Source organism: Rhododendron vialii, chromosome 1a, assembly GCF_030253575.1.
Source record: "Rhododendron vialii isolate Sample 1 chromosome 1a, ASM3025357v1".
In the NCBI taxonomy this organism is placed as follows: Eukaryota; Viridiplantae; Streptophyta; class Magnoliopsida; order Ericales; family Ericaceae; genus Rhododendron; species Rhododendron vialii.
In genome coordinates this window covers 11,538,480-11,667,303 of record NC_080557.1, presented here as the reverse complement: position 1 = coordinate 11,667,303, position 128,824 = coordinate 11,538,480, and the positions used below count along the sequence as shown (strand labels likewise).

General features: G+C 37.6%; 9 protein-coding genes, 1 long non-coding RNA gene and 2 other non-coding genes across 27 annotated transcripts in view; 7 read left to right on the top strand and 5 right to left on the bottom strand.

Annotated features, from left to right (window-relative positions):
- Positions 1-9,272: 9,272 nt before the first annotated feature.
- On the top strand, positions 9,273-14,064 carry LOC131301725 (uncharacterized). The gene is made up of 2 exons (XR_009191412.1): positions 9,273-9,870; positions 13,713-14,064. It is a non-coding gene; the product is annotated as an uncharacterized LOC131301725 (long non-coding RNA).
- Positions 14,065-18,598: 4,534 nt separating this feature from the next.
- LOC131301707 (long-chain-alcohol oxidase FAO1-like) lies at positions 18,599-24,391 on the top strand. Its single transcript, XM_058328098.1, has 3 exons — positions 18,599-19,712; positions 19,802-20,074; positions 22,213-24,391. Exons 1-3 carry the CDS (start codon positions 19,488-19,490, stop codon positions 23,959-23,961), a joined length of 2,247 nt encoding a protein of 748 aa, XP_058184081.1. The 5' UTR covers positions 18,599-19,487; the 3' UTR covers positions 23,962-24,391.
- A 3,447-nt stretch (positions 24,392-27,838) lies between these two features.
- Positions 27,839-34,340, top strand: LOC131301716 (long-chain-alcohol oxidase FAO1-like). Its single transcript, XM_058328108.1, has 3 exons — positions 27,839-28,470; positions 29,773-30,048; positions 32,355-34,340. The coding sequence occupies exons 1-3, from the start codon at positions 28,246-28,248 to the stop codon at positions 34,092-34,094; spliced, it is 2,241 nt and encodes a 746-aa protein (XP_058184091.1). The 5' UTR covers positions 27,839-28,245; the 3' UTR covers positions 34,095-34,340.
- A 17,881-nt stretch (positions 34,341-52,221) lies between these two features.
- Positions 52,222-61,178, top strand: LOC131301689 (palmitoyl-acyl carrier protein thioesterase, chloroplastic-like). 3 transcript variants are annotated; one of them, XM_058328080.1, is made up of 8 exons: positions 52,222-52,496; positions 52,602-52,696; positions 54,512-55,080; positions 56,312-56,445; positions 57,521-57,634; positions 58,812-58,983; positions 59,088-59,156; positions 60,515-61,178. In XM_058328080.1, the coding sequence occupies exons 3-8, from the start codon at positions 54,586-54,588 to the stop codon at positions 60,782-60,784; spliced, it is 1,254 nt and encodes a 417-aa protein (XP_058184063.1). In that variant the 5' UTR covers positions 52,222-52,496; positions 52,602-52,696; positions 54,512-54,585; the 3' UTR covers positions 60,785-61,178. The 3 variants fall into 3 exon arrangements, with proteins under 3 accessions (XP_058184063.1, XP_058184056.1, XP_058184069.1); XM_058328073.1 differs by lacking the exon at positions 52,602-52,696; XM_058328086.1 differs by lacking the exons at positions 52,222-52,496; positions 52,602-52,696 and adding an exon at positions 53,894-53,963.
- Positions 61,179-66,549: 5,371 nt separating this feature from the next.
- LOC131301669 (serine/threonine protein phosphatase 2A 57 kDa regulatory subunit B' kappa isoform-like) lies at positions 66,550-72,749 on the top strand. 2 transcript variants are annotated; one of them, XM_058328050.1, is made up of 3 exons: positions 66,550-67,027; positions 68,541-69,705; positions 72,114-72,749. In XM_058328050.1, exons 1-3 carry the CDS (start codon positions 67,008-67,010, stop codon positions 72,435-72,437), a joined length of 1,509 nt encoding a protein of 502 aa, XP_058184033.1. In that variant the 5' UTR covers positions 66,550-67,007; the 3' UTR covers positions 72,438-72,749. The 2 variants fall into 2 exon arrangements, with proteins under 2 accessions (XP_058184033.1, XP_058184039.1); XM_058328056.1 differs by having other exon boundaries at positions 66,892-66,920.
- Positions 72,750-73,530: 781 nt separating this feature from the next.
- Positions 73,531-73,640, bottom strand: LOC131308633 (small nucleolar RNA snoR100). The gene has a single exon (XR_009194516.1). It is a non-coding gene; the product is annotated as a small nucleolar RNA snoR100 (small nucleolar RNA).
- A 71-nt stretch (positions 73,641-73,711) lies between these two features.
- Positions 73,712-78,079, bottom strand: LOC131301681 (protein PGR). The gene is made up of 5 exons (XM_058328064.1): positions 77,754-78,079; positions 77,535-77,648; positions 75,629-75,851; positions 74,464-74,712; positions 73,712-74,120 (listed from the first exon to the last, which is right to left on the bottom strand). Exons 1-5 carry the CDS (start codon positions 77,897-77,899, stop codon positions 73,989-73,991), a joined length of 864 nt encoding a protein of 287 aa, XP_058184047.1. The 5' UTR covers positions 77,900-78,079; the 3' UTR covers positions 73,712-73,988.
- A 7,614-nt stretch (positions 78,080-85,693) lies between these two features.
- Positions 85,694-85,801, top strand: LOC131308749 (small nucleolar RNA snoR100). Its single transcript, XR_009194560.1, has one exon. It is a non-coding gene; the product is annotated as a small nucleolar RNA snoR100 (small nucleolar RNA).
- A 1,073-nt stretch (positions 85,802-86,874) lies between these two features.
- LOC131301634 (uncharacterized) lies at positions 86,875-96,282 on the bottom strand. 12 transcript variants are annotated; one of them, XR_009191365.1, is made up of 8 exons: positions 95,913-96,282; positions 92,758-92,925; positions 90,937-91,180; positions 90,060-90,254; positions 89,258-89,544; positions 87,766-87,978; positions 87,559-87,642; positions 86,875-87,354 (listed from the first exon to the last, which is right to left on the bottom strand). XR_009191365.1 is itself a non-coding variant. In XM_058328020.1 (7 exons), the coding sequence occupies exons 1-6, from the start codon at positions 96,183-96,185 to the stop codon at positions 87,811-87,813; spliced, it is 1,335 nt and encodes a 444-aa protein (XP_058184003.1). In that variant the 5' UTR covers positions 96,186-96,282; the 3' UTR covers positions 87,465-87,639; positions 87,766-87,810. The 12 variants fall into 12 exon arrangements, 1 of the variants encoding a protein (XP_058184003.1); XR_009191368.1 differs by having other exon boundaries at positions 86,875-87,131; XR_009191366.1 differs by having other exon boundaries at positions 86,875-87,128.
- Positions 96,283-105,685: 9,403 nt separating this feature from the next.
- LOC131301624 (uncharacterized) lies at positions 105,686-110,856 on the bottom strand. Of its 2 annotated transcripts, XR_009191361.1 has the most exons (9): positions 110,589-110,856; positions 109,623-109,836; positions 109,416-109,515; positions 109,293-109,347; positions 108,716-109,188; positions 108,518-108,624; positions 106,363-106,477; positions 106,120-106,271; positions 105,686-106,034 (listed from the first exon to the last, which is right to left on the bottom strand). XR_009191361.1 is itself a non-coding variant. In XM_058328001.1 (3 exons), exons 1-3 carry the CDS (start codon positions 110,685-110,687, stop codon positions 109,478-109,480), a joined length of 351 nt encoding a protein of 116 aa, XP_058183984.1. In that variant the 5' UTR covers positions 110,688-110,856; the 3' UTR covers positions 109,376-109,477. The 2 variants fall into 2 exon arrangements, 1 of the variants encoding a protein (XP_058183984.1); XM_058328001.1 differs by lacking the exons at positions 105,686-106,034; positions 106,120-106,271; positions 106,363-106,477; ... (1 more) ...; positions 108,716-109,188; positions 109,293-109,347 and having other exon boundaries at positions 109,376-109,515.
- A 4,076-nt stretch (positions 110,857-114,932) lies between these two features.
- On the top strand, positions 114,933-117,623 carry LOC131301616 (uncharacterized). Its single transcript, XM_058327989.1, has 2 exons — positions 114,933-115,257; positions 117,037-117,623. Exons 1-2 carry the CDS (start codon positions 115,105-115,107, stop codon positions 117,286-117,288), a joined length of 405 nt encoding a protein of 134 aa, XP_058183972.1. The 5' UTR covers positions 114,933-115,104; the 3' UTR covers positions 117,289-117,623.
- A 10,632-nt stretch (positions 117,624-128,255) lies between these two features.
- The window catches only part of LOC131328162 (aldehyde oxidase GLOX-like), a 1,677-nt gene continuing 1,108 nt past the window's right edge, over positions 128,256-128,824 (bottom strand). The window contains exon 1 of the mRNA XM_058361210.1: positions 128,256-128,824. This exon is cut by the window's right edge and continues 1,108 nt beyond it. Coding sequence (XP_058217193.1) covers positions 128,256-128,824 — 569 coding nt within the window.

Here is a 128,824-nt window from a genome sequence, read left to right as displayed (position 1 = left end):
TCTCAGATTAATAAGTCGTTAATTTTCACCGAAAATCACATAACATTTTTTCGAACTTTTCATATTTGGTTCTAGGGATCTCTTGGGAGTTCGTTGAAAACCTTAAAGCTAAAAATTCATTATGAGTACTATTTAAGATAAAAGGATCAGAAAAATAAAATCTTTGCACCTAGTCAAATAGATTAAAAATTGGAGGATTTAATTTTTTTAATATATAAAGTGTTGACACACAAATTAACATTTTTGTTCCATTCTGTCTGGTCTTTTTTTTTTTTAAACTAATAATAGGCCACATTTATTAATTGGCACATAGATCAATATTTTTGTCTTTTCAAATTCGGTGATTAAATAGACTGATCTTTGTAGTACTATAATTGTCCCGAGCACATTTTAGACTGCCCAAAATTATCAACGTTATCCAATCAAGTCTCGAGATATGTCAATTTTCTCATATTGGCGCGCACATTACAATAGTGAGGTTGAAGAGAAAAAAATAAATAGATAGAAAGAGATAAATAGATAGAAATAAATAAGAAATGAAATTGCATGAACAATATTAAATACATAAGAAAAAAGAATTAAGAAATTAAATAAAACAAGAATTTAGTTAAAAGGGAGGAGTATTTCGGATAAATAAAAGAGAAAAAATATTCAATAAATAAAAGAGGAAAAAGATAAAAAGAAAAAGAGAAAAATAAATAATTAAATAAATAAGAACGTGATTTTAAGGGTGCCCGCGAGAAATTGGCAAAAAAAAAATCGGGAAGGGCTTGATTTGAGCAATTTTTTATTGAACCGTTAAATAAAGTTCAATAAAAAATTATTCGGATGAAACCCTTTCCGGTCATTTTTTTTTGTTGATTTCTCGCGGGTACCCTTAAAATCCCGTTCTAATTACATTAAGCGGCTCGGATAATCAAAATTCGATCTGAAACTTTGGAAGGGTTTTTTAGGGGTCTCCGGAACTGCTCGTTTTTATATATATAAACTTTATAAAAAAAAATAAGTATTCCAATTTTCAATTCGTTTGAACTAGTGCGAAAATCTTATTTTTCTTATCATTTCATCCTAAATGATCGTAATGAATTTTTGGCTTTAAGGCCTTTTAATTAGCACCCTAAGAGAGACCTGAAACTAAATAAGAAGCCTTAGGGTACTCGTTGAAAGACCTTAAAGCCAAAAATTCATTATGACCATTGAAGATAAAATGATAAAAAAAAACAAGATATTTGATATATAAACTATCTAAATAAATTGCCTAAAGAGGTTGAAAAATTAAGTGTTTCAAATTTCAATCTGCTTGAACCGTGGAAAGATTTTAGTTTTCTGATCATTTTTGTCCTAAATAGTCATAATTAAATTTGACTTGTTGATTAGCCCTAAGAGATATTTGATTCTACGACTTTTTTAGGGCTAATCAACGAGAGCCCTAAAGTCAAAATTTAATTATGATTATTTAGGATAAAATGATCAAAAATCAAAAATCTTTCTACCGGTTCAAACAGATTGAAATTTGGAACACTTAATTTTTTAATCATCTTTTTAAATATATAAACTGTTTAAAGAGGTTTGAAAAATTAAGTGTTTCAAATTTCAATCCGTTTGAACCGGTAAAAAAATTTTAGTTTTCTGATCATTTTATCCTAAATTGTCATAATTAAATTTTGACTCTATGGCTCTCGTTGATTAACCTTAAGAGATATTTGATTCTACGACTTTTTAGGACTAATCTACGGGAACCTTAAAATCAAAATTTAATTATGACTATTTAAGATAAAATGATCAAAAATTTAAAATCTTTTCACCAATTTAAACTGATTGAAATTTGAAATACTTAATTTTTTTTTTTTAAAACTGAATTTTATAATTCAATAAATAAAGAAAGAAAGAAAATAAATAAAATAAATACAATTAAATAAACAAAGGAATTGCAGGGTTGGAAGGGGGATAATTCGGGAAAAGGCGGTGGGGTCCCGGGGGGTGTGTGGTGTCAAGGGAGGGGAACATCAAGTTTCATCGATCATTGTCGTCTTCGGGAATTGAGCGCGGAGGAGACTCGGAGAGATGTGATGTAATAAAAGAGGTTCACCTTTTACAGAGCCCCTGCAACTGTAAACAGAGTTTTTATGGAGAAGGACGACCTCATCCGTCGGTTTTGAAAATTAATGGTCCTGATTTCGTGAAAAATCAGTCAAATTTTATTAAAATTCGAACCGTCCAAAATATTTTGAGTTGTGCTATATGTACCGACCATGGGGGAGAGAAAATGTACCGACGGCCACCGGACGGCCGATCCGAGCCGTCCAAAAATTTTAAAAAATAAAACCGAGTGGGCCCCACGCGAGAATCAATGGCATCCGAGGTGTATAGGGTACTTGATCCGAGCACCCCTTTTTCGTGTATCGGATCAAGTACCCTACACACCTCGGATGCCATTGATTCTCGCGTGGGGCCCACTCGGTTTTATTTTTTAAAATTTTTGGACGGCTCGGATCGGCCGTCCGGTGGCCGTCGGTACATTTTCCCTATGGTACCCGTCGGTATCAATAGGATTTCTGAAATATTTTGGACGCGCGAGATTCACCTCCGTGAACAATAATTCACGGATAGTTCCGTGAAAAAGATATCTCTATTATAAAACAGAAGGGTGCTGGGACAAATTATTGCAACGGTTCAGATTTGTTTGATCCAAAGGTTGATGTGTGCTCTCCAACTCTCTTAAGAAAGTGCTCACAATCTTTCATATATTTTACAAAAATGTCGGCTTTGTTTGGTTGAAAGTTTAGTTTAATTTAATTTTGGTAGTGGGTGGAGAGAAAAATAGGGTAATCATTGAAGAGAAAGATAATGATTGAAAAGAGATAGAGAAAGATGATAAAGTAATAATTGAAAAAATATGATAATAATTTTAAAAAAAAGTAAAATAATGATTGAAAAACTAAATTAAAATTAAACTAAAATAAATTCCTCACACCGGTGATAAACTCCCCATTTTCCTCCAAACCAATAGAAACCGTCACGTCAGCACACAAGGTACGGAAGTGGACAAAGTCTTGCCTTTTCTTCTCCTCTGTTTACTTGAAAGGGTTAACTTCACTTTTAGGAGCAAAGTTTGGACAATTAAAAAAAAAAAATCATTGCATAAAGGCCCCTCCTTCCCATTATCAACAATTCTACTCGTGTGGACACCGAATCGTCAAATTTTTTATTTTTTATATTATTTCTCGCGAGTATTTTTAAAATTACGTTCTGAACATATTGAGTGGCTCGGATCATCAAAATTCGATCAAAAAATGGGAGATCCGCATTTTATTAAAATGAGGTGGTCCTTAAGGGAGACGGGCTGATATATATATGTAGGAAATCTCAAGAGAGGGATCCCTCATTTTGTTAAAATGAGGAACTTTTATTTTTCGATCAAAATTTGAAAATCCGAACCGTTCAATATGTGCAGAATGTGTTTTAAGTGTCCCCGTGTGAAATCAACAAAAAAAATGACCGGAAAGGGCTCCATCCGAGCAGTTTTTTTTGAACCATTCAATGAAAACTGCTTGGATGAAGCCCTTTTCGGTCATTTTTTTCGCTGATTTTTTAAGGAAACCCTTAAAATCACGTTCTGATCACTTTGAGCGGCTCGGATTATTAAAATTCAATCGGGAAGGGGAGTCCTGCAGGATCCCTCACACAAAACCTGACTGTATATATATTGAACGGCAAAATTTTTTTTTATTAATTTTTAAAATGAATACAAAGACTAAAATGAGCAAAGAGAAAGAAAATAAGTGTAATACGAGACGAGTAGCAATATATAGTTAAAAATATTTTGAAAGATGATATACACACTCCCTTTTCCATATTGACACTCATTTTTTTATCTTTTAGCAACAAAAAAAAAATATAGAGCAACCTTTGGTGAGGAGATCTCTACGGTGAAAAGTGCTCGTCAGACACGAAGTGGGTACAAACACAAAGTAGGTTAGGATCGAATAGAGAACATAAGACACAGGATGTATTATGAAACACTGACTTGATTAATTTACAACGGGGAGAGTCCCCCTTTCATAGGCATAAAAGGGTCCTCTGCTTACATCATAGAGTCCTCCGCTTACATCATAGAACAGTGGGTAAGTACAACATTATTACAAGTTACTATTACTAGTCCATCTACGTAGGACTTTTTCTACCTATTATCTGCAACACTTAATACTCCTGACTACTTTTACATTTATGGACAATTCAACAGTATACACAAATTATTGTGTTCACACTTATTTTACATTCATGAACACTGTGTTCACTCAATGGATTGACACCTGCAGACGTTCCCTCATCTCTCCTCCATTATGAATCTGCAAACTGAAAAATTCAATGATACTTATCTGGAAGAATGACGCCAAAATATTCGCTATCTTTTGACCCAGTATCACTTGACTGACAAAGATGAAGAAAGTAGTTCAAATAATCCAGAGTGACAATCACGTGCTCATACCAGCTGTCTCTTTTGTGTGGTGTAAAATAAAGTATAGTAGTGTTGTCCTTGTTGTCCTCTTTTTCAGAGAGGGTGAAATTATTAGTGTTTACTATTAAGTACTGTTTGTATTATTAGTGACTACTGTTGATGTAGTACTATTGATGTAATAATTTGGTTGTTAGTACGATTAGGTGTCTAAAGTTGTAATAGTAGTCTGTAAAGTTGTCTGTAAAGTTATGTCATGCATGACGAATTTGGCTGTCTCCTTACGCTTATAAAAGGAGAGCATCCTCTCTGTAAATAACCAAGTAAGAAAGTCAGTTGAAGTTAGAAAGCCAGTCAGTGTTTGCAATAATATTCCAGTCTCTCTTGTGTTCTTATAATTCCTTCTTGTGTGTTCTCTCTACGATCCTAACTTACTTCGTGTTTGTACTCACTTCGTGTCTGTAAATTAAACCCACATGAAGCAATTTGCTTGAGGGTTCATAAATAATCTCCAACCTTACCCAGCAAAAAGAGCTAGCCTCATTGCCTTGTTCTTTTCTCTTCTCAAAAAGAATTTTTCAAAAAATTCCCCCTAAATTCCTTCTAGATTCTTCCTACTTTTACTATTTCCCTCTATCTCTCTCCACTCATTACTCCTACTATTTTTTCAAAACACAATTCAAACACAGCAAAGTCTCTGAATTGCGGAAACTCAGACCCCTTTTTGAGTTTGACAGAGCTAAGTTGTCCCCGTTGTTCCAATCCTTGTAACATCGATACACGCAACAAGACAACAACACTCCAATAGTTAAATTAATGGTAGTTTAAGATTTCGTATGTATTATTAGTTGGTTTATGCTACTCCCTTCGTCTCATAAAATTTGACATTTTTAGAAATACGTGCTATTTTTAAACGGGGCGGTTCCGAGAACACTTAAAAAAATCCTTAAAAAAACACTCCCAAGTTTTCGATCGAATTTTGATGATCCGAGCCGCTCAATATAATCAGAACGTGATTTTAAGGGTGCCCGCGAGAAATTAGCAAAAAAAATGACCGAAAATGGCTTCATCCGAACAGTTTTTTATTGAACTTTATTGAACGGTTCAATAAAAAACTGCTTAAATCAAGCCCTTCCCGGTTAGTTTTTTTGCTAGTTTCTCGCGAGCACCCTTAAAATCACATTCTGAACACATTGAGCGGCTCGGATCATCAAAATTTGATCGGGAACTATGAGATTAAGATTTGGAGTGTTTTTTTAAGGGTCCCCAGAACCGCCCCGATTTTTAAATTCCATATATCTTTCAATTCATAATGTTTTAGGTGATTTTTTAAACTTTTTTTAATAGAACAAATTAAAATTTATCAAACAAGATTCATATTGCTTATAAAAAACATTACGGATTAAAAGATAAAGTTTATTTTTTTATAGGACTGGAATAATAAAAGTGTCAAACTTTATGGGACGGAGGGAATACGATTTAAGGATGGTTAAGTTGAATCATGATTTGCAATTTTGCATCCAAGTTTACAATGTTTTGTTTTTTGATGAGTTAACGTAAAAGATGTTGCAAAAAAAGAAGAAGAGAGAGTTCACCACAAAGGCTCAAATAGTTGAGTTTCTAAAAAAAAAAAAAAACAGAGTTTCTAGAATAGGATTCGTTTGTGCATCTCAGTTGTACCCCTATTCAAAAAAGACTCGGGATCGTCAAGTCACGAAAACCTAATGGAATTTTAATTTGAAGAAATATATTAAAATGCAAGAGGATGAAATGGCGGAAAGGATCCATGCGCTTAATGATTTGGACAAAGATGTGGACGTGGAAGTTGATGATAACTTCAAGGATGGTGCCTCTCTCTCTTTGGAATTTAAATTCCAAGGTTTTTGCGGTTTTTTGGTTTCATTGTTTTGGTTTGATGTGGTTTCTCTTTGTTTGCCTCTGGGTTTCGGGTTTGCTCTTTTGGTTTTTAGATGCTTTGGCTCTAGGTTGTTTGGATTGTTTTAGCGGGTGAGCATATGTGTTTTTGTTTTTGCTGTGGTGTTTTGTTGGCATCTTGCCTTCTCTTGGGCGTGGTTCTCAAGTTGCATTTTTGCCGGTGTGCCCGCGATCCATTTCATCTTTGTATTCATTTCAAAAGTTAATAAAAAAAAAATTTTGCCGATCAAAAATATTGGAAAAAAATTCAACTTCGAGAGGCTCAAAGAAGGGATTATAGATAAAATCATACGACTCAGACTTGAAAGAATGCAACCAATTAATAGAATATAGACAATAGAGAGAAATGAGAAAATTGTCAACAACTCTTATCTATTTGGTGGGCATGTTATCCTTGTGATAATAATGCAAACATGGACATGATGGGTCGTCCAATGGACTATCATTTGCTTGCTTGCTTTAACACGATGGGTCGTCCAATTAACATGGACAGATACACATTTTGTGACTTTAAGGCCAGGTCTTCATTCATGCACTGAATACCCCCACTAACTTGGATAGTGATTGAGATACGTCAATCCGTCTATCTTTTGCATTGGAAGATAAGCCAAGGTATGAGTAAAAATAATGTAAAGAACCATTTATAATATCAACAAGTGTCATTCAAGATGAGTAGCAATATATACTTCCTCCGTCCGAATTTAATTGTCTCTAATTTTATTCTAATGGCTAAAAAACGGGTTATATCTTGGAATCCGTAATGAATTTCATATAGAATATGAATCTTGTTTGATAGATCTGGATTAATTCTATAATACAATGTTTTCGAAATCACGTAAAACATTATAAATTGGAAGATATAATCGATTGAAAAATGATACGAAAGCCAAAAAAAAACTATTAAATCTGGACGGAAAGAGCAGTTAACGGAGAGAGCAGTTAAACATATTTTGAGAAAAGGCCGAAGTTGACACTTCGGTGTAGAGATGAGTAGAATTGTTGATAATGGGAAGGAGGGCCTTTATGCAATGATGAGTTTTTTTTTTTGTAATTGTTCAAACTTTGTCCCCAAAAGTAAAGTTAACCCTTTCAAGTTAACCCTCGTAAACAGAGGAGAGGAAAAGGCCAGACTTTGTCCACTTTCGTATCTTTTTTGTTGACGTGTTGCATTTGTATTGGTTTGGAGGAAAACGAGAGTTTACACCGCCGGTATAAAGAATTTATTCTCAACTAAGAACCGAACAAAGTAGTCATCTCTTCTTTTTACTCAGCTCCTATCGTTGACATAATAAAAAAATATTTTTTTCAGCTCCTGACGTTTGGGTCCCCCGCCTCTCTCTCTCTCTCTCTCTCTCTCTCTCTCTCTCTCTCTCTCTCTCTCTCTCTCTCTCTCTCCTGTGTCATCTTTCGAATTCTCACCGATGTCTATAAATCCCATCTAAAGCTGAGCCAAAAACATTTCTTTCGATTATCAAAAAAAAAATTTCCTTTGTAATTTTTGATTTATTCCGTCGAAGCTGGTTGAAGAAAGATGAGCCAAGAAAGCTCTGTGAAAACAAAGGTAATGGGTTTAACAAAGAAATCATTTTTTGAAAGCCGTGTGAAACATTCTTTTGGGATTTTTTTTTGGAGTTTTTGGTGTCTGTTTCTTTCCAGGGTACATGTAGTATTTAAATTTCAATCTCACTACTGTTCCAGGTGAAATTTGTGTCTGTTTCGAGTGTTCAAGAAATTTGGGTGATTTTTTTGGTGTGGGTGGATGGGTGTGTTGTTAAATGTTACACATAATCGAGTTTTGTTATTTTGACTCATCTTGACGTTCTGTTTCAAATGATAGTTTAGTAGTGTAGTCCGTGCTCAGGTCCATGTGTTTTAAAACCTTTTTTTTTCTTTTTCTCCCTTCATTTTTCTGTTATCATCGGGTTGCTTGTGCTTACATGGGTAGAAATTGATGTAAGTCTTGGCAGAAATTGAATTTTAGAACAGTAACTCTATGGATACATAATTTTTAGCAAATTGAGCCAATTCCAATCGGGGTATATAGTGCTGTAGGTACAGGCAAGTACTAAGCCTCCGGTGATCGCTTACACTGAGGTTTTTCAACCAAAACTTGAGTTCTCTGTAGCTTTTTTTCAGAGTCTATTTTTTTCTCGCGGTCCGAACTAATTTTTTTTTACTCTTTATATGGTTAGTTTTGGCATTTGATAACTATTAGTATTGAAGTTACATTGAGGTTTTTGATTTATGGGTTCTAATATGTTCTTTCATTTCTGCAAATGGGTTTAATATATGTGGTGGGAAATCTATAGTAGTGTTATTTTAACTTTTTTTTATTTGGTATTTACTGAAATTTCATAAGCAAATTGATAATTCTTTGTAACTAGCTTAAAAGCTTAGTTGGGAGAGTGCCGTAAGCACGGATAATTTTACTAAGAAGAAGATCACATAATACATACTAACTAATGAATTGATTTAGTATTTGAGCCACTAGCTAGCAAGTATCATAGACACAGACAATTTCAACCGAGGTGCGCAGTGCCGTGGACACAGGTAAACACTAGTTCTTGTAATAAAAAAGGACACAGGACCGGACGTGTGCGATGGGGTGCACGGCAATATCCTAGCTGTCCATCTCAGTAATAAGTTAGTATAGATTTTAAAGAAAAATTCCCGAGATGAGTGGTTTCTTTCAAGGAGCAGTTTTTTTTTTTTTTTTTTAACAAATCTAGTCATTGAAATTCCATTGAGGTTTTGAAACAACTGTAACACCCCGACTTTTGAAAATGATAAAATATATATATTCAATGCTAATAATAAACAGTGTAACATTTAGTGGTCGTTTGCCATTAGGATTTAGAAAGTATACTAGTTGTGACGTCACATCTACAAAAAAAATTATTAGAGTCTTTTTCTGCTTATATGTCAATTTTTATTACGCTCTGCCAATATCGCCCCACCATGTTAAGATCATTGCGGCACGAGAATAAGGCATGAATTTCTGCGAGGTGGAGAACCGTGGGTTTTAAATAGAATAATCTGAAAAAGAGTCGGCGTCTTATTATAGGACAAATCTGATAGAAACCCCTAAAGAATATTTTAGATTTTTGAGGATACACCTAGATTCTATTAATTATGGTTAGATTTTATTAGATTATTTTAAATTTGGATAAGATATGATAAGATTATATTTGGATGTTATTAGATTTTGTATAGATTACTCTAGATTTGGATAAGATATGATAAGATTACTCTAGATTTGGATAAGATATAGTTGGATATGGTAGAATATTCTAGAGTTTGTGATCCAACACTATAAATAGCCCTCCCATCTACTCACAAGCACACACCACACTCACGGACTCAACTAGAAAAGAAAAGAGAGAGAGGGAGAGAGAAAAGAGGAGGAAAGAAGAGGAAAAGAAATAGGTACGAGTCATTTGAAGTAGTTGATCATAAGTCAAGTTGGGGCGGAACGAAAGGTGAGTTATGAATTATCCCTGTTACATGAATTTTCGTAAAGTTTATGTTTTTAGCTTACTAAATTACGATTATTTAACAATAAAGTTTTTTTGTAGCAACATACCATGGAATTATGACATTTTGAACAGTATATGAAAAAGTATTACCGATACATCCGAATGATGTACTTGAATCTAGGGGACGTTAAAGATACTAGTGGGAACGGTGTAATAAGGGCGGAATGGAAAAGGCACAGCCGGGTGTCCATCTGAATTGATCAATTTAATGTATGCGCATTGGGGGTCGCTCCCTCAGTACTGGCGGTAATCGTTGAATGGTATCACATTATTATGTTATGTATGTTATGGTATACACAAAATTGTTTTGGTTACAGCTCAAGCCATAAAAAGCTGAAGTTATGGTATTAGTTACAGTTCAAGCCATGAAAAACTAAAATTATGATTCATGTTTTTCTCTGGTAAAAAGGATTTTAAAAATTCCATGGTAGGTCATGTAACTCCGATAATTCATAATCTCACACAAGCAGTTGCTTATGTTTGTTGAAATCTTTCCTTTTCAGGTAATCCAGAATAATAGAAGGTCGGACCGGATATATAAACCCTTAAGCTTATGTCACGGTTTTGTAGTGGAAGGGAAAAGGAAAAATGTAGCGCTCAAGTTTCCGTTATTAAAAAAAAAATCTAGTAACTTTTATTTTTATAAATCGCTTTCGCAAATGTTAAGTCTATTTCTATTTGTAAAAAAAAAAGGGTGAAATAAAGAGAGCAATAGAGGCCTTTGGTGAGATGAACTCACTGGCCGGTCATGATATTCAAATCCACTGGATTTTGGTCGTGACAACAACATACTGAGTAAATGTGTTTATAAATCCCCCCATAATTTTTCTCTTCTCTCCCTCTCTAATCCTAAAGAAGCCGTCGCCCCCCATCTCCTTCCTTCCTCTCCTCCCAGGGTTTTTAGGCCCCAATGGATGACGAGAGGGGAGGAATTTCTCCCATCGTGGGATTTTTTCATTTCCTGATCTTAGATCTCGAAGGTTTTCTTTCATTCTCTCTTCACCCCCATCCTTCTCCTCCCCAAACCACCATCCGCCGCCCCTCCTCCCCTTCTTCCGTTGTATAGTCCAACAATTTTTGGAGGCAATGCCTTGCAGATTGTGGTAGCCAGAGGCGTCCTCCCACTGTCGCAATGGGAGATCTAGGTGGGTGAATGAAGTCTGCTCCAATTTCATTACCAAGTTTTCTCTTCTTTTTTCTGGTTCTTTTCTTTTGTGTCTCCTATGTGAGATTTCTCCCCATTTGTGGAGCTTCTATCACCCATGTGTGGGTGTTTTTTGTAGTTTTCTGCAGTGCTCCGTCTATTTGGAGCGGTGGGTTTGGAGTTGGGTGTAGTCTTTGGACTGAGTCCCCTCCTATTTAGTTTTTTGATCCCTTGTTTAGGGCTGGAGTTTCCTTTTGATGTACTGGTTCTTGAATCTATAATACTCCCACTACTACAATAAACCATAAAGATCACAGCAATTGGCCGTGATTGTAAGTTTTCCATCATACTCTTGCTACCATGATAGATCTAAGTGTGATTGTAAGTCACTCTTTTTTATCACGGTTATAAACCGTGATTGAAAGAGAGAAACAATCACAGCCAAAAGACTTGATCGTTTCTCTTTTATCACGGTTATAAACCGTGGTTGTTTCTCTTGGACGTGATCATTTCTCTTTTCTGGGTGTGATTGTATGTCACTTTAGATCACGATTTATAACCGCGATTGAAAGTTCAAAATAATCACACCACCATAAACTGAGATGAAAAACTATTGCGCGTGATCTTTTCTTTGTATCTACTAAACCATCTTTTCTTGTTATTGCCAAGTTTCGAACCCACGCACCCTTAGTTGATTTCTCAAGCTCTTACCACTAAGCTAGCCAATAACTTGTGTTACATTAGGAAAACAAAAATATTTATACTTACTTCCTAAAGTGTGAAAACTTTTTTTTTCCCCTTAAAATTTGCTGAATTTTTTGAAATGCAATTAACATGATATTAAAATATATAAAAATACATATATAAACATTGTTTAAAAAATTTTAAAAATACGACAACAGATCTTTTGCCGATCAAAATTAGTTGGTAACCAAAAAAATTTCTTGGGGCAAATTTTTTTTTTTTTACCTAATGTGTCAAACGTATACTTGGAAGACATCCAAAATAACTAAATTTCACTACTACAATAAACCAAAAAGATTACGGCTCGCCCAAGTGAAAATCAGGCACTAGTGGAATAGTTTGCCATCGTCGAAGAAACAACTAGGCACTGGTGGAACCTAGTTGTGGGATTTGTCTTCTCTCTCACTCTCTCTCTATCTCTCTTTGGGCGTGAAGATGGATGAAACGTAAAGATTTTTTGAGATGAGTGTAATTAGGGCTTATTTTCTTTTCTTTTGTATAAAAAAAAAACTTTTCGAAGTTCTCAAACAACATCGTTTTCTTACATAACTTTTCAAAGTCTGCCTAAATGAGTACTAGCCCGCCCACGTGAAAATTCAGACTGCGCGCTTAAAGAGGTAGGCTTTTTATCTCACTGCAAGAGTGAGATTATTTATCTCACTTTTTTTCGCGCTAAAGTTTTTCATCACGCTACAAGGATGAGGTCATTTCTCTTTTATCTCGCCACAAGAGCGAGATCTTTTATCTTATTCTTTTCCGCCCTAAAATCTTTTATCTCGCCACAAGGGTGAGATCTTTTCTCTTTTTTATCACGCCACAAGGGTGGGGTCTTTTCTCTTTTATCTCGCCATAAGAGCGAGATCTTTTATCTCATTTTTTTTCCGCCCTAAAATCTTTTATCACGCTGCAAGGGTGATGTTTTTCTTTTATCTCACCGCAAGAGCGAGGTCTTTTATTTCGTGCTAAAACTCACTTTTTATCTCAGCTTTGGACTTAAACTGAGATAAAAAAATTTAAGCACCACTTTTTATTACACTTTCACTGAAAACCGTGATCTTTGTGAATTTACTTAGCGTGACGCATATCTAATATTGTAGTAGTGTCCGTATCACCTGTTATCATTTTTGCAAAAAAAAAAGCAACATAAACGTGTTATAATAAGGTGGACAATTGCAGGCATCAACAGGATCAGCCCTTTGATATGTACGCACGAAAAATCTATGAGTACCGACCATTGGGGGAGAGAAAACGTACCGACGGCCGCCGGCGGGCCGTCTCCGGCCACCGGACGGCCGATCCGAGCCGTTCAAAAATTCTAAAAAATAAAACCGAGGGGGTTAGCGCGGGAATCAAGGGCATCCGAGGTGTTTAGGGTGCTTGATCAAAGCACCCTTTTTTCGTGTATATTTGTACACACACATATATACACGAAAAAATGGTGCTTTGATCAAGCACCCTAAACACCTCGGATGCCCTTGATTCCCGCGTTGACCCCCTCGGTTTTATTTTTTAGAATTTTTGAACGGCTCGGATCGGCCGTCCGGTGGCCGGAGACGGCCCGCCGGCGGCCGTCGGTACGTTTTCCCTCCCCGTGGTCGGTACATATAGCAATACATATAGCAACACTATGTACGCACCACATTTTACTTGTCCTTTGGTACGTATGCACCTTTGCTTTTCGAAGGATGCTACTTTTCAGACATCCATATATGCTTAGAATTAATTTTTAGTGACACAAATGACACGGTGGAACGATTTTTAAAAGTATTCATGGATGACCTTTTTATATTTGGCAATTCATTTTATGATTTTTTTAATCACATTTACGGAAAAGTCTGTTGGAAAGAAAAAAAGCTTGTGTTAAATTGGGAGAAGTGTCAATTTATGGTTATTTCAGGAATCGTAATTGGCCACATGGTCTCAAGGCAGGGAATAGAAGTGGACAAGGCACAAGCCGCTCTTGTCGGGGATATATAGCTCGGAGAGACGTAGAACACAAACGCGTTCATTTGCAGCATATACCTTCGCCCCGTCTGTGCTAGTGCCACTGGGCATGCAGTGGTTGTGCTGGAGCATGCGGGGATTCACACAAAAAGTTCAGAAATTAATGCATTGTTTGGATTTAAACTTGAAAAAAAAAAATTCTGAAGCTGTCCATTTGCACTCTACTGTTTGATGGAATTATTCACAGGGATGTTTGGTTGATTAATTGTGTTAGAAAAAGTGAATTGTCAAGAATCTTGTTTTCATTGTGTTAAAACATAGTCCTAACATGCCTTTATATGGGTTAATTTACAAGATTAGCTTGAAGACTAAGAAACCTAAACAACTTAGGAAAATAGGCATAACGAGAAAACATAAATAGATGCCTAGTCTGAACATGAAACACAATAATAAACCTAGAAAACATGATAACATGATATTTACTAATATTATTCCAACAATGCAAATTGTGGGGATTTTAAGGCAAAAAATTGTAGTATGATTTCGTTTAGGATTTGATTTTGGATTTTGGGTAATGAGTGGAGAGAGATAGAGAAAGAAATGAGAGTAATAATTAAAAAAAATTATTGGAGACCGCGCGCAGAGAGAAAAGTCCAAAACCAAAATCCTCAACCGAAGAAGCTTACTTTTGGGTGAAATAGTACATCACAAATCAGGGCGGAAGTGATCTTCTTGGATACTATATATTGTTGATTGCTACTGTCATATTGGAAAATGCTAACTAAGGACGGAAGATCATATGTAAAAGGTAAATCGATATTCGAGAAAAGTGTATTGATGATATCCATGAGAGTATATTAATATATGTAAAATATGTACTAAAATCCAAACTTATTTCGCATTATTTGCATACTAAGGTCCTACATTCTTTAGTCCTACATTTTTTGGCATTATTTGCATACTAAATTCCCACATTTTTTAGTCCTACATTATTCGGCATTATTTGCATACTAAAATCCGAAATTATTTGACATTATTAGGCTCCGTTCCAGAACACTTTTTTAAAAAATAAGTACTTATTTTACATTTTCAAACTAAAAAATAATGTAAATGAAAAATAATTTTTTAATTTTTTTTGCATCGTATTAAAGATCTCAATGAGATCTATCAAACAAGATACATATTGATAGGAAAATAATTTGCGTAAGCATATAATTTTTGAGTTTGAAATTACCTTCTTAAAAAATAAGTATTTATTTTCCTTTCCGGAACGGAGCCTTTAGTATCGGCAAGATATCTACTAAAGTCTTACATTTTTTTAAATAAGTCTACAGTTCCCGACCTGGTTCCCAATGCTGACGTGGCGGGCCCCACGTCAGCAACAGCAAAATTAAAAAAAAAAATCAAAGGGGATTTCTGGACCTCTGGTGTTTAACGAATAAAGAGAGAGAGAGAGGAGGAGGAGGAGGAGGACGAAGACCACCGCTACCACCGGCATCGACTCAACCTTCACCTCCGGCGACCACTGACGCCTCCCTTCCCGAGAATAGCCTCCCCAGACGCACCCCTTAGCGGCCACCGACGCCAAACCACCCCCAAGATCTCTCTCTCTCTCTGGTAGGTAGGATTTCAGTTTCCCCACAAGAAATTCATACTAAAACTTGTTCAAACCACAAAATACCACGTTGATGTATAATTGGGGATTTGGGTGTACATCTCAAAGTTGTCAATACCGTACCGGCCAGCGTACCGTTTTCACTACTGGAATGGTACGTACCGGTACCGGGCTGTATCCCGGTACCGTTCCGGATTTACCGCAATTAATATTTTATATATATATTTAATATATATCTACCATATTTTAAGTATAAACATAAATAAAATGTTAAAAAAAAAAAAAAAAAAGAGAGAGAGGGTAATTTTGTACCGGCCGGAACACCGGAATATGTCCGGAACAGGCCGGTATTGTCCGGTACACCCGGTATTGGCCGGAACAGGCCGGTATTTCAACCGGAACGGAACATGACTTTTTGCGTTCCGTTTACGCACCGGTACGGTACGTACCGGCCGGTACGGAACGGATTTGACAACTTTGGTACATCTTAATGCATGACATATGGACTTGTTTTCTGTCAATTGAAGTAAATGGGTAATTCAAAACTGAGGACCTCAGCCTATCTGAAATACCCATCTGGTTTTGTGCGGCTAAATCGTTGAACCCGGTTAAAACCCCACCTCCTCCCCTGTTCAGTTTGGAATCAAGAAACCCATATCGAAACTGTTGACTAATGGGTTACTGAGAAGTAAAGGAATGCAGGGTTTTCGGCTTCTGTGGTGAAATTTGATTGGAAATTGATTTTGTTGTTGTTGTTGGCTAAATCCTTGTTCTTCTTCGTCTTGGACTCAGGTGGTGGTGGTCTTCGTCCCTCCTGGCCTCCAAGGGGCAGCAGCGTGCTGATGTCTCGGGTTTTTGGGCCCACTCCGGTCTCGCTCTGATGATCGGAAACGTTCACTTTGTAGAGCTCGTCGAGTAGAAAAACTGTACAAAAAATCAGCTTTATTGGATATCATTAAGTACCTGATCGAAACCTTTTTATCTTAAAAAAGAATGGATCCGAAACACTGGATCAAAATCCACTGTAATCCATGGACCGAGAGTTATATGGGCTCCGATCATGCACTTAATGATGTCCAATCAAGCTAATTTTTTACTTAGTTGTTCTACTCGACGAGCTCTACAAAGTGAACGTTTTCGATTATTGGAACGAGATCGGAGTGGGCCCGAAAACTCGAGACAGCAGCACGCTGTCCCCTTGGGGCAGCAGCCCCCGCCTCCGACCTCCTCCCCCTCCCCCCCTCTCTCTCTCTCTCCGTTAAACACAGCAGTCCCATTTGAATTTTTATTTTTTTTAATTTTGTTGTTGCTGACGTGGGGCCTACCATCACGTCAGCATCGGGAACCAGGTCGGGGCACCAAGATCGGGAACCGTAGACTTAGGTGGTGTTCCATTTTTACAAAAAATTACTTTTTTTTAAACGGAGATAATTTCAAACTCAAATATAATGCAAATGAAAATTATTTTTTTAATTATTTTTTGCACCGTTTAAAAGATCTTGATGAAATTTATTAAATAAGATCTATATTGGTAGAAAAATTATTTGCATAAATATATGATTTTTAAGTTTGAAATTACCTTCTTTTTTAAAAAGAGTTTTTTCCACGAATGTGGGACACCCCCTTATTGCATTTTTTTGCTTTATATAAACAGTATGAGAGAGAGAGGGGGGAAGAGATGAGAGAGAAACAAGGAGGGACCACGCCACAGGATCGAGTACTACTATTTGCACCGACGGTTTTCGTAGGGAAATCGTACCGACGGCCACGCGCGGCCGTCTCCGGCCACCGAACGGCCGATCCGAGTCGTCCAAAAATTTTAAAAAAAAAACCGAGAGGGCCCTCGCGGGAATAAATGGCATTCGATGTGTGTAGGGTGCTTGATCTGAACACTCTTTTTTTCCTACGAAAACCGTCGGTGCAAATAGCTTTTTCGCCACAGGATCGTGTGGACTTGGCATTGGGTGTCCGGACAAAGGGGAGTGTCCCGCTAGTCCGGATAATCGAAAAGTTAGGTGGTCCTATGTACTACCTAGTAGGCCCTATGACCACGATACTTACTAGAGCAATATTTGGCAGGTTCTTAGAGCATCTTCAATTCAATACTCTATTTGAGAGTATCAAAATACTTTATGTTATTCATAAAGTGATTTTAGAGGAAATCATTATTTCCATTTATTCCAATCACAAATTCTCTATTTTTCCCTCTAAAATAATTTTACGAAAAAAAAATCTTTTTTTTATACTTTCATAAGGATATGGTTGGTATAAAAATTTAGTAAGAAAAGCTTACAAGAACAAAAATGTCTTTTAAAAAGGTGAATAGTGTTATGAAGATGATCCTTTATATTTTCTCTTACCCTCTAAATATAGAGGATCAAAATTCAATACTCTCAAATGGAGGAGGGTAGAGAGGATAGGTTGGAATGCTTTGATACTCTCAAATAGAGATATAGAGTATGGGTAGGAGATGCGCTTAAGTGTTAGGCCATGTTTGTAAGAGCATCTCCAACCCATACTCCATTTCTTCATTTTGGAGGAAAACCATTCTCCAACACATCCTTTAAAACTCTCCTCCATTTGGGAGGATGAACTTTTGATCCTCTAAATATAGAGGATGAAGAAAAAAATAGAGGATCTCCTCCAAATATGTGTTGGAGTTGAGAAATAGAGTGTTGGGTTGGAGTTGAGATAAATAGTACAATCTTCTAAATCTACTTTTCAAATAAAATAGATTAATTTGATCCTCTCAAATAGAGATTTGGTGGGTGTTGGATTGGAGATGCCCTAAGTGTTTTGGAGTGTAGGATAGGATTAGCAAAGTTGTGGGACCACTAATCCCTTGTTTGGTTTGATTGAGCAAAGGGGGGGGGCCTACCATCTAGGAATCACTAGGGATTGGCTATGCTTTTGTTTCAACGGATTAGGATTAGCAAAGTTGTGGGACCACTAATCCCTTGTTTGGTTTGATTGAACGGGGGGTGTGGGGGCTAGGAATCACTAGGGATTGGCTATGCTCTTGTTTCAACGGATTAGGATAAGCAAAGTTGTGGGACTACTGATCAATTATTTGGTTTGATTGAAGGGGGGTGGGGAATCAATTATTTGGTTTGATTGGAGGGGGGGTGGGGGGTGGGGGCTACCACCTAGGAATCACTAGGGATTGGCTATGCTCTTGTTTCAACGGATTAATAACACCACCTAGGAATCACTAGGGATTGGTATGCTCTTGTTTCAACGGATTAATAACACCACCTAGTACCAGGAATTGGTAACCCCGTCCGAAGGGGTGTAAATCATGAGAAAATCTTGTTTACAGAGTAGATGTAAACAAATGTTTACGGAGCTTAATTTCGGTCTTTCAAAAATATTTTGGACGGTTCGAATTTTTTAAAAACTATGTGCATTCTTTTTACCGAGAATTCGAAAATGGCTTGGTTTTTTCCTAGTTTGGCTTAATAATCCTTGTGAATTATTTTTTTTTGTCTTTATTCGAAAAAAATTTGGTTTGTCAGCTTTGCATCAAATTTTTTATTTTTATTTTGTAGATTATTGGTTTGTCTCGATGGAAAGAATCTAAAATTTAAAAAACACGTTTAAAAAAAAAATTGCCCAAAGATAAAAATACTTCAAAAAGTGTCTATTTTGGATTACTTTTGTCTTTATTCAAAAAAAAATTGAATAGGGAAGACCACTTCTCGGCTAAATGTTGAACTTATCGCCGATCACGTTTTGGCCTGCGACTTGGTTTCAACGGTGGCCAGAGGAGAAGTCAATCTAGGAGATTTCTTGTTAGAGGGTGTAAAAGGAAATTATGGTGTAATCTAATCCCATCCAGACCTAAACAAACATAGTATTAATAATTCTATCATCCAATTCCATGCAACAAACATGAGAGGATAATTTAACAACATCACTATTAATCCTATCTCATCACGAATTTCACCCAATCCAGTTATCAAACGGGACCTTAGTTTAAAACCTAACAAGCTATTCAAAAAAAAAAAAAAAAGGATTCAACTTTATAAATAGTCTACTTGTGATAGATCATCGCAGAACTAGTAACAAGATATTAAAAAAAAAAACACAGAGAGAGAGAGAGAGAGAGAGAGAATGGAGAGAGAATGCCATCCATTATTGAGGGGAGGAAGGAGGGAACGTAAGTACGGCCATGAGTTCTCTGCTGCTCAAATGGATTCATTGACTAGTGTCTGTGAGGCTATACTACCACCCCTGCCGTTGAATTCTCTAGAAGTCCCTGGAAAGGATGGCCGAACCAACAAGGCAATTCAATTGCTCCACACAGCTTCTGGTTCTCAAAATTCAGTTCCTGAAGAGGTAACAACTCTCTAGATCTCTTATTCTGAGTTCTCAATAAACTTAAATTTGTTATATATGCATATGTGTGTGTTTTGGTATGGGAACAGGTTGCTGAACATATAGCGAAGAGGACACCCTTTGGAGCTGTGATCTTGGTAAAAGTGGTCTTGACCATCATATCTACCAGGCTGGGGACACTTCTGCTCTGTGGCTCTCTCTGTTTTGGTGGTAGATGGCCATTCATTAACAAATTCTCACAAATCTCCCTGGAGAAGAGAGAGAGGGTTATCCAGAGATGGTTCAGGCGTTGGCTTTTCACACCCATCCGACTTGTATTTGTACTTATCAAAATGTTATGTCTCTATGTCTTCTTCTCCCAGGTAAAAAATTCTTCCTTTTTTTTTTGTTTTTTTTTTTTTGCAGATTTTCTTTTCTCCCGTTTCCGCGTTAATATGAAAAGGGTCGCTTAAATATTAGTTCTCAGACCTTCCCTTTAGTTTAGGATATGTTATCGTCCCGGTCACTTTTGGAGTATGTTTTTATCCCAACATTTGAATAAAATCAAGTTGTTCCTTTCCCTCTCTTAATCTCCCTAGCTAATCTTTCTCCATCATAATCTTTTCTCTCCAATCTCCTCTTTTTTTTAAAAAAATTTTCTCTCTTAATCTCCCTAATCTTTCTCCATTATAGTCTTCTCTCTCCAATCTCCTCTTTTTTAAAATTTCTCTCACTTAATCTCCCTAATCTTTCTCCATCATAATCTTCTCTCTCCAATCTCCTCTTTTACTATTTCACCATTTCAATCTTCTCTTTCCTAAAAACTCAAATTAAGTTTCGAAACAAATACAAAAACTGTAAATTTTATTTTTTTAATTTTATTTATGATAAATCTGATTATTAATCCATATGACATATTGATCACAAATATCATAAATTTATCGTAATTGGACATATGTACGTGTGATATGTTTATGTTACGTGGCCCCAAGTTCAAGTATCTACTACTAGTGCATTTCCTAGCGTCGCATCTCCCTAACTTAATATATATATATATACACAAACACATACATACATACAATCCACTTCTAATAAGGGCGCCTTTACCGTATTACGGTAAGGGCTTCCCCTTTTCTCCCCTCCCCTTTTCCGACTAAATTTCGATGATCCGAGCCGCTCAATGTGTTGAGAACATGATTTTAAGAGTACTCATGAGAAATCAGCAAAAAAAATTACCAGAAATAGCTTGATTTGAGCAGTTTTTATTTAAACCGTTAGATAAAATACAAACAAAAACTGCTCGGATCAAGCCCTTTTCGGTTTTTTTTTTTTTTCTGATTTCTCGCGGATACCCTTAAAATCATGTTCTGAATATATTGAGCGGCTCGGATCATTGCAAATTGGTCGGAAAAGGGAAGCTCTTACCGTAATACGGTAAGGGCGCCCTTATTAGAAGTTTGGCACACATATATATATATATATATATATACATACATACATACATACATACATACAGGCGGTTCTGGAAACACTTAAAAAATTTTTTAAAAAAACACTTCAAATCTTAATTTCATAATTCCCGATCAAATTTTGATGATTCAAGCAGCTCAATGTGTTCAGAACGTGATTTTAAGGGTGCCCGCGCGAAATTGGCAAAAAAACTAACCGGGAAGGGCTTAATTTGAGCAGTTTTTTATTGGACCGTTCAATAAAGTTCAATAAGAAACTGTTCGGATGAAACCCTTCCCAATCTTTTTTTTTTTGCTGATTTCTCACGGGCACCCTTAAAATCACGTTCTGATCACATTGAGCGGCTCGGATTATCAAAATTCAATTGCAAACTATGAAGTGTTTTTTTAAAGGTTTTTTTAAGTGTTCCCGAAACCGCCCCGATATATATATATATATATATATACACACACACAGTCACCTAAAGAATAGATATGGATACGAAGACATGTCAACCTATGTACGTTATTTGTGTGGTAGATCTACCCAACACTATGCTCACATAATAGTATCTTTTAAACCATGAAAAAATGTACTTACACAGGATGATATAACAGAGTGTACAAACTTTTCATTTCTTTTCCATATCATAGCAATGTGAGCTTCTTTTCCTTCAAACATCACAATCAGAATTTACCAAGGTTTCTTGACTAATTTGGAAAACGAATTTTGTTCTTTCAAAAGACATCCAAAATTTCTCTTTGGTTTTTCCCTCTCCTAGGCACAAGGAGAAATTTTTTGGTACCGGGTGGGTACCACGTGGCTATGTCCACGTGGTGCTTGAGTAGTTCATCCGGGCCGTCCAAAAGTATATTGGATGGTCTAGAATGAAACCCTCTCTCTCCTCTCAACCCACCACTATCTCTTCTTTTTTTCTTTTCAAATTCGAGCCGTCCAAAACCGAAATGGACGGCCCGAATGTGCCGAGCGGACACTATATGGTATCCACTGGGCACTGAAAATTTTCTCAGGCACAAGACTTTGGGTTTCAATCATTACAGTTCCGCTGTAGGTTAATGAAAATGCCGAGAATCCCACATGGGAAGCCTTGGGGTACCAAGCTGGAGGCACTCGCGAAAGCCTGTCCCAATCAGACCAAAAGAAGAGTCGACCACTTCAAAACGGAGTAGTCGAAACCTCACACGAGAACGAGACAACCCTCCTCCAGACCCTCAAACAGAAGGGCCTCAAGGTGACTGCCCACCCTGAACAGAACACGTACAAGATCGAATGCGATGTCGTGATAGTGGGCTCCGGTTGCGGAGGAGGCGTCGCGGCCGGCGTCCTCGCCAGTTCGGGGCTTAAGGTGGTCGTCGTTGAGAAAGGCAACTATTTTCACGGCACGGATTATTCCCAGCTGGAAGGGCCGTCCTTGAGCGAGCTGTTCGATCAACGCGGGCCGTTCCCGACCCTCAATGGGGAAATGATGCTCATGGCAGGATCGTCGGTGGGTGGCGGCACGGCGGTGAACTGGTCGGCGTGCCTCAAGCCCCCAAAGCCCGTGCTCCAGGAATGGGCAGAGGAGGAAAAAATCCCGCTCTTCTCAACCCCTCGGTATCTCTCCGCCATGGAAGCGGTGTGGGAAAGAATTGGTGTCACGGAGGGATGCGAACGCGAGAGCTTTCAGAATCAAATCCTCCGCAAAGGGTGCGAAAAACTCGGCCTGGATGTCGAGGCTGTGGCACGGAATGCGACGAAGAGCCATTACTGCGGCTACTGCTGTTACGGATGCAGAGCAGGAAACAAAAAGGGCACCCATTTGACTTGGCTGGCGGATGCTGTAGATCATGGTGCGGTGATCATAACAGGATGCAAAGCCGAGAGACTCGTACTGGAAGGGAACAAGCACAGTGGAGGTAGAAGAAAGAAATGCTTGGGAGTGATAGTGAAGAGTCTGAATAAGATCATCACAAAGAGGCTGCGTATCGAGGCTAAAGTAACAATCTCGGCATGCGGTGCGTTATTGACACCTCCCCTATTGATTTCAAGCGGGTTGAGAAACAAGCACATCGGCCGGAACCTTCACCTCCAACCTCTTCTATTGGTATGGGGATACTTCCCCGAGTCGAATCCAGAGCTCGAAGGGAAATCCTACGAGGGCGGGATAATCACCTCGGTGCTTCATGTGCAGCCCGAGGGATTCAATGGAAGAAGAGGGATCATCCAACCTCCTGCACTGGGGCCTGGACTATTTGCTGCATTGTCTCCTTGGGAGTCTGGACTAGACATAAAGAACAGGATGCTTAAGTATGATAGAACTGCTCATTTATTTTGTTTGATCAGGGACCAAGGCTCTGGAGAGATAAAGCATGAAGGAAGGATAAGCTATAAGTTTGGTAGATTGGACAGAGACACTATGAAAACTACATTGCGGCAGGCGTTGAGGATTTTGGTGGCGGCAGGAGCCGTTGAGGTGGGAACGCAACAGAGCGATGGACAGAGAATCAAATGCAAAGGGATCACCGAAGGCGAAATGGAAGAGTTTCTGGACAAAGTTTATGCAGCTGAGGGACCCAAGTCGATGGTGGAGAATTGGAACATGTACATCTCCGTGCATCAAATGGGGAGTTGCCGGATGGGGGTCAGCGAAAAGGAAGGCGCGGTTGATGAGAACGGGGAGAGTTGGGAGGCAGAAGGCCTGTTCGTTTGCGATGCCAGTGTGCTACCCAACGCCATCGGTGTCAATCCCATGATCACCATCCAGTCGACTGCTTATTGCATTTCGAAGAAGATAGCTGAATCTTGGGCAAAAAGAGTATAAGTTGGACGCAACCGCAGTGCTCTACTTTTGTATGCAAATGCACTCACCATGGGGGTTGGATTAGACTGAGTGAAGTGGAAGAATAAAGAATAAGTTGTAAGAAATTGATTTTCTCGTTTCACTACGCAGGCGCTTCACTTTTTAGTAAAACGCTTGCGTATAGTGTCCTAAGTTGTACCAGTTGTTTGTAATGTAGTAATAATGTAATGGTGTGATGTGCAAGTAGTACAGTAATAATGTAGTGAAACTTTCCCAGAGTACGTGCTTGTATTTGTCCAGGATGTAATAATGTCACACGAGTAATAGTTTGCAATAGTGACTTTCCTGGAATCTTCTTAGATTCCAGGCAAAGGCGTCGTCCTTCCCTATAAAAGGAGTAGGCTACTGGTAATGTACGACTTGAGCAATAATATCTCCCAATGTTTGTTTATCTCCGTCAAATTTACTCATTTGTTTGTTTTCCAGTTAATGAAAGCCGGATTGCGAATCTCTTCAATGTATATGCTTTGGCCACCTTCAAACGTTTCAGTTCTACCTTTCAGAGCGCTTAGAGGAGTTTCCGTATCTGACACTTGCATCACTTTTTTTAAAGGACATTTACCTGCAGACATTAAAATTATATCGAGAACTCGATTATTGCGTAAGCACATAAACACCCCCTCAACCATCATTTTTTCTTATGAAGACCCTCTCATATTTAAAATCGCTCATACAAACTCCCTCACCTAATCTCTGTTACCCAAGTGACACCCATCCGTAGCAAAACCGTTTGTAATGAACCCCCTCATCCATAAATCGAACAAAAATACTATTGTTGCATTACATACATACACCTCCTCTAACCCTTCTCTTTCTCCCCTCTTCAAACAGCCTCCAATCAAAACCTAATACCAGCACAGGTAATCTCTCCCTCTCCATCTAAGTTATTCTCTCTCTATACCCTCACCGACTAACCACAGCTAGTTTTGCTCCACTCCGGCGACCTTCTTTTCTCTCTCCTCCAATACACACTCTCCCCCACACCAGTATTCTCCTCCACTTCTTTTCTCCCACACCTTTCTCCTTTCCCTCCTCTTATTCCCTTCTCATTTCTTCTCAGCAAAAGAACCATTGTAGCACTTGTTGCTGTCACACCACGGTTTTCGCGCTATTGTTAGTGGAATCTGATCTTTTATGGATGAAATAAGTGAAGATGCAATTTTAGGGTTATGTACAAAAGATTCTCTTTAAAATGATTAAGGTAAGAAAAAAAGAAATTGTTTGTAGTCTTTTATCTATGCATGGGATAATCCTTGTTATATATAAAGAGAGCAGAAAACACTTCCAATTGGCAAAAGTTTTGTTCTTCAGTCAACATGTATCACAAACAGGGTACGAGACTCTTAGATCATTAAAAATTTGACGTAATCATTAAAAATTTGACATTCACAAGAAGGGATTTGGCATTATCATTTACATAAAATATACCTAATTATATATTACTACAATTGTAAAGGGACCCTTCTAATGTGAACGTCAATTTTGAAGCTAACTCATTTTTTTGGCTTTTTTCCAAACTATCCATTTTAACTACCTAAAGAAACTATAAAGAAGGGGAAAAAAATAAACCGTCCAAATTTTCTCTCCTTTTTCTACTTAAAATGACGGCCAATAACGTATTTGATAATTAATACCCGCCAAGAATATTTTTAACATTAACAAATGTTCTTAATTTGTCCTTAGCGGATATTAATACCCATATGGGTTTGTGCGGCTAAATCGTTGAACGAGTTAAAACCCCACCTCCTCCCCTGTTCACTCTGGAATCAAGAAACCCATATCGAAACTGTTAACTAATGGGTTACTGAGAAGTGAAGGAATGGAGGGTTTTCGGCTTCTGTGGTGAAATTTGATAGGAAATTGATTTTGTTGGCTAAATCCGTGTTCTTCTTCGTCTTGGACTCAGGTGGTGGTGGTCTTCGTCCCTCTTGGCCTCCTCCTCCTCTCTCTCTCTCCTCCTAAACTCTCTCTCTCCCTCTCTCCCTCCCTCCCCTTCCCCTTAAACACAGAAGTCCCATTTGAATTTTTTTTTTAATTTTGCTGTTGCCGACGTGGGGCCGACCGCCACATGAAAAACAAGGTCGGTGCACTAAGATAGGGGGACCACGCTACAGGAACGTGTGGACTTGGGCATTGGGTGTCCGGACCCCGGTCCCCGGTCCCGCATCCCTGCAGTCATTTTTGCTCACCGCAAACCGCAGCTCCCCAAAACGACGTCATTTTGGGGTATTTTGGATTCCTCATGTATTGTAGTCACGTGACCCCGTCTGATGACTCTGACTAATCTCTCTCTCTCTATTCCTCTCTAGTGCTAAAATTTTCTTCTCCAACTCCAAGTGCTAAAGTACGGTGAAGGACTGTCCCATACTGAAAATTTATTCCCCTAATCCCCCATCTCTTATGATCATCAAGCAAAACTTCATTTTTAGATTAGATCAAACACGGGAAAATAGTTCCTACCAACAAATTTCATTTGATACGGAAACAATTAGTAATCAAGTAGTATTTCTTAAAGAAGAGAGAGAATCAACCATGTGCACATGGAGATTTGAATTAATTTTGGGTTCACTAGAATAGAAACCTGAGTAGAAAACAGGTCCTTTTTTGCTTAATCGAATCCAGAAAATCAATACTTGACCAATCAATTAGTAAATTAGACCGAATCACAAGAACCCATATAAATTCAATCAAATTTCAAGTTCAACACAAGAAGAGAGAAACAAGTCTTTAATCAAATTCGTATCTTAGTTTTTTTTTTTTTTACCGTAATTATCTTCTTATGATACTTTATCAAAGGTTTACTAATTGCTTGATCCCTCTTTGATTATTGCAGTGGAGGAAGAAACTTGAAGAAGAAAAGTAGAAAACGTATTTAAGAAGAAGACAGAGGAGAGAGAGAGAGAGAGAGAGAGAGTTTTAGTTTTGGTCTGTGGGGATTCAAGAGGGAGAGATAGAGAGTGTTTTGGCCTGTGGGGTATTCACGTGCTGTGCTAGAAGAGCAATCCAAAATGCCTCCAAAATGACCTCGTTTTGGAGGCTGCAATTTGCAGTGAGTAAAAGTCACTGCAGGGATGCGGGATCCGTCCCGCTAGTCCGGATAATCGAAAAAAGTTTGGTTGTCCTATATACCTAGTAGGCCCTATCACCACTAGAGCAATATTTGGCAGGTTGCGGATAAAAAATAAAATATTTTGCAGGTTCTTAAGTGTTAGGCCCTGTTTGGTAGTAAGTGTTTTGGAGCGTAGGATAGGATTAGCAAAACTGTGGGACCACTAATCCCTTGTTTTGTTTGATTGAATTTTGGGTGGGACTACGAATCACTAGGGATTGGCTATGCTCTTGTTTCACCGGAGAAACACCACTATGTTCTTGTTTTACCGGATTAATAACACCACCCAGGACCAGAGGTATTGGTAACCCTGTCCGAAGGGGTGTGAGTCAGGAGAAAATCTTGTTTACAGAACAGATGTAAATAAATGTCTGCGGAGCTCAATCTCGGTCATTCAAAAGTATTTTGGACGGTCTGAATTTTTCAAAAACTATGTGCATTTTTTTTCCCGGGAATTTGAAAATGGCTTGATTTTTTCCTAGTTCGGCTTAATAATCCTTGTGAATTAATTTTTTGTCTTTATTTGAAAAAATTATGGTTTGTTAGCTTTGCGCCAATCTTTTTATTTTTTATTTGTAAATCATTGGTGTGTCTCAATGGAAAGAATCTAAAATTTAAAAAACACGTTCAAAACAAAAAAAAAATTTGCCCAAAGATAAAAATACTCCAAAAAGTGTCTATTTTGAATTACTTTTGTCTTTATTCAAAAAAATTGAATACAAAAGACCAATTCTCGGCTAAATGTTGAACTTATCGCCGATCACGTTTTGGCCGGCGAATTGGTTTCAACGGTGGCCGGAGGAGAAGTCAATCTAGGAGATTTCTTGTTAGAGAGTATAAAAGGAAATTATGGTGTAATCTAATCCCATCCAATCCCGTGCAAAACAAACATGAGAGGGTAATTTAACAATCTCACTATTAATCCTATCTCATTATGAATCTCATCCAATCTATCACAATTATCAAACGAGACTTTAATTTAAAGCCTAACAAGATATTCAAAAAAAGAAGATTCAACCCTATAAATAGTCTACTTGTGATAGATCATCGCAGAACTAGTAACAAGATATTCAAACAAAACAGAGAGAGAGAGAGAGAGAGAGAGAGAGAGAGAGAGAGAGAGAGAGAGAGAGAGAATGGAGAGAGAATGTCATCCATTATTGAGGGGAGGAAGGAGAGAACATAAGTACGGCCATGAGTTCTCTGCTGCTGAAATGGAGTCATTGACTAGTGTCTGTGAGGCTATACTACCACCCCTGCCATTGAATTCTCTAGAAGTCACTGGAAAGGATGGCCAAACCAACAAGGCAATTCAATTGTTCCACATAGCTTCTGGTTCTCAAAATTCAGTTCCTGAAGAGGTAACAGCTCTCTAGATCTCTTATTCTGAGTTCTCAATCAATCAATTGTGATCGACCACATGAGTCACTTTTTGCCCTTCCATATAGTTGGTTGATCATATCGTTTTGTTAACTTTAACCGGTAAACATATCTAAACCATGATTGCCAAGATGAAATGTCCGGAACTGACCTTATTTTTTTCTCTTTCTTTTCGAACCAAGCAATGGAAGTTTTTTTTTAAATTTTATAATTTACCTTTCTTTTATTTTCTTTTCCATAAGTTCCATGCGAACGTACAAACCCATATCATTTTCCCTAAGTTCCAAACAAACTCTTATTATTTTCTCTATTTTTGTATCTACTGTTACCAGATCATCAGTTAGGGGCTGTTTGATAAAACTGAAACTAAAAGCTGAAAAATTAAGTACTAAAAATTGAATGCTGAAATTTTTAAGCTAAAAAGCTGTTTGATAAATATATTAAATAATGAATTAAAAAAATAATGAATTAATGTTGTTCCAATTCTCTTTTAATTTACTAACAGTCATAATATACTTATGGTAATGATGGAGGAGTGGTGGTGGTGATGGTGGTGGAGGTGGTGGAGTGGTGGTGGTGGTGGTGGTGGAGCGATGGTAGTGGTGGTGGAGTGGCGGAGGTGGTGGCAGGAGCGGTGGTGGTGGTAGAGTGGTGGTGGTGGTGGTGGAGTGGTAAAGCTGGTGGTGGTGATGTGGTGGTGGTGGTGGTGTAGTTTTAGTAGTGGTGGCGGTGGCGGTGGTGGAATGGTGGAGCTGGTGGTGGTGGTGGAGTGGTGGTGGTGGTGGAAGTGGTGTAGTGGTGGTGGTGGTAGGAGCGGTGGTGGTGGTGTAGTGATGGTAGTGGTGGTGGTGGTGATAGTGGTGGAAGTGGTGGTAGTGGTATAATGGTTGAATATAAGTACACAAAAATTCAGCCACAATTAAGTAGCTTTTTGAGCTACTTAATTTTTTTCAACTTTTTAACCAATATTTTAAGTGGTACTTAATTTGTTAAGTAATGTAAAATGTAGTTATCAAACCTACTAAATCACTTATTACTTAATTGATTCAGTTTTAAGTGCTGAATTTAAGTTATCAAACAAGCCCTAATATATATATATATATATATATATATATATATATATATATATATATATATATATATATATAGAGAGAGAGAGAGAGAGAGAGAGAGAGAGAGAGAGCTGTCTTCTGTCTCCAAAAATAGAGACGTATAAACATATATACGTCATACATGTATAAGTCTCCTTATATACGCATGTGTGTGCTTTGGGATGGGAACAGGTTGCTGAACATATAGCTAAGAGGACATCCTTTGAAGCTGTGATCTTGGTTAGAATGGTCATGACCATCATATCAACCAGGCCGGGGACACTTCTGCTCTGTGGCTCTCTCTGTTTTGGTGATAGATGGCCATTCATTAACAAATTCTCACAAATCTCCCTGGAGAAGAGAGAGAGGGTTATCCAGAGATGGTTCAGGCATTATTGGCTTTTCACACTCATCAGACTTGTATTTGTACTTATCAAAATCTTATGTCTCTATGTCTTCTTCTCCCAGGTAAAAAATTCTTCCATTTTTTTTTTTTTTTTTTCAGATTCTCTTTTCTCCCATTTCCGCATTAATATAAAAAGGGTCGCTTAAATATTAGTCCTCGGTAGTTATATATGTTTTTATCCCATCATTTGAATAAAATCAAGTTGTTCCTTTCTCTCTTTTAATCTCCCTAGCTAATATTTCTCCATCATAATCTTCTCTCTCCAATCTCCTCTTTTCTTTTTTTAAATTTTTCTCTCTTACTATTTCAGTCTTCTCTCTTTCCTAAAAACTCAAATTAAGATTCGAAACAAATGCAAAAACTGTAAATTTTATTTTTTAAAATTTTATTTATGATAAATCTGATTATTAATCGTAAGGAAATTGGCTTGATACCTTAGAACATCCACAGTAAAATAATTAAATGTGAAAAAATAAAATATGTCACATCAGATTTTGATTATCCATTTAGAGGTTGCTAAAGTTAGCAATGTCAAATCCCACATTGGTTTTTTTTTTCCCATAATCAAACCAATGGGCCCTCCAAACTTTTTCTCTTTCATTTCATGCATATTTTTTGAAAAAAATTATTCATCAAACAGTTTTTGAAGAAAAACAAAACAGTTGTTTAAGAAAAAGTTTTCAAAAAAAAAAATTGTGTAGAAAAAACAATTTTTCAAAACAAAAAATAGTTTTTCAAAAAACGCACTTTGTTCACTTAAAAACCATAAATGCAGTTTTGAGAAATTTTGAAAGAACTGTATTTACACAAACAGTTTTGAAAATTTAAAAACTATAAATACAGTTTTTTAAAAACAGATTTTGTGTAAAAAACAGTTTTGAAATCTCAAAATCCGTTTACCAAAAAATAGTATTTTAAAAGTTTTGTGTAAAAGAGTTTTGAAATTTTAAAAACACACTTTATTTACTTACGCCTTTTTAAAATTTTGAAAAAACAGTTTTTTGTAAAAAAAAAGTTTCTGAAAAAAGCAGAAAAAAAAATCTGAAAAAACAGTTTTTTAAAATTAGTTTTTGAAAACATAGTTGAGAGAGAGGAAAAAAAAAAGGAAGAGAGAGAAGGTTTTTGTGTAATAATGGTGTACTTGATTGAGAGAGGAAAAATTTTGTTATTAGCAAAATGTTGCTAGTTTTAATTATTTAAAGGCTAAAATTTGATGAGTTGCTAGTTTTAGTTATTCCAATGTGAGCATTTTTTTAAGCAAACATTGCTATCCTTAACAATATTTTGGTTTTGATTATTCCACTGTGGATGCTCTTAGGCTCTCCACATGACATATTGATCACAAATATCATAAATTTATCATAATTGGACATATGTATGTGTGATATGTTTATGTTACGTGGCCTCAAGTTCAAGTATCTACTACTGGTGCATTTCCTAGCGTTGCATCTCCCTAACTTAAATTCTACGATATATATTTATATATATACAGTAATTTTCAGGTCCATTTGTCCGGATTTTCTTATGGTCCGGATTTTCCCTTTCCTAATTGATTTGCGATGATCCGAACCGCTCAATGTGTTCGGAACCCGCGAGCAATCAGCAAAAAAAATGATCGGGAATGGCTTGATCTGAACAGTTTTTTACTAAACCGTTCAATAAAAAACTGTTCAGATCAAGTCCTCCCCGATAATTTTTTTTGTTGATTTCTCGCGTGTACCCTTAAAATCACGTTCTGATAACTTTGAGTGGCTCGGATCATCAAAATTTGATCGGAAAATGCGAGCTAGGTCCGGACGGTCCGAACCGTAAAGCGTCTGGACCTGAAAAGAACTATATATATATATATATATTGTCACCTAAAGGATAGATATGGATACGAAGACACGTCTTATCTACGTTATTTGTATGGTAGATCGTACCCCAACGCCAAGCTCACATAATAGTATCTTTTAAACCATGAAAAAATGTACTTACACAGGATGATACAACAGAGTGTACAAACTTTTCATTTCATTTCCATATCATAGCAATGTGAGCTTCTTTTCCTTCAAACAGCACACAATCAGAATTAACTAAGGTTTCTTGACTAATTTGGAAAACGAATCATGTTCTTTCAAAAGACATCAATTTTTTTCCCCAAAATTTCTCTTTGGTTTTTCCCTCTACTAGGCACAAGGAGAAAGTTTTAAGTACTGGATGGGTACCACGTGTGCCCACGTGGTGTCTGAGCAACTCATCCGAATCGTTTAAAACCGAAATAAATAACTCAAATGTACCGAGAAGACACCATGTGATATCCACCTCGCACTGAAAAATTTCTCAAGGCACAAGACTTTGGGTTTCAATCAGTACAGTTCTGCTGTAGGTTAATGGAAATGCCGAGAATCCCACGTGGGAAGCCTTGGGGTACCAAGCTGCAGGCACTGGCGAAAGCCTGCCCCAATCAGACCAAAAGAAGAGTCGACCACTTCAAAACGGAGTAGTCGAAACCACACACGAGACAACCCTCCTCCAGAACCTCAAACAGAAAGGCCTCAAGGTGACTGCCCACCCTGAACAGAACACGTACAAGATCGAATGCGATGTCGTGATAGTGGGCTCCGGTTGCGGCGGAGGCGTCGCAGCCGGCGTCCTCGCCAGTTCGGGGCATAAGGTGGTCGTCGTTGAGAAAGGCAACTATTTTCACGGCACGGATTATTCCCTGCTGGAAGGGCCGTCCTTGAGCGAGCTGTATGAACAAGGCGGGCCGTTCCCAACCCTCAACGGGGAAATGATGCTCATGGCAGGATCGACGGTGGGTGGCGGCTCGGCGGTGAACTGGTCGGCGTGCATCAAGCCCCCAAAGTCCGTGCTCCGGGAATGGGCAGAGGAGAAAAAAATCCTGCTCTTCTCAACCCCTCGGTATCTCTCTGCCATGGAAGCGGTGTGCGAAAGAATTGGTGTCACGGAGAGATGCGAACGCGAGGGGTTTCAGAATCAAATCCTCCGCAAAGGGTGCGAAAAACTCGGCCTGGATGTCGAGGCTGTGGCACGGAATGCGACGGAGAGCCATTACTGCGGCTCCTGCGGTTACGGATGCAGAACAGGAAACAAAAAGGGCACCGATTCGACTTGGCTGGTGGATGCTGTAGAACATGGTGCGGTGATCATAACAGGATGCAAAGCCGAGAGACTCGTACTGGAAGGGAACAAGCACGGTGGAGGTAGAAGAAAGACATGCTTGGCAGTGATAGCGAAGAGTCTGAATAAGAGCATCACAAAGACGCTGCGTATCGAGGCTAAAGTAACAGTCTCGGCATGCGGTTCGTTATTGACACCTCCCCTATTGATTTCAAGCGGGTTGAGAAACAAGCACATCGGCCGGAACCTTCACCTCCACCCTGTTCTAATGGCATGGGGATACTTCCCCGAGTCGAATCCAGAGCTCGAAGGGAAACCCTACGAGGGCGGGATAATCACCTCGGTGCATTCTGTGCGGTCCGAGGGATTCAATGGAAGAGCGATCATCGAATCTCCTGCATTGGGGCCTGGACTATTTGCTGCATTGTGTCCTTGGGAGTCTGGACTAGACATAAAGAACAGGATGCTTAAGTATGATAGAACTGCTCATTTATTTTCTTTGATCAGGGACCAAGGCTCTGGAGAGATAAAGCATGAAGGAAGGATAAGCTATAAGTTTGATAGATTGGACAGAGAGACTATGAAAGCTGGGTTGCGGCAGGCGTTGAGGATTTTGGTGGCGGCAGGAGCCGTTGAGGTGGGAACGCAACAGAGCGATGGACAGAGAATCAAATGCGAAGGGATCACCGAAGGCGAAATGGAAGAGTTTCTGGACAAAGTTTATGCAGCTGAGGGACCCAAGTCGATGGTGGAGAATTGGAACACGTACATCTCCGCGCATCAAATGGGGAGTTGCCGGATGGGGGTCAGCGAAAAGGAAGGCGCGGTTGATGAGAACGGGGAGAGTTGGGAAGCGGAAGGCCTGTTCGTTTGCGATGCCAGTGTGCTACCCAGCGCGGTCGGCGTCAATCCCATGATCACCATCCAATCGACTGCTTATTGCATTTCGAAGAAGATAGCTGAATCTTTGGCAAAAGGAGTGTAAGCTGGACACAACCGCATTGCTCTACTCTTATATGCAAATGCACTCACCATTGGGGTTGTATTTTAGAATAAATAAATTTGTATTGTCTTGAATAATGTATAAATAACTAAGGGGCATGGCTCCCATGTATGGCTTTTATTATTATTATGCGATGTGTAAGCCTTGTATAAGGCACACTTGCACGTCTGTTATGTTATGAATCAGATCATAAGAAAACAAACCAGAGGAAAAAGTCTTTCCCCTCCCCCTCTCTCTCTCTCTAACAATTACCTAGCTTGTCTTCCTTTAGCCTCATACACCTGTCGGTTTATCACCAAAAATTCACCTTGTCATACACCAAAAATCCATCTAAATATTTTGCACCCAACAGGTTGAATTAGACTGAGTGAAGGGGAAGAACGGGAAAATAACGGCCCAGGACATATTTTAATAATTAATACCTGCCAAGAGGAAGAACGGAAAAATGACGGCCCAGGACATATTTTAATAATTAATACACACAAAGAATAAACTAATACTAACATTTGTTAATGCTGAAAATGTCTTTAACGGGTATTAATTATCAAAACATGTCATTGATTGTAATTTTTTCCCATAAAGAAGCTGTTGTGTGAATAAGCTATTTTTCAGCAGGCATTGTATTCAACGACTTGCTCTTGCCAAAAAATCTAGCGTCTGGTTACTATTGAAAAATGATTGAAAAGTGGGTCTCACATTTTGTTAATTATAGTCTTTTGAGCGGTACTAATGGTACAACAAAATGCTGTACAGCAGCGTGTACAGATCGGTTTTGCGTTCGTCTCGGGTCCTGCAAAGATTATCGGAGCCGCTCATTTTGTTCAAAACATATTGTTTATGATCCATATTATTTACAGTCCCTGTAAAAAATCATTTCAATCTGATATCGGTAAAGTTGGATGATTCGTAAAAACATCTTTTGAAGCAAAGTTAGATGATTCGTAAACGCCTTAACCGATATCGGATTGAAATGATTTTTTACAGGGACCATAAATAATATGTTTTGAACAACCTGAGTGGCTCCGATTATCTTTGAGAGACCCGAGACAGACGCAAAACCCATCTGTACAACCTGCTGTACAGCATTTTGCTGTACTGCAATCTTTACTTTAGTCTTTTATCTATGGGAATCCTTTTTATACCATATAATAATAAAGAGAGCAGAAAACACAATGAATTGGAAAAAGTTTTGTCCTTCAGTCAACATGTATCACGTACAGGGTACGGGAGTCCTAGATCATTAAAAATTTGACACTCACAAGAAGAGATTTTACCACTTTGCATTTTTTGCTTTTTTGCAAAGCACGATTTACACCCGCGATATGTGTGCCCAGCCATATCGAATGAAGTCTAAAATTATTCTCATATGAGCTCTGCTCCAATTTCAATTGGGCTCTTTACAAGTGGCCTATATGATTAGATTTCAAAAATTAGCAAAGGTGCGCTTAAGCCAATGGCAGGGCCATTAAGGGATTGGGTGTGGCCAAGCCCCCCCCCCCCCCCCCCCGTGTTTTTTAATGGTGGTGCTGTTAAAGTGCGTGCGAGCGAGTGCATCAGCATGAAAGCGATTTTGAAAAATATGAGAGGAAACTAGAACGGTGGGATTGTGTGCAATTACAGTTGAACCAACTACGGGAGAGAAATCTATATAACCCAACTACGAAATAGAAAAACGAAACAATAACTTTTTTGTTGTTGTTAACTAAGTATCAGGGTCAGTTTACGCATATCTCGACTAATCCTTAAAACCATAAACCAACCACCCACCATAAACAAGTTAAAAGGACAAACTGACCCAGTTAGGATTTGTAGCAAAATGTTTGTGTTGGGAAAATGATGGCCCTGTCCGGACGTGTTTTGATAATTAATACTTGCCAATAACATTTTCAGCATTAATAAATGTCCTTAGCATGTCCTTAACGGATATTAATTATCAAAATACGTTATTGACCTCCATTTTTCCTTTGTGTTTGGTGACCTAAGGCCTAAGAATTCGTCTTCATCGTGCAATTTGTATTACCAGTTGACATAAAATTAGAAACCGTGCACAAAGAGTATTCGGGTTTTCTACTCCAAAATTTAACATTTGGACTCCGGACACTGGAGTTTGGCTTTTGGATTAGAAATCTTAATATAATCTACTTTGGACAAACGATTTTTTGAAGTATGAACTACAGAAAATGAATTATGATGGGCTTGGATCGGGTTTTTACGGGTCAAAATTCTTAGGCTTAGGATCGGGTTAATCGGGTAAGCCAATGGCTCGGGCTTCAAAACCTGTAGCCCAAGCCCAACTCAGAGGGATCGGGTTGGGGTTTGGGCCAGGCTAAATTTCAACGGGCTCAGACGGGCTTCTAGCTATTGAGCCAAATTTACACCCCTTTGGACAAGAAAGTAAGACCCTTTTAGGCTTAGGCGGGCTATTTGAAAATCATGGACTAATGAGCTCAAGTTTACAAAATGCTAAAGCCCAAGTTTCTTAGGGCTCTAGAAGCTTGAACACATACCAATATAATGGGCCTAAATGGGTTCCAGTTCCCCTAGTCTAGATTTTTCTCTGTGGGAAACTTGACTAATCAGGCTCCGTTCACGGATAAAAAAAAAAAAAAAAGGTTCCGTTCCGCTGAGGTAAATAAATGTTTATTTTTTAAATTAAAAGTGATGTATTATAAGAATGAGAGAATGACATGTCTCATTCAGCGAAAAATAAGTACTTAAAAAATAAGAAATTTAGCGGAACGAGGTCTGAGAGTACTCTGCATATATGAAACTTACAAAATTTGGGAAAATTTCTGGCCGGTCCTATTTTTTGCTTAGAGTTCCATGCAAACCCCTTTTAGTAGAGTTATTCCATCCAGCACCTTTTTAAATATGCTTTTACTATTTTACCCTTATCACTTTTCAACAACCTACAGAATTCACATCCCAATAATTCACACCTCATAGAATTTACACCCTACAGAATTCACATGCCAAGAATTCACACAGAATTCACATGCCAAGAATTCACACCTCAAAGAATTCACACCCCAAGAATTCACACCTCACAGAATTCACACCCCACAGAATTTACACCCCTTTGAAGAATTCACATCTCATTTTTACTATTCATCCAATTTGTAGAATTCACACCCATTTGCAAGAATTCATACCTTTGAATTGGCACTCATTTGAAATTCACACCCCACAGAATTCACATCCCAAAAATTCACACCTCACAGAATTCACACTCCTCAGAATTCACATCTCATTTTTACTATTCATCCCTTTTGCAGAATTCACACCTATTTGCAAGAATTCACACATTTGAATTGACACTCATTCACACCCCTATGCACTATTCATGCCCTCAAAATTTTGGATAAATTATTGGTTTGAATTCTTGAGTGCGTGGATTTGGCCCAATACACCATTTACAAAATTCACACACCTTTACAAAATTTACGTCTCTAAAATTCACATATCAATTTACAGTCCTTTCCACATCTTTTGCATAATTCACACCCCAATAATTTTATATCATACCCTTTTGCAGAATTCACATCTTCGAAAAAGATAGAATTCACACCACCAAATTAAGAATTCACACCTTCAAAAAAAAGAATTCACATATTTAAAAAAAAAAATTCACACCCTTGAAAAAGATAGAATTCACATCACCAAATTACGAATTCACACATTCAAAAAAAGAATTCACTTCACCAAAAAAATTCACACCCCAAGAATTCACATCTCATCTGTTTTTTTTCATACCTCTAGAATTCACACCCTTGAATGCAGCCCATCGGCACAATTCACACCCCATAAATTACATAATTCACATATCTAAATACAGAATTCACACCAGTCTACACAATTCACACCCCTCAAATTATAAAATCCATACCTCTAAATACAAAATTCACGCCTCTAAATGCAAAATTTACACCCCTAAATACAGAATTCACACCTCATCTGCACAATCCACACACTTAATTATGAATTTAGATTATTAATTATGATTGTGGATCAAAGGGCAATTATAGTGCATCCATTATGATTGTGGATAAAAAAAAAGAAAAAGAAAGAAAATAAAAAGAGAATAAAAAATACAAAGGGCAATTAAGGTGCAGCCATTATGATTTTGGTTGGACCAGACAGAAAAAAAAAAGGTGGTAGCAAAATTCACTTCGGGTTCTACGACTCCAACAATAACCAAAGAAAGAAGAAAACGAAGTATAATTGCGGATCTAAAAGAGAACAAATGGAAGCAAAGCATTCTCTGGTTGTTGTTGAACACAATAGAATGAAGACAAACCAACGGCTGTGGATGAACCTTCCCCATCTGGGGCATTATGTTATCATTAGAAAGTTTGGCGTTACTTCTTTCTGTTTCCAGTGTTGATTAGGGCTCGCACTACCTAGCTGATTCAGCCGTCCTCCTTCGCCGTCGCGCCGTGACGCCGCCGCTGCCCTCCTCAGCTTCTACCACTAGCTTTGCGATGATGTCGACGACGAGTGCTCACTCGATCCGTCAAGCCACTCCGCCTCGTCGCCATTATCCGAAACCATAGACAAAGACATGCCCCGATTGCGGTTTGGACCCATACTTTGGCTGAACGCCGACTGCTTCTTCCGATGGCCGGAGAGCATGTTGGAGAACCAAGACCCCGTCGACGTCGTGCTCGAATTCACAGAATTCAGATCCGAGTCCATCTTCTCCACCTTTTGGTGTTCTCAGATTTATATTGCTTTGTTGGTAGGGTTTGGAACAATTTGTGGGGTATTTTGGATAGATCACTTAAAACAGGGCTTAGGCGGATAGTGTAAGACACACGAGGGGCCTAAACAGGTAGAGAGATACAAAAATGGGCCGGCCAGTCAGTTCCCCTTCAATTTCTCTCCCTACTATAGTTTTCACTCCAGATTGCACCATATCTCCGTCTGTTCTATATTCTAAGCACGTGGAGTCCACATGTGTGTACTCGCTTCTTTTCATTTATAGAAGTCCCAAAAAAAATCCGAGAAAAAACTGCATCACGGAACATAAAATCCACGTTAAACATTTATTTTCATTCATCAACTAAGACAATTCAATTATCAAAACAAATTACCCAACATAAAAAACCACAACACACATCTATATGTCTTTCCATTAACTGGATTGCAATTTAATTTCGAAGATCTTTTCTCAATTTAATTTTGCAATGGTACAGTCATTGAAAGCAAGTATGTAATTTCCGACTCAAGCCTCGCATAATTAAAATGAAACCAACCTGCATAGTACTATACTTTTAAATTCATTTTTCATCCCAAAAATGAATATATGTGTGTGTACTAAACTTTTAAGAGGCTCCACATGATAAAGCAAAAATTGCGCCCCTGGTTTAGAAGGGATTGGGAAATCTTGTAGTGCAAGGCACCTTGTAGGATGCACATGGACCATCGATCTTGACAATGAATGGTTGAAATATGATTTTTAATTATGATCGGTAAGAATCATTTATTACCAGTCATAATTAATTTTTAATGTGGATCGTTAATTGATGAGATCGACCGTTGTGTGCCTCCTTACACGTGCACTACGTAAAGTGCACTACAGCACCCCAGATCCGGTTTAGAAAGGGAGTTAAGATTTTGGCCCGGGTTCGTTTGAAAATGTATTCATTATGTATTGTAGTAACTTTTGCGTTGCAATAAATATAGGAGTAATATAAAAATTATTTGTTTCGTTTGTTTAGGCAACGCCAACACTCATGTGGTTGTTTTTATGTTCAAGAATAAAGAGACATTGGAAAAACTTTATGGGGAACAGGGTGGGTGTACGTGCTGTACACCATTCAAGCCGTCCGTTCGGCAATCCAACGATCCTGATTTTATTGAAAAAACCAAAATAGCAAAACAAATTGAATAAATAAAGTTAACAAAAACACAAAATAAGCAAGTTTTGTTAAATCAAAGCCAAACTTTAGCTGAGCCACATTTTAGTCTACGTTTTCTGGGGATAGCTTTAATTCCACCAAATCAATTCCCTACTCCCTAGCTAGCTAGACCCACCCTTCCTTAAAATGAAATCTTACGTTTGTCATCTCCAAAAACAATAATACCGCCGAATGTCCTATATTCTTAGTAGGCCTTGGCACCACGATACTAATTACTAATGCAATATTTGGCATGCTCTTAAGTGTTAGTTCAAAGCCTAAGGGTTATTTCGGTTGGTTGGTTGGTGGGTTTGCTCTCCACACAATTGATTATGGTTCGATTCTTAGGGTCAGACCGCAAGAAAATAATTTCTCGTGAATTCTCTTGTCACAGCGTGGATGGCCCGCTTTTGACCGGACCGGGGAGAATATTAGTTGAGGCACGCGTAAACTGATCTGGACACCTTGACTTTTGGGAAAGAGAGAAAAGAGTGTTAGTTCAACATCAATTCATGTACCCAATTGTGGATTCTAATTAAGCTTGATAAATTAGACAGCCATTAAATTTAACTGTGGTGATCCATGTATTATGCATGTGATTTCGTCAGTTTTATATGTGATTTAACCCCATCCTTTTTTATAACTATGGGTATTCCATATTCGGATCAGTTTACGCGTACCTCGATTAATTCTTACATAATCAAATCTACCTTTCACTAGCTAGAAACCCAATTCAAGTCGGGATAAATGTCCTATATAGACTGGCCCTATAATTGATATATCACCTACCACCTAGCTAGGATTAACTTTCAAACTTTTAAGACCTCTTGGAATTAAGCAAGTACTCCTTATCCTTGATCACCACGTCGCATAAACCAAAGCTTAAACATAACAACATGATCGATCAGTAGTAATTAAGAAGTTGAGAAACAATAATTTGACTGATGCCTTCCCTTCAAAGTCATTATTATTAAGATGAGTTTTCTTGTGAACAACCGCAAAGTGAGCACATGCAAAGGCAAAAGGCCACAATCTTACAAGAAGAAAGTGGTTGGGAGGGCTTTTCCCATTTTACTCAGCGGGTTGCGTTATTAAAATTGGATTGCCATTAATTTGCCAAGTTGCTATCATGTGAATGTCATTTTCGGATTTGTTCATAATTCTCTCTCTCTCTCTCTCTCTCTCTCTCTCTCTCTCTCTCTCTCTCTCTCTCTCTCTCTCTCTCTCTCTCTCTCTCTCTCTCTCTCTCTCTCTCATCGCAGGTATACCTAATCCTCGTAACATATGGGATTATTGCCACTCTATAGACAGTAGCGGAGCCAGGATTTTCCCCTGGAGGCGGCTTGTTAGACGTATTAGTTTTTATCAGAACATATATTTATTATATCACAAAGATTTTGCTTTCCAATACATTACATTTTGTACATCTAAATGATTCAAGCCTAATGTAGTTAAAGTATACCAATCATTTTGTTTTTTTTTTTAGGCTACTTCAACTATCACATGTTTATTTTTTATTTATGAAAAAATTGAGAAATGAGAATGTAAGATAACCGATTTTTTATCAAATCAAATCAAACTTATTAAGATTATAAATAGCTATACACGAATAATTATAAATAATATTCAAATAAGGTATATATAAAATAAAAATTTTAAAATTCAGGAGCTCGGGGAGGCCCCAACATATATAGCTCCACCCCTGTCTATAGAATAATTTAACTTTTTTGGAATGCATGGCATAGTAAGTATCTATTTAATCGCGAATTTCAGGATATGACAGATGACCAAGTTACATATCGTGTGTTTGTGAGGGTGAGGATATGACAGATGACCAAATTACATATCGTGTGTATGTGACGGTGAGCAAAAGTTAGAGCATGAAAATATCTTTAAAGAGGAAAATATTAAAATCTAGTACTATATAAATTGCGTATCCGTTTGAGGATGAGCAAAAGTAAGAGCGTAAAAATATCTTTAAAAGGGAATATATTAAAATCTAGTGCTAAATAGAGTATCCGTTCGAGGGTGAGCAAAAGCAAGAGGATGAAAATATCTTTAAAAGAGGAATATATTAAAATCTAGTACTAAGTATCTTTAAAAGTAAGAGCATCAAAATATCTTTAAAAAGGAATACTATATTAATAGAGTATCCATTTGAGGGTGAGCAAAAGTCAGAGCATGAAAAAGTCTATAAAAAGGGATCGATGTATTACTAAAATCTAGTACTAAAGAGAGTATTCGCTTGAGGGTGAGCAAAAGTAAGAGTGTGAAAATATCTTTAAAAAGGAATATATTAAAAGAAAAATTTTAAAATCAGCCCAATGGGCTGATAATAATAAGTGTGTGAATGTGTATTAAAGGATGTATAAAGTACACAAAAATACGTATTTTTCTTATCTTCTAGTGTGTTTATCGTCAGCCTAGTAGGCTGACAATAGCAAGACCGATATTAAAATCTAGTACTAAATAGATAGATTGGTACTGAAGATAGACTGCTCACGTGGGGGATAGCTGAAGGGGATAGCTTCAAGAAGTGTGTCCTCAAAACTCTCCCTCTCGGCCGCTGTCTATAAGAACATGAAAATATATATCTTTAAAAAGAAAGAGTTTGAAATCTAGAACTAAATAGAGAATCCGTTTTAAGTTTTCATATCTAAAATTAGCATTAGTAAAGTTTTCATATGAATAAGGTCCCGTTTCAGATTCTAAAATAAGTACCTATTTTCAAACTTAAAATTGAGTTTACCGAAATAAAAAAAAAATGCAATACGGATTTTATTTGATAGATCTCGATGAGATCTTTTGAACAATGTAAAAAAAAAATTGATAAATATATTTTTTCAAATTAAAAAATTAAAAATAAGTACTTAATTTTTAATAAGGGAAAGTGAAACGGGCCTAACCCTATTTTGCCCTTACTATTTGATTGGTACGTTGATATGAATACATGGTAGTATAATTTTAGATATATAAAATCTATAATTTCAGGGATTTTATTGTTTGCTTATTAAGAACCCGGCCTGCTTGTTTCCCAGACACAAGTTTTGATACAAAAATGTAAACTACCTTTGTGGGACTTATTTTGGAGCCCCATGCAAATGATAGGAGCCGTTCAATTTGTTTAAAACACGTTTTTAGGAGTTCTTGAAAAAAACAATTTGGATATAGGTAAGAATTTGATCGGTATTTATCTCTTAAATGACAAGATAAAAACTGAACGAATCGATTAAGCTCTTACCAATATCTGCATGAGTTGACGTGTTACACGAACTATGAAAAAAAAAATTTAGACAACGTGAACAACTTCGATTATTAGTGCGGAGCTCCAATTCTTTTAGTATTAAAACTTGCATGTGTCTCCGGTTCCTTCTACTCATAATGCGGGAAAATTTGACAAATATACTCTTATTAGTCAGCAGATTCCCACGACTATTTATAGAACCGGGGATGGATCGGTGGTGTGAGGGTGGTGCAATGCACGGTGTTGTGTACCATCCGAGTTTTCTGTTCGGCAATCTAATAGTTTACGTTTCATCTCGACAATGAACGGCTCAGATGATACACGATGGAAATACTCCCTCCGTTGCAATTTATTTGTCTCATTTTTGACTCTTTGAGAACTTTTGATCTCTAAAAAAATTGTCTATAATTTTCAATTCGTATTGTTTTTAATATGCAATATGGATCTTGTTTAGAAAATCTCAATTATTTTTATTATACAAAATTTTCAAAATCATAAAAATATTACTGTATAAAATATAAGATATAAGTATATTTTTTAAAGACACGAATTTCGATAATTGAACAAACAAATTGAAACGGAAGAAGTATTTTTTTGCTCATCTATATTATTTCGATTATAAAATAAGTGATTCGATTTCTTTTTCTAAAAAATAAAACAAAACAATAAGCGTTTCGATTAATAAGTGATTCGAATATAATGCAGAAAATTCGTACGGGTCAAATTTCTTGTGGAACCCACAGTGCATTCCGTTTCCAATCATACTTTAACACTGTCAAGACACAGGCAAAATACTGTCTATTGGAAGAACCGAAGAATCAAACAAATACTAATTTGTCAAGCCCTCGTCAAAGACTTCATTGGCGAATTTGGCTTGTCCGCTATCCAGGTTTGGACTGTTTTTGACTGCAGGAGTGTGGTCTAAGTGATCGCCATTATCGGATAGTATTTTAACAATCGAGATCAAAATAAAATTTTTTGAAAAAAAGTTTACTTTTAAAAATCTGAACCGTTAAATATAAAGATAAACAGCAATGATGCAATTGTAAGAACTCTCTGCAGTCCAACTGCAGAGAGAAGCCGCCTCCTTCATCGGCCGCCCTTCAACGTGAACACGTCTCGCGAGGGAAAAAACCCAACGATCACGGTTGTAAAATATGGTCAAAAATTCACAACTTCATAAGCAAAATCTTGACTGAGAGGGATCGTGCGGCACATTTTTCCGGGATTGCTTTAACGAATTTTGCTGTTATTTTTTCCAAATAATATTCATTTTCCAAGTTGCTAAAATCGTGAGACCCCTACGGTCGGGCAAGGAGATTTTCTAAGATGGCTTCATAAATAGGCTGCTCGCGATATTTCTCTTTCATATTCCAATAAATAATCATATAATCGATTAATTAATAACAAACGGGTTCTTAGAAATTGGGGGTATAGTAACTTCCAATCGGGCCGGCTCAAGGAATTTGGATGTCCAAGGCTAAATTGTGGGATGGTGCCCTACGTATTTTTAAAATTAAATAAATAACAATGATATAAATATTTTTTTATATTACTACTTTAGACTTTATAATGCATATTAATTTGCTTTGACACTAACGGCCAGAGTAGTTGGCTTGAATTCTACTTGACTTGATTTTGAAACCTGGCAGTTACAATTGGCCTTGTTCGTTTAGCATATTTGGATATTTTAGTTTTGGTAGTGGGTGGAGAGAAAAATAGGGTAATAATTGAAGAGATGGGTAATGAGTGGAGAGAGATAGAAAGAGAGAAATGAAATTAATAATTGAAGAAATATGATAATGATTGAAAAAAGATATAGAGTAATGATTGAAAAATAAAGTTAAAACAAAGTAAATATGTTAAACGAACAAGGCCATTATTTTTGGGAAAAAAACATTTCGAAAGAAAAAAGCTGCCCAGAAGACTTGAACTCAGACACTGTGCTAGCAAAGACATTTGTGTTATAAAATGAACAAATATATATATATAAAGTCTTTTTCTTCTAAGGACCGCCTTATTTTAATAAAATAAGGACCTCCTTTTCCCGATCAAATTTTGACGATCCGAGCCGCTCAATGTATTCAAAACGTGATTTTAAGGATACCCGCGAGAAATCAGCAAAAAAAAAATCGGGAAGGGCTTCATCTGAGCAGTTTTTATTATGTTTTTATCAAACGGTTCAAATAAAAACTGCTCAAATCAAGCCCTTTCCGGTCATTTTTTTTGCCGATTTCTCGTGGGTACCCTTAAAATCACGTTCTGAACACATTGAACGGATCGGATCATTGAAATTCAATTGGAAAATGGGAGAAATTGGGAGGTCCTTATATTAACTAAAATAAGGACCTCCTTATTTGAAAATAACTGTGTGTATGTGTGTGTGTATATATATATACACACACACACATACACACACAAGGATGGAACCAGGGGGGGTCTAGTGGCGGCGGCCGCCACGTCAAGAATTTTAGAAAATGCAATTATTATATGTGATAATTTTTTTAATCCCCAATTTATATAGTCTCGCCACTGCTAGGTTTTTTTCCTTATTTTTTTATTACATTCTAGTCATAAATCTTCTTTTTTTTTTCAAGAAAGGAGACCCAAAAAACTATTCTAAAACTAAATTCAATGGGTCAAAGTGAAATAATATAAATGATGATGTGTAATTAAGAAAAAAAATTCCACACTCTAACCCTAAAACAACTGAACCTAAAAAATTAAGGAAATTTAATTATTATGCCATTATCGATGTCCAAAATTAAAATTAGTCATTTTTCATACTCTATGTGTAAATGACAAACATCATTTAGTTTAGTTTTTGTTATGTTATTTTTTTTTTTTTGGAGCCGATAACTATTTATAGTGCAATGCATTTTTGTATTGAGGATCAGCCTTTACAAACTTTATCTCGACTTTAATTGAATCCCTGCTAATAAACAGTGGATGAGATCTATCTCCAAATTAGTCGTTCTATTAGGTTGGATATCGAGTCATGCGGAAAGATGAGTCTTCAAGCCAGCATAAGGAAATTAATGAGTACAAGGAGATATATACACACACACACACACACACACACACACACACACAGAGATTTTCCAGTGCTTTGGGAACACAACCACGTGGATATTCTTGTATTCTTAATTTAGTTTACTTTTGCTTGAACCCAATCAAATCTACGACTATGACTATGCAACCAAAACTAATGGCTAACCAAGATTAAGAGTGATCAATCTGATTCAAATATAGCCAGGTTCATTAGAAAACATTATTTGAAGACAGCTGTATTCCTTACTTTTTATAATCACGTATATCTCAGTATCTCGTGCCACTTTTAATTAATTAGTTGGAGATAGATTCCTTAAATTGTCTTTCGAGACCATTCCAACTATAACATTCATAAGATCAAGAATTAAGAACCAGATCAGAAGTTACTATGGGAGGATTTCTTGACTTGGGAATTATCTTGCTGACAACTACGTATGTGTACTATTCAAATAGTCTTGTCTCTCTTTTTGGTTTCATTTAATTGAGAATGATGGTTTGGTGTCTAATGAGAGAATATATCAACTTATTGTTGAACGAGGGAATCGAAAAGGATCGAATGAAATTCATTTCCCACTGAATTAATAGGTCCCCACTTTATTAGCTGGTGGTAAACAAGAGCCTCATACGTTGTTATTGAAACTGACTGCAGGAGTCTTCACCGAAAGTCTGCTAAAATAAACAAACGAAATGTCTCAAATGCACATTGAATGAGCTTATCCCCACACATAGTCATTCTTGTATTTGAGAAGGATTGTGTGTGGAATTTTTTTGCTCAAATCCAATATTGGAAGACTCCGCACTTCATTAATTTGTTTGTTTGTTTGATTGATTGATTGAAGATTCGTCCATTTGGATTGGAGAAGCCAGTAAATGTTTTTTTTTTTTTGTGTGGAAATTAGTATTTTGCGAGACTTGATTTAAGAGAGAGTTTGGTTAAGAGTTTTTTATTGCACTTTTGGTGAGAGAATTTATAATAAATGGCCATACACTTTAATATTGCATCATTATAATGTATGACCTATAATGACTTGCGCCAGCTGATATGCTAACCAAGGATGGAACAAATGAGGTTTAATGGCGGCGACCGCCATGACAAGAATTTTAAAAAATGCAATTATTATATGTGACAATTTTTTTTTATCCCCAACTTTGTAGTCTCGTCACTGCTAGGTTTTTTTTCCTTATTTTTTATTATATACTAGTAATAAATCTTATATTTTTTTTCATGAAAGGAGATCCAAAAAAGTATTCCAAAAATAAATTCAATGGGCCAAAGTGAAATAATATAAATGATGATGTGTAATTAAGAAAAAAATATTTCACACTCTAACACTAAAACAACTTAACCTAAAAAAAATTAAAGAAATTTAATTATTATGCCATTATCGATGCCCAAAATTAAAATTAGTCTTCTTTTGTACTCCATGTGTAAATGACAAACATCATTTAGTTTAGTTTTTGTTATGTTCTTTTAATTTTTTCTGGAGCTGATGACTATTAATATTGAAAAACAATTTTTTTTAATTTTTTTAGTATACATTTCGCCACTGCTAAGGTAAAATCCTAGTTCCATCCTTGCACACACACACTAATTTACAAATAATATTGGAGTGCTTCCAACAAATGTTATCAAGTAAACAGTAATCTATTACTATGCTACATTTTAGGGCCTTTAGGCAGTGATCTTTGCATAGAAGTAACGATTGAAGATTTTGCAATCTGGTTAGTCAAAACGAGATGCGTCCCGTGTGTTTTTTTTCTTCTCATTTTTAGTTATTGCGTATGGTTATTTGAAGATTATACCTCTAAACATATATACAGAACGGTAAGTTACGTATCATATTTTATATACTTCAATCATATGATCACGACGTGTGCGAAGAATTTTGTAGAAAATACAAGCCAATATATATACAAAACCAAAAATATGTTTATGCGTTGTTTTATCATATTGGGAAGAGGTCAATAAAAACGGAATCACCGAATAATTAAAAAAAAAAAGATCACCTGCCGGAGTTTTAGGCAGCCTGGAACTTATAAGGCATTGTGATTATTAGTTGAGATTTGAGAGATCCGGTCATTCTATATTTTACTCAATTCTTTCAGCTTTGACTAAAAATGCAAACTAGAAGATTTAAATATTCTTGCTTTCGTGAATTAGTTTGGTCCCTTTGGGTCCTGAGCGAAGTCACATAATTCGCCTGCAGGTGCATGAGCAGGAGTGCGAGCGGGAAAGCATTTTTGAAATACAATTCAAACTATTAGTCATCGAGAGTGAGGATTAATGAGTGCGTGAGCGCAATAAGAGGATTGAGAGCGAGAGCACATGACATTTTGAAAGATTATGCGAGTGTGGCAATTAATGGATTGGGTGGTTGCTTGGTAAGTAATCAGGTTAGTATAAAATGCATTCAAGATAAGGACATTCTCAGAATTTTGATTTGGTGCCTAAAAAAAGGGGACTTGAGGGAGAATTTTTTTTAATTTAAATAGTCACTCATACGTTATTTATTACTTTCACACATTTTGTTGCTCTCACGAAAGTTGTTTCTGTCTTCCACACAAGGATAGAAATATGATGTGAGGGTTTCCATGGCGTTTTCTAATTTTTTTGGCTAACATGCTTTTCCAATAATAATGCTTCGTTCTGTCAAGGTTCTTTTTTTCGCTTTGCAAGACAGGTCATTCTCTCACAACTTATCACCTTTTTAATTCGAAATGTATTGATTTTCTATTTTACAAAACATGTCATTATCTCATAATACATCACACCCTAAATTGCTTGTAGGCAATGTTCTTGGGCCTAAAAATGCTAATGAAAAGGAAAAAATAACAAACACTCTGAAATCCTAAGAATACTTGATACTTCTTGTTTTAATAGGAAAATCTCACATACGTCCACGAGTGATTTCATATTTGATGTAAAATGATCTTTTCTATTAATTGACAAAAATAAACGAGTGATTTCCTCTTTTCGACCAAACAAAAGAGGTAATGTTTCAATTTTATCTTTTTCCATTTATGAGCAAGAGTGTGGTATGTCACTCTAAATTCTAAATTACCACATGAGCTTGGTTTGTACTTGTAATCTTACATTATGATCACATGAATATTAATTCCTCGCGCCAAATTAATGATCTAAACTTTTTCATTGTGAAAATATTTGGTCAAAACTCTTTTTCCGGCGTTTAACATATTTAACCTTAAATAGGATATTCTCTAGTTTTTCAGACGTTGAGTCTTTCAAAAGTAAACGGTTCCAATCACCGGCGTGGATGTTCTAATATCGAAGTCCGTTTGAGAAGAGGAGGCTATGCACCAAAGGCTAAGCCGGACCCTATAGTTGCTTTCCTATTCCTATATTCAAATTAAACCTCTCCAAGTGTTATTATTCTTATACAGAGGTCAGTTTATATGGGCTTTGTCCCGACTTTTACCAAACTTTCTGTTAGTTAAGGTGCGTGTAAACTAGTTCGGTTGCGCTAAGTTATCCAAAAAACCCAATTTAACTTCTTTAAATGACCAATGATAGTAAAGGGAAAAACCAACACACTTCACCACATTGATTAATGTGGAGTACACCTAACTGCATAATTAATTTGTCCGACAACGTTTGGTTTTGGGTTTACCCATGAAGATGAATGGCTGTGATTTCAAACTAATGTCTTGAAAAGTCAAGCAATGTGACCGTTTCAGCAATCCAAATTTTACTTGGAGACTTCAATTTGTTCAAAGTCAATATTTTTATGCGCATCAAAATTAAATTGCTTCTGCAGTTGTCAATATATATATATATATATATATATATATATATATATATATATATATATTATTAGGATCTGTAGTTCATCACGAATCCCATTTTAGTGATTGGAGTCGCTTATAAGGCATCATATATTGTTAGAAGATCTGATACCATGTTCAGAGAGTGAATCGGGAAAAACCTTCATTTCATTGATCTGTCTAAAACATACCGCTAGCATGTCTTTATACAAGCTATAAGATTTGGAAAAACATGCATAACGAGGAAAGATAAACTAACTAGAAAACATGAATAATAGGATCCGGTGTAAACAGAAAACACAATATAAAAACTAGAAAAACATGATAATATAATATCTCCTAATATTATTCTAACATATAACGCAAGTGTTCGTGGAGAACCCGAAGTTTGAGAGTTTTTACTAAAAAGTAGCGATCGACCCTACGTGAAAGCTGCCTGTGTACCTCCGAGCTAAGGGTATCAGGTCAGATATAATTCAGATTGAGAGAACAGTTTTGATTTTCAAAAGATCTCTTGATTGACGAGGTTTTCGAAAATCGTTTGGAAAGTTAAAAGCTTATTTGCTCGGCATCAACTTCCAAGTTGGAATCGAGCAGAGTAACAGTTTGCCATTATTAGCTTGCGAAGGTCTTTGCTTATCTGTCGGATAAGCAGTCCGGGTGCAAAGGGAAAAACAAATACCAGATACTATAAGAATGAGCCTGGATTAGCTTATTCCCAAAAGCCTTTATCTCCTCTCTTCTTCGTCTGTCAAAAGCTGTATGGGGTGTAATGTGCTTCGGTATGCATTATCGAAATCTTCTTGTTGCCATGATCTGAACATTTCTGTTGGTAGACTTTGTTGGAACCGTATATTATAAATCAAGTTAATTAGATATTGATAATAACATGACTGAATCCAGCCTCAACGAGACATTGGCAATCAAGACTCAACTAGACATTGGTTAAAAAAAAAGGAATTATTTTTGGAATCTTTAGTTTCTTATTTGCTTCTCTCAAACCTAGGGAAGCTCAATGAGCTCGAACTCAACTTAAGGCCCTGCTTAGATGGAGTCAAAAGAGGAGTGAAATAATAGGAGGGGGTAAATGGGGTGGGGCCGAAGCTGTTGCCGCTGCTTGGATGCACCATTCATTCCCCTCTTTTCTTTTCTGCCATTCTTCATTTTAACGCTACCATGGGTTTCAGCCGTGAAACTTTTGGGCGGCCCTAGGGTTGCCCAAATTTTATCCGATTGTATAGGGGTGAAATTTGAACGAAATCACCCCCGCTTATCCCCTTTCCTCAACCCGAAAACTCTTTATTTAGTTTCAGAGCTCTCTTAAGGTGCTCATTGAAAGACCTTAGAGCCAAAATCCATTATGACCATTTAAGATAAAATGATCAGAAAAATAAGATCTTCGCATCGGTTCAAATAGATTGAAAATTGGAACACTTATTTTTTTACACAATTTATATATTAAAAATATAATTAAAAAACTTTTTTTAATATAAATTTTTTAGAATAGACATTTTTTAATTAATTTATTTTTTTTATACTTCCAATTGTCCAAAATTGATTAAATATATTGATTTTGAAATTTATATACTTATTTTAATACATAATCAAATTTAACATTGTACATGGGCAAAATAGTCATTTGACAGTTTTTACCATCATCCACCCCTTCTTATCCCTCATTCTATAAACCATCCAAACAAAATCAAATTTTATCCCTCTTTTTAATACTCCATCCAGACCACATACTCCGTAATATTTTATCCCCCTCCATAAACATAAAATCGATGTGGGCCAACCCATCAAAATTAATACACTCTATTATCTTAACCTCCCTTCATATTTTTTACCCCATCTAAGTGGGACCTAAGTTCTCTTAAATACTTAGACCTTGTTCGTTTGGGGGTTTTGAGATAAATTTTTTAAAGTTATGATTGGAGAGAGATAGATAAAAAAAAGTTTATTGAAAACCATGCACAGAAATTTCGAGACCTCCAAACGAATAATGTCTTAATAATGAACAAACATGAACATCCGGATTAAAAAAAAAAATGAATATTAAAAAAATTAGGCCCGATTCGATTCGTTTGCACAAGAGTATAAAAATGTGGTCACTCGACGGCCGACGCCAAACCTTCACCACCCCAAAATTCGCTGTCCCCAGAGTGACAAAATTCCACTACCCTCTCTCTCTCTCTCTCTCTCTCTCTCTCTCTCTCTGTTCTGCGTTCGGCAAACATACCATAACCTCGGAAATTACTTTTAAAAACAAGGAGCAAAACAGTGGAGCATAGCGGTGGCAAACCTCCGAAGCTGCGTGAAAGGAGCGAAAATGTCGACTTTCTCTGCATAATTCTATGTATATATGGAATTTTTACTCTCTGGAATCTTCTGAGCTTGGTAATTAAGGTTCGGACTTGTATTATTTTCTTCTTCTTTTGTTGCCTTTTTTTTTTTTCTGCTAGAAAGTTTGGGTTTTGGTTTGAATTTTGCTTTCTCTTTGGTGTAATGTAGGGCACAATTGGGATGATGAATGTGATTAGCCAATTGGGTTTTGTGTCTGTGTGAACGTTCAGATCTGTTGCACCTTCCATGTTGGAATTTTCTATGTAAAATGGAGCATTTTCTAAAGTTCTTGTTGTTTTTGTTCGCATGCTTTGTTGTTGTTGTTGTTGTTGTTGTTTGTTTTATGAGGTTTTGTCCATCTCTTTCGTAGTTTTGCTTTTAATTGATTTACATTATGTTGCTTTGTTAATCTTCTGAATTCCTTACAATCCTCTCTCTCTCTCTCTCTCTCTCTCTCTCTCTCTCTCTCTCTCTCTCTCATTGTTTTTTTCTTTATGGCGTTGGTGTATGGGAATTAGGTTTGTTTGGAACTTAGCTGTTTGAAACTTGAAGAAAATGGGAGAAAAGAAGAGAAAGGAAATGGGAGAAAATTGAGAGGAAAATTGTACCATGCACCATTCTACATTTTTCTATTTTCTCTCCTCTTTTTCTCCAAACCAAACAATGAGAGGAATATTTTGGGAAATTTCCCTTCCTTTCTCTTCTGTTCCACATGTTCCAAAGGAATGCTTGTTTGGAACCTATGGAAAGGAAAAATTTAAAAATTCCAACCCCCCCCCCCCCCCCCCCCCCCCGGTTTGGTTTTGGAAAGAAAGTGAGAGGAAAATAAGAAAGTCCAATTTTGAGCACAACACATTTTCCTCTATAATTTACTCCCACTTTTCTTCTTATCCATTTTCCTTTCTTTTCATTTCCTTTCTGCAAGTTCCAAACGGATCCGAAGGGAAAAGAGAAGAGAAACTTATTTTTTTCTTACATAGTGTGATTTGAGAACAAAGAAAAGAGAAAAATAGAGTACTGAGTACATAAATTTTTTGTTACACTTTTCTTATACTTACATTCCCATAATTTTCTCTTCGCTTCCCTTACTTTATAAGTTCCAAACACATTGTTAGCCTGGTGTGAGTAATTAAATGTAGTCCTTGTGTCACTGAGCCTAAGCCCTAGGGTAGAGTGAGGAATGAAACAATTGGTCCACGATTCAATCCTGAGACCACTTGATGATTAGTCCAGCTAGCTGCCTAGCTCCAGTGGTTTCTAGAATTCCGTTGTTCTTGCATATTTTTGGGTTACCAAATTTCCGGTTGCTGAAAAAGCATGAAAAGGGTCATATATAGGCTCATCTAATCAGCTCCCCTCCATACACCTCCTAACCCCTCTTTTGTGGGTCCATCCCGGGTCCACAATCATGATCCAAACCGTTCACCTTGTAGAACCCGCCAAAAAAGAAAACCAAAAGAGAAGGGGCCTGCAAAAAGAGAGTCCGGAGGGGTTTGGAGGGATGAGGTACGGAGAGGAGCTGATCCCATGGTAGTAGGCTGAGCGACCACGTTTTCTTATTTACTAGTTTGTATTGGGGTATATTTGTTTCTTCTATAGGTTCATAACTATTAAAAATCCATGTGTAGCAAATTTCAATTCAACTTCCAAAAACTGTTTTGTTAGTGTCTGTTGCAACTGAACTTCTGATAACAACTGAGCCTTGAAATTCAAAAGTCAAACAATATCAAAATAGAGCTTCTCAAAAATCAGCTTTTCGAGCTTGCAGATGCTGTAAAAAATAAGTTGGCATAGTTTTAACATAGTCTGGTAAACTTCTTTGTTGTTCAGAGTTGTTTTGAGAGAATGAAAATGAAACTGTCTGTCTCAGTAACTGAAAATGGAATCCCTTTTTCCGGGTGTGTGGAATTAATACCTGACCTGATTTATTAGTTGAAGACAGTGAAAATTAGCTAATTAATTTCTTGAATGTTAGTTCTACAATTTTCATCTTGTACATGTGATGCAGACGCAGCATATCAGTCTTTGATGCATTTTGGTGAATATTCCTAACTGTGCCATCTGGTTGCTTGTTTCAGAAAGTACAATTAAAAGAGATTGTTCTTCCAACCTCCGATACCTCTGATTTGGGTGGCCATATACATTTTTCATCATGGTTGCTCCTGTTGCTACTTCTGCATTATTTCAAGGTGCATCTTCGCTACCTGAATCTGGTGCCAAGACATCCAGCAAGCTTGGAGGAGTGCCAACAAATGCGGATACTGCGGGTATTAAATCAAGATCTTCTACCACCAGGGGCTTAAAGGTTAAGGCCAATGCACAAGCCTCTTCCAAGGTAAACGGTACCAAAGTTGGCATAATGGAAGGCCTCAAGAGTGAGAATGAGGCACCGCCACATCCCCAGAGGACTTTTATCAACCAATTACCAGATTGGAGTATGCTTCTTGCTGCTATCACGACCATATTCTTGGCAGCTGAGAAGCAATGGACGATGCTTGATTGGAAGCCAAGGCGCCCTGATATTCTCGTAGATCCATTTGGTTTGTTGCAGGATGGTCTTGTTTTCCGTCAAAACTTTTCTATCAGATCTTATGAAATTGGAGCTGATCGGACTGCCTCTATAGAGACGCTGATGAATCATTTGCAGGTAGATCAAACCTTCATTAGAGTATAAAAGACGTGCATGCACTGCATGTACAATACAATGCCATGTTTTTGCCGGATAGCTTGATAATTGATATACATTGGTAAGCCTATTTCCTAACAGTTTAAGCTATAGGGACAATTGGTGCTTTTGGTTCAAGTCTCTTTATATGCTTGTGTCCCCTGTTTGAGTTGTGCTTCTTTCATTTGCATTATTTTGTACTATATACGGATGTTTGCATATGAGTATGGTAGTATGGCAGATGTATGCTGTACGTAGTAGTAAAAGTCATGTGTAATAAATGCATGTGTAATAAATGTGGCAGGAAAATGTAACGAGTATAATTGGTACATGATGATGTAAGCAGTGTACCAATTATATGTTTATACTGTTTGTATGAGGTCACTACTCCTTCTTTACGTCTATAAAAGGAGGGCCTTACTTCTGTAATCACCAAGCAAGTTAGTTCAAGTCAGTCAGTTTCATAATAATATCCTGTGTCTTGTGTTCTCTCTTTGATTCTAACCTACTTTATACTGTTTGTATGAGGTCACTACTCCTTCTTTACGTCTATAAAAGGAGGGCCTTACTTCTGTAATCACCAAGCAAGTTAGTTCAAGTCAGTCAGTTTCATAATAATATCCTGTGTCTTGTGTTCTCTCTTTGATTCTAACCTACTTTGTGTTTGTACCTACTTGGTACACTGCTTACATCATCATGTACCAATTATACTCGTTACATTTTCCTGCCACATTTATTACACATGCATTTATTACACATGACTTTTACTACTACTTACAGCATACATCTGCCATACTACCATACTCATCACCTATTAACAGTGCATAGACTTTACTATACATGCAACATTTACTACCCATACTTGACTTTCCTGCTACTACTTTTCAGAACACAGTACACATTATATGTTTATACTGTTTGTATGAGGTCACTACTCCTTCTTTACGTCTATAAAAGGAGGGCCATACTTCTGTAATCACCAAGCAAGTTAGTTCAAGTTAGTCAGTTTCATAATAATATCCTGTGTCTTGTGTTCTCTCTTCCACATGCACAATGGGTCGCACATGAGGGAAGTGTATAATAGCTTGGTAATTGATGTACAATGGTGGGCTCATATCCTAAAACCTTATGCTTTTGGGACAATTGGTGACTTCACATATTTTATCAACGTGTCCAGGGTTTATTTTTCTAAAAGCTTAAGCTCTTCGTGCAGGAAACGGCACTTAACCACGTGAAGAGTGTGGGGCTTCTGGGTGATGGCTTTGGTTCAACTCCGGAGATGTGCAAAAGGAACCTGATTTGGGTGGTCAATAAAATGCAAGTTGTGGTAGATCGCTATCCGACTTGGTAAGTCGCATTTTTAGGTGCATTGTAGCTTTCTTACTAGTTAACGATGATCATACAATTTTGGTGGCTCTGATACTTCAACTGTCAATATGAACTTTATTTTAGTCTGATACATTTGACATACTTTTATTCCCGACCTTATCATCTTATAGAAGGTTTGGTTGAAATATTTGCATGATAACTTAATATTATCATGAATTTGTGTATGTGAAGATTACCTCATTAGTTTTTGAAAATTGAAGTGTCGACTTTTGTTTTTCGCTTGGTCGTTAGTTTAATTGATGTTTATGATTGATATTTCCCCTAGCTATCAACTCTGTTATAACCATAGATCTAAATAGAGTTGGAGGGTCTGGAAGGGTTGGAGGGAGAACAGAACCCAACATGTGCTTGCTATAATCGTTTGTGTCCTCTTACCAATCCCTACAAGAAAAAAACTTGGAACGCTAGATTTCAATAACTGAGTATCTTCCGAAATCTCTTTTCATGAAGTGGCAGTTGAGATTTGTATCTGGGAGGGTTACATTTTTTAGGAGGACAGTGATGTTGTGGGGTTATTGAGTACCTTTGAGGTGACTACGTTTTATGGTGGGGAGCCTTGGAAACAGTTTCCAAATTTTAGGTGACGTCTTGAGATTTGCTTGTCGAAGTTAGGTAGATGAAGTTTGGTCGTCAAGAAGTGCGGAGATAGCCTGTTGAGAATACTTCTTATAAGGAGGCATGTGTATTGGATTGCTTCCTAGTGGAGGATTGAGATATTATTTGGATGTTGGGTTGCTCAAAATTGAGGAAAGATGTTGGATTGCTCAAGAATAAGATTGACGAGGCGGCCAACAATGAGTGGACTTTATGTGTCCAACCCATAACTGTTATGTACTTAATTTGCAATATGATGATGATCTTCTTGTTTTATATGTAAGGATTCTAAATTGCAATCATATGCTTATGAAAGGATGTATTATCTTTATGGGACATCACATCCTTCAAAGGAATGGAAACCGTTGCGGGTGACATTACTTATGTTATTTCAACTTGATAAATAAAGACTAATAAATGAGCTTTTTGATTATTTTAGGGGCGATGCTGTACAAGTAGACACTTGGGTAGCTCCGTCTGGAAAGAATGGTGTGCGACGTGATTGGCTTGTCCGTGACTGGAAGACGGGGGACATTTTGATAAGAGCATCCAGGTAGGGATGTGATCTTTTGAAATAAAAAGTCTCATGACTTAACACTCAGCTGAAAAGTATGCTACTGTCTTCTACTCCCTCCGTCCCAATTTGCTTGCCCCTTTTGGCGAAGCGGGGTTTTATGGGTAGAATGATGGAAAATATAATTGGTATTGACTTTCCCAATTTGCCCCTACTATATGCTTTGTTGACATGACACTTAATGCAGAAAAGAAAGGGTGAGTAATGTTGCACTTATGTTGACTTTTCAAAATAGCCATTCATTTTGGGACATCCATAAAAGGAAAGAAGGACCAGCAATTTGTGACGGAGAGGGGAGTATATTTTTGTCTTCTGACAAAGTTTAAGTGGAGCGGCAATAGCATTGGAAAATGGTGCATACGTTGCTTGTTTATGTTTGTACAAATTTTCAGGCTTTTGTGGTTGAATATACATAATACTTATGGAAATAGGCAAAGCAACAACTTATGAAGCACTGACATGACTGAGTAGTTGCCATATCTGTGTCAAGCAGGCAGGGAACAGAAAGAAGCACGTATGGGACACACCACATTTAATTTTCTTAATCTTTAAGCCAAGGACTCTTGTTTCTCTAGACACGGATGGAAACATGGCAGGGACAATTTCACAACTTTAAAAAGTTATTTGGGGGTTAAGTTGGGAATTTTACATAACAAATTTCAACCTGAAAAGTCTTTTGTTTATATTACACTATTTGAAAGGTGGAAGGAGAATGAAAATTACAATACTAGTTGTGGTTGTTTTTACATATAACAGTCCATATGATTAACCACTAAAAATGTATGAAGATACATATTCTTCCTTTTTTTACGTGTCCCCTACTGCGTTGGTTATCCCTATGTTTTGAGAGTTTGTGTGTATCGTACTCGTAAACATATGTTTACCCGTATCCTTGCTTCTTATGCAGCAATTGAATGTAAAAATCATGTACAAAAATCTTCTGATAGAAAGATCTCTTTTGTAGTCTGCTGAAAGATATTTTCTAGATTCTGGAGGGGTAGGGATTACTGTTAACATGGCCACAGTAATTTGTTCTGTGAACAAATTTGAGCGGCTTATGTGGAGTTATTGGCCAGAGTCGTAAGGCATGGTGAGCCAGTCCTTTAATATGCCAGGAGCAACTTATGCTAATTTTTGTTGTGGTTTTTGGTTGCAGTGTCTGGGTGATGATGAATAAAGAGACACGTAAGATATCCAAACTTCCAAATGAAGTTCGGGAGGAAATAGGTTCTTATTTTGTGGATTCACCTCCTTTGGTGGATGAGGAAAGCAGAAAATCACCCAAACTTGATGAAAGCACAGCAGACTACATTCGTACTGGTTTAACGGTGCGTTAAAGCTGTTCTAGAAAATGAAACCCTTTTTGACATACCATAGAGCTGTTTCACTGTTCTCACTTTGTTTTGTTTTTCCTTTCTTTTCAATTTTCCAGCCTAGATGGGGTGATTTAGACGTCAACCAGCATGTCAACAATGTGAAGTACATTGGTTGGATTCTTGAGGTAATTTTAAGAACGCTTTATTTATTTGATTTGCCTCTTGCATTTGAATTTTCTTACCCTCTTGAGGAATCATTATGTTATAATGTTGCATTTGGCTGAAAGTATGCTCAGATATTGGCATTTGGCATCTGTTTTTAGTGTAGATGGTTAGGTTCTTGCAGTGGTTTTTCAGTGACATAGTTTCAAATGAAAATCATCTTGTTTGTTCTAGATATGATCACCTCTTTTGAGAATTAGCTTTTGAAATGGACACTGTAAGTTCCATCATACACAGTTGCAACTTCCGAGATTCTTTAGAAGAGAGAAATATTTGGTATGATGGCAATAAAAGGTATTTATTGAATAGATTTGAATTATTGGAAGCTCTTGCATCTCCCATGGAAGTAGAACCATTTGATGCTTTAGATGCATGGGAGTTTGGTTGTCATAGCATCTAAACAAGAATGTCACAATGAAGGTAGGTTATGTGATAAATGGATGTGGAGTGATTTTCGCATTCCCCTTTTTACTTACCGCACTCCCCTTTTTGTTTGTATTATTGAAGATAACCAAAATGCCCTTCCACTTTATAATATATTGTGTGAATGTGGTGTTACTCATTACACTTCACTGGGTCATACAAGTTGTGTTTTAATAAGTTCATGTTGCACAATGTACAATTTCAAAAAAAAAAAAAAAATATGTTGCACAACGTACTTATTTGATAAACAAGAAACACCGGAATGCCCTCACAACTTACCAAGGCATTGCAATTTGCATTTCTTGAGGTTGTCAGCTTTCCGTGTCTTAGAAATCATAGCATGGTACTTGTTTCTCATTGAAATAGTCAGGTAACATCAGTTGAACGCACTAGATGGTTGTTGTTTGAACTGGCTATCAGCCTATCGTCCCTCTTCTTGTTTGATAATTATCTGTTGTGTATGATTACTGCCCATTATGAAGAGGGTAATATGGACTTCAGCAAGAATACAATGCCGACAACTTGGTTATGAAGGAGAGAGGGCAATAGTAGATGAAATGAGGAGAAACAAATGGATAGGTCCGTTAGGGTTGCTATATTTGGCTAATTGAACTATACTAACTACGATTTGGAGCACAATTTCTCCTTTCTCATGGCGCACCTTTAAGAGTCCATTGACTTCCTTTGTTTCCACCGCCGGAAACAGTTTTGCTTATTGCGTGCTCAGAGTTTATAATGCAATGAATTCTGATTTATCGCGAATGTTCGATAAGTAACAGTGCTGAGGGATGTCTGTATTTCCGACCCATCTCAGAATCTTTGATTTTGGTTGTTTGATTTTTCTCTTTTTCATTCGACCTTTCTGCCATTCCCTTGTCCCTTACTTTCAAATGCGCAGAGTGCCCCGCTCCCTATTTTGGAGAGTCATGAGCTTTCTGGTATCACTTTGGAGTACAGGCGGGAATGTAGAAGGGGCAGTGTAGTCCAGTCCCTCACCGCCGTATCTGGTGCCAGTGTTGGTGGTTTGGTTGATTCAGGTCATGTCGAGTGCCAGCATTTGCTTCGACTCGAGGATGGGGGTGATATTGTAAAAGCAAGAACTGAATGGAGGCCTAAATTTGCCAACAGCTTTGGGAGCCTTGTTCTGCTTCCAGCAGCAAGTGCATAATTACTGAGAAGCTCATAGTCCATCCTACTCAAGTTCCAGGAGGATATTATCTATATGCTGATCTGTGTTGTTATTTGTAGAATAGAGGAAAGTTGTAAGCCCTTTATAAGTAGATCGTGCCTCTCTCTCTCTCTCTCTCTCTCTCTCTCTCTCTCTCTCTCTCTCTCTCTCTCTCTCTCTCCTTGCAACAATAGCAAGTCACTCATTAATTTTTTAGCAATGGCAATATAACTCATTTTCATATGATGTAATGTGTTTATTTGGTCGAACACGTGATCCATTTCATTTTCTACTAAATATTGGTTTCAATTGTAAAGGCTTGTTCAAAGATTTGTTTCAATTGTACCAAAAACGAATCGTGCTTTGTGATTTATGGTTGCCGTATTCTGATGCTTTTGTGAATTTTCTGAATTTCTCTTCGTATTTTGGGTTGAACGAGTGGGGAAGGTATCCAACGCCTTCGCCGGGGAGCATTGTCTTGTCACATTAAATCATCGTTACAGATCTCACCATAACTATATCGGCCGAAGTTAAATATATTGGCTGAAGTTAAGGTTCCATTGCGTGTTGGTGGTGTTAAAAGCAAAGTTAACCTTATCAAGAGATTATGGAAACTCAAACATGGCTAACATGGGTCTTGTGGAACCAAGTCTGAGTTTCTATTGTGAACCAAGTCTGGCGGCACTTTTTGTTGGCCCTCTTTTTAGTTTTAATCGCTTAATGCAGAGCACTTTTTAGACGCACTTATTCGTACGATTTGCCTTGTAAAAAATACATGGCCAAATGAAAGAAAATGTACTATGGAGCATCTTTTAGTTACTTTTTCCGTCACAAATCATAATAAACAAAAATCTCAAATCGATACACTACAATTAGGTTTCGTTCCGCTAAGAGAAATAAATACTTATTTTTTGAATTAAAAATGATGTATTATGAGATAATGACTTGTCTCGCAAAATAAGAAATAAGCACTTTAAAAAAAAATAAAAATCTTAGCAGAACGGGACTTTATTGTATTGGACCCAAATAATTAAACACCAAGAAGTTAGTTGTACAAACCAAGATTAGGAATTTAAAAAATTATGCCAATATCATGTTCTCTGCTGCTATCTGATTATAAACAAAGGTACATTGCATATGGGTAGATGAAACTCCACATGATTAGGGGATCCGGGGGTGCTACAGTGTATCCATGTGTAGTGCATGTGTAGGACGGCACACAGCTGTTGATCTCATCAATCAACGGTCTGCATTAAAAATTAATTATGATTGATAATAAATTATTCTTATCGGTCATAATTAAAAATCATATCTCAATCATCCATTGTCAAGATCGATGGCCCGTGTGTGCAATACAGGATTTCCCAATCCTGATTGGGGACCAATCACTAGCTTAATATAATCTGCACAAGGCCTGTCAAACATTGTTAGTACATGCTAATTGGATTTTAAAACAAAGTGGGTGAGAATAAAGTTCCAGTTCGTTCTAAAAAACAAAGGGTACTCCAACTCCAAAATAGGTTAAAAAAAAAAACTCCAAAATAAAAAAAGAACAAAAAAAGAAGGCATATTAAACTTTATTATGAGTACTTTAATCAGGATGCGATAAAGCGAATCAGCAAAGGAGATATATAGTTTGTTGTCTAGAACCACACCCCTACCTAAAAACTACTTTCGGGTTTGAATTCCCGAATCCCTACCTAGGGCTAGGGCCGTAAATAAACCGAGCAGCTTGCGAGTTCGGTTTGGCTTGTTAAGGCTCGGTTCTGTTTGGTTCATTTAGTAAACGAGTCAAGCTCGAGATTTCGGCTCGTTTTTAAAAGAGTCGAGCTTGGCTCGGCTCGTTTGACAAAAACTCAGCTTAGCTCGTTAAGGCTCGAGCCGAGCTCGAATTTTGGGCTCGTTTTAAACGAGCTGAGCTCCAACTTGACAAAGCTCAGCTCGGCTCGTTTACAGCCCTATGGACCCCCACGTGGGTTTTAATCTCCTTTTATTTGTTTGGCGAGATAGGGAAAAAAATGTGTGCAAATAGCAGCTCCCTGAGTTTTTTCTACATTTCATTCAGAATTTTCACCGTCTGTCTGGTTGTTTGTTGTAGCTATAACTTTTGGTAAAGGCCGACTATGGAAACTTAAAAAATCCCAAAACATCAAATTTGAGTTTTCGAAATTTAGTTTTTACAGCTTTTATAAGTTGTTTTTGTCTCGTGACGATCAGCAAAGTTTTTAAATTTTCTCTCTCCATTCATTACTCTCAATAACCTCTCTCAAAACTCAAACCGAACAGAGCTCACGTTCATGGCTTGAATTCCGGTATTGAAAGCTGTAAGAAAAAGCTCATAAGTTTTTCAGTGGACCCACAGCAGCATGAGACCTACTTGCAAGCATATTAGTGTGTGGTGCTATTTTCTGATGCACGTTTCTCTCGTCCAAATCAAATATTAGAGACAAGAGATAGTTTTTTTTTCACGTAGGCTCCGTAAACTACTTGCTCACGGAGTGTCGCAATTTCAGCCGTCTATTCGTGCAATTAATGGCTGAGATTCGTTTTCAATTATGATCGGTCACAATTAACTCTTCCTAGGAAAAGTTTCATTAACATCTTGACCGTCCAAAACATTTTTGGACGGTCACGATTGAGTGCTGTAAACAAGTCGGCAAAGAAGATTTTCTCTAGAGAAACTGAGACAGACTGAGAAGAAAGTGGGGGGAAAGAGAAGCCACAACTAACAAATAAGGCTTCGGGTCAAATTTAAAGACTACTTTTGAATAAGATAAGGAATCAAGAAATACTTTCTTCGATAAGTCATCCATTTGATAATCCTTACAACGAAAAGTGGTGAGACTTGCTGATGTTATGGTATGCCAAACTTTGATATGTCCATTTTACCCTCAACAACCCATCTATCTCCTTATCCTTATATGTAAAAAGGACATTTTCTATCCCGGGTAGGAATTGACAATCTCGCTCGAACCGTACCGACCCGATCGGTGTAGTTTTGGTTTTTCATTTAGAAAATATATCTCTATAAAGGGTTTCAACTTATATTGAAGTGATGTCCATTTTGACTTTACCTTTGGTTTAATGCATGTGTGCCTGTGTGGGAATTCTTCGCCTAAGAAACAGAAAGTATACAGTTCCCAACGACCAAGGGATTCCGATCGGATCCTGATGCCTTGCCGGACCCACTCCGTAAAATTCTAAAAAAAAAAACGAGTGGGCTTACGCAAGAATTAACGGCATTCGATGTGTGTAGATGCACGATCCAAACACTCCATAGTTTTGTATATATATGTATTTTTGGACGGCTCGAATCGGTTGTCCGGTGACCGAAATGGACCCGGCGGGGCATTGGGATCCGATTAGGATCCCTTGGTCTTCGGGAACGGTAGCACCGCTCCCTAAGAAATGGATGGAGTCTGTGATTCAGTATAATAGGTCGTTTGGTAGTTTAGATATGTGTGTTTCTAAGGTGAACAGAGAAAATCTTCCTTAAGAAGGTGCTGTAAATAAGTGCTTACAGCACTCAATTGTGACCGTTCAAAAGTGTTTTGGACGATCAAGATGTTAATGAAACTTTTTCGGGAAGAGTTAATTGTGACCGGTCATAATTGAAAAATGAATTTCAACCATTGATTGTGCGAATAAACGGTTGAGATTGCGCTGCTCCGTGAATAAGTTGTTCATGGAGCCTATGTGAAAAAGACTCTCTCAGTAGATAGAATTAGCGGTGGCAAATGAGCGGGTTGAAACAGGTTGTGAGTTGAATAATGACGGGTTGAATACGGGTCAATAGTTGGCGGGTTGAATACGGGTCAGGTTAAATGTGGGTCAGTTCATACGCAACCCGGCCCGGCCCGTTTCCTTACTTTTCTATCCATTTTCAAATATAACCAAGACCTCGATTTTTTATTTTTTATTTTTATAAATCCCGTCAAATGAACTCGTTGGTCAGGTATTGCTCTGGTTGAAATCCATTATTTTGATCGAAAAATAATGAATTTGTTCTTTTTGCTTCAATTGTTTTTTGCATTTGTTCGTTTTGCGTCAAACTTTTGTGACTTGTTGATTCGTCTCGTCGAGAGGAATAAAAAAATAAATAAAAATTGATCAAAATTCATTATTTTTTAAAAAGACAAAAATATGTCAAAATAATTGTCAATTTTACTTTTTTTTGTCTTTATCAAAAAAAAATATGAGTTTTGGTCAAATTTTTTTACTTTTCCGATTCCTTTCGACTAGACGAATCAATAAGTCACAAAAATTTAACACAAAAAGAACTAATGCAAAAAATAAACAAAAAAGTAAACTTTTTAATCCAAACCCACCATAGGTCCTCAAAAGAAGTATTCTAAAAAAACTTGAAGAATCGGTTTTTTTCCATTTCCAAAAAGTAACACGAGGAGTCAGAGGCCGCGTCGGAGACTCGTCTTGAAGGCGATGACTCCATTGATTGTACGGTTTTTTAGTTGCATAAGCCACCACCGTTCTAGAGGGAGAGACATCTAAACCGTGGGAGAGAGAGAACAGTGGATGTATACAATCTTGTTTTTTATATCCACGTCTAGAAGAGTTAAAGAGAAAGAACAGTGGACTGATTGTTTTGGAGACTGGAGAGAGAGAGCCGGGGGCGGGCGGAATGAATTTGATCGAAAAATGGTTTTGTCTGCTACAGGAGGAGGAGGAGAGCAGCCTGATTTTCAGCTACAGTAATTCACTCTAGGGAAAGGGAATGAGTCTTTTAATTTCAATCCATATTGAATATATTTTTAATCCATCTAAATTCATGTAAATATGAGTTGTTGATATGGGTTCAACCCATATCAACTCATAATACAATATGAACAGATTGAATTAGATTATAAGTCAACAAATTTAAACGAATTAAAAAATATGAGTTAAAATTGTCATTCCCAAAAAGAACTGTTATTTAAAGAGGCACATTCTTTGGCCATAATGACCCTCAAACAAGGGTGTTAATTGTGTCCGCACAAGCTGTTGTGCTGTAAATTCGAGTCTTGTCCCGAACTCTAAAATATGATGTATACAAAAAGTCTTGTAAAAAATAAAGTTTTAACCGGACATTATTAAACCCAGTGAAGGAATCGCATTTTTCTTCAATGAAATATTACCAAAAACAGTTTAAGAGTACCTAGCAAAGATTATTCGATTCAACCACTTAGCTAATGGAGTTCGATACTTCGATTAACTTGATTTTTTTTAGAGTTGTTGCTCGGGCCTAACTCTAAAACGATTACGATTATCTTTTCGAGCTCGTTATGAGACCCGGTTTGATGGTACAACAGCTTACTGAGACTTGGGACACAACAGAAACCCCGGATCCCATCTATTGAAGGAGATTCGGGTTCGAAGCGATAAAACAAGATCGACTCTCCTCCTAAAAAAAGACCTGACCAACTAATCCTATTTTTGGGGGAAAACGAACCTTTAACAATACATAGTGAAATTTTCTTTTATAATCTTTCTTGTTGGGAAATGATTGTAACACTTCAATTTTTTTTTTTTATATGCACATATTAAACTTGTCTTCTAATGTGCTTTGAGGGTGTGCTACGTATATTTTTAAGCACAAAATATAAAAATTTAAAATGTATTTATAAAAAAAATAATTTTGACACTCAACTCTTTTACGATGATACTTTATATTTCAAAATTATTATTTTTTATAAAATACTCCAGTAGGGTACCAAAATTACTGGCCTTTTCTTTTCTTGATCTGGGAGTGAAATTTTCTTGCTTGAAAGCAACCGATTGGGGAAAAACAAGTGGGGTCACATACTCCAGAATTATTGCCAAGGGAAAACCATGTCCTCCATCTCTACAGAACAAATACCAACTCACATATCATAATAATGCTGCACATCAATCGAGAGTTTCTAACTTTATCTGATCAGAAATGTCCGGAGATCAAAACGAGCCTGCAAGCACAACGTACAATCAAATCTCTATTCTTTTGATGATACCCAATATGGGCTCCTCCCAAACTTCTTCATCATTTCGTCTTGGATCTAAAGTAAAGCACCATTATTGATGACTGCCCTTTCCCTCATCCCTTCACCTCTGTAAAGTTTCTGAGGTGCCCAGCAATCTCAGCCCACTCTTGGCAAAAACCCAGGTATCCTCTCTCTCTCTCTCTCTCTCTCTCTCTTGGAATCAGTTGGGTTTACCTGCATTGACTTCAAATTTCCAAAAAAAAAAAAAAATGACTCCAGATTTCAAAAGGTTGAGCCACAAACCTTTGCTACTCCTCGCACTTTACATGACCCGAATTATTTTTCTGGCCCTTTTGTGATTGTCATACTAATACATGCTCATATGTGTTAGGTATGTATAGAGGTCAGATTTTGTAGTTGAGTTTCTAAATTTGGTATTTTTAGATGTATGGTGATCGGGATTTTTTCCTTTTTTATCTTGGTAGTTCAGATATTTATTGAAACCAAACGAGGAATTGTGATCTGGGTTTTCTTGATTCGTCTGTAGTAAATTGTGTTGTACGAAGGGGTAGATCCTTGTTCATTTGTTGTGTTACTCCAGTTCTTTCTCCAGATCTATGGTTTTATCCATCAATTCTGGTGCTATGCCAGCAAATTGTTACATTCATGTAATAACTAGTGTACATGGTTTATGTATTGAGTGCTTATATGTACTGCGATCTAGGTACATGGTTTATGTATTGAGTGCTTATGTGTATGCTGCGATCTAGGTTTTCAGGCTGCTTGGAGTTGTCGGCAGCAGCAGCGAAACTGCTAAATTTAGCTGCATTTCTTAACTATCCCTTGTGGTTGTTTTACTTGCTTTTAGAGATGTAAACGAAACCTGGAAAATGGAGGGGGTCACTGCTGGTAAATGAGGCTAAAGGGGTAGAAGTAAGTGTAGATGTGATCAAAAGAAGAAGAAGTTGGAGTCAATGCCTGTTTGAATGTGCTTAGTTAGTAAACATTTTGCGAAATATTAGTTAACATTACTTAAGATGTGGCAAATAAAGCAATTTATCCTGTTAAATTCAAATTATGGAATCAGAAAATGAAATCTAATGGGGTTACAATTTGTTGGCAAACTATGCTTAGTTGTTTGCAAGAAGCCAAGAAATCTATAGTTGGAATTCAATAAGATTCTTTCACAATGTAATTGTATCTCGGTCTCATTTGTTCTCATTTTCTGGGATGTGATCATGATTTCCTCATAGGTTCTTCTTTGGTACTATCTGAAGAACTTTCTTGCTTCTTTGAGAACAAATGCGTATATATTTTCTTGAAGAAGGAATAAAAGAACGCTGAAAATTGGCAGACAATTGATGGTCATTCTAGCCCTTTTTTTCCAGATGCCTGTTACTTTTTTTGTTGTCTTCAACTTGCCTTGAATCTTGATATGCGCTGATTATATCTGTTTCATTCTCAATCTGTGATTTTCTTTTGGATAAATGCATTACCACACAGATGTTGTGATTCTTGTGAAGTGCATTTGAGCATGCTGAGAATATAACCATCATATATACTTTTTCTGGCTGTCGATTTATTGGGGAATTAGATTCTTGTCTGTGTCTCATCTGTGGCCGTCGAATAATTGATATTTGAAAACTGAATGAGAGGAGGGTTTTTTTGTAGCACACCCTGAAGTACTTAATCATTGGTGTAATTCATTTTCAACTCTGTGTTTTTTTTTTCTTCCTCCCCCACAAATTTCTTGTATTAAGTTTATCATCATGTGGGCTAAGCTTTATTGTTATCTGCAACAGCATTGCTACAATGCTCAAGCAAATTCTGGGAAAACTCCCAAAGAAGTCATCAAAATCCGATGCACCAGATTCGGATGGGGGCAATTCTGGGAACAATACAATCCACTTGGGCACATTTACCAATAGTTGCAATGTTGTTTCAACGCGATTGAATGTTGTTAAACGAATGTCTTCAGTAATTTTCCCATCGAACAACACTGCTGGAGCGGAAATGGTGGAGCCCCACGTTTCATTCAACGACGCTCCCAACACGGAGAAGCAGAACCTTTTTGTTAGCAAGTTAAACCTGTGTTGTTCAGTTCATGACTTCAGCAACTTTGATAAAAACTGTGAGGAAAAAGATCTTAAGCGTCAAGCGCTGGTAGAACTGGTTGATTTTGTTTCCTCTGGATCTGCAAAATTTACTGAACCGGCAATAGCTTCAACATGTAAAATGTGTGCAACAAATCTGTTTAGGGATTTTCCATCAAAATGCCGGTCTTATTCAAGTCGTGGTGAAACCGAAGATGATGAACCAATGTTTGATCCGGCTTGGTCGCATTTACAACTTGTTTACGACCTACTATTTCGATTCATAAGCTATAGTTCCCTTGATGTAAAAGTAGCAAAAAGATATTTAGACGATGCTTTTATTCTAAAATTACTTAACCTGTTTGACTCAGAGGACCCAAGAGAAAGAGATTGTTTGAAAACAATTCTTCATCGGGTTTATGGGAAGTTCATGGTTCACAGACCTTTCATTCGAAAGGCTGTGAGCAATATTATTTACCGTTTCGTTTTTGAAACGGAGCGTCACAATGGCATTGCAGAGTTGTTGGAGATTTTTGGGAGTGTAATTACAGGGTTTGCTGTACCATTGAAGGAGGAGCACAAGATGTTCCTATGGAGGGCTCTGATTCCTCTGCACAAACCGAAATCTGTGGGTGCTTATCATCAGCAATTGACATACTGTGTCATGCAGTTTGTGGATAAGGAGCCAAGGTTGGCTAGTACAGTGGTCAATGGATTGTTGAAATACTGGCCAGTGACAAGTAGCCAGAAAGAGTTGATGTTCTTAAGTGAGTTGGAAGAGCTTTTGGAGAAAATCAACATGGCGGAGTTTGAAAAGATCATGGTCCCATTGTTCCGCCGTGTGGCATGCTGCCTCAATAGCTCCCATTTCCAGGTACTTTTGTAGTAATTGTTGCTCTTCAATTGTCTGGTACCTGCTCATGAGTTCGTTGTTTACTTAGCTAAAAAAATTCCAACAGATTCTAGATATTCCTACATTTTTTGAGTTATCGCAAAAATGGTACGTATGACTTAATGTGTGTTTAGTGGAAGGCCTTCCGTTGGAGTAGCTTTTATTTGATTTTCTGTAGAGGAAGGCAGGAGCATCACTTGGGTGTCTTGACTCTTGAGGCTTAATAGGTGAAGGACTGAAGAGGCCTATTTGATACTAAAAAACATCATGCTATAAGCTGGTGTTTATGATGCTATATCATGCTTTAAGCTGGTATTTATGATACTATATGGTACATTTTGATGGTGTTATAATTGTAATGGTGGGCAGCACTTTACTTTTGCAAAGTGGAAAAAATCGACTTGTTATGATCCCATTAAGTTCATAGCATGTCCAGAGAAAATTAGGCAACTAGGAGGGACCTTATTGTGAACTGATTACCACAAAGGAACTGTGGTGATATGGCCCTTCTTAGCAAAGATGGGGCTGCATCACTGGCCATATATCGGTGTGCATCATGCACACCATGCATGCACGGTCATATTCATGTGTACATATATACCCAGACACAAGCACATAGTGAGGGAGGAGAGGATATATAGGCTGGAGGGTGATGAACGGAAGATGCCGCTCAAGTGCTTTTCTTGTTCCTAGGAAGAGTGACAACAAAATGTAGGATCAAATAATGTTGTGCAAGACAATGTTGGTTGTCAGATAAAAGAGTCATTGGAAATGGGGATTGGTCCACATTGAAGTTTTAAGTTGGAAATGAATACGGTCTTCAAGTCTGTTCTAAGTAGTAGCCACACTTAATTGCTACTTGGGACTAGCAAGTACTGCTACTTTAGTACAGATATTCTTGAAACTTTATGCAGAAGCATTTTAATGATGGTTTGCCAGACACAAATTTTATTTCAGTTATGCTCCCTTGATGGAATAGGTTTCCATGCCATAGAAATAACAAATTTCTTTGACAGAGGCATGAAAATATCTTCAGTTCTGTTAGGGTAATTGGCGAAATCCGGATCATGACAAAACCACCGAAGTCATAATTGAGTTTAGAGTGTCTTGAGTCTTTTTATTTTGTGCACGGGAGGTGTACATGGAGTCTCCGCCCAGTTAGTTCGCGAATGGAAGTGTTCAAGTCGTTACTCCAATGTTTGAATTGATTCATTTAGCTAATTTCAAGCAAAAAAGATGCTTCCATTGAGATTGAATTTGTAAAATAATTAATGTTGTGGAGTGACTTTCGTTCAATTCTTAGTGGGCCACGAAGAACGATCAATATTCACAAATGTCCACATTGTATTGAGGACGTAGACCTCTTCCTGTCTGCAACACTGTTTCTTGTGTCACCTTACTTGAAAGGAGAGACCAACTAAGATTCCAGGCTCTTGTCGTTCCATAGAAGAAGGAGAATCCACTTAGGAGATTGGAATAACGCTTCTTAGAAAGAGAACCTATAGACATTGAGTTCATTGAACCACAAGCACCCCCCGGCTCGGGGGGGACCAGAAAAGGCCTTTTGTTTTCCCCCCTTCGTCGGCCCTTGCCGCCTTCCTTAACAAGCCCTCGAGCCTCCTTTGCGCTGCCTTCCTCATAGAAGCCGCCAGGTTGACCCCGAAGGCCGAATTCTAAGGTAGAGAAGGCTTTAATAATAATTGGGCCATGAGAGACTTTATTTAGTATTGCAAAAGAAAGGGCCTGCTGATAGAGCTGGGTGGGAAGGGAATGAACTATTCTCTGAACTCTGAAGATTTCATAGATCACACTACACCCTCATTTTACAAAATAATGTCAAATTTGCCTGCGGCATTGAGGCAAAATTTGATAAATGGTGCAACACAGTTTGGATGTCATTATTGATTGGTGCCTACTTATTCAAACACCATAGCTCCAGCACTTCGCTCTAGCACTTCAAAGCCTTGTACTCGTTCCTTCTTAGACTGCTTGGGAAATGGAGCAGCATTTACACCACAAAAGATTTGGAGCCAATAATGACTACTTACTTATACTGTTCCCTCAATGTTTTCGTCTATTTTCACTATTCTGGTCATCTCAGCAAATCGTCTATATTTTTGACTTATTAATTTTTAGATAATTTTGAAAACTATCTATGAGATTCGAGAGCCAACTAAAGGGCACCATGGCAAAAGAAGTGACAAATGAATTCAGACAGAGGGAATATTGGTTAATTTTGCATAATTCTTCTCTATCTTGCTCCGTTACGTCATATCTTGATCAAGTGAGGTGGTAAGCTTTGCTTAAAGCTGGTGTTCATGCCAGACAATTTTGGTGTATTGACAGTAAAATTATGTTCTCATTATCATCTTTTCCGTATCAATTTGCAGGTGGCTGAAAGAGCGCACTTCTTGTGGAACAACGACGAAATCCTCAATTTCATCATGCACAACCGGCAAGTGATTTTGCCACTTGTCTTCCCAGCTCTACATCGCAACACCCAAAACCACTGGAACCAAGCGGTGCTCAACCTCACACAAAATGTGAGGAAAATGTTTTGCGAGATAGATGAAGAGCTCGTGCTGGCCTGTCAAAGCAAGTTTGAGGAGGAAAATTCTAAGTCGATCATTGTGGCCGAGAGGCGGCGATTGACATGGGAGCGTTTGGAAACTGCCGCTGCTTTTCAACCTGTTGCTTGTGTTGTTGCATGTTAATGGCTTGACCGGAGGATTTGCATTTGGGTTTTTTTCTCAATGTTATTTTTAAATGCATTCGGGAAATTGAGAATAGGGTAAAAGATTGTAGCCTGTATTGTAATATATGAAATGGGTTTCTGTTCAACAACCAAAAAGAAAAGAATGGTGTCTTGAATATGAGTATATTTGAGAAAGCCTATCAGGGTTGTGTTTGATGTGTGGGGTTAGATAGAAGCTGGTTTGAGCAGTGCTGCTGCTGCTGATTTGGAAGTTCTTTGTATTGGGCTTTCATTGGGTAAAAATAGCCCTTTTTGGGGGCAATTTGTTGTATCCATAGATTCACGTATTTGTTTTTGTTTTTTGGGTTTTTAATCCTAGGCGCTGTTTGTTTCTGCAATATTATTTTCTTCATTTTCTCTCCTAGAACAGCTGCTGCTTTTTCAACCTGTTGCATTGCATTTGTTGTTACATGGTATTGGCTTGACTGAAGATTTTGCAAATGAGATTTTTCTGAAAATTATGGATCTTGAATGTGAATGTCTACGGGATGCCAAACAAGGTAGTCTTTGAGGTGTGGGATTAGATAGTTTGAGCAGTGGTGTAGCTGCTGATTTGATTTTTCCAATGTGGTCTAGATTTAAACTGTGTCCTCCGGTTCCATCTATCTACCTATTTACTCGGCTCCGTTTAGCCAAGGAAAATAAATATTTATTTTTTGAATTGAAGCTGATGTATTATAAGATAATGACTTGTCTCGTAAAGTAGAAAATAAGAACTTAAAAAATAAGAATTTTAGTGGGTATTTCGGTTCATATTTTTAAATTCATTTCATTTTTTAGCTTTGCAAGCTTGCATATAAGTATACATATTAATGTATAATATTCATAGCGTAAAATCCAAAATAGTATCCAAAATTGTAATAATAAAAACGGTATCGCTATCGGTACGGTAGTCAGAAACCTTGGAACATATATATAATAACAATAGAACCCATATAGTCTCCAATCATTGGGGGTATGGACGGAGAAGGATTAAAGACAGACCTAACCTTTGACAATATGCACAAAATGGCTGTTCTCAAAATACCACTGCAACAATGACCTCCCTATACCTGTTTTGCTGCGAACCATGCCCCCAAATCAAAGCCGAATGACATCAGAGAGGGGGCAGACCTAGAGACTCAATTCAATTTATGTGCACATTACCATGCTTCCTACATTGATAGTTTAGAGTATCGATATGCACATTACCTTGAAACATATATAGACGTCCTAAATGGAAATCCAAAAAAATGCGACAATAATACTACATTATGAAAAGCTTAATAGTCAACCAAACTCTCCACGTGTGAGAATACAACTATAAAACGAAATACACATCAATTGTAAAAACGCCAACAGTACAATCTGCACTCACAAGACCATTCAGTTGGATTGGAGGGATGGATTTCAGAATGAGTTTGGATTCTCTTGGACTGAGTTTGGATTCTCTTGGACTGAACGAGATAGACCAAATTTGGACCATATATTGTCCAATCCAAACGAATGACTGAAAATGATCCAATTCCTTTCAGAATATATATAAGCAGGCAATAGATGTCAACATCGTGGTCAGCAGAATCGCCACAAAGTTAACAGCATTGTTGTCCAGAATGCTAAGGCCGGAAATTTTCTTTACTGTCGGGCCTGGTTTACCAACAACCTGCAAATACATTGGAATAGCAGTTGATCAAGCTTTCTTAGAGCCTACAGCTTATATGACACTATTGTTAGAACCTCTGAAGAGGAAACCTTTAGAATGTGTTTGGATTACAATTTTGTGGAGGATTTACAGACGGAAAGTCCCGGATACTGAATAGGTTTTCCTTGTTTTCCCACCCCACAACTTATTCATTTGTTTCCAAGAAAAGATAAACTTATGATACTGGGTTTGTCTTATTCAAATCCAATGGATCATACAGAGAGCATGGATCTACAAAACCAAAAATAGACAACCAAACAAGAAATCTCATACTCAAAACTCTCATTTAATATGTGAAACCTACCTTGTTACGGACACTGCAAAATCCACTAAACTGAAGTGTTGCTCCCAAGAGAGAGTCTATGAGGCTTCCACCAAGTCCTGCCAGAGCAGAAAGAGGTATTACCAGTAGCTGCTTCAGAGCCACGTCAAATGTACATCTTGTCGTGAAAAATCCAAAGATAACAAACGTGAGTCCAATAATGGAGCCAGCTGCAGTAGCTGCTAGGAGCCCTGCTTTTGTCACACCACCATTTGTACCCTTGCGAACTGGCTGATCAGAACAAGAAAGAGAACAGATCAGAATAGGTGACCTCTATGCGCTTAAGCATCAATGCAAGGCCTCAAGCCTGCAGAATAATTTAAAAGCATTCGAAAAGGTCAATTTCCCTTCGTTGTAGTCTTCTTTAAGTACAAGCATCCACGGCTTTGATCTAGTAATTTCAATTAGAAAGAAGATGATTCCCTTACAGTACTATGTATACTGTATAGTAAAAAGAAAAGAGAAAATCCAGAGATATGGGAACAGGTTAAGACGGTTAGGCAAGATAGCTGGGGAACAAGCGAATGCATGATAGCACTTATAAGGCCTTCTCCGGTCCTTTACTCAAGGCTTTTTAACTAAATTTTGAGTAGAAATTTTAGTAAAAGCTCCATCAATGGGTAAACTCACATTTTATCAAAGGCAGACTCTTAAATTTAAAAGCCACAAAGTAGCTTTGGCAAATTTAAGTTAGAGTCAATATCTGAGCAGGGGTTGGAGATGCCCTAAGTAAACACTACAGCAATTCCTTCACCAACGGTTAAGATCCCAGGTTGTAATGCCATGCTACATACATACGTAAAGGAAAACTCAAGTACTTTGCACACACATCCTTCTCTCCACTGAGGCTCTAGATCCATTCAAGTCGATCTAAGGCTCAAACTGCAGATATAAGAGCGAGGCTGAGTGGAGTGTAGTAATGCACGCACCTACGATTATGCTTCAACTGAGTTGCTAGAAAAGAAAATGAAACAGAAACTAGGCCAAAAACATAGTGCACCTGCCACCTGGAGAGACCATATATAAATGCAACATCCTGGCTCCATTCACTAATAGAAGTAGCCGTAACAAAAACCAAAAAGGCAGGCATTTTTTTTTCCTGTTAGGTGGAGGTGAATTTAAACGTGTAGGAACAAGAATATCATACCTTTAAGGTCGTAATTAGTCTCGGCTGTACATCACTGAGTACCCCAAGCTCCGATGACCAAGTATCTCCATTGCAGCAGGAATAGTGACCAATCATACCACCAATTAGAGCTGTTACAAGACGTGATTCTTTTGAGTCCAAACATTTGTCCAGTGATCCCATCAGCTTCCAAACGGTGAGGACCAAAACGGCAGCAATGCCACTATTGGAGAGAACTTGTATCCTGTAAGAAAAAATGCAAACACGAACAACTCATCAGAACCAGAACAAAATAGTTGAATAGAACTTTACCACAAGCTTCGCAGCATTCTAGCCAGTAGCTACTAACACATTGGGCAGCAACTATCAGCATATGCATGCTGGCTAACTATGATTTAGGCATCCAAAAATTCTATGTTGGATGGATATGGATATGGATATGGATACGGAAACGGGACACAGGATTTCTAAACAATGGGGACACGACAGGGGACACGGCAAAAATAAGAAATAAATAACATCCATTTTACACTAGTGAAAACATAATTACATGTAGAAGCATGAAGCATCAAGATATATAAATAAGCATCATACACATCATATTACATTTTTAACCCAAAATATTTTTGGTAACATACATTTACCCCCAAAAAATTTAAAAAATTACATATTTAACCCATACCGTGTCCCTCAAAAAAAAATTCTTTAATTTAATTTAGTGGACACACTGTATACTTTTTTTTGCCGTGTGCCCATATTGGACACGGGGACACACCAGCCTCTAGGAGTGGAGCCCACAATAATCTATCAGGGGCAAGGAAAAAGCAGGGAAGTTTTGGCTAGAGATCACATGCATTAGGTTTTCAGCAAGTACGTCAGAAGCACTATTCAGCAAATAGTGCATTGATCATCAGATTCTGCTATGTAACACTACGGGTAGAAAACTGAAAACCTATAGCTGACTTAGCTGACTAACTACATTCTTTCATTTTGATGAGGCAACTGACTAATTATGTTAACATAGCTGATTCACGGAAGCCATTATCGACAGCAACAAAAGGTCCAAACATACTCTTTTGAGGATTTCAGAAAGAGGTCATGTAGGAAGAGTAACTTTAATGCAACTCTAACAAGTATATACTGTTTTCCTACTTTCTACCAATGAATCATCCACTAGTGAATTTTTTCTTTTTCGAAAGGCATCCAAATATGAAACCAGTGGTAATTTTAAGGGTTTGAAAGTAGAAGCAGACCTGAATGCAATAACAGATTCTACCCATTTCATATACGTCAGAAATCAAACATTCAACAGTGATTCAAAATATGGTTCCACAGTAAACGGCCCAAGCACTTGAACAACCGCATCATACAAGCAATCAAGTACCTCTCTAAACATGTTCCAAAATAGCCACAAAAAGTACTCTTGAGTCACATAGTGACATTCTTTCATAACCTTCAACGCCAGATTAGAACTTTGAACTCTTTTTTCATTCTTTTTTGTTGGATTATGTACCCACAGTAGCACTTTTCAGAAATTAAAAGCCTGGCCCTACCTTCTATAGCAAAAATGTACCACCATTCAATTTCTCTTTATTTGTCGGCTTAAACGTCAAACCTGTTTCGAATTCTCAAGAAAGGCACATATCTTTCCTCTGCAACACATAGTTACCTTGTCTCACGCATATGAGCGTGATTTTTGACACCGTCAAAGTTAAACTTTTGCACTAGTTCTACAAATGCACAGTTCTGATCATCGATCATTAAACTGGACCCGGGATGGACGGTCCAGTTTTTTTGTAAATACATACTCGTTGAAAACATAAACATGCATATTTATTAATTGAAGCTTCAAGTGTCATCCCCCAAACCATCAAACTCATAGTGAGAGAAAGTAGAGAGAGAGATAGACAGGGGAAAGGAGGAATACCAATTGCGTTGACCTCCTTCTTTGAACTCGGCATCGACGCTCCGTTTCTTCTCCTGTCCGACCTTCGTCAGCATCGATGACGTAAAGAAGAAAGCTAGCATCATCGCTCCAAATCTATATCCACACACACAGACACATACACACATCAGAGATACAACGATATATAAATATCAGACTCATAGATATATGTATGTGTATGTAGATATATTCACAACGGACCTGTAATTGACGGCGATATGGATGGTCATGACGATAAACCCTAGAAATGCGCCTGAGAGGTTGAGAGACTTCCTTCTGTAAGATCTTACGGCGATTGCGGTGGAAACCAGTGCCGCAATTGCGGGTTGGAAGAAATTTGTGTCCATTTTTACCCCCTCGGAGAGAGGGTGAGGAGAGTGTGTTCGGAGGTTGAAGACGACGATGATTTTGTGCTGCTCTCTACCTGCTCTCTACTACTGCTACTGGCTTTATAGAGCAGTTGACGACTTCATCAGTTCATCGTTTTTAGTTTTAATTTTCCTCGTACGCCTTCTTTACACAACACTAAGCGGCTGTTTCGCTAAGATTTTTAAATATTTATTTTCGTTTTATGAGATAAATTATTTTTTCATAATATATTATTTTTAATTTTAAAAATAAATATTTATTTTAGTTAGTAAAACATACTTTAATCACACTTACCTGTGTGACAGTGTATGATTGGTAACGAGAGAACAAACACTTTCAAATCATATTTTACGATCGCTAATCATGCAGTGTCATGCAGGCAAGTGTGGAGGAGTTGTGTTTCATGCATTATTTTCTGCACGCACACTGTGTGCGGGGCCTGTTGTGCATTTGAGTGTATGAGTATTGTTTGTGTGTATCGATTGTGGTGGTAGCATTGTTGATAATCTTATTGCAATGAAAACTAAGGAGGGATTATTAAGTGCTTCTCGAGAACCGTTGCGAGGGTATGTCTCTTCGATTATACATTCACATACTTAGAGCAAGTTTACCAGAGTAGCAAAATTACCTTTTTAGCTATTTTACCTGTCCAAGACAAAAAAAAGAGGAGCTGTAGCAGCTTAGTCAAACACAGAGGTATTTCCCATTTATGAATAGTACTTCTCTATTTTTAGAGAACTGTTCACAAGGTAAGTGTTAAAATATTATTTCTTTCTCTCTCCTCCCTACCAATCTCTCGTTCTTCTCTCTTTCTCTCTCTCTCTCTCAACCAGTGCTCATCACCATGAAACAAAATTCTTCCCATGTTTGAATCATGCTTTCCTATGGGTTTGATTTTGACGAGAGATCTGCCGGAAAATCAAAGTGGTTGAAACTCCATTTTGACCAGACAAAACTCTACTGTCTTGACGAGAAGAAGCTTTCACTTCCGGCGAACATAGTCCGGTGGAAAAAAGAAACGTGCTTGTTTCTCCACTGCCCACAAATCAATTTGATAAAAACCCAGTTTTCAGCACAAAAAAAGGGAAGAAACTCAAGGGAAAAAATTGATGAAGGAAAAAAGTGGAAGACTGTATATTTTAATTGGTGTTTGGTAAAATAGATAGTATTGGTGTAGTTGTTAAAGAAAAATGTGATAGCTAAATTGTAATTGTGAACTATTGACATGATATTTTACCAAATCACTGGTGCACATGCTCTTAGTTCTGAGCTCTACATGAATGTGTGGTGATAGAGCCATAGATAAGGCTTTTGGAGAGAGATTAAATTCTTTCCACCGGGGTGGAAAATTCCACCACCACATTTTTCAATTTTACCGTGTGTTTATTGTTGATTTGAACCGTTCATCTTGTAGACCCCCATATAATAGTATATCCATGCAAAAAATAAACTTGATCGGATATCAAGAAGATTATCAAAAATTGAATTTTGCTTTTGTAAAATGGAGAGTTTATCTTTATTATTATTGATAGAAATTAGATCGTCCATTTTATAAACCAAAACTCAACTTTTGATATATTTATCGATTTTCGATCAAGTTTATTTTTTGCATGGTAATACTATACTACGGGTTTTAAAATATGAACGGTTCAGATTACAATAATAGACACTCGATGGGGCCCATAATAAACGATAGTAAAAAAATAGAGTTTTACATTGACGGTAAATAAAATTGATTCTCTTACGGAGCACCACGTAGCGATATCAACGAGTAAGTAATAATTCCGTAGGGTGAGATACGTAATAGACTATTTTTGTTAAAATTTACATTAAGGTGTTTGACTACTAACTCAAGAAGTTGAACTTAGGAGTCGGATGGTGGTTGGTGGAATAGTACATCTATTTATTAAGGGTTTTTTTTTCTTTCTTTACCTTAAATTCTTCATCATCTAATGCAATGAGATACTGAGTGAGAGGAAGAACCTTGCTACTGACACAGCAAATCTGTCCACAGATTGTGCACAGATTGCATTGTAGAGCCCACTAAAGATCTCATACAAATACTTCGATCCGTTAATTATGTTTAAAATATTTTTTTAAGTGCCTCCACGAAAAATTAGTTCAATTCGATACCGATAAGTACTTGATCTAATCATCTAACTTTTTATTCAGGTTTATTGAAGAAGGAAAAGTTAGACGATTAAATCAAGTACTTATAGGTATCGGATTGAACTGATTTTTCGTGAGAGTCCTTGAAAAAATGTTTAAACATAATGAACGGTTCGGATCACTTGTGTGGGATCCGTTGTAAGAACCCATAATTTCAAAAATTATTAAAAGGTTTATTCGATTTTGTAAATGAGAAAATTGTGAAATTTGTTGAGTTTATTTGACTTAGGGTTAATATAAAAGGATTGTTAGTGGAGAGAGTGCAAGTGTGATTAGTGTATATGTTAGTATATATATAGGTGTGTATATGAGAGTAGGGGATTAAAATCCCAGCTCTTTTGTATGTGGGAGTAAGGGATTAAAATCCCAGCTCTTTTCTCTCTCTCATCTCCCGACCTCTCCCTCTCTCTCTCTCTCTCAGCTCTCCTCTCTCTCCCTCTCCCTCTCCCTCTTGCTCCCAACCGAAACCCACACAAACCCACACCCATTTTTACCATATGTACACATTATTGAGCTTGAATCTCGTAGGTTGTGCTTAGAGGGGGAGTATTTCAGTCGATTTCAAAATTTCGGAATCTAGGGCTTGCATGGGCTCGATCTTTCTTTGGGTTTGCTCTCCAACTTCAAGGTAGGGATTTATTGCTCTTTTCTATAGGCCTATGAGTTGATTTTGTACCTTCATTGTGCTTGAAATTGTTGGTTTGGTTGTTGGGAATCGTTTTGAAAATCTGCATAAAATTTGCTCGAACTAAGCTAATATCGATGCCTTCTCAAAAAGGTATTGATACCCTTGTGTTTAAAATCCCCGTAATGATCTGGGATCAATACCATTCTCTTGGGTATCGATACCCTTGCGTCTGGAAAGATTTTGGACCACTATGTATTACCTATCGATACCATTGGCTTAAGGACAGTTTTGCTGCATTGCTTTCCTACTTTAAGGCTTTGATTCCGGGTCGTTCCAACTCACTCTAAACCCTTTAAAATCAACTCTTATCATGATGAATCGTGCTTATTGAGCCCATTGATCGTTCCCATTCCTTAGACACTTGTTAAACGTAATCTTAGTATCATTGTAAACGGAAAACGTACAGTAGAATGTTTATGAGTACTGTAGATTGTATGAACATCGTGGTGGATATAATGGTAGATGGGAGCGGTATAATGAATTCAAGGGTAAAGTAGTAACTTGTCTCTTCACGACTCGTTGAACCCCTCGATTTTCCTTGGTACACTTGCTACGGAATTCAAGTATATGAACTAGTAGGTTGGATACTTTAGAAACCGCTTGTGAGTAGCATGTTGTGTTAGTGCGGGGATATACTTAAAGGTACGATGAGAACGTTTGTATTTGCTTACATGAGATACGATCGATTGTTAGTCTTGAAATGTCATGTGATTGATTAAATGGCTTTTGGATTTGATTGAATGATATGATATTTGTGAAATGGGAATGTGGAATGAATGTGGATAACAAACGGACACAGAGAGAATTTTCAGGGCTCATTATCGAGTAAATGTCTGGCAGGAGCTAAATGCTCATATCGTATGCTTTTCAAGGTTCTTGAATGAGTAAATGTCTGACAAGAGCTAAATGCTCATATCATTTATCTTTAGGGCTCGTTATCGAGTAAGTGTCTAGCAGGAGTTTCGGCTCAGACTCTTAACGATACATAATTGGTTTATGAAATTAATGAGAGGATTTTGGTTTTGCTTAAAGGATTTTGATGAAAATTCTCTGGTATTCTGGAGCGAATCAACGATTTTCGGTATTTGGGCACAAATTAATGGACTCCAATATTCAGCACGAATCAATGGAGCTCGGCCTACAATGATCTTGAGTTTTCTTGAATTGTTTTGAAATCAAAAGGAAATGTTTTATAATAAATGGATTTGATAATGATAAATGTGGACACAAGAAAGATGGTAGACTTGTATGAAGAATAATGAGATGATTTAGAATTGGTTAAAGATTAATGTGGATGACGTGAGTTTATTAATGTATCTAGTTTGAGAAGTAAATGGTCAATGACATTTATGTGAAGTCTAGAATCCTTTTGACTTTAGTGTGCAGCTCATTGGTAATCATTCGTATTTTTGACATATCTGTCAATATTCACTCATTCATGGTGCATTATTCATCACATTTCTATATAATTTGTGCATAGAATTCTCTACTGGGCACGTGGTTTGCTCAACCCTTCATTATCTCAAGTACAGCATAAGGGCACAGGCATGGAGTGTTTGGATTGCATGCAGATATTATAGTCAAAAGCTATTTTCAAGAGTTGTCCTAGTATTATTGTAAAAGAAACCGTATTGCACTGTATCGTTTTTTTTTAGAATGTTGTAACTATTAAACAGGTTTATCTAAATTTGAAAATTGTAATGTCTTTTGGGGTATTATTTCTATAATCGCGAGGATTTCAATTATTTTAAGTTATTATTATTTATGCTAAAAATCAAGGGTGTGACACTTGTAGTAGGCCCCACGTAGCAATATGTGCACAATCTGTGCACATATTTGTTGTGTCCACAGACTTTCTGAAATTTAGATAAAGAAAGGGCAGAGAATAGAGAAGAGAAACTTGAATACTAAAATACAGTAGGTACTAAAAATTTAGAGCGCTGCTATTCGCAACACTCTATTTTCTCTCATAGCCCGTTAAAAATTTTCAATTATACTCGACAGTTAGTTACCGAAATTGAGATATATTTTCATCATCCAATTACCGAAATATAATATTTTTTTCAACAGCTATTTACCGAAAATGTATGTTCGGCAGTTATTTACCGAAAGTTGAACATATTTTCGACGTGTAGTTACCAAAATATAATCTTGTTTTCAACAGCAATTTACCGAAATGTTATTTATGATTTTCAACAACCATTTACCGAAATGTAATAGGCTACGGGAGAAAATAAAAGGCAGCGAATAGCGGCGCCCAAAATTTATTTAGTCTACAAAACAGAGATCTGGTTAAAATTTATTTAGTCTACAAAACAGAGATCCGGTTGATGACACTCAAATACTTAGACCTGACGTTTGGGAGAATCAAATCCTCTGAGCACGGTTTTTAATAAACTTTATCTATCTATTTCTCTCCATTAATTATTCTCAAAAACTTTCCTTAAAATCCCTAAACGAACAAGGCCAATGTTTTCGTTGGCCTAAACGTGGAAATAAATAAGACCATTCATGTTACTTGCATCTTATCCATTTTATTATTTGCGATTCTACCTCCAAAATAACTAAACTAAGCAGAAAAATGTCCAAAAAGACATGATGGAGGCCTTTAGTATTGCGTGTAAATTATCATCTTTGTAGTACAGATTTTTTAACACACGAAAGTAAGGCCAGATCCAAGAAAACACCTATTTTCGATGTGGGGTACGCCTGCCTCGTGTCGCAAGCCTGAGGGGGCTTTGAGGCTTTCCAGACAGTTCAAGTGCATGTGACTGAGGGGCTTGGCTTTTTGTAATCATCACCAATTATTTATTGGAGTATCTATCGAGAACATTTACCAACGCCACAACATGCACAACATTTTACACAAAGGAAAAACAAAATATTAAAGGTGATAATTATAATTCATATTTTTTTAACCCGTTTAATTCGTCCATTTATAATTAATTTGCCCATTTATAACCAAATTTAACCCGCCCATATTATATAATGGATTTATATGGATTGAACCCATATAAATTCATATTTACATGAGTTTAGACGGATTAAAAATAGGTTCAATGTGGGTTGGAACTAAAAAACCCACCTGACAATCGATCCTTCTCGGCTGGTCGATGGACATTTGCGTTATTTGTTGCCGCTACTTTTCCCGCCTTTTTTTCCCCTTCATTTCTCGTTTTGTTTTTTGTTTTCTTATTCGGTAGTTTACTTTTCTGAAAACAAATTACAACTTATAGGCTTGAAAATATTTATTCCCAATCAAGCACGAAATTAATTCAAATCCAAGTTTTAGAGGCTTTAGAGATGAGTTTTCCGACAAATATTGAAAATCAAAATTTCCCATGCAATCAACTCAGTGCGTCAGAATTAAGCGGAACCGAACCGAACCGAATTGGATTTGTCAGAATTAGTATTTTTAGATCTATATCCGTCCGTAGCATGCCTCGGTTTGGTTTGGTGCGGATTGGACAGTTCAGTTCATTCGCTCCGCTGGCCAGTCCTACAATGCACACATTTAAAGATATCACAATCTATATCTATGCTACAATACACCGGTTTTGCAAATTATGAAAGCATGGAGCCTACTTTTTCGTTTTCCAAGCCCCGTTCCACTGAACCTTCTTAAAAAAATAAGTATTTTTTCAGAAATTTTTAAGCTTAAAATAATGAGTTTATGAAAATAAAAAATTAATTTTTTTGCATCGTTTAAAAGATCTCGATGAGATCTTTCAAAGATCTTTTTTTTTTTTGCGATAAATTTTTTTTATACTTTTTGGTTCCTCTCGTTGAAATGACCCAATAACTGACGCAAAATTAACAAATGCAAAAACAATTTGACCCGTGGCCCATTTCAATTTGCCCAAATTCGCCCATTTGCCATCTCTAGTTTTAATCATAAAATTTTACTATTTTGAATCCCCTTATTGAGACAAATCAGAGAAGGGGCGAGGAGAAGAGAGGGGAAGGGAAACAAACAAAAAAGCAAAACGGGTAGGGTCGGGCGGTTTGGGTTTGGCTTGACCCATATTCGACCCGACACGTTTCAACCCGCTTACTTTTTGACCCATATTCCACCCGCCCATATTTGACCCACGACCCGTTTCAATCTGTCCAGACTCGCTCGTTTGCCACCTCTACAAAATATGGTGTCCCCCTATACGGTGTCTCTTAGTTATGCTTCCAAACGGTTAACGTTGTGCCTTCCTTTGAATATTTATGTTATGTCATTTTAGACGATACCATAATAATGACATAACTTTTTTTTTAGGGTGACACCATGATAATAAAACTGTTATGTCATTTTCGAAAAGTGTTATGCCTTCGTGTGGTTATGTTATATCATTTTTGAAAAGTGTTATGGCCTTATATAATAACAATAATAAATGTTTTGCCATTTTGAAAACTATCATATGCCTTTAATGTTATATCTTCGAGTGATTATGTTATAAGTGGGATATGGTATCCCCCGACAAAGGTGGAGACACTATAGCATCATCATTTAAACAACATACTTATGTGGTAGGTTTTATTGGAACAAAAATGCTAGCACTACAAACAATTGCACAAACACATACACAAACACGGATCCGGAGATGCTGTCGAGCGGGTGCAAAGCAGCCGATCCTGCCGTTCATCACGACAGGGATGAATCGGATCAAATCTGAGCGCATACAAATTTGAATTATCCCGATTAAAATCCGAGTTATCGATTGCCAAGCTCGGCGGCCAGATCGACTGCTTCGCACCACTTTATAGAGAGATGCTTCCAAACATCTTCATTCCCACACACATATTCATTGTGGGACACGCGCCCGCGCACACACGCATTGTGGAAATTCACTAAGATGGCTTTTGACATCTACATCTTTCTTCCTTTTGCTTTTTTTTTTTTTGTCAATATTGTATATATTTATGTGAATGAATGAAGTATGATAATATACATATAAATTAATTTGGGTCTCTAGGTTTGCCCTCTCTGATGCCATTTGCCTTTGATTTGGAGGCATGATTCCACAACAAAACAGGTATAAGAGGGTCATTGTTTCATTGGTATTTCTGAAAGTAGCCAATTTGTACATAATTGCATATTGCCAAAGATTACTTTTTAATCCTTTCCCGCCCATATCCTCAATGATTGGAGACTTAATGAGTTCTGTTGTTATTGTTGTCAATATTGTATGAGGAGTGCTAGGGACAAAGAAAATAGACAGAGAATTGACTCTTAAAGTGTACTTGAACGGCTCAGATTTACTATGCAGTACATCTGAACCGTACAAGTACACTTTAATGGTTAATTCTTTGTCCATTTTCTTTGCACATAGCATTTGTCATATTATATACATTAGTGGGATGTTAGCAAGGAATTATTAATGTATTAACAACGAAAGGGATTCGACATCTTCCCATGTACTCAAACCCCCCGACTTCCCTTTTGCGAGGCAAGAAGTACGACCAGGCTAAGAGCCACATCCTTTTGACATCGACATTACATCCATTTGACATCTACATCTAATGGTGTCGTTTCCACAAAGTCTGGTTGGCATGCAAACAGATATAAGGCCCTGCTTTTTTCATCTGGATTTCAAGTTGTTTGTTTTACTTTTTCAATACCCCTTTGATAACTAGGGTTGTACTACATGAAAAGTATCAATGAAAGAAAAATCAATAATCCAATCTGGACCATTGATTTTTTCCTTTCATGTATCATACTAACATTTTCCTTTGATAATTGTATTGGTGGTTTTGTTTCAATGAAAGATAAATTATCAAAAAAACAAAAAACAAGTCGATCAAAAGAAAAATGGGGAAAAAACAAAACCAAACCAAACCCAAAAAATGGCTCGAATAACACAAAACCGCCGCCAATATATGCCACCCAAAAGGACAAATAACACTGCATAACATAAGGATTCGTGATCATCGAATTTGTCCTAAAAAAATCCCCGCACTTCCTCCAACCAAATAACGCAAAAGTGTAAGAAAACACAATTCCATAACGCTCTGGTTTTTATCTTGTGTCCGAATCAAGATGCATAGTAAGTAAAGATTAAGAGACAAAAGACAAAGAAGCAAATAAGCGAGAGCAACCAAACAGGCTAACTGAAGTCACCGCGTAACGTAATTAACCAAGTCATAAAACAAATCCATTACCCAGGGGGGAAATTATGAAAAGAAAAGACATCTGGGTTTGTTCGTAAGCCAAGTTCGTTGTAGTAGTTCATATATTACTACAGGAGGAGAAATCTAATCTTGAAGATCCAATTCAAGTTGTTTCCACCACATTTTTCTAGCATCAAGTCGCAAACATGCTTCTGCTGCTGGCGGTCTCCGTTCAGTCTTGTAAAGGACTCCTGCTACGATAAACGGAACCTCAAAATTGGTTTCTTCCGAAGGTGCACAAATAAATCGCTAAATGTAGATAAATGGGTTCGATTTGGTATAGTATAGTATTCGTATAGCAAAACGGCTAATTAAAGCCGTCCAAATCCACCCATTCGCAACCATTACTCGTTGTAAGCAATTCAAATGCTCCAATCATGCTACATCGCACTGACACAACTATCTCAGAAGGTTTTCCTGAAAAGGTTTCCCTCATCAGTTTAAAAATATTGATCAACACAATAACGTTAAAGGCAGCACCGAAAGTGAAATGTTGACAAAAAGAAGATAAAAAGAAAGGATCAAAGGCAAGGAAACTGAAATACACGACTTTGTATTAGCTTTCCTATTGTTGCAAACCTTATTATTCATGTTCAAACATAAGTCGCAGTTAATAAGTACCTATGCTGAAAGGAACCAAGAAACAAGTCCGGCCTGCAAAACTGCTCTCCGTTGTGGATGACATTCAAGCCTCCCATGAAACTGCTGAGGAACGGAAATCAAGACAAATGCAGAAAAGCTAGGCGCATCTCTTAAATTCTTTAGAACTTTGAAGCTCCAAGCCTCCCATGAACATGTAGAAAATACAAACAGAGAAAAAGGAGTTACCTGCAGAATACCTGAAAAGACCAGAGGGGGAAGCCAAGCATTCAACTAAAATCTCCCTCTGCCTCTCCCTCCTCCTCTGGTCCTTCCTCTTCCCCTTCCTCTTCCTCTTCCTCTGAAACCCGTCCCATCGTGTGACCCGGCATTATCTCTTTCAAAACTGAACATTCTCATTCTTATGTTCTCTGCATCCGAGTTGTGAGGAGCCCTTTGTATCTGGATAAATGAATTAAATGACTCTTGAAAGGCTACAAAAAGTTATGAATCATAGTAGTACGATTATGATGAAAACACATCTACCGAGGAAGATGACCCAATTTGAAATGGACACACTTTTTTTTTTGATAAGTAATTTGAAATGGACACACTTCAAAGGATATCCACCTGAAAGTATCAGGTTTGAGAATTTCAACTTGTGTTGAACCCTTTAAAACATATCTTCAGCAAAAGAAAGATAATGAAAACAAAGGCAAAGTGAGCCCCCTACTAAATGATTCTTTGGACCTTAAACCATGGACGGGCAGCTCAAGTTCATGGGTTCGACAATATCAAGGTTTCTTAACTACCGACATTGTTCATGTTATGAACTGGGGAGTCTTATCATGAGATATTTGGGATTGCATTTGGGTAGGAGCATCTCCATTGGAGATATTATAAAGGGTCTCACATGACAAAAGAGGTAAAAGTGGGACTGTTATTTTTGTCAAGTATTTCGTAGTTCAGACTTCAGAGGGCAAATGGAGGCTCCATTAGATGTGCAAGTGTTTGTAAAAATCCTATACAACCCTGATTTTTGTTTAGAGCTGCGCATCTACAACTATTCACTAGGGCCGATTTGTTTGACTGGACCTATAATGCACGGACACGGATATGGCGGGGGACACGTCACGTGTATATTTATTTATTTATATTTATATTTATTTAGAGGTGTCGGTCCTTCATAGGACTGCACTAACAGTGAAGGTGATAAGTAAACCCACTGGCATAATAGTGAGGGAATTAGTAAAAGCCCATGTTTACTTGGATTTCATATCCGCTGATATTTAAACCTTGACGCAAATTTTTTTAACTGGACACAGGATGTGGTCCCCTTGCATATATGTATATCCCAATCCGATGCTCAGACCCGAGTAAAGAAACAGGCTCTACTGTAACCCAGTCATCTGCCAGTCTGATTTCATCATTAACTATTTGTTTATTTATTTATTTATTTATTTATTTTACCAGTATCATTAACTATTTCAGAATCTACAGAACTGTTCAACTATAACCACAGTAAGAATGCCAGAATATAAGTATTACTAGATATGCCCCAAATCGTAATGGTGACCACAGTAGTAGTAGTAGTAGAAGCAATATAGTAATTAGCATTATTACTTGCAAGTGGAGTGGTAACCTAGTAATGGGCACCATGTACTCCCATGCATTTGACTAAGGAAACTCAGTAAACTACAATAACACTGACTTTCGCTGAGAAAAAAAAAAGCATTATTACTTCAGCACTAACTTGGTGGTCTTCCATATCAAATTGGTTTTGAAGCTGCCATGCAAGGGCCTCATCTTGGCTAACACCCGCAAGCTCATCTCTGACAGAAAGATTTCCCCCGGCTTTTCTCCTTTCCCACTCCTCTAAAGTGAAAACTGGTAATTCCTCCTGTCTCCCTCTCCCCTTCCCTCTATGTTTTCCACCTCTAGAACGACGATCATCCCAGTTTGGCTGATTCAGTTTCTGAAGGAGTTTTTGTGCAGCCGCTTGATTTTGTACGGGGACAGCTTCAGCCACTGATACACATCAAGGATTTTAATCAATAAAACTGTAAATGACCAACATGAAGATAACTCCAACAAATCAGATAGGACAATGAATTAATAAAGCTAAATACAGCGCAAGGCTCCATTTGTTTGTCCAGGTAAGGCATCAGATTGCACAATATATCCAAGATGACAACATATCCCACGTTGTGTTGTCGCGGCTAGGATTAAACATCCATCGAATATGATGTCTCATATGGGATACACGATACCGCGGGGAGGTAGTATCATTAGTTCCTTCACTGTCATTTGATTCAATCCAATAAGATTTTACTTATTTTATGGGATTATACATCCCTTCACTATTTGTCAAGTCAACCAAACAGCGCCTAAGGAGTTCATTTATGCTGTAGTGAGAACCCATGAATTGAACTCTCTACTTTTCCCCCTCTCCCTATAATGTGGTGTCTCTCTGATCTAGCAACCATTTCTGGTGATGTGATAGTTGACTTTCTCATTGCAATACAGAAAGATATGGTAAATACCTTCTTTTGGTCTTGCTTCAGAGCTACTTGGTTTTTCTTCAGATCTTTCAGTATTAGAAGCCAATTTTGCACTGTTATCCACGCCATCTGCTTTCGAATCAGAGTTGTGGAGTCCATTGGTCTTTGTAGATTTTGAATTTTCATCTCCTGCCGGAACAGTTGGGCCAAAGCTAGAAGAGGTTGAGCCTGAATACTCTGCAATGCATCATCCTTTGTTAATGAATTTGGAAGCACTATACCAGATTTGTACTGTGATAAGACTAAATTGCAAATGGCAGAAAGATCCGCCTAAAAACATCACTTAAAGTTAACCAGAAATAAAGAAATGTCACGATATCTATTTTTAACCTGCTCAGCAAATTTCACAGAAGACAATGGAATTTCCAAAATCCTTACTCGAAACTCGGGGAGAAGGGAGAAACTCGCAAAAATTAATCTTCAGTTAGCTTAATAGTTAATCATCCAGATCAATCACTTGTTAGATAATAGACCTCCCCTTACATAAACAATGCTTCAATGTGACCTAATACCAAACTTTTCCATTGAACTGCTACAGAGCATCAATGCACAACTTACCCAGAAATTGTTTTTGCCAAGAAAAAGGTGTCTACTATATATCCAAAGTATATACAATTGATACCATATACTATATCAACCACCTTAAAATGAGATCAGTGTTAAACATATTATCCCATAAATCTCCAAAAGATCCCTTACAGTAATAGAAGGAAAAGTGGCAAATCAAATCTATGTAACTCAAACTGAAAGAGGGCACATGGTCCACCGTTTATGCTGTGCTTAGGGGCATGGGAAAATAGAACAAAAAGGTAATTGTTAAGGAAAGAATATAGAGCAAGGAAAGGTTTGTAATACTAACGAGAAGATCGGCCTTGAGGCCTTTGATGCCAGACTGCTTCAATTTGCAACTTCTCAAATGGTGGAGGACCACCTGTGTCACCTTCCTTCGATGCCTTTATCAATGAGCGGTCGAAACCTGAGTATTTTTTGTTCATCTGCCATTCTTCATATAGGGTCGGAACCACACCGCCTAATACAGTTATCACTTTAGGATTCAAACACACAATACCACTGTGTACTGGAGCCTTATTTCCCAATCGAACCTGGCAAAGTAGAGAACAGCAACAGCAACAAAGAAAATAATTACACCAATGCAAATTGTTTATAAATGTATTTGATTTTAAAGGAAAGCATAGAAACTGAACGTACAAGTTATAAAGCAAAAGAAAGTGATTCAGCAAATGCGATGACCTTTATGATTACCAAAGTCATGCATAGATGGTTGACACGACCCGCTCTAGCTGACCTGCTTAATCATTCACCTAATCACGTGGCTCAAAAGGTTAATCTCAAGTTATACAATAGCTGGTTGGCCTTAGATTATATATTGAATTCTCTTTCAATACTTTCCCAATGTGGGATCTTAAAATCTCCCAATCTTGGCGGCAACGTCCCCATTGCATCTCATGGTCCATCACTTCCACTCACCAAGTGATATAGGGCAAGTCCCCGCTTAAGCACGACAAGCACCTCAAGCTCGTCTCATGTGGAACCCGCCCAAGCACGACAAGCACCTCAAGCTACTCACTTGACGGGCCCACCCAAGCATGTCTCATCGCAGGACCCGCCCGACACTTCCGGTTGGTGCAAGCTCTAATACCACCTAGCATACTCCAGTAACTATAGTGGCAGAGAATTCAAAGTAGTTTTTTTTTTTGAACGGCAACATAGTGTTTTTTTTTTTTTACCACAAAGAACACACCCCAAGCGATCTTTTTTCCAGTTTGGTTCCAATGCCTTTTTACAGTCCTAATGATTGTCATTTACTTGTTTCAGACTAACATAGGAGATGAATGTAGTCTATTCTGACTCTTTTTTTCAACTCTGATTCATGTCCTCAAAGTAACTAATCTACATAATTTAATTCAACTAATTCCATATATTACTGCATCCTAACCATATCCCCATTTCGTAATTTTTTTTTTCTATGCTACTGATATCAAGAAGGAAGTATCTTATTTACACAAATGTATCAATCTCAATGCCTCAGCACTACTAAATATAAGAATTTACTTGTAGCATACCTCAACATACAAATCCCCTACATTTACACATAATCACAAAGCATGCAATTTACCAGTTATGCGCATTCGTCCTATAGCTCTGAGGGTGCATGTGAGTGTGGTCATAAATAGTGCTCCGGTAAAAATAAATAATCCTTCCCAACATCCTCAAAAAATATCCTTGAAATTGATCATTTCTAATAACCCAAATCTGTGTCATAATCTCGTGATCATGGCTACGTTTCCGCTACAAACTCTAATAACCTCCAAATCTCACACAATCTTCCCCAAGCGATGTGGAACTCCACACTTCCGGTCGGGACCTTGCTCTGATACCAAAAAAACTAATTAAGATAATTAGGAGTCCAGGGTGTTACAATGGTCATAAAGATTGCAACTTCTATTGGAACAAGAAAACACCAATCCGCATGGATGATTACCTTCGACATTCATGGTTTGCATAGGCATGCCGCATGCCATTTAATTACGTAAATTATAAGTTGATTTCAGTTCTGTGCAGCACCCACAAAACACAAACTTAACTAGGCACAACTAAACAAAAGGAACAATTTAGAGCATGCAATGTAGAACAAAAGTGAAAAAGAAAAGACAAATACCTTAGTGCCGGGAACGACATCGTCAGCAATTGATGGTATATGAGAGTACTCTATAGCAGTTATCTGAGAGTGCCCATCTGTAAGAAAAAATCTCAACAGACGCCGATTATTTGAACCTGCCGAAGTATCAGCAGTACTGCTTCGAGATATGTCCCTTACCGAGGAGAGCTACAGAGATCGCGAGACAGTGAGAGACACATAGAGTAAATACCTTGGGTCTTTTTTCCTTTTCTTTTAAAAAGTGATGTTTGGTTACCAAGAAAAGGTTAGTAGTACTTAGAGCATCTCCGACTTATTTATCAATGTTGAAGGTTAAAATTATTGCTACCCAGTCCAACCAACATGTCTCTATTTCTCTCAGAAACTCAATCACTCTTCAGCAGTCCGACAAAATCTTCCCCTTCCCTTGCAAATTCAATTCTCTTTTTCTAAATTCTGGTAAAACTATACCCATAACCACCAGCAGAGGCAGGGGTTAACCTCAAGTATATTGAGTTTTCTGAATCTAATCTGAAATTCTTTGAAAGAAAAGTCATACAGTAATTTTTATGGAGTGGAACAAAATATCTCTCATTTCTCTCGCATGTTGGCATTCCAGCCTTCCTTCGCCTTTGTGACCGATTCGAGGAAAAAGATAGAGTCTCGTGATTTGTATCCAAAGGTCAATTAGAAATTGATAGATTGAATAATTATAGACTTCGAAAAGGAAAAAGCAGAAATCGAAATTGAAAAAGAAATGGGAAACTTGAATCAATCAAATGGCATAATCTTAGGGTAAGGGAGCATTCCCATGTTCCTTCCGGGGTTTCCTTTCTTCTAGATCAAGGTTCCTTCCCAGGTTTCCTTTCTCTTGATCAAGGAATTTCAGAAGGCTAGTAGGGCTCCAAAGAAAGGAGAATAGGAATGAACAAATCAACTAGAAAGAATGGAATATAAAAAAGGGAGAGCTTTTATACGCGGATATCTTTTCAACGGTACTGTTTTCATGGACTTCAAATTCAAAAACTGTCCAAGTTATTCACTTATTATCAAAATGGGAATGGATAACATTTTCCATCCAAGTGTCCAAATTTGGAGTCTTCATTTAGGATAAACAGAGCATGGTTAAAAGTCACGGTTATAAGAGAATGAAGCGAAAACTCCTACTCAACTGAGCATAATCCTATCATACATGGCTTCAGCTGGAACATATATTTTCCAGAAAAATCGAATACCTAATTACAGTAAATCATAATATGAATAAAGCTTATTATTTCATACCCGCAGGAAATAGCAACAAGAACATTGCAAAGCCATAGATAGATTTTCAAATGAATATTTTCCCAAACTTTTGGGGGAGCAATAGTGTTTAACCAACAAGATGCAGGTTGCCAATAAAACAAGGAAAGCACAAAAAGACAAACATCAATTTCAGATCTCAATTTGAATGATCCAAGAATCCAAATATTCAAATTAGGCCATCTCCAATCCCTACTCTCCTTTTTCATCAATCCTTAAACAAAAAAAACTACCGACTTAAGCCTAGAAACAAATTTTAAACCATTTTTGATACAAGAATAGGATTCTCCTATCCTTCTCGTTCGAATACTTCATCAACTCGTGTCGAGAAATCCCACACTTATCTCCAAAAGCTTCTTTCACCAAATTCGGTGAAGTACTTGTTAATCTCTCGGGAGTTGATAACATTTGATGGACTGGTTAGATAACTTAGATACCATTTGCATGTACCTTACATTGGTCATGCCCACCCCGAAGGTGGATGTAATGCCAAAACGCTAGAACTTCACTACATTTTGCACAAGTATAAATGTACTTCCACTTAACAAAACACTCTTTCAGAACATTAACCAACTCCAGCGGCCTGTTGTTAGCCTTATGAAAGTAAAGGAAAAGATAATAGGAATTACTAGTCTCCAGGGCCTGTTAGAGCCGAACAGTCGAACTTCTCTTCTTTGCTTACCTTGAATTTCAAGCTTTCAGTCTGAAATACTATCTTTTTTTTGATAACCGAGGAATATCCCTACAGCCAAGCCATAATCGGACCTGACTGCACAACCCAAACCTCAAGGGAACTATCGCAGCCACACCATGGCCCCCCCACTTACTATCAAGATACTCATCCGGTGGAGAATCGAACCCCTGACCAGGGGAGTACTCCCAAAGTCAGTCATTTGCCCTTGCCACTGGGGCAACCTGGGTGTGTAACATCTATTATCTATCATCTATTGCTACTATAAAAAGAACACCTCTTTATAGTGTGACCGTCACTTTCAAGACTGACTCACTTTTTTTTCCCACACAACCGTTCAACTGCCTAAGATACTGCCCCCCAAAAAATGTCACCTCCCTCTTCTGCATAATACATAAGACAATTTGCACACGCATCGGGCGTCTAGCATGCGTACATACATACCCAAGTCACATATTCATTCGAAAGACTCTCTTTCCGCTCTCACAGCCCCTTTGGATGGGGTGATTTCAACAGAAAAGAAAAGAAAGGGTTTTTATTTCTAACCAAATCACTCACGATTATTTTGGTGAGAAAGGAAAATGCTAATAACAACATTGTCAATGACGCAGTAAAAGGACCAAAAAAAAACAATTTTCAATGTGTGGCTTGAAACGTGTGTCAAAAGGTGTATCGAAAATTGTGTTTATATTATATCATTCTTGCATTATTGACAACCCAGTGGGGGTGTAAACGAGCCGAGCCAAGCTATAGTGTTCGAGCTCACCTCGTTTACCAAACGAGCCGAAAACTTAAAGCTCAAGCTTAGCTCGTTCGTAAACAAGCCGAGCCAAGTTAATTTTCGCAACAAGGCTCTTTAAACGAGATGAGCTTATACAAACCAACCAACCTTTTGCAAGCTGAGCTGAGCTTTTCAGTGTTGGGCTCAGCTCGTTTACTAAAAGAGTCTAAAACTCAACCTCGCGCTCGACTCGATTACTAAACTGAGTCGAGCCGCAGCCCTACGGGGCAATAGGCTGTTGATAGCACAACCATTTTCCAAATTATCCAAATTTGCTTCCACGCTGTCGCTCCCGCACGTAGATACTCTCACACACAGAGAGAGAGAGAGAGAGAGAGAGAGAGAGAGAGAGAGAGAGAGAGAGAGAGAGAGAGAGAGAGAGAGAGAGAGAGAGGTGAGGTTTGCCTGAAGGACTTTGGGGCCTTGAAGATACGAAGACTTGAGGAGGAGAGAACCATCGGGCAGCGATTTCCCACCGAGGGATCGCAAGTCCATGTTAACGAGCTCCGATTCGACAAAATCAGCGGTGCAGGAGCCGCCGTGCAAGGCGGATTGAACGACGATGATGGCTTTAACCTGCTCGACATCCCCAAAACACCAGCCTCTACTAATTAGGGTTTGTATGAGAGCTTCTGAAGCTGCCGAAGAAGACGACGACGAAGAAGCAGCGAGCTCCATTTCTGGCCCAGTCTCGGTGTATTCTGTGTTTTGCTCTCTTCTTCTATTTCTCTGTTTCTAGAAGAGAGATGGAGAGTTGATTTGGGGTTTTCTAAGGTTTGGATTGCAGTGTTGGGCTTGTGACGTGATAAAATGGTCCCATAGTGAGAGAGTAGGGCTGCAAATGAGCTTGAATACAATAAAGTTCGGTTCATTTATTAAATGACTTAAAAATTAAGTTTGAACCTGGTTGTCTATTAGCGAGCCGAGCTCGATTCGTGTACTAATCGAGCCTCTTTAAATGAGTACCCAATTAACGCATTATACTAAATGAGTCAAAAACTCGAGTTCGAACTTGGCTCATCTATTAATGTGCCGAGCCCGATTCATTTACTAATCAAACCTCTTTAAACAAGTACCCAATTAAGGCAATGTATTAAACGAGCCAAAAACTTGAATTTGAACTCAACTCGTCTATTAATAAGCCGAGTCCAATTCATTTATGAATCGAGCCTGCGCAAACGAGAACCCAATTAGGGCTCGTTTGGATGCGGGATTAGGTTTGGAGGTATTATGTAAGAAGGGAGATTGGATAGTAGGGGGTATTGGTTAATAATGGATGACCCACATTGATGTGATGTATATGGAATGGGGGATTAAATGGTACTTGATTTGGATGAGGGATAAAATGGGGGGATAAAGTTGTTTTGTAGTTGAAATGGAAGAGAGAGGGGTACTATCCGGGGGTAATAACACTCCTGAACCTCCCCATAAATAATCCCCCTCCGGAGGTATTAGGGGGGTACAATATAATCCGGGGCTTAGCTAATACCCCCCCTATTTTGCTTCCCAAACGAGGTCTTAAGGCTGGGCCCACGGACTAAAAGGGAGGATATCACAATACCCCTTCACAATACTCCATCCAAACAGGCCCTTAAGGCATTGTGCACGGGCGTGTTGAAGATAAACCGGTCCCACCCTCAAATCTTCCTCAATCAACACACAGCCTCTCCATGTAAGAAATATTTTAAAGGGCCCATTTCGTCACATTGTGATTAATGTAAGTGCTCACTTACATTATAGATATAGTGGTAGTTTAAAGAAGCTATTGGTTTTCCACTATCTCCATAAGTGAACCTAGCATCTATTTAAGCCTTTGACATCCATCACTCAAGGCACTCAAGTCATGCATAGGTTGGAAGACACCTAGATCTAATACAAGCGTGTTCGGTGTTCAACTTGAACAACAATGACTAGAGGTTAGTTCGATCCTAATTTCTGCTGCGTACACCGGTATGTGTATTATTTATCTTACACTCCAAACTCCAAACTTGGAAAAATAACTCAGGTCATTGGAGGATTCTCTGGAAGCATGAAACCATCTCACAAACTCGACTTGGATGATTGGCAAATCCATCGCGTAATATTGACTTGCTCAGTTTGTGTGGTAAGACGTAGCGAGAGAAAGATTGAGCGGGTTCCGGTTCTTTTCGATTTAGTACGAAACTCTTGTAAGGTCTCACATATTAAAATTCGATGCCCGCGACCGCAGTTGATTGCCCAACCACGGAACATGTTTGTTGTTGTTTCTTTTGTGTGCATTTGTGAGCTTCTGGGCACAATATGATGAAAGCCAAGATGTTTGGACAGTAGGGTCAAAAGCTGAAAGAGAGTAGCAGTACAGGACATGTTGAATTCACCTGAAACCTCAACACAGTTTACTTCCATTACAGATAGCATAGAATGATTTCACAAAAAAGGAAAGAATGAGCAAGTACCACACAGCAAAAAAAATCCCAGATTAAACCTTTGATTTTTGATAAATAATCCAGCAAAGGCTCTAAGAATCACCCAAGATAGGAGCCCTCAAAGAAGGCTCTAAGAATCAGCTGCTTTACGGCACAAGGATGATTGAATATAGTTCCAACCAAGAAGATAAAAATAATCAACTCGCAACAACACCCACAATAACAGTGCCCATATAATCCCCAAGCCACAGGGGCACGGGCTGGGAGGACTGAAAACAAGACCTAACATTCGGCAATATATGCACAGAGTGGCTGCTCTCCAAAAATTTACCTACTGAAATAGCGGCATTCCCTAGTGGTGAAAAAAGTCAAGAAGCTAGCTTAAAGAGCAGCTAACTTCCTAGTCAAGGTGTCTCATGAATCTTTGGAAGCTTTCTGTGAAACAAGATATGTATGGACACTTCTAAAGTTGAATTCTGAACAAGGGTAAAAACTGCAAGCTCAAGAATTGCATATAATGATGCCAAAGTCTGATGAAACCATTATCGAAAGAAGTAGAACACACCCCAACCAAAGATCACACCCCTAAATGAAGAAAAATATAGGTAATCTGCGGCAGATACATATATTCCCTCAATAACATGATTGTCTTTCCTTTTTTAAGTTTATTAAGTCAACAATTTTCTTTACATTTCCCTTCTTACTGTGATAACTTGTTTTCATCTTAAATACACAACAAAGAGAAATGATTAGACAAAGTAAGATTATTCAGAAAAGAGTTAGTGTTGTGTAAATGACTAGTGAGGTAAACCAATATGTCCATTTTCCTGAGCACAAGAAAGCAATTATGAAATACTCGGAAAAGAAAGTAACCTACTTATATCTAGTTTAGTTTTCTCTATCCCAAAGCCAAATTGCACTCCTCCAAGAACTACCCGAACAATTTCATCCATGTTTCGTTGTTGAGCCTGCTATTTCGGTCAGAAGAACTTCACTCAAATTTACCACCTATGTGACTAAACAAGGCGCAGTTCTCACCTAATATTTCACCCCTAAAATAAGAAGTGCCATACCTACGCAATGAGTTGATTCCCTTTATCAGTGTGTGGATCTCCTAAATTATCGAGTGGTGCCGTAGCCAAATATCTACCAAAGTGGTGAAATCTATATCATATTCCTTCATATTTCATCAGTTCGATTGGGTTGAGGAGGTTGCATTAACAACTGCATCCATTTGTCCTTACAATCCCTTTACAGCTGGAGATCTCAATCAGATGACATGCACTAAAAGAACAAAAGCTTATGGAACTTGACACAAAACTAAATGGTAATTAACTGAAGAGAACGATTCCTACAGGCTACAACAGTTGAACTCCAAGGTAACTCTATGCAATCTGCAATCTACTGCATTTTTCCTTGCTGCTTTTATGGTGAAATCAAAGATTTGCAGCCCGGCCCACTAATCTTTTCCATAGTAACAATATCAAATTTGAGGCAATACCGCGCATCAAAAAAAAAAGATGCAAGATTTCCAATAACCAAACCATCAAAGCAAAATCCTTAAAAATTCTTCCAACAACGTAATAACATTTTCATTAATTGACATTCATATACTAATTTCAATACATTTCATCACTCAAGTCCTATTATGATTAGTCTTATATTGAGCTGAGTCAGCTGACTAGCATTGCAGGTGAAGAAAGTGAAATCAAAGCAGTAACAACCACACATCAAAGCAGAAACTTGAAAATTCTTCCAACAATGTAGGCACATTCAGAACCATTCATGTTCATACACTAATCTTCACATACTTGGATCACTGAACTAGTATTATGATTAATCTTATAGTCAACTGACTTTGCAGGCGAAGCTTCTTAGTCGAAGTGAAATTTAAGCAGTAACAAAAACAACAACATTAAGTATACAGATAAGTCGGATTTTAAGCTGATCCCCTATATAAGGTGGATGGAATATCTCCTAAAATATGGTGTGTTTCAGGAACCATAGAGGTGAAACAAACCATAATCCCTTGTATTTTTATCAGTTCAAATGGGCACAGGAGGCATTACCAATTGCATGCTTTTATCATCACAATCCATCATATTACTTACGCTAACAGAATGCATAGAGAATGGTTCTTAAAAATCTTAACTCTTTGGTAACTCTAGCTGCCATGAATGTGATCCATGCGAAGTGTTCCTACCATTGCATTTCTCCTTGCTGCTTTGATGCTGAAATCAAAGATTAGTACCCGGCATGCATTGATTTCAATAGTAACAACATCAAGATTTCCAAGAACCATAACATCAAAGCAAAATGCTTGAAAATTCTTCCAACAATGAAGGCACAGTTAGAACAATTCTAGTTGATAATATGATCTTCATATAATTTCATCACTAGGCTACTATTATGGTGAGTCTTATATTCAACTGATCACGATAGCAGCAAAGTGCTTAGTCGGGAAGTGAAATTAAAGCAGTAGCAACAATTACAAGTAAAGACATAATTCAGATTAAGCATGACTTTCAGTTCTAAACAATCCCTTGATATGGTCCTTGTGGTTTTCCAGAATATGCACAATGGCTTCTGAAAAAACACCTTGCTCCTCCGCAAATGCATCCAGCATCGCCAAATCGGCCTCGGAATCATCATCACCACCATAAAGTTTGAAGTTAATAATAGCCACCCCTTTCATCACGTATCCAGACACAGGGAGCTGTAAAACAGGCACAAACCCAAACCTCACATTCTCTCGCAACGATGACCCGTCAACCGAAACCAACCTGTCCGAATTGAAAGCCTCCCTACACTCCACAAGCTTTTTGCCACCCAAACAGACCTCCACCCCCTTGTTCACCGAATCGGAGACTGTAATGCTCTCAACCATCGGGCGTCCCCGGACGAAACCAGACAAGATTTCTAGCCACAACGCTGCGAACGAAAATACTCGGCGCATCAGCTCCACCTTAATTATCTCATTCTCAGGCTCTGTAACTTTGGAGAGAGATGCTGCGTAGAGAAACGTGAGGCTGTCGTGTTTGGCGGAGAATTTGGCCCCCCATTTGAAAACAGAATATTTGTTAGGGTTGAAATGGGAGGCAAGATCGACATTCAGGGAACGAATCTGTTTCAAAACACGGAGGAAGCCGTTGGCAGGAGCAGTAAATCGCAAAGGAGGCGAGAGAGCGGGCTTGTGAAGGCTGCGACGGGGTTTGAGAGCCTTGATTAAGAATCTCGAGAGTATTCTGAGCAAACCGTTTCCTTGGCCTTGGGGATTCTTCCACTCGGTCTCGTTGAAATCGCGGACGACGCCGTTGATGGAGACTGTTCGGACGCGAGCGACGAGGGAAGAGAATCGCTTGGAGACGAGGAAGCACCGGCAGAGGCATCGGATGTCGGAGAGCTTGTCGAAGACGTTGAGTACGACGTCGTCCGGCAAGCGGTGGAACTGGTTCTCTGCTTCTTCGTTCTTCTTCTTCGCCGCCTCGTGCTCCATCGATACAACTCCTCTCTCTCTCTCTCTCTCTCTCTCTCGATTCTTCAGTCTGAATTTTGCACCCTCGTGAGTACACTCGAAAAAACACTAGAAAAATTTACGTTTCTAGAACAGAGGGGAAGAGGAAATCATTTGTGACATTTTCTGGGCCCATAATAATATCGGAACAGTTCTTGTCAAAAAAATAATATCGGAACAGTTTATTTTTAAAATTTGTCGGGAAGATTGATCGCTCTAAAATTCACGTTAATTGGAGATTGTTTGATGAAATTGTCTTGTTTCTAGCTATGCTGTAAACATGTTGTTTAGAGCATAAATCAATTTCAGCCGTCTATTTGCACAATTAATGGTTGAAATTCATTTTTAATTATGACCGGTTACAATTAATTCCCTCCTGAAAAAGTTTCATTAAAATCCGAATCGTTTAGAATATTTTTAGATGGTCACGATTGAGTTACAACTGGAAACAAGTTTTCTGTTGTTTGATATGTTTACAGCACAACCGGAAACAAGTTTTTCTCTTGTTTGATATATTATATGCGAAAATCTAAGGGAACTTTATGGCCGATCCTGTCTGGATGAAGAATAACCTACTAGATGCTGCCCAAAGAGCCTATAGCCCAGTAAGTCATTTTCATTATTTTGTTGACAAAAATACCCCCGTAAAAAAAAAAGCGATTGGAGAGAGTCGATCCAGCCGGCACCACCACCACCCCCACCCCACCACCGCCACACCACACTGCCACCACCACCACCACCATGCCGCCGCCCCCACCACATCGCCACCACGCCACCGTGTTGCCACCACTGCCGCCACCACACCACCACCCACGCCGCCACCACCACGCCGCTGCTACCACCATCACTACCACAATTAACAGTGTTAATTTTTGTCTAAATTAACAGTCGACCCATATAACCTCCTACACCACCACCACCACAACGCTGCCATCGCCACTACTACCACCTCCACCACCATTCCACCATCACCAACACCATTACCACCACAATCATTACTACCACGCCACTGTCACCACCACCACCATCACAATTAACAATGTTAATTCCTATCTAAATTAACAATCTTAATTCCTCTCTAAATTAACGGTGCTAATTTTTATACAAATTTACACCATAATTAACAGTGTCAATTAACAATTAACCTATATAACCTCTTATACCATCACTCCACCACCGCCGCCACCGCCATGATTAACAATGTTAAATTCTATCTAAATTTACAATTAACTGATCCTATTAACTTCTCATGTGGGATGAGAAGTTAGGATATTTCAAAAACGAGTGATGAAGGGAGGATTCAATAGTGTTTTTGTTCTTCAACATTCGTCGGGAAAATAAAATGACACAACTTGCATAAGTAGGAGTTTTTCATTTAAAGAGACTTTGCTGAGCATAAAAAAGAGCAATGAAACTCTACATACTATTTGATTTCTACTGTGAACTTGGGAGTAATTTCATCATACTAATTAATTAGCAGAGGTAAGAACAGAAAGCTAAGAGGATCCCTTCCCAATACACAAAGCCATTTACACCCCCGGGATAGAGAATATGCACAATAGACTGAAGAATGTATCGATTTACCGGCTAACAGACGCAAGCTAACCCATCTCCATTCAAATGCAAAATGAAGAAGGAATTCATCATGCATTGATGTGCGAACCGATGACACCGTAGGTGGAAAATTGATTTGCGTTTATATGTGGTGTATTGAGTCACTCCAGCTACACAAGGATGCTACCTTGGTTCACGGGTTCAGAACACCATGTGAATGGTGTGTCCAACTATATGGGGTACACCCCAATGTTCTTTTTTTGACAGCGGAAAGAAATTTTATTAATTTTTGAAAATGATACAAAGATTAAAAAGATAAGGAGACACCCCAATGTTCTTGACCTGTAAGATATACCCTTCTGAATGAAAAATAACACAAGTTATAAGAATCCTTCCCAACCTTTGGTTGGATTCCCCTCCCCGGCCCTTTCCCTCCTCGATGTACTCTTTGTCGAGTTTCTAATAAATTTTATTGCCGATAAAAAAAAAGAAGAAGAATCCTTCCCAAATCTCCAAACTAAAGCCGTTCATTTTACAAACGCTAAATCGCTAGTTGTAATTCTAAAACACTTAAGAGAAGTAATATAAGAACGATGCACCACCCTCTAACAACGTCAATTGAGGAGAAGAGAAAAGAGTACAGGGAGGTCCTAGTTATGGCCACGTAACAAGTAGATTTTCCATATAGACACTTATGAAAAGTGGATAGAAAGGGGGGAGCGGAATATCTCTCTCTCTCTCTCTCTCTCTCTCTCTCTCTCTCTCTGATTATGTGCTTTGCAAGGGCTGATGAAATATGATGGCAGGTGCTTAAATTAGGGGATTTTGTCAAGCACAAGTGTCGAATTGAAATAATATTAAGTTAAGGTGTTTATGAGACTTTGGGTCCAAAATTTAGGTGACATTTTGAAATTTTCCCTTTCAAATAAGCATGGACTAAAAAAAATAAAGGCATGAAATAATCTATCATGATAAGAGGTGTCTAAAAAGTAAAAAAAAAGGGCCAAAAGCAAAATAAAGTTCACTAAGGACAAAAGAGTATCAAATAACTATATTTTTGTTTAAAGTGTTGTGTTATGTGATTTTTTTTTTGACATCGATCCATATTTTTATATTTTTTGATTCCTCTGATCAAACAAATGATTAATCCTAAAAATTACAACGAAAAGCTAAACAAAAGGTTACGAAAAAATAAAAACATCAAAAAGAAGTTCTAGACAAAAAAGTTTACAAGAATGCAAAGGCTGCAAATGAAGGAATCCGTTTGCAAACTGTTTAAGAAAGTTCACTAAATTTGAAAAAAAATAAATACCGAGTTAGAGTCTTAAACAGCTAAAAATAATCAGTTGTAAGTCAAGGGTTAAAAACCAAGGTTTTAAAGTGGGACTTTATAAGTGGGTAGTCAGATTAGGGGTGTACAACAGTCGAAGCATTTATCTTCGTGTACAGCAATGTATGAGATGATGTGTCGACTTCGGATTGAAGAGACAGAAACTCAAGGGTACGTGTCCTAGTAGTCCGGATATATCTCATTGATGATCGATATGCTTGAGAAGTAGATTCACTGCCTAGTGGAATGAGAGCTTGTTCTTGAACCACATTTTGAGGCATTTTCTGCGTAGCTAGAAAAACTTTGGAAGAAGTTGTTCCCTCATCCTTATGAAGTAATGATGATTCTTCTGTTCTAAGAATTGTTGCTAATTTCATCAAACAATAAAATCTCCTTTGACATTGAGAGCAGCACTCTTGACATGCTTATTATACTTAGTAGACCATTAATCGCACAAAACACATGATGATGATCATCATCATCCCACACGATAAATCATCCAATTGCCTCAAGTTTCTGAGCACCTCTAATCTCATCTATATACAACTCTATTGATCCAGACTTAATAAGGTTATATCAAGTTTGCTTTTCAACTCAAGAATAAGATAGAGATTTGGAGAGAGAATTAAAGCTGTGTTCTAATGTGTGCCACACTGGACAGACATGAACAAGCCCTAAGCGACAGACTTGCAGTCAAATAAGACCACAATTGATTATCACTTAAGAGTCTAGAGAGTAAATTCAGGATTCACAACTCGATTGTTTGTAGAGAATAGTAGGTGCAGGTATCGAACCATCAAGATAACCAATATAACCATTAGCGCGCAAAGCATTCATCACCTGAGTTCTCCACAACAAGTAATTGCCAGAATCAAGCTTGATGTTGACTAAGGAATGGAAATTTGGTACCAGAAATGCAAGTGCAGGTGGTAGCTCTACATAAGTTGTTCATGCCATCGAATCTAATCTTGTGGTTCTTGTGGTTTTCAACTTGTTCACGAAGACAAGCAAAGAAGATGAAGATCAAGTCACACAGGACACCTAACTACCTCCACTAATCGTTATACAACTCAAGTGAATAACCACTAACTCACTTAACTGAGTGAATAACCACTCACTCACTTAAGATCAATGGCGATGACAGGCTTTCAGGATATGATGACAGGCTTTCAGGATATATAAGACAAGGTCATAGAATCGGGAATCCTCAGTGGAAAAGAACTCCTTCATAATATTGGGAAAAAAAAAACTGAGACTGATATTCACAAATGCAACCGATTTACTTTCAGTCAACGGATGCAGAATGCCTTGCGCTACCAGCGACTATTTGACACCAACCCTTCGTTCTCTGTCTACAATGCATACACACTTAAAAGAAGACAAAGAAGAGTTTGCCTAGCCATAAAAGTAAAGCTATCATCATAACATCATTCAATTGGCTGGGTAGCTATACAAAAGCTTTCCGAGCCACACACTGTTATCCTAGCCTAATGAAGAAAAATCAGATCCCAACAACCAACTTTCTTTACGGTCACTATTACATGAGCTAGTCCATCTCTTGACCAAAATATTTTTTTCCAAAAGCAAGCATCACTGACTAGAAGTTTCTTCAGGAGAGAATTACTAGCAACAGAGTGCCGATCTGGAAAAAAAAAAAACCTAGCTTTTCTCAGGTGCGTTTGAGCTCATCATTCGTCTTTGCCATGATTTCCTTCACTCTGGCTCTAGAAGGACATATAACCGTATTTTAAGCACAACAACAAAAACAAACGAATCAAAAAGTAAACAACAAATACTGATGATACGCACCCAAGACTTTCCACTTGAGGATCATGCATACTCTTCACAGCATCAACAACTTTTTTCAAAAAATGCAACCAAGTGATTGAATACCAAGTTATCTTCCAATTGCTCATTATCATCTTGGTCTACTGGTAAAAAAGATGACGAAACTAAGCAACCTGCATAACATCAAATCAAATGGTTAAAAAAAGAAGAAGATTAGAAGCAGGCAAGCAAAAGCAATTGAAAGTTTAAGTATAACAATCTAACCTATATCATCTTTTTTAACAGAAAAGCATAATAGTCATAGTCGCCTTTCTCGTTAGTCTCTTCCTTGCTAGTCCGTAAACATTAAGATGAACTCTTTTTCCACTCTTTGCCAATGCTGCTACGTCACGACCCAACCCAAATCTGATGGGTATAAATTCGTGACATGGCCAGTGATTAAAAAAAATCAAACTCTTTATCCACTCTTTGCCAATGTTGCTATGTCACGACCCAACCCAAATCTGATGGGTATAAATTCGTGACATGACCAGTGATTAAAAAAAATCACCCCAGGCCTTGATATCACACAATCAAAAAAAAATTTAATTAAAAATTCCCAGGTTTGTAAATTAAAAATAAAATATTACATCCAGAGCCGTCTAGCGTGCATACCAAATATAACCTTTGCCTAACGGCTTTAAAATTACATAATGTGGCTCGCACACAGAGCGCCGCTCACTAACAGGTTATTTCCTTATTTAGCCGTGACAACAGATATCTTTCACACGCACTGATAGACCTTCTTTAACCCCAATTTCCTGAAAAAGGTTTTATGAAACACAAAACCAATTCAGTAAGTTACGATATACTTAGGTTACATAAAAACATGAGATAATTCAAATAAAGCATGCAGGGCGTAAACAAATTATAATAAAACGTGGCATGAACATAAACCATGGCATAATAAAACATCCCGTCGGCATAAAATCAACAATATTTATTAGCAACTTCCAGGTTTGAATCCATAATGAGCGAAATACCGATGGTAGAATGGGAAGCGACCCCAGCAAAACAAGAGGAATGATATCAATTCCAAAGGGATACCCGGCAGTATCCATCGATAGGTACCAAGAGCAGTTCACTGCCAATAAATAACTCACCACCCACAAATAACTCGTTGCCCAGATATTGCCACTATTCCAAAAATTAATCCCATGTTCCTTTAAAAATTCATTTTCGTGAAAAGTCGTGCTTAATATGCACTATGTACAAAACGTCTATTTTTAATATATTCGAACATAACATTTTATAAAAACAAACATAAACAATCCGAAAGAATTATGTAGCCAGAGTATATTCGTAACTCACCTCATTCGAGAAGCACAATTACCATTCAAAAATCTACATATTTATTCCGGAACCTCTTGTTTTAAATTTTATTTTTCCTTCTCCTCCTTCCCTGATTTCTCTCTTTTCTTTCTTCTTTTCCTATCTGGGTGTCGTGTGTGTAGTGTGTGAAGTGTGCTTGTTGTTTATGGAGGGGAGGGGAGGCCTATTTATACTGGTATATCACAAGATCTAGAATGATCTAATGAAATCTTTCCATATCTTTTAATATCTAGAATAATCTTATATTATCTAAAAAATTCTAAACAAAATCTACATAATATCTAATAGAATCCAATTATATCCACAAAATCTAGGGAATTTAATCCGATTCTTTTCGGATTATTCTTTTCATCTCGCGGTGACTAGTGCCTTATTCCCGTGCTGCGATGTTGTTTAAAAGGTTGTGGCGATGTCTATAAAGTTTTATAAAAATTGATAGATACATTGGAAAATACTCTACTTTTATAAATCTTAAGTCACGAATTAATATATTCTCTAAATCTTAACGGTAAGTGACCCTCTAAATGTTAGCTCAGTTGGAGGGTATCGGGGAGGTGTGATGTTTGGGGAAAGAGAGAGAGTTAAGAAAGACACTCAAGGGTATTTATAGAATAACTCAGTGAGCCAACTCAGTCAATGTGTCCAGACAACCTTGGCCCAACTATTATAATTTCCCAACTAATTCCTACCAATCATTACTAAAAGAATTAAGAAGAATAGAAAAATCAGACAGGGAAAATATATTTCGAGACAATGGATTAAATTTTGGCCACTTTTAAACCACAAACTTGTTTACCCCAACTAGCTCCCCCAATATTTTATCCAAGTATTAATAAAGTTTAAAATATCTGCCGACAACTAATGCATTTGCTAGCAATGTGTATTTAGTCCTTGATTGGTTAAGTTGTTCGGTCTCTGTTCTCAGAGAAGAATTCAAAATTTATCATAAGCTAGGCTATTTATTTCAAGAATGGCTAGGGTGACAAAATTGCAAATTTTTTTTTGGAGTATCGGGTTTTAATTTTGGAGGTTTAAATTGGGTTATCACATGCTAATATCCCAAACTTCAATATCATCTCCAATAAAATCAACACACTCCATAAGAATGGTATCATCCCGTGCAACAAAGCAATAGTTAAGATGTAGTCTGCAATCCTCCTACAAAACAAAATGACTCAAGGTCAAATTCAAATACTAATAGTTTGAATACAACATTCCAGGAATATGATACTGAATTCAATTTTACCTCAGATTTATCAGTGTACTCTCCCCCACCATTAGCTCTAAGAACTAAATCTCTCACAGGCCCTAAAGCTTACATGTTCGAAGTTGTGTCAGAAGCCCCATCCTTTGATTTTCTTCAATATTCTCCCCATAAACCAGAATAACTGCAAAAAGTTGTCAACAAAATATGTGATGTTTCAAAGCAAAAAAAAAAGAATTCTACACGATGCTATCTTAGTTACACGTGCCAGACGAGACCTTGTGAATATAAAGGTAAAACTTTGAGCCATTTACTGAAATCACAAAACTGTTGGTGAAGCCAACAGTATTTGTATTTGTGCTAGTGAGGACCCATTCATTTACTGAGACTGCATTTGTAATTACTTTAAGAGATGTTAAATGACCAGTAAAATTAAAATACATCTCGCTCCCAAAAGCCCGGCGGATTTCGGCATATACAATACCCTGTCTTGGCTCTTTCCCCGGGTAAATCAACTGTGTAGAACAAAACAAGTAAATATAAAATTGGTCATTTCACACATCCATGCACTGCAAGTTAGTTTTTATCCTCCAAGTAAAAAGCTCAAAGTTGACCTCACCATTTTTTCAAGGCATTTCAAATCACTTCATGCTTCTACCATCATAGCCAATTGCCTACATCACAAAATATAGACTAAGCATTTGAACTAAACAAGCAAAATGAGAAAAAGAGTAGGGGATACCTTGTATGAGTTGTATCACGTGAAAGCACCTCTCTCACTGCATCGAGAACACTTAAGCAACTTTATGGCTCCATGGCACCGATTGTTGCTAAAACAAAGCCTACACAAGAGGTATCAGATGAAAAAGATTAAAAAGAGGTCGATTTAAGTTCAGGGCAGGTCAATTAAGTTTAGGGTGGCCCTATTGTTGGAGCCATGGACACTCACTGCGGTCAATCAAATGTGAAAACCCATAGGAAGAGGTAAAATCAATCACAAATCGTTCACTGCAAAAGCCTTCAACAGGGTTATCAAGCTTCAGATGAGTCGCTTGCATTAAACTATCAAGTTCTTCTGCCTTTCCACAAAAATCTACAAACTCTGTATTAACTTTAAGTCCTCTTGCAACGAGAAGATACATACGGTGGCACATGTGGCTTATCTAAAACACCCCAACAAAATCAGGTTTTAGCATAAATTAAATTAAAGGTCTCAATATGAAAAAATTCGATATAGTTGACTTATCGAAACATGATAAACCACCTATGACCGCCATAAGCGTTATTAAACTTGATTTCAGCACCACAACTGTCTTTGAAAATAGAAAATATATATGCAGCAAAATTGTAGACAACAAAGTGGGAACCACACCAACCCATCTAACATAGATTTAACAGGTACCCAACAATTACCAAAGTTCTTTAGATATAACCATCACAGGGCTCCCCACAAGCAGTGCCCAGATGTATTTCTAATTGCCCTACGCCAGTCCATGGGCATATAAATTGGAGTGCAAATGCACTTGATAGCTCTTAGAAACCGAAGGGCCGAAGGCTATGTATTAAATCTGATTTCTGGTCTACATGTGACCACCATACGAGAAATCAAATGCAATCAAGGTGCACCCATATCCATTACCGTTTTGATGACAATTGACGTCAAGTGACAACCAAAAATAAGTGAAGTTGAGTCATATCTAGAGATAAAAACAAACTCTTGCATCGTTGTGAATTTATGATGCTACCAAAAAAATGCTAAACAACGAGGCAACCACTAAAGCTTATCTAATGCCATACTAAAAGAAACAACAAAATTCAATAAAATGGCAAACAATGGCATGTAATCACATTATATCACATTATATGCCAACACATACACAGTATACGATCATCAGTAGAGGCACAGTCATCTTACCATGCACTTGTCTCTAGCATTGCATTTTCTCATTTCGTACCAAAGTTTTTCCCTAGTGGTCATCCACAGATACGGATCCTTAACAACCTCGGGAAACATCAAGACACTCTTGACTTCTCCTATTGTTTTGCTAGACAAGGTTTCTATTACTTCATTGGCATCTTCGGCTTCTAAAGCCGTTGAAAAATCTTGCAAAAAAAATTTAGACAATTATTAACCCAAAAAATCCCACAAATCTTATACTGAATTATACTTACAAGCAGAGGGACCTCCCCCCCCCCCGGAGTCCGAAAAGACCTGGTCGAGATGATATACGGAACCCATGAAATTGTTTTCTGAACACTGAAACCCCATCCTATGCAAGAGTTCTCTGTATAACCTATTTCTCATCTAATATCCGCGATAACACTAAAGCGCCCAAAAAACTGAACACCTTCCAACTTCTTGTCAGTATAACGAATGGACACATACAGAATTCCCATTTCTGTAAGTTACAAAACAATTTGAGGTGAAGAAGCTAGAATAAAAGAAAATTAAAAGCAAAAGCAATACAAACAGAACATCACACAAAGAATAACCTAAAATTATGAACATAGTAATTCAAGGATCACATGGGGCAGATTCTCGTACAAATGCAGTGTACAAAGGATTCTGTGACGAAAATCATTAATCATTATCTCAATCGCAGAAGACAGTGATTGCATACAGAACAATTACGAACAGAGTCATTCTAGGAACGGATTCCCATACGAACGCATTGTACAAACACTTCTGTGATATAAAAAGTGATCTCAGGCGCAAAAGCTATTAATTGCATGCAGAACAGTTAAATGAATGCAAATGACAAATGTAGAAATCACCTAATATTACGAATAAAGTAATTCAAGGATTGTATAGGGTAGATTCTCATGCAAATGCATCAACAAACACTTGTGTGAGGGAAATTCTACTCTCAATCACATGAAATAGTGATTGTGTACACAATAATTCAGCAATAATAACAAATGCAAACATAGGTAGAGCAGGAAGAGCTACCAAATCTCTCTCACACACACACACAGATGAGTCGCTGAATTGATGAAACTGCAGAAAAGTTGAACGAACACAAATAACAAAAACAGAAATCACCTAAAATTACAAATAAAGTAATTCAAGGATTGTACGGGGCAGATTCTCATGCAAATGCATCAACAATTGTTTCCGTGATGAGAATTCTACTCTCAATCACATGAACTAGTAATTGTGTACACAACGATTGATGAGAAAGGTAAAATCACCTAAAAAAGAAAATGAGAGATGAGTTGCTGAATTGATGAGAGTGCATGCAGAAATTGAACGAACATAAATAACAAAAATAGAAAATCACCTAAAATGTCGAACAAAGTAATTCAAGGATTGTATGGGGCGGATTCTCATGCAAATGCATCAACAAACACTTATGTGAGGGGAATTCTACTTTCAATCGCATGAAATAGTGATTGTGTACATAGTTGTTAAAAACCTACGATAAACAATACATATCCTACGATTTGTATCGTCTCTTTCTGAGAATGATACGTATCCCATTATGTATCTTTTTTGTATAGAAATCCTATGATATGACCGCGTATCCTACGATTTATACGCGTATCCTAATCCTGTGCGTATCCTACGATTACTTATTTGAAAAAAGTCAGACATTTTTTTCAAGAAGCAAAACCCCAAATGCATTAATCTAAGCCGTTTGGTCTAATTATGACATCTTTCAAATCATTTGATAGAAATTCAACCTCAATGTAGGGCTTGTATAGAAGAAAAAACCATACTTTGATTGTATTTTTTCTGATTTTTCTTTTCTAACAAAGGGCACATAAAGCATTAATGTAATAGACACCCAGTTGAGAGACTTGAAATTTTGCATCTTAATTTTTTTTAAACGTAAGCATAATTTGTTGATGTTATTAGGTGTATCTACTTTTTAATTATATATTAATGATGATTAACGTTGTCGAAGTATAAACTAAATTTAGTATTTTGACAAAACTCCAATTGACAAAATCCAAATATGATAGATATTATCAAAAAAGATATAAATATCTAGTTTTTAGAAACTCTAAAATATCCAAGTTCTAGAAGGTCTAGAATATCCTTGTGAAATATCTAGAATTTTTTTGTGAGAATTAGTCTTATGTGTAATTTTAGAATTATCTTAAAATTTGTCTTGTATGAAAACATCTTTGTACTAGAGACTTCCTTAGAGTAGTACAAATAGGGCGTGGTTCTAACTATTTTGTGCTAAGCCAAAAAAAAAGTTTGAGTTCAAGTGCAATACAAATACTCTTCTTCCCCACTCTTGGTCTTTAGTATTCTCCCTCCTCCAAAAATATTGTCCAACTACACAATAGAAACTCCTACTCTTCCAACAAACGTATCTCAAGATACACGATACGTATCTCGATACGAACTATATAATTGAAAAAACGATACACAATACATATCCCGATTTGAAAACATTAATTGTGTACACATCAATTCAACTATAACAACAAATGCAAACATAGGTAGAGCAAAGAGAGTTACCTAATCGCAGAAAGAGAGATGAGTCGCTGAATGGATGAGAGTGAGTCCGACTCTGCCGGAGAAATTCAGTTTTACGTGCGAGTGAGGCTTTGGATGGGAAGGGGCCCACTTGTTATTCACTAACACTAACGCAATTATGGGCGGGGAATAGAAACTTGCTTCCGGAAGCTTCTGAATTTGGACACGATTTCATAGCCCTTGCGCCCACACCCTCACACGATTTCATCGAACCCCCAACAACTCGTAGCCACGGTTGAACCACACACGCACACTGTGGGGTGTGCAGGGGCTCGACCACCAGTGAGCACGAGCGGGTCGGGTTGGTCCGATATCCGACCCAATTTGGTCGGACACTCATATTAGCAAACGGATCTCGACCATCCTCCCATCTAACCCCCTACCCGGGGCGTTCTCCATCGGATTTACGGTTGTATACTGGGCACAAGAAATCGACATAAAGTCAGCCATGGGATTTCGGATAAGTGGGTTTCCCTAAAAAAAAAATCAACCATGGGATTTCGGATATGAATGCAAGATTTGTAAGAGACAAGCAGTGATTGATGTGAGAAGATTGAAGCATTACAAAAGTGAGGAGATTGTTATATGTTGAGGAGATTGAGCATAACAAAAGTGAGCTGTTAATGTTGTGGCTATTGCAACGATGTATGATAATTGTTATTGTATTATCTTGGAAGCGTTGGCTTATAAAACTTACCTGTCCAATTTGCAAACAATAAAGTTTGGCGTGAACCTGGCTTTACCTACAGTAGTTTGCTATTTTTCTTTCCTACATCTTCAATTTTAGTAGCTTTCCTTTTCACTTAATTCTTCAACCGAGTTAAAATGTTAGACCTTTTATTTTTCTTTTGGGTTTTTTTTTTTTTTGTAGGTTTGACCATAAGTCCACATTATTTTTGGAAAGCGTTTATCAAAATCGCTGGAATTTTCCATGTAAAATTTGGGGTAGTGCCGTAGGCACATGCAATGTTCTAATAGAAGCATATTTCTTAGGACACATACAGAATTCTTCAAAAGTCCTAAAACATAGTAAAGTAATTTGGAAAATCGCAAGCATAGTATGTGAATGGTGTCTCTGGCAAAATGACAAACTACCCCCAACCCAAAGCACATCCTCCCTCAATCAGAGGGCACAATTGAAAAAATCAAACCAAAATGTTGAAACCTACCAAATTGGGTTTAACGTTCCATTATATCTGGGTGTGGATTTAAGGAGAGGTAAAGAGAGATGCGGTTGCTCTAAGTAAGGGGAGAAAAGTGAAATTAACACTTCTCTAGCGTTGAGCGCGACTGTCTCATCTAGTTCCCTTATCTTCGTATATTTCTCTCTTCAATTTCAATAATTCAATAAGTCTAGGTACACTACCTCTAACCACTACATCATCCATTACATTTTTTGTAGAGCTCATCTCGGGTCCCAAAAAAATACAGAAAAATGTTCATAAATTTTAAAATAATATCCTATAAAAAATCAGCCTCAACAAATATCGATAAGTATTATTTCTTGATTCGTAGGGGCGAAATTGAACAGTTAAGCAGTTTTGCCCCTACAAATCAAGAAATAATACTTACCAATACCCGTTGGAGTTGATTTTTTTATAGGACCCCATAAAATATTATTCTAAAATTTATGGACATTTTTTTATATTTTTTTGGAACCCATGATGAGCTCCACAAAAAATGTAGTGGATGGTGTAGTGGATGGATGGTAGTGTATATATCATCTCTCAGATAAATTTTGTTTTTCCTCCACATTTTCCTGCGCACTTTTATCTGTGTGAAATTTGACTGATCGTAGAATTCTGAGCTCTTCACCCTAACCTATGAATCTCTCTCTCTCTCTCTCTCTCTCTCTCTCTCTAAGTTAAATGTTAAATAGTTGCTTTTTAGAATTAATTTTGTGTCTGCTGCTGTTTTAACTGTTGTCTTTGGTAATTATATGAACACGAGTATGATGGTGTTCATTCAGCTCTACGTAATTCTCCTGCTGGGGTTATATAATAATGGACTGCTAATAGTTGATGAGTTCTTAGCCAAGTCCAACGTGCCCAGACGTGTTGACTTCAAGGAAACTACTGGAGTGATTGCAAAGGTCTATTATCTTCCTTAGTTTTGATACCTATTGTTCTTATAAAGAAAGGCCGGAAAATACTTCTTTTGTTTTTTGTTCTTGCTTTAGCGATGGATTTAACAACTGCTTTTAAAAAATATGTAACTAAACATAGAGTGCTTATCTGTTTTAAGTGTTGGCTGTGACTTTGAGGCCATATTCTGCACCTGTTTTAGGGTTTGTGTCGATTGCTTGCCACCTTAGGTTCATTATTGTCAGGGCATGAGTATTCTGCAATTTCAGACTATAGGGGCTTAGATAAGACAGTATTCTAGGCACTCTTAAAGAACTAGGAACAATTTCCCCTCCGTTTTCCTTTTCTAACACCTGTCTCTTGAATGCCTTGGACCCCCAGTAGATACTTATACCGTATGAATACCATATGAAGGGGTGTTTTGCGTTGGTACTGGAGACTTCAGTGTGCAAACTCTGGCACATTGTCCTGATGGTTGGCAAGTTGACATATATGTATTTTTATGGCTAATAGCTTGCTATGTGTTACTCTTTATCGTAGTTGAAGTTGCAGAGTTGCTTGAGCAGTGAATGGAAGCACTTGAATCTGATGGTGCAAACTAATGTTTGTTGGAGAGGGAGATGATTCACAGGTAGATAAAAAAAGATGACAAAACAAAATTTCACCAATTGGACGGTCTGTAGCAACCAGCATGAACAGGGCCTCACTACACGATCGAAAAGCTATACCTTAGGTCGATAGTAGCTTGTGCGTGTTTCATTATATAGAAAATACTCTCGGTGTCTTCTCGATTTGGGGCTGGACCACCCTCAACTTGACCCCCTCCTTGGCCTTTCCATGAGCCTCCACGACGTTGGTCTTTGCTTATGCATCCTATAATTTTCCTCAAGAAATTCCCTTAGATAATCCTGAGGAAATTATGATTGGTTCTGGGTTTTGAGGTAACCTTTTAGAATTGTTGTCTTGAAGGTAGTAATGTTGGATCACCAAACTATCTTCAAGTTTTACATTTTTTTGTCCCTCTTCTTCAGATTTTATGCTGTCGTAGCTGACATGTCACATATTTTATACTAACTACTTTTTTTGTGAAGTTAGTCAATGGCCCATTCCTATTGTGGTCTGAAGTATTCATTGTCAATCCATGCATGCTTGCTCTTTCGCAGAGTGTTTCTAATTTTTATTTGTGGTGCCGGATGTTGTTGGACGTAGTTGTCTTGTACAAAAGTATACGAACAAAACTTTCCATGTATCATAGCAGCAATAGCCCAGGTATAGTTGTCAGAATGGGTTAACAACTTATGGGAGACCACCTTCTTGGAAGTCCATAGATTCTAAAGAAAACTTGTGAAGAGTATTGAAAAAAGATCCCCAAATTCTAAAGCAGCGAGGCATGGTCTTTGCACTGTGGAATCCAACTATTCTTGTTTGTCACTTAACCAATGGGGAGACTGGGTCTCTGGGAAAGTCCTCTGGTTCTTTTGATAGAATTCAATTTAAACATGCCCACTATTTTGCTATGTGAGCAAGTGGGGTGAATAACGAAAGAGGAGATAGAGATATAAAGATGAAATTGTTGCCCGGTAAATGAGATTAGTAAGGATAGGTTTATTTTGCTCCTATAAGAAAATGATTGGTTGTTTTGTTCATGCACTCTTCTAGATCAAAAGTGCAGAGTTGCTTTGAGATGACTGCATTGCTTCATCTGACCATCTCTATATTTCTGGTCTCCATTGGCAAATAAGAGTATGTGGTTACGTTGATTCCTTTGCTGACAATACTTGTAACAGGTTGTTTTCAAAAGTTTTCTATCGGTCACTGCATCTGTGACCAATTGGGATGCTGATGGAACGAGTTCCAGTCTTATTTTGGAGGATAGCCCACTAGTAGACTTTGTCGAGCTTCCATTCCAGATACATTTCAGGTCTATATTATTGCAACATAATAAGCGGAGTTATCGGAGGAGCTGTGGAGATGGTAAGCAACTTTCTCGGACCAAACTATTTTTGGGAACCCTTATTTCTTGTTCTTTTCTTTGCTAGGTACTCGAAAATTCCTGGGTTTTTTTTTAATTGGATTCTACAATTAACCTGATGTCAGTACTCTATGCCTCACACTCTGTAAAATTGGATTTTGCATTGTGCAATATATGTGAAGGAATTCTTCCATTGCAATGGTGTTGGTGCCTTGTGCAATACTAGTGTTGTAGCTTACTCAAAACCAATACCTATGTCACCATTGGAGAGCTAGCTTAGCCCTCTACAGTACATGATTGGTCAAATTGAATTAGAAAAAAACTTCTGCTTTCCAGACTCCAATTTATTAGTACTACAAGATGGAACGTCAATCGAAGGTGAATGGGTGTGGCTAACCAGTTTCGCTGTAAGAAGTTTGCCATGCTTTGGTGGTAATTTTTAAAAATGCAGCAAATATTTGGAGATTACCTAAAATGCAAACATGAACAAACAAAATGGGATAAAGAATGTATGCATTTTGGTCCACAAACCGTAAGCAGTTATGTGCTAGTTCCTAAATCTGAGGGGTATAATCCGCACCAAGCCCAAACCATGGGATTGGGAGACCTGCCAAGCAAGACGCTGCCAAGTAGGCCAAGCGCATTTTGACCGTCTATTTTGGCAATCAATGGTGCAGATATGTTTGTTATCTTTTATCGGTCAAAGATAATAAACATATGTGCAACATATTGATTGCTGAAATGGACAATCTGAATGCACTCGGCAGGCGCTTGGCAGGGTCCCCGGGTCCCAAACCATGGGAGTCAAAGTAAAGTTTTCCGTAGTAATTAACTATTGCTCCAATCTGTAAAGATGTACATGAGCACATATATATTCTCGGAACTGATTTTACTTGAAAAGCTGCTACTGTTGTAAATGTGCATGTCTACGTAAAATGAAGACCACTAATGACATAATCTTGGCTATATTTTTTGTTGGGTACCAATACCAATTAAAGCATGTTTTTCCTTCTATTAAATGTTACTCCTTGGCACTTAGCTCTATTGTGTTCTCAGCCTCCATAACAAGGAGTACTGGATCGATCCTCTCCAATACGGCTGTACGTGTCTCATACAATTGCTGGACTAGTCTTGCAAATACAGGGCCTCAAAACATATCTACACGTGAAGATATGAGATATACCTACATTGTAAGAAAATATATTAGACTGTCGGCCATCGGGGACAGTTATTACCGGAGAGAATCCCATTCCCCATAAAAAAATTATCAACTTCGACAACCTATGTATTCCTCCTTTTATACATATCTATACTATACTACTTCTTTTAAATGTATGAAGGTGTTTCTTACTCTCTTTTTTCCATAAATGCCCCTGCCACTTGCAAGTAATTCCAGTCCCACCCCACAACTCTTCTGAACCGTTACAATGCAGAAACGCCTCTCCTCACCCTTGCCAAACCTCTCCTCTCCCAAGCAAATAACCTCTGCCCACCTCATCCCAACCGTTACAGTGCAAAATCCCAACGCTTTTGCCATACAAAACCACAACTGCCTCTCTTGGTCCCCCCAAAAAAACTTTACACCCTCCCTCCACCAGCCCGTGTTCTCCACAATCGCCGCCGCCAACGGCCGACCAAGGCTCCAACTACAAACAACATATCGGAAGTCCAATACAGGTAAGGCATGCATTCAACTTTCTCCCTGCTTTCTTCCCTGCCTCACTTATGTCGACAACTGCATTCAACTTTCTTCCTGCTTTCCTCCCTGCCTCACTTATGTTGACAACTCCGTGGACCATAATTTCGCCCACAAACTGTTTGACAAAATATACCTTTGAGTTATTTGACAGACCAACTGATTTTGACAAGAAAGAAGAAATTAGTACATGGATACACCAAAAGTTGTTGCCTGTCCATACAAACATTTGGGTAGCTTAACAGTAGATAATAATTTCGAGTCTTGGATTTGTCGAGATGAAAATGGCAAAATGAAATTACATGCATCCTTGTTTATGGGCCTTTTTTATGACTCACGTGTTCGGGCCAACGTACACCTTGACTCGTGTTTGAATTTGAGATCTTAGAAGGATGCAAACCACTAAGTCTCAGCTCACTTTCAAATATTCTACATAACGTTTTTGTGGTCATTAATGATATAAAAAATGCTTTTATGGTTTAAATTTTCATCGTTTGCCTCAGTTGAACAAGAAGTTTATTGACTCATTTGCATCTTGTCATAGTGATTTTGGGACGAGGTGAATGAATCGACTAATTTGCATTTGCATTCTGTCATTGTGATTTGGGGACTCATTTGCACGTGGCATATAGACTATTTATAAATCCTGTGTTATTTACACAAAAATAAGCTTGTAATGAAAATTCAAAAATTTCCAAATAACAACATAAATGGAAGTTCACTCAAAGGATTTGTTTTGCTCTGGATCACTCATCAACAGGAGATCGAACAAAAAGAACACACCAACACCTAAACAGTTGCAATGCTTTGTTTCCTGTCAGCTAACTGAGCTAAGTATGGATCAGCCTTCTAATAATTTATATGGGGAAGCTCTTGAACTTTTTGAAGGCATATTGACGTAGTTGTTGGAACGATGGATCTAGTATTCTCGGGTAGCAGTAGGCTGAAAGAGTATTGGGTTGCTTCTAAACACGACATCTAATGTTCCTTGAGATAATCTCGTCACAGATAAGTTGTGGGGATTGGGTCCTGTGGGGAGACTTCAATGACAGAATGAGGGATGATGAGAAGCAAGGGGGTCAAAGAAGGGAAGTTTGGTCTCTACGGGCTTTAGAAGCAATGGACCTTTGATTCGCTGGATACCCTTTCACTTGGGCTAATAGAAGAGGTGCAGATGGGCAAGTCAAAGAGAGGTTGGATAGAGTATTAGTTGCACTGGGATGGAGATTAGGCTATGATCAGAGACACTGAATTTGTTTAAAAATCTCTGTAAAAAAATCAGCTAAAAATCGTTTTACTTTTCGAAAAAAAAAAATGCACATTTTGTCCTTATTCAATTTTTTTTTTCACATTTGTTAGTTTTACGTCAAATTTTTTGCAGATTATTAATTTGTCTACAAATCAAAAAAGTAAAAGAATTTGGTGTAAGAAAATAAAAAAAATACGCAAAAGTATATTTTTTGGTGATTTGAAAATGCACAAAAAACTTTAAGAAATATTTAAATTGAGACAGAGGGAGTATTTGTGTGAGACCCAAAGTGTAAGCACAAGGGGATTGATCAATATTCCAACCCATGCTATTGTGTGTCAAAGAATTACTTGGGAACCGATTGGGAAAAGATGTTTCTCGGAAATCTTGAGCCTTCGTCTTTTTTTCTTTAAAATCTAGATTCTAGACTAGATAGAAAGCAAATTTTGGTGAAGCATATAAAAGTGAAGGGTATAGTTGCCATTTCAAAAGAAAGAGGCATGAATGACTGTTCTAAATAGAAAATGACGTTGCTATTTGCAGCCCTTTATTTTCTCCCATAGCCCATTAAAAATTTTCAATTATACTCGACAGTTAGTTATCGAAATTGAGATATATTTTCAGCATCCAATTATCGAAATATAATATTTTTTTCAACAGCTATTTACCGAAAATGTATGTTCGGCAGTTGTTTATCGAAAGTTGAACATATTTTCGACATGTAGTTACCGAAATATAATCTTATTTTCAACAGCTATTTACCGAAATGTTATGTATGATTTTCAACAACTATTTACTGAAATGTAGTGGGCTAAGGGAGAAAATAAAAGGCTGCGAATAGCAGCGCCCATAAAAAATAATGATAGGGAGTCAGAGTACAGAGAAGATAGGAGACTGAGGCCTGTCAGTTTTGCATGGGTCGGTGGAAAAAGTCCATTCTAAGGCTACGCCCAATGGGCGGATAATAGAACAACCCATATTAAAAAAGGGTGTGTGACTTACCACAAAAAAAAAAAAAAGTGCGAAAATAACTCCCATATACTATTAAATTTCTCATAAGCCGACCACGGATGGACGTTTATCCAAATAAAATGGGGAAAAAACAAAAAACGGCGGGGGGGGGGGGGGGGGGGGGGGGGTCGTGGGTGGGTGGTGTGGCCACGGACGGCCGTCCATCTGTGATTCTGTATGACATCTTAAAGGTGAGGATCTTGATCGGTCAACATCATAGTTTCCTAACGAACGATGATTCCGTAGAGATTGCTAGAAAGTCTACTCACACAGATTTTCTGTACACAACACTGTGTGGGTCTATTAAGGGTTCCACACAAACGATTCGATCTGTTCATTAAATTTAAAACATTTTTTCAAGGGCTCCCGCTAAAAAATAAGCTCAATCCGATACATATTGATTCTCGATCCATACATCTAAACTTTCATTCAAACTTTAGATCCTAAATTATGAATAAAAGTTTAGATATATGGATTGAGCACCTATTGGTATCAGATTGAGCTGATTTCTCACTGGGGCATTTGAGAAAGTGTTTTAATTTAATGAACGATTCAGATCGTTTGTGTAGAACCCTTAGTAGGTCCCACACAGATTTGCTGTGCACAATCAAATCTGTGAGAGTAGTCGGATTTGAAATCAGTAATGATACTCACATAGCAGAAATGCATAGATTATGTACACTTTTTTTTGTGTGGGTCTTACACAAATGATTCAAGCCGTTCATTAAATCTAAAATATCTTTTCAAGAGCCTTTGCGAAAAATCAGCTCAATTCGATATCTATAGTTGCTCGATCCAACCATATAACTTTTTCATTATCCTAGAATTTGAATGAAAAACTAAATTATTGGATCGAGTATCTATAGGTATCGGATTGAGCTGATTTTTTACAAAAAAAACCCTTGAAAAAAATATTTTTACATTTAATGAACGGTTTGGATTATTTGTGTGAAACCCGTAGTGGGCCCCACACCGGATCTGTGCACAGAATCTGTGCATAATTGCTGTGTGAGTAGCAACGATATTTTGAAATCAACTGTGCTATTCACAAAGAGAAAATCGACATAGATCGTGCACAAATTTTTTGTGGGGCCTACTATGGGTCCACACAAGTGATTCGAGTCATTCATTAAATGTAAAACATTTTTTCAAAGGTCCTTGCAGAAAATCAGCTCAATCCGATACCTATAGGTACTCGATACAATCATCTAACTTTTCATTCAAATTTCAGAATAATGAAAAATTAAATGATTGGATCGAACACTTATACGTATCGGATTGAGTTGATTTTAAGCAGAAGCCCTTGAAAAATATTTTACATTTGATAGAATCCATAATGGGCCCACAAAAAAATTGTGCGCGATCTGTATTGGTTTTGTTCTGTGTCTACAGACTTATTGTTTTGCATCAACCCCACACTTACATTTAAGTCGAAGGCTTTATCGATTAGTATTAGTTTTAACATTTTAATTGGGGTACTTGCCCCCCCCCCCCGCCCCCCCCCCCCCACACACACACACACACACACACACACAGAAAACGGTAGAAGATTTCAGTGATACAATATAAACATACAATCAAAGAGGGTTAACCATTTCAGAAGAGAAAACAATCAAGATGCCTAGATTCGCAAGTTTATAACTCTAGAACTTCATAAACCAACATGGCGATCCCTTGACCATCAGCCAACTTTTGACAACCACCCAAAACCAACGAATGAAAACCCCAACAAAATTACCGAATTGGGAGAAACTCAACCGAGAGAAAGACTCACAGTAAGAAACAGGAGGGAAAAACAAAAAAAACAAATTGAAAAGCAACATAAATAAAACCTCACAAATAACACCCAACCAATCAAGCACTCCTAATCAACTGGGGTTAGCTCAGTTGGCCAGGACTTTTACATCTCACTAAGTGGTCAGGAGTTCGAGTCTCTACATCTGCGTGTGGGTCTTCTTCCCTTAATAATCTATTCTATCGATTGACAAAAAAAATAAATAAAAATCAAGCACTCCTATTCTGGCGAATGAAGCACGCACAAGAATAGACTTCGACAACCACATGATTTATTTTGTTGAAATGGGAGATGCATATGCAGCCCAATAGTCTTTATCATGATTTGATGAAATGGGAGGAGGAGGAAGTCGGATAGGTTCCGCCAGCAATTAATCGGCAATTAATTACCGATTAATTCCTTTTTTCATAACACTTTTAAAAACCAAACAAGTGTGGAAATTTTTAGTAAAATTTTCTCTACTCTTCCACTCCTTTTTGACAAGTTCCAAACAGAGAGTTAGAGCATTTGCATAAATGTCTTCATATTACATTTTTCACTAGAGTGGCGAGAAAAATCATGAAAACGCGGAAACATCAGCCGAGCTTTAACTACTTTACTTTTTAAATTGGCTACAGTTCCTCGTTATCAATAAAGAGTCACCATACCGAAGTTAGAGATTATTTTATTCTTTCTTCTACCAGGCAAGCTTGGGCTTCGTTCCTTTTCACTAATTTGATTGGCCAACTTAGACACGAGACAGGATTATAACTGTTGTGAGAGGTCATTATTGGGATTTGAAGCCAACTATTGGATGGGGAGTATCATCATATCAGTGGGTCATGGGTTGCGTCAGATAACTAACCATCTAAAACATGAGATGCTGTTAATCCTTTATCTATTAGTTTTAGTTGGAATAGTTATAGGTCGGGTCACTGGCAGTCCCGTCAATAAACATGGCCTATAGATATAGCAGATCAAACTCCTTGAGTAATGTAATTTCTTTGAATTGTATATCAATGCCTGGCAAATTAAGTGAAATGAATCATAGATTTGAATGGTCAAAGATTATGTAGTAACTTCAAAATTCAGTTAACTATGTTTTTGGAATGGAGTTTGATATGCATTACTGCTTCATAATGTGCAATTTGATTTTCTGTTTTTTGAGTCAATAAGACAAAGGACACGTTTCCGCTATTTGAGGATTAGATATCCCAGCAAAAACCAACCACATGAACCTAAGCCTTGTTTCCAATAAATTGAAGGTCTGTTACAGAAATTTGATCATTTGTTTTTCCTTCTCTCATGTTGAAAATGATTCATTTCCGTCATACACCTTAAAGAGTTAAGGTAGAAACGCATGGAATTGTTTGGTAATGCATACTCTTCCAATTTAGCGAACTTTTCTGTGGGGAAAGGACTCTGATATCTGAACTCCAGCCTGAGTGGGTTTCTTAGAGTGTATTATAGACCATACTTTTAGGATGTTAGAATCTCACTCTTTGCTCTTACCTATAGTCTACAATAAGAGTTGGAATATCACATGAGTCTCCGTGTCTCTCGACTCTCTCCCTCTCCAACACACACAAACACACAACACGTGTCCAAGTTCAACACATAAGCCTTTTTTCCCCCTCACATTTGGCGTTCCTGTTTCCCTTTGTAGGGAAGGATGGTTTAACACACAACATGTTGAATGACATCCATAACCACTGGAAACACGCTGAGGCAGTGAGGATAAAGTGTATGGGTGTACCCGCAGTTGATATGAAAAATGTCTCCACTCAACTTGAGGTACTTTATTTACCCGAAGTCTAACGCCATTTTCTTTTCTTGGTTTCATACTTTATAGTGTGGTACTTAGGAAGGAACAGTAGCCATTTCCTTTGAACTTCTACCTTTCCACAAACCATCGGAAAAACATTACCAACTATGAGTCTACGCTACCTGTCCACTTCAAGTGTTTATCGTGAACTACCTCTCTGTTCCCTTTTCCTATAAATTTACACATACTCCATAGATGATGACATGGCATTTGATCTTTTCACATTCTTGTTTTTCAAAAATTAAGGAAATGGCCGAGACACAAGGTTTGGATTGCCTTGGCAAAGATGAAACTAGCAGGCGCCGCATTTGTCAAAGGAAAAGATATGCTAGGTTTACAGCTAAACAAAGAGCAGAAAAAATCCAGAAGTCAATGCAAAATAGGAAGAGGAAACGCAATGCACATTATACTTCTCCAAACAAAAATCTTGGTCGTCAATTCTTAGATGGAAAAACACAAAATCCATCACCAAATCCCCCTTTGGAGGACAACCTAATGGAGTCAGAAACGAACGGTTAGTATTTTAGAACAAGTTATCTATACTACCTTAATAGAATATACTTACCACAAATGCCTTACCTTTTATTTTTGAATGTGCCATTCATAGGACGACGACTACGAGAAGTCCATCTTTCCCAACCACATGAATTGCGGAGCATGGCAAATTGCCGATTTTGTAGGGCTAAAAGGTTCAAAAACGAACCTCCAACTTTTTGCTACCACAACGGAGAAGTAGTTCTAACAAGCCCATTACCATCAAACCTATGAAACTTGTTCACTTCTCAAATTGTTGAAGCTTTGGAATTTCGCAAACGCATCTGTACCTATAATAGCATCTTCGGTTTCACATCCTTTGGTGTCACGTTAGACAAAGGACTTGCTAATTCTACAAGAGGAGTTTACACATTTCGTGCACAAGGGCGAATTTACCATGACCTGCCATCTTTGATTCCATCAGCTACTTCTTCTTGTTACTTCCAACTATACTTCTATGATACCGATAATGAACTCCAAAATAGGTTAGACATTATGGAAAACAAGTTGGAAAAAAAGAAAAACCCCTCTCCAAACCCACACATTGTCCGAACGCTAATGGATGTGCTCTCTGCAAACCCTTATGCCATGTTTCTTAGGAGACTAGACCAAAGTTCCTTGGATTCATATAGAATACACATAAAGACTGACGTCAAGCTTGACCAAAGGGTTTACAACTCCCCATCGACTGACCAGGTGGCTGCAATATGGATAGAAGGAAATAATGCAAATGTCTCTTATGAACGTGACATTATAGTGCACTCAAACTCTGGACATAAACATAGAGTGCAACACTATTATGGTTGCTATGATCCGTTGCAATACCCATTATTATTTCCTAGAGGTGAGGTTGGATGGCATCAAAATATCCTTAGAAGAATTCAAGGTCGCACTAGCAATCGTGCATCAAATACGCATAATAATCCGTCTAATCAAAGTTTCAAATCAGCTGAAGATATTTTTAGACTAGAACAAGACGGAACCTAACTTTTCTTCTTTCTTGCAATTTGAAATTGCGTAAAAGTCAGTTGCATACTTACCGATTACATTTGTGCTTTAAATTTGAATAAAACATGTACAAGGAGGCATGTTCACCTTTGGGAAATGCAGCTTATTTGGTATTACACATTTTGTATTGGTGTTGATGGTTCTGATACAAAGAAGGTTTCATGTCGGGAATATTACTGGTATAAGTTGCAAATGGGTGGATTTGGGCGGGTTGAAACGGGTCGCGGGTCAAATATGGACGGATTGAATACGGGTCAATAGTAAATGGGTTGAAATGAGTCGGGTCGAATATGAGTCCAGTCAAACCCAAACACTCCAAACCCGACCCGTTTTCCTTACCCCTCCCCCTCCCCCTCCCCCGTCTTTTTTCCCCCTTTTCTCCCCGTCATACATGTTCAAGTTTCCAGCCCCAAATCCATCCCAGAAGCTTTTTAACGTTTTGCCCAATTTTCTTTCATGATTTGCAATAATGAAATACTGAGTCCACTTTACTTAGCTGTAATTATAGTATTATACGGGTGAGTTTTGATTAAAAAGTAGGGAGTGACTTTTTTTTTTGGGTCTTTATTCAAATTTTTTTTTTTTGCATTTGTTAATTTTGGGTCAAACTTTTGTAACTTATTGGATCATTTCAACGAGAGGAACCAAAAGTATAAATTTTTTTATCGGAACCCTTAATTTCTTTGAAAGAGACATTTTTTACTTATTTTGTCTTTTTTAAAAAAACATTGGGGTGTTCTTGTCATTTAACAAATTGTTTTCTGGATATTGGATTTGGGGTCCACTGGTTCAGTCCAGAGGAGATCACAACCCAGATTTCACTACAACTCGAGCGAGGGATTAGTGAATATATTTTTTTTTCGAAAGATAAGTTGTTTTTATTAAATAAATGAAACCTTTCGGTTTGGATTGGTTTAGCATTCTTATGTACTACTCGCTGCAAAGAGAAATACATGTTTAGAAAAATGTGGATCGTCTTTATTTGATAAAGCCAGGTTTGCTACATTAACAATCTCTTAAATTCTTTGTCTTGTTTCTAAATACATGAAACATTGTCGCTGGTCTCACACGATTTAAGAGAGGCCTGCCGAATCCAGTTTTAAAATCCTATGAACCTGATCCGAAAGTTGTGCTCGCTCTCTCAAGTTTAGCCTATTTGAGGCAGCAATGCCCATCTGTTCTAAAAAATAGTAACTATTGGATCATATCCCATGTGTAAGTGTATTCTCAAAATCCCTTGCGCCTGTATTAATCATAACATCACTTGAAAATCCATATTCCATTGTGAAATCAGGTTATCAACTGGTTAGGAAGCGCTAGAAGAGAACCCGAGAAAGTTGGTAGGGGAGGGGTATTACGATCCTGCTGGATCGTATTGGTAGCAAAGTATTTTGCCTGAGAAAGTTGTACTATGTAATAGTACGTCAACATTGCTTTTTGGACCAAGTTGTGTGGTTGGCAAGCAAGAAAAGAGTATGTTTGCAGTTGTGGAGAGGAGGAAACAATGGAACATGCTTTGATGAAATATTGGTGGATTGAGGCACTGTTGAGATTGGGCTAAAAGCAAAATTTCTCCCTAGACCATGCGCGCGTTCTATTTCGGGTATCATTTGCACACCAGACACCAGAATTGGTTACTCCCATTAATTTTAAGCTAGAATCAAGTCTTGTTCGTTTTGGTAATTTTGGGTATTTAGTTTTGGTAGTGGGCGGAGAGAAAAATAGGATAATGATTGGAGAGATGGGTAATGAAAGGAGAGAGCTAGTGAGAAAAATGAAATTAATAATTGGAGAAATAAGATAATGGTTGGAGAAAGATATAGGGTTATGATTGGAAAATAAATTTAAAACAAAGTAAAATTTGGAAACGAACAAGACCAATATTTTTGTTTCTTTTTTCTAATTCCGAGAACATAATGAAAACCAGCACTTGAAAATTAGGAGATGACGATTTGGATCCAAATAGCAACACTTGGCACTCCTTGGTTAACTACAAACATCATATAATACCCTGGCGGCGCCACCATTCCATTGGGCGGCGCTTGAAACACAATCTTGTACTGTCCATTAGCTTCCGAAACAGGGTGGGTGATATTCATCTTTACCAACCTCTGCCCCTGTGAAAACGAATGCGTAGAGTAAGGCGCACTTGCAAAATTCACCTCCCAAGTCCCCGTCGAGTTTGACGGCACCGTTACATACACATTGTAAGTACTATTCCCGTATTGCACTGTATTTGGTGCCTTCACCACCACCGGCCTCAAATTCGAGTTGGCTGCTGACAAATAATCCGGCGAAAACGCATCAATTCTAAGTTCCGTGGGAAAAGGCTGAACCCACGTGTATGCCCAATGCGTGTTACTTCCGGCAAGCAAAATTCTCCCGTCGGGCAATAAATTTGCGGTCGAGTGGTACATTCTGGCAATTGTACTGGGGTTTAGGATCGTAAAACGGGAGCCCAAAGATTGGTTGGGTTGGTATCGAACAGGGTTCAAGCACGAGTTAT

What these genes read in the sequence shown, in the direction of transcription:
- LOC131301707 (XM_058328098.1), top strand. Translation starts at nt 19,488, where the DNA reads ATGGAGAGAGAATGCCATCCATTATTGAGGGGAGGAAGGAGGGAACGT. An exon ending in AAAATTCAGTTCCTGAAGAG is followed by an intron (nt 19,713 to 19,801) that starts GTAACAACTCTC and finishes GTATGGGAACAG; the next exon opens with GTTGCTGAACATATAGCGAA. An exon ending in TCTATGTCTTCTTCTCCCAG is followed by an intron (nt 20,075 to 22,212) that starts GTAAAAAATTCT and finishes GTTCCGCTGTAG; the next exon opens with GTTAATGAAAATGCCGAGAA.
- LOC131301716 (XM_058328108.1), top strand. Translation starts at nt 28,246, where the DNA reads ATGGAGAGAGAATGTCATCCATTATTGAGGGGAGGAAGGAGAGAACAT. An exon ending in AAAATTCAGTTCCTGAAGAG is followed by an intron (nt 28,471 to 29,772) that starts GTAACAGCTCTC and finishes GGATGGGAACAG; the next exon opens with GTTGCTGAACATATAGCTAA. An exon ending in TCTATGTCTTCTTCTCCCAG is followed by an intron (nt 30,049 to 32,354) that starts GTAAAAAATTCT and finishes GTTCTGCTGTAG; the next exon opens with GTTAATGGAAATGCCGAGAA.
- LOC131301689 (XM_058328073.1), top strand. Translation starts at nt 54,586, where the DNA reads ATGGTTGCTCCTGTTGCTACTTCTGCATTATTTCAAGGTGCATCTTCG. An exon ending in CGCTGATGAATCATTTGCAG is followed by an intron (nt 55,081 to 56,311) that starts GTAGATCAAACC and finishes CTCTTCGTGCAG; the next exon opens with GAAACGGCACTTAACCACGT. An exon ending in ACATTGGTTGGATTCTTGAG is followed by an intron (nt 59,157 to 60,514) that starts GTAATTTTAAGA and finishes TCAAATGCGCAG; the next exon opens with AGTGCCCCGCTCCCTATTTT.
- LOC131301669 (XM_058328050.1), top strand. Translation starts at nt 67,008, where the DNA reads ATGACTCCAGATTTCAAAAG. An exon ending in ATGACTCCAGATTTCAAAAG is followed by an intron (nt 67,028 to 68,540) that starts GTTGAGCCACAA and finishes TATCTGCAACAG; the next exon opens with CATTGCTACAATGCTCAAGC. An exon ending in TCAATAGCTCCCATTTCCAG is followed by an intron (nt 69,706 to 72,113) that starts GTACTTTTGTAG and finishes ATCAATTTGCAG; the next exon opens with GTGGCTGAAAGAGCGCACTT.
- LOC131301681 (XM_058328064.1), bottom strand. Translation starts at nt 77,899, where the DNA reads ATGGACACAAATTTCTTCCAACCCGCAATTGCGGCACTGGTTTCCACC. An exon ending in GAAGGAGGTCAACGCAATTG is followed by an intron (nt 75,852 to 77,534) that starts GTATTCCTCCTT and finishes TTTTTCTTACAG; the next exon opens with GATACAAGTTCTCTCCAATA. An exon ending in GACTAATTACGACCTTAAAG is followed by an intron (nt 74,713 to 75,628) that starts GTATGATATTCT and finishes TGTTCTGATCAG; the next exon opens with CCAGTTCGCAAGGGTACAAA.
- LOC131301634 (XM_058328020.1), bottom strand. Translation starts at nt 96,185, where the DNA reads ATGGAGCTCGCTGCTTCTTCGTCGTCGTCTTCTTCGGCAGCTTCAGAA. An exon ending in AAGGCCCCAAAGTCCTTCAG is followed by an intron (nt 92,926 to 95,912) that starts GCAAACCTCACC and finishes CGATCTCTGTAG; the next exon opens with CTCTCCTCGGTAAGGGACAT. An exon ending in ATGTCGTTCCCGGCACTAAG is followed by an intron (nt 91,181 to 92,757) that starts GTATTTGTCTTT and finishes CTACTTTGCCAG; the next exon opens with GTTCGATTGGGAAATAAGGC.
- LOC131301624 (XM_058328001.1), bottom strand. Translation starts at nt 110,687, where the DNA reads ATGTTTCCCGAGGTTGTTAAGGATCCGTATCTGTGGATGACCACTAGG. An exon ending in ATGCTAGAGACAAGTGCATG is followed by an intron (nt 109,837 to 110,588) that starts GTAAGATGACTG and finishes GGGGTGTTTTAG; the next exon opens with ATAAGCCACATGTGCCACCG. An exon ending in TTCACATTTGATTGACCGCA is followed by an intron (nt 109,516 to 109,622) that starts GTGAGTGTCCAT and finishes CCTCTTGTGTAG; the next exon opens with GCTTTGTTTTAGCAACAATC.
- LOC131301616 (XM_058327989.1), top strand. Translation starts at nt 115,105, where the DNA reads ATGAACACGAGTATGATGGTGTTCATTCAGCTCTACGTAATTCTCCTG. An exon ending in CTACTGGAGTGATTGCAAAG is followed by an intron (nt 115,258 to 117,036) that starts GTCTATTATCTT and finishes TACTTGTAACAG; the next exon opens with GTTGTTTTCAAAAGTTTTCT.